The sequence below is a fragment of the Plectropomus leopardus genome, chromosome 13, assembly GCF_008729295.1.
Source record: "Plectropomus leopardus isolate mb chromosome 13, YSFRI_Pleo_2.0, whole genome shotgun sequence".
Classification (NCBI taxonomy): domain Eukaryota; kingdom Metazoa; phylum Chordata; class Actinopteri; order Perciformes; family Serranidae; genus Plectropomus; species Plectropomus leopardus.
In genome coordinates, this window is record NC_056475.1 from 7581118 (window position 1) to 7694593 (window position 113476).

At 38.4% G+C, this 113476-nt stretch overlaps 3 protein-coding genes and 1 long non-coding RNA gene across 5 annotated transcripts; 3 read left to right on the top strand and 1 right to left on the bottom strand.

The window, feature by feature from the left end:
* Positions 1–11392: 11392 nt before the first annotated feature.
* On the bottom strand, positions 11393–28606 carry LOC121952810 (cullin-5). 2 transcript variants are annotated; one of them, XM_042499651.1, is made up of 19 exons: positions 28567–28606; positions 25655–25764; positions 25464–25563; positions 24575–24751; positions 24342–24483; positions 23628–23773; positions 21197–21277; positions 20608–20701; positions 18895–19025; positions 17583–17690; positions 17412–17476; positions 17184–17316; positions 16361–16492; positions 16096–16219; positions 15141–15316; positions 14867–15028; positions 13919–14037; positions 12763–12886; positions 11393–12581 (listed from the first exon to the last, which is right to left on the bottom strand). In XM_042499651.1, the coding sequence occupies exons 1-19, from the start codon at positions 28588–28590 to the stop codon at positions 12387–12389; spliced, it is 2343 nt and encodes a 780-aa protein (XP_042355585.1). In that variant the 5' UTR covers positions 28591–28606; the 3' UTR covers positions 11393–12386. The 2 variants fall into 2 exon arrangements, with proteins under 2 accessions (XP_042355585.1, XP_042355584.1); XM_042499650.1 differs by having other exon boundaries at positions 20563–20701.
* Positions 28607–31353: 2747 nt separating this feature from the next.
* Positions 31354–41762, top strand: LOC121952605 (solute carrier family 35 member F2-like). Its single transcript, XM_042499378.1, has 9 exons — positions 31354–31467; positions 32120–32225; positions 35884–36056; positions 37911–38038; positions 38668–38827; positions 39221–39377; positions 39492–39544; positions 39652–39806; positions 40972–41762. Exons 2-9 carry the CDS (start codon positions 32137–32139, stop codon positions 41173–41175), a joined length of 1119 nt encoding a protein of 372 aa, XP_042355312.1. The 5' UTR covers positions 31354–31467; positions 32120–32136; the 3' UTR covers positions 41176–41762.
* A 1100-nt stretch (positions 41763–42862) lies between these two features.
* On the top strand, positions 42863–60129 carry elmod1 (ELMO/CED-12 domain containing 1). Its single transcript, XM_042498576.1, has 12 exons — positions 42863–42927; positions 43173–43302; positions 43720–43780; positions 48095–48240; positions 48938–48966; positions 49088–49185; positions 49477–49606; positions 50865–50998; positions 51248–51316; positions 54383–54433; positions 55839–55972; positions 56792–60129. Exons 3-12 carry the CDS (start codon positions 43764–43766, stop codon positions 56965–56967), a joined length of 984 nt encoding a protein of 327 aa, XP_042354510.1. The 5' UTR covers positions 42863–42927; positions 43173–43302; positions 43720–43763; the 3' UTR covers positions 56968–60129.
* A 5529-nt stretch (positions 60130–65658) lies between these two features.
* Positions 65659–91601, top strand: LOC121952130. The gene is made up of 4 exons (XR_006106429.1): positions 65659–65864; positions 66852–66921; positions 79373–79483; positions 91145–91601. It is a non-coding gene; the product is annotated as an uncharacterized LOC121952130 (long non-coding RNA).
* Positions 91602–113476: the final 21875 nt, after the last annotated feature.

The window sequence follows — 113476 nt, forward strand, 5'->3', positions numbered from 1 at the left end:
TAATGGGGGCAAATATTCACCAAGGTTAACTTACTGCATTAACCTGGGGACTGACAAGTCTTTATTTCTGTGACACTGTCTTAAGGCCCAAATACTCCAAACCATCATCAAAAAACTAGTGTCAACAAAGGCCTCAGGTCGCCTGTTTTCTCACCAAAAATTTGCGCCTTAACACACTGAGAAGACAACCAATGACCAACTGACGTACTTTTTGCACCTGTGTGAGAGAAAATAGCTCTCCGTTGTAGCAGGTGGAGGTAGTCTGTATTCGTCATTAAAAAGGGGCACCAGAAGACCCGCAGGACGGATTCAAGACGCTAATTTGCCAGTTTATTTAACACAAAAAGTTACATACAATTTCTACGAAAGAGCTCAAAGATTGAGTAAGAATGAGATTCAGTTCTTTATTTGCTTTCCTCACTTACGTTTATCTTTTTGTACACTGAGCAACATCAATTTAGCATGCTGAATTTGCAGGGGAAAAAAGCCATCAAGGGTTAACTAGCAATAACGTTGCGGGAAACACAGAAAAAACTATGGTGACAGACGCTCACTGACAGCCCAACATTTACCAATGGCCAACTGTTGGCTTGTCATGTCAGGGCCATACCTTGCATTTGACTATCTAAGTTAAGACTGGTCTAGCATTACAGACCAGTCTAAAATGTCTTTGTAAACTGGTTCCTGGTTCTGATTGGCTGAACATACCTGATGCTGCTAATCAGGCATGGGTAGAGAAGGAAATGGTGAAAAGGCAGTAGTGGGGGCTCCCAGCACCATGGACAATATTCATCTGAGAACCACATGGAGCAAACTGATCAGCACCACGGACAGCTCCTCTCTTACAGCACTGAATGGGACCAGTGTTTCGCCCACAGTAGACGACCTTCCTTTTTCCAATCAATTGGTCTGAAAAAGAGTGAAATTTACTTACATCCAGTGAGGCAATATCACCAAAGGATAATGGTGTGCCGGCCTTCACTTAAACAATTTTCTGCACACGCTCTCTGGCATCACAGGGAGCAGAGTCTGTTACTTTAACTGTTTTATTCTGGGTATGATGTGGCCATGTTGTTGCTACTGACTCTAGGCTACTGAGTTTCTGTGGAGTGACCATTTCAATACTGATATACAGTGTGCAGTCATCTTACACGTAGAGATGAGAAAAGATAATAGCAATGGTAATAGCTGCACATGTAGCACTAGACAGTGGATGGTGGCCGCAGGATTATCAAATTAACCCTGCAACATAATTTCAAATATATAATTATGGTTTTCTGGACATTTTCACATTTTTTTCTGATAATATCTAATAATTCCCACAGCTAATTTAAAGGTCATTTTACGAGACATTTCTTGCCAAGTTTTTCATTGCATTTTTCCTATCTATTCAAAACAAAACCAGAAAGTACAAAAAAATCCTCTGGTTTCAGAGGTGTAAATGCTTGTCAAAGCTGTCTGATTGCAAGACAATAAAACTGATGGTGATCCAGGTGTTAAAGGGTTAAAGAATAATACAAACATTAGAGGCAAAATAAATGAATATTAGAGGCTATAAAAGTGATGCCGTCAGTGATGGGGAACAAAAGAAATCATAGCTACTCCTTTGAGTCCCCAAAAAGATAATTACAGTGATTTTGATGTTTTTGACATTTAGATAAGATAACGATAACTGTTCATATAACTGTGCATCACCTCATTACTGTGCGCAGCAGGCAGCAGCAGATTCTGGCAGTGTTCTGGTCAGAGATCAGGGAGGAGTGTGTTCGGGTGTTGGTGCCGGTGGTGGTGGGGGAGTGACTGATTGAGTCTGCTACTGCTGACAGACTGATTACACTCACAGAAGTGAACAGTGAGCAGTAATGCACCAGTATACCAGGGAGAGAGAGGGAGACAAAGTGGGAGAAAAGAAAGAGAGACAGAAAAGGGAGGGAGGGGTGCGCCAGACCATCCCTCATCCACCCCCACCTCCCCCTCCCTCCCTCCTGCATCAGGGAGGAGGGCTATCCCAGCTTCCCATCCTCCCAGCATCGTGATCTCCTCTCTGCAGTATCTTCTCCTGCTGCCAGCTACTGTAGTCTTGGCCGTGACATACGACACTTGCACCAAAAGTCACTTTCCTCTGCTCACAAGTCCACTCGACTCACTTTAACTCCTGATATCACACAATCACCCGTACAGCTAAATGGCACATTGCCCAGTTACCTGCTATGAACCCTTGGATATGTTTATGTGAGGGAGAGCAGCTCTTATCAAAAAATCACAAAGTTATATGCTTCTTTTTTTGCTCTAGTAATACTATAAAACATGAGGCTGCTATGCACTCATTACTTGAGTCACATTCTCATAATGCATTGATTTTTCTTATGGTTCAATCATGTGGGATAATGTTTTTTTTCTCTCTATCTCTCTCTCTCTCTCTCTGACAACAATATACAAATGGGCACATTTGAGGTGGGACTTTTAGGTTTTGAGATTTTAAAAAAAAATCTTCAGCATCATATGGGAAGTGCTTGAAGGTTGAGGGTCACATCATAATCATGGAGCTATATTTGACAAGAATTAATTTTAAAAATCGATATGTGAAAATGTATGTTCGCTTGCTATTTATTGGACTATATATCATTCACAAAGTGCTAAGAAGGAAATCTGCTATTTAATCGGCCACTGTTCAAAGTCCCCAAACAATTAATAATGATTTTAGACCCTGTTTAAACCTCTTTAAGACTTACTGGGAGTCCCAAGACTCCACTTTTTTCTACCATTATACCTGGCAAGTAGCCTAAACTAGAGCTTACACATGGGCATAGACTATTAATGTGCATTCAGTCCCCTCTTAGTGCTCTGCAGAACAACACATTTCTGGAAATTATTAATTTATTGCTCCTCATGCAGAGGAAAACAGGACCCACAGCAACAGACAGAGGTAGTAAAGGCATCTAAAACATGACACATAAACAAGTTCAGCTGTCACCAGAACTTACAAAGCCTTCCATCGGTTTTGCTGACTGATATTACTATTTAATCAGAGTAATATTTTGTTTTATGTTACTAAATTATAAGCTTGAGGTTATCACTGCTCCTGGATGCTTCACTGATGTTATTATCAGATCTAGCTTTCATACAGATTTAACAGCAACAGTGGTTTTATATTTGCTGTGCATTATAATTTTAAAAACATCATAATTCGGGATGTAAAGCCTCAGCTTTGCCATACCCAATTAACGCCCATGTATTCTTACTGAATATGAAAACAAAGCTCAGCAGCAGCATACAAAAAGAAACTGCACAGCGGGGACATCAGCTCTGATATCAGATATATGCCGCTATTTTTGCGCAAAGTAAAAACGTATAGCCCATTTCACACCGGCACAACACGGTGGTTTGATAAATATTTCCTCTCAGCACCTTACTACACGTTATCGGCTCAGCAACCCCGGACACAGAGGCCATAAGGCCATATCAGACGGCTACGGTAAGTAAGTAATAGGATCTCGGATCTCCTGAGATTTCACAAACCGCTTCGTGCGGCTCGCCGACCGCCGCCTCACCATCTCCAGCAGCCCTCAAAGCACCTGCCTGCCCCGGGAAGCAGTCTGAACCAGTTTCGCTGCACGGTTACCTGAACTGAGGCCTCTCCCGTGGCAACGTGGTTCTCTCTCGGGTCTTCCTCCGGGGGTCCAGCCGGTCCGGCTCTTACTCTCCTGGGGCTGCTGGGATTCCTCACCACGCTCTCTCTCCCTGGTCCGCTGGCGGAGCTCCTCTCTCTCCTCTCCTCACCCAAACAGCGTCAAGCTGCCGCGGAGGAGACAGCCTGAACACAGGAAGTTACATTCTCTTCATGTCAAAATAAAACACTATATGGTGTGTTTAAAATGTACTAATAAAAATGTAGGACAATGGACCTCATACAGCAACATTATCTTAAATTTCTATTATATTTTCTTTCAACGCAAATATAGAAGAGGTCAACTCCAGATATAACAACGTTTTTAATTATCCAAATTTGCTCTTGCCAGGTGTGCCCAATGATGAAACCCACTTGACTGTAAAACCCCTAAACACTATATAAGCGCATGTTTTGTGCCATGTGCAAAGACTCTGAAATATGGCCAAGATTGGACACATGACACCAAAAAAGTTGTAAGACAAAGAACTTCTGCAGTAGTGAAATTGATGTAAGCCTTGTGTGAAAGTGAATTGTATTTAAGTATTAAAAGTAAAAGTATGCAGTCAAAGAGGTATGAACAAGTTGAATAAATCAAAATAATTCAAATAATTAAAAGGAAAAGCAGCAAGTCCTCATTGTAGAGTATGAGAGGCTGCAACCATGAAATGTTTTTTGCATGAAAAATGACCTACTCCATTAAAACAATCGTTGCCAATTATTTTATAATTAATCTACTAATTGTTTGTCTGAACTTGAATACTTACATTTGACTTATGCGCAAATCTTAATTTGTAAAGTAGTTATTAAACTATTGTAGTGCAGTAAAGAGTACAATATTTCCCTCTGAAGTGTAGTGGAGCAGAAGTGGGAAGTGGCATGAGATTGAAATACTCAAGTAATGTAGAAGTAATGTAGTTTTGGAGTTAAGTACAGTACTTAAATACGTAAATGTACTTAGTTATGTATTTAAGTACTGTAATAATATGCTGTACTGATCAGCAGACAGATGCACGGTAACTGAATTATACATACTTGAACACAACAACACAAGTATATTTCTTTAGCCCAGAAAGTTTAAAATCTTATCATTATAATTACTCTAAAACATAATCTAAATTTGATTAGATTATATTTGTGCTTTTCTTTAACTGTTCACCAAATGTAAACTTATATTTCCTTGCTCTAGGTAACAATTTGTGGACAGTGAATACAAAGGTTTTTTTTTTCTTATCTTGGTAAGTGTTCTTGACCACTCATGAAATTTACTTACCAAACAGAAGAGCAAAAATAAGAAAACACTGGTGAGTCTCAAAAATCAATGGGTACAAACAAAATAAGAACAAATAATGGATACAAATAAAAATAAGAGAACATTTGTTTGGATATTGTTTCTTGCACGAGGCCCAATATTTTTCTTATAAAAAGAGAAAATCAGAGATATTTATTTTAAAATCTTGCAAAATTTCGATCCTTCTAATATCACAGCGTCAAGAATTACTGACTTAGATGAAATAATTTAACTTTTGCAAAGGATCCTTAAACGTTAATAAATTTGTTCTACAGTTGTTTAAATTCTTTTTAATTTTTGGAAATACATATTTTAAGGAATACTGGTCATTATGTAAAGATCAATCTCACTGATGTTATTATTTATCTTGAAAGCAATATTAATTAATTGAATTTTATGATTAACCTCTGCTTGGTAAATTTAATATAGATTACACAAATGTTTAAAAGTTTTTTGATAGATTGTTTTTAGTCTAGTACAGTCTCTGAAACATATAAATAATAACCATTTATCATAAAAATCTGCTTTATGGAAATTTGTCAACTACATGATTTTAAAATATTGTCTCATTGGCTTTGTACCTTCTTTATTGTTCAATTTCCGTCTGTCTTTGTATTATTTAGGCTACTTTTAATCTCCAGTAAAGTTTAGCTAAATAAAAAAGTATTTTTAAAATATAGGCAGTTATATTTCTATCAGTTACCCACAACATTTTAATCTTTTAATCGACTGTTTTTTTTAATAACAATGGATTCAATGTATATGTGTCATGTCAAAACAGCCACAGACAGCTGTCACCAGACAGTCCCTCTGTTGCGCTAGCTAACATTAGCTTCGTTCTGCTAACACTAAATTTTCGTTTTTTATCCAACAATTTTACATTTTTGGGTAAATTTGGTCTGTTTTTTGCACAAAAAAAGCTCGAAGCCCCTATGTGTGTTATCCGCACCACCACCAAACAGCAAACAAAGTCACGCTAACGTTAGCTAACTTACAGGGGAACATCATTAATGGGGCATTTAGCAGCTAACGTTAGCTAGCTTAACGGTCGAATATTACTGTGTTGAATTAGCAAGCGGAGACGTAAAAAACGGAGCGAAAGAGGGGTTCATATTGTACTTACATTTGCCAGGTTGCCAGAAACAAAACTCCAAAAGATGTTTAATGTAACTCCATAATTGCTGGATGTGTAAATGAATACGAAATGTTGATGACAAGATTGTTTTAGCCCTAACGCGCAAAGCAAACGGACAGCCGTAGGTCAATGTCGGCTGTCTGTGAGCGTCTGTGAGCGTCTGTTAGCGTCTGTGAGCGTCTGTTGGCCTGACTGAGTGTCAGTGCTGTGAAAGTATCGATTTTAAAGTGGGGGAGACTGGGGACGGTTGCACCAACGCTCGAGCGAAGCGGGCATATCAAAACAGACCACGCGACCATATTTTCGAACCTGCAAGAGTCATATGAGGCATTCACGTGCTCCTTGTAAATATCAAATTTACCGTATTTACAAGTTTGCACGTGAACAGTCCTCCAAAGTTGTAATCACGACTGGGAAAAAAATTCAATGCTATTTCAATGCTATTTAATGCTAAATTTCAATGGTATTTCAATGCTATTTAATGCTAAATTTCAATGCTATTTCAATGCTATTTAATGCTAAATTTCAATGCTATTTCAATGCTATTTAATGCTAAATTTCAATGCTTTCCGCAGAAATGGCAGAAAGCATTGAAATAGTGTTAATAATTGACGGTAAAAATGTTTTCATATATTTTGATATTTTGTTCCTAGTAGCTATCATATACTTTTAGTAGTTTCGCATTTAATGCTGCGTTCCTTTCAAAGTTAGAAGTTGGGATTTCTCTGTTGAAATTTCCGACTTAGGAGCACTCCAGGTGCACAATACCAAGCGTAAAAAAACCCAAAACATGGCAGTGGTGTTTCAGTGGCTAGTTCATGGACACTTGCATCATCGGCGGAGTCGCCTCCTTTTATTTTAGTAATAATATTTAATCAAAATATTAGTATTTAGTATTATAATGATAATACTAAATACTAATATTTTGAAATAAATTTACATGCTTAACAGGTTTTACTATATGATGGTAGATGTACTATTTTAATTAAATATATGCAAATATACGGTTGCCTTTACATTGATTTCTTACCATTTACAATGTGCGCTTCGGTGGCCTTCAATGGATGCTGCCATTGTACTTTTTCAGGTCGGAGGCTAAAATATCCAAGTTTTCTGGAGGGCAGCATAAAATAATTGCTATCAATGTGACTAGAAATGCTATGGTAATTAGCAAGCAGGTGTAACTCATATATATTAAAACTTGGTTGGTGTTATATAAATTGTGTCTGAGTAACAGACAAATGCAAAAATTGTTGCAACCATCCCCAGTCTCCCCTACATGGCTCTTAATTTGATGTAAAGGTGTCAGTTTTTTCCCTTTTGGCTCACACACGTTAACGCCGCACTGTTTTATTTTGAAGGACTGAACAGGATGTATTATATTTTCTATGGGAGTGTGACAGTGGTTGTCTTTATACATCCATGAGTGGTCCTCAATAGGGATGCAGGCAGGGGGGTGCTGCAGACTGAGCATGCGCCCAGCTAACAGGCCTGCTGTAATCCCCTTTGTCACAAATAACAAGAGGATGCAATATGCTGTAATTAAGACAAAACTATCCGCCTAATTACAGCCTTACACTTTCAACGCTTTCTATGTGTAGGCTGACACCTGAGCAGATATAACTGGAAAATAAGCATTTATGTTTCTGTTTGAGAAATACAATATCAGCAAAAATAACATGGGAAGCTTTTGGATATTGGACAAGTAATACTATGTGGTCAAATATTGCATAAGGACATTAACAGAATTTAATGTTTTATTACCATTATATTCTTTAAAATGCACTATTGGGTATAGCCTGTGTGTTTTTTTTAAAGGCTTATAGCAAAAAAAAAAAAAAATTAAAATTCCAGCCAGCAAAAATAAATAAATGAATAAATAAAAACAGATTTATTTTATTTTATTTTATCTTTTAAACAAAAGTTCAAGCTGTCAAATTTGACAGCCTCAGTTGGTAGGTGTAATAACATTTATTTTGAGAATACAGCTCTGGGGACCACCAGGATATTTTTGACTTTGCAAGGAACCAGAACTTGCATATTCCAGGTTAACCAAAAGTTTTTAGAGATGTTCAGGGTAACCCTAATTAATAATTTTAATTATTAAAAAAATATATTTTAGATTTTAAACAAACAGTTGTGGTTACACCCACGCTAGAAACATTTTATAAAGTCATTGCAGACAGTTAGATAAATATTTATATATATGCCTTTTTGATGAGGACTGCAGCCTCCGATAATCACGAGGCAAATCTTCATATACTGACCTATATTGTAAAATCCAAACCAAATGTGGCATTATAATTGTTTCAGGTTAAGGGTTTCCTGTTAACAATCAATAGCTACAATACTGAACAATTCTACAACAAAAATGCAATCAGTCAAACTGCATCACATACTGGAGACAGATAACACTAAATGGTGTGTTGTTGCAGGTCAATTAATCGGCAAATAGGAATCCTTTTAATGATATTGATCAACAACAAGTCAATCCACAAAAAAGTCCTCTGAAAATCAATATCCTTCACTTTCTTCTTACCTCACGACACTACACATTAGTTATTGGGGAGCATCAGTCTTAAAAATATAGCTAATACAGTTGAGGAACATACAAGGCAATTTTTCTCTATGTGCAAATTTGAGGGACATTAAGGGAAATAAATCACATTTAGTTACATTTCTAATATAAGGTTGTCCTTTCATGCACACTTACTACTTATCACTTCTTCCAAAGTGTGGAGTGTGGAGCTGCGCTGCTCTGGTGCCATCTACTGGTCCATTACACGCTCCACTTTTAATTTGGGAATAAAAATGCTCCTCTACTTTCGGAGGAACGTGTCAATGTGAGTAAAAGGAGCTTTAAGTTTCGAGCAGTCATGGTGTTGATGTACTATAAGTTACTGTTACTTTAACCCTTAAGACCTGCGTTAATATTACACACACTTGTATTGCTCTGTGCACAAAATATCCTTTTTAAAATTAAGCTTTAAAAAATATTATAATATATTATTTTGTACTTTCATTTAGTTTTTTAAGCCATCATCAGTCCCAAACATTAATATCAAATATTCACTGATTTTCAGATTTTTATCCCTTTAAATGCCAGGTTTTTGTCATGATGCCACTATGTTTTTAGATGAAAAAAAGAATGATTTTTAATATACTGCGATTATTATTTTTCAGTGATTAGCAGCAACACTGATTTTTACGCATTATTATTTTTTGTGTAGTGTCAAATATTTTTTTAACCAACATCAGTCCTAATCATAAATATTCTATCTATTTAATTACAATTTTAATCCTATGAATGCCAGGTTGTCATGATGCAACTATGTTTTTTTTTGATGAAACAAACAACAACAAAAAAAAATAGTACTACACCCAGAAATAATACAATGCATGCAGTTTGTAAGATAAAAATACACAATCTTGCCAAATTTATGCCATATGCATGAACACAGCCAGAAATTTGTATCCTGCTTCTGACTCTTGAGCTGCTGCAGTGTGTGAAATTTCCTGGTGTGGGATTAATAACCTAATAACCAACTTTACAGCAAAAAATAAACATGCATGTGGTTTGTCCATTCTGGGCTACTGTAGAAACTTGGCAGGCTCTGTGGAAAAGGACCTGCTCCATATGTAGATAAAAATGAATGAAAATTATACACAAATAAAAACATTACTATTGTATTATTATATTGTATATTATTGTATTATTATGACATTATTTTATTCCATATCTGAAAATTTTATGGGTTTTTTTTAGCATACTTTGTAGCCTTTAAGAATACACTGACCTTTTTAGACGTTTAGTTAAAAAGGGTTACTTATTTTACATGAATGAATATTTCTAAGGGTAAAATAATTATGTTAAGAATGTCTTAAAATCCATCCAAAAGAAGATCATTGAGTAAACAGGCAAAAACAAGTTTGTGTCACACAGAAGTCAAGATGTTCAGATACTCACTAAGCAGAAACCTGCATTGAGGGAGTTTGATGGTCTCGGAGGGTTAACGGCTGATGTGGTTACTGTTCACCTCTGAACCTCCTGCTGGGAGAAAAAAGATTAATGTTCATTCAGTTAATGAGATGAGAAACACAATTATGCAACAGCGGAGAACAGCAGAGTTCACTGTTTAAATGTAAATCTGGTTAATTATTGGTGACAAATCATTGATGTGGAAAGCACTGATTTCTGAGATTGAAAGACAAAAATAAGTAACTTACACTGCAGGACAGCATGTCATCCTCTTAAAATATGCAGCTATTTAAAAAATCAATTAGAAGACAACGTAAAAAGTTGTATTTTTAGGCAAAGAACAGAGGTCGAAGGCTGAAAAAGAAGAAAATGTGGCATCGGCTCCAAAGAAATTTAGCTTCTCTGAGGCCAGCTAGCCATTCATCTCACGTGTGTAGAACTGCAAACTGGATATAACACTATAATTATGTCTGAGTTGAACTGAACTGAATTTAAATTCATTTTGAACATTTGAAGAAAAAGAAAGAAAAGAATTAAAATATAAACATACACATACATATCCGAAAAGGAGTGGGAAGAAGTGCAACTTATTAAATACCACCCTTACTCCATCAGTTATTTAAAAATAATTGACCCACTTCCATTTTTATACAGATTGAATTTACTTAAACTATATATAACTATATGTAAACATATTTTCATTGTTACAGTGTAGCTGAATTGTGCAACAAATTCAACAGTTTCTATTTTACTCTTTCTTTTGTGTGTGTGTGTTTTTGTCTTATTTATTTACTTGATTTCTTGTATGTTGGATAGCGAGGATGGGATAGGGGTATTTCATCTGATGTTTGGTAAGTTCAGCTAACACATTCACTGATGCATCTGTCCTGCATTTTGGAATAATAAATGACATCTGCATTTTTTGTTTTAAGATAAAAACCCTCAGAAATAAAGTTTTCAAAAAATGCACCATTAGCTCAGTGCTTTAGCTCAAATAATGGTCATTACTTCTTGTTCTTACATCTTTTGTCTGGGCCTCTCAGACATTCATGTTTTATTCAAATTTAAGATTGTTTATGCCTTTTAAGGCCTAATACTTATAAAATTGTGTTTGAGACTTACTGATGATCTGCAGACACCCTGCAGTCTCGCTAAGCAAAGTTAAGCAGCTGCAGCTTCATATTTAATGAGCTGACATAGGTGTAATCAATCTTCCCATCCAACTCTATGCAATAAAGTTAATTGCCTTAAATGTTTAAATATTACATTAAATGTTAAATAATTGGGGGAAAATAGAGATTAAGGGGAATTGTTCACCTGAGCTTGGACGAATGACAAGCCTGCGAGTTGTTTTATAATAAGGTGCTGTTTATTTAATCATTTTATTATTCACATCTCATGGTTCACTCTCCTATAGCTTTGAACTGTAGTATTTACCACGTGTAATACTGACCTCAGCCTCTTCTCCCAGACTTCCTGCAGAAAAGAAAGCGTTTGCAAACATGAGCTGAGCTCCCCGTTTGCCTCCAACACCACCTCTGTCCCTGGGTACATTTGGTTTTGGGAAAATTGATTCTGGATTATAGCAATATGCTATTTTTTTTTTTTTTTTTTCACCCAGGGACAGAGGCCTGACGGGGTTTGGAGCTGGCTCTACGGTTGCTGTCTGGTTTAGTCCTGCAAACTGTGAAGTGCTTATCTGGCTCTTTATACAAACTGAATGTCCGGATTAAGTGTTTGATCACTTTAACTGTGACTGCGGAGAGTCATGACAGCATCAGGGCGCCCCGCGACAAAAAACACCAACTCGGCTCGGTTAAAGCAGCGTCGCCTTTGAGTGAAGAGGGCAGCGTTTTTGTTCAAGGTTCAGATGGTCTGGGTTTGGATTAAAAATGGACTGCAGATATTTTGAGATCCAAAGTTCCTCGGCTTTTCCTGTCAGCATGCCTTTTAGACTTGCGCAAGCTCTGAGCAGGAGTGTTGCGGTAGCTATCCAGATGACACACCATGGCATCGAAAACAGACCATTAACAATTAACAGCCTCATCTGGACAGCGAGGAAACTCCCTCAATCTAAAAACAGTTATAACCACTTGGTGCAGACTCCCACTGCAGCTTTTTTTTTTCTTTGTACAACTTTAAGGCAGGAAGTTCCACTTTTTTTTAAATAGGTCTCAGTCTTAAATTCATGCCTCCCTGCACAAGAATGGATTTTATTTTTAAATAGAGGACGGGGAGCCTGGAAGTATCCTAGTGTCCATCAGGCCTGATCCACTGAAACCAAAGTCAACACGAGTCATCCCGATGTGCTGTGCTATGCCATGTAGATGAAGGTGTTTAAATCGGTCTCATCCCGCTTTATGTACTTGTGATCTATCAGCCACTCGATCTGCTCCTTGATCATCTTCTTCTGTGGTAAAAACATGTTCTTTAGGATCTCCACCAGCTCCGTCTGCAGCTGGGCGTTGTTGATGCGCTTCCTCATCTTCATGATCTGGATTATGGCCTCCTGGAGAAACGATAACAAAATGTACCGTAAAACAGATGGATTATGTTGAAGTTTATCCAAACACAACCACAGGTGTCTGCTGATGGGAAATGGAAATGAAACCACTTATTCACAGTTGGTGGTGTTACATAACAGCAGAGAGACCAGCAGTATCTCCACCTGCATGCTGAGAGCTGCATACCTGCGTTCTTAGTATCCTGAGCTGGACGATGCCCTCATTCTCCTCCTCTCTCATTCGCTCTGTGGTGAGCTGCAGCCGACCAATCAGGTTAATCTTCCCCCTTTTCTGAACCTTTGAGTTTTTTCTGTAGAGTTGAATTTTAAAAAGACAAACAAACAAAGGCCCTAAGTCAGAGATTTTTAAGCTGCTTTTGGGGGCCACTTCTGCACAAGGACATGGTGCCAGGGGCCAATTACTAAACAAACTTTGAATAAACATAACATTAGTTTTCAGAAAAAAATGAATTGCCAGTTTCAACCAATGTTTGCTGACCTCATAACAGCAACCTCACACAGGTCAGGTGTATGCAGGGGCGTCTCCAGGATTCAGGGACATTCAGCACTTAGCCTGGACCTCTCTCCTCCCCTGGCATTTGTTTTTAAACAAACTCTATCCTGATGCTTTTTATGCACTCTGGCACATTATGTACATCCAAAGTACAAAAAAGAATCGCAGTGTGACTCAATTAATTTTCATTGTAAAATTAATGCACCCTAAAGCAGGTCAGATTTGGCTCACGGGCTTTAAGTTGACTATCGCCGCCTGAGGTCAATGTACAACACGTGTCTACAGTTTTTAAATTGAGTAACAGCCAAAAGTCACACCAGTTTATTCTGACTTATTTTCCATTAGCGGCAAATAAAATCTGTAAACAAAGCAATGTTTAGCACATAGTTGAAAGATAACAGAGGAATCCTACAAGCACAAAACGGTTTTAACCAGGGGTTCATTGCACTTAAGTGCAACACTGCTGATAAATTAAAGTCTGTCGACCATGTGGAATGCTGCAGTCATCTTGCAGCAGCTTTTCTTTGACCACATCCACGTTTGTGTTTCACAGCATCAATGCGAATGCACTCTATTTAATGCTAATTGTGTCACAAGTGTGCAGGGCGAGGCATTAACAAGTTTGCTTGGACTCTTGTTAATTTGAATTGTTAGTTTGGCGACTGTGGCTAAACACAGATTTTGACTGCCATTCACAAGCAAGTTCCCTCCTTAATTATCCCAGCAAGTTTTTTCATGCTGCAGATTGAAGCTAGCATGTTGCAAATGTAGTGAGAAGAGATTGCAGAAACAATAAAGCACTAAACCCAGCAGTGTAACGTTTCCTTACATGAGAGAAAACTCCTGGTTGACGTAGAATAGTGTTCCTTCTGCAAAGTCTTTGGGTGAAGACACCACCGGGTCGTACGACAACACCTGCCGCTTGAGTTTGGGAAACGCCACAAGAGACTGAGACAGAGAGAAAAACATGGTGGTTCAGGGGAAGGAGGTACAACGAAATCATATTAATAAATCATCAAAAACAAGCTACCTCAAATGGCCTCAAAATGCAATGCTTATCTATCTACCTACCTACAAATCTATCTGGCTGCCTGAAATTCCTTAAATAAATTCATGTTTATTAAGTTATTTCATGTATAAAACCAGCTATCATTTTAAAACAATGTTACACTGATCGATGACACCAGAAATTTCATGTCATATCTAAAAGCATATGAGAAAAATTAATCTGCAAACACGGATAAAAGCCATCCCAAAAAATGAATAAACCAATACCAGTTTGATTAAAATTTCCCTATTTTGCAAAAATAATCCTTCATGACGGGCAGATTATAAAACAATGGGCCGCTGGGCATAGACATATAAAAGGGCCCTCCACATTTCCACCAAAGGACTCTTTATTTTGTTATTATTTGTTATCTTATGTCTCTTGATAGCCATTTAATGTCTTTTTTTGGTCAATTTTTGTTGCTTTTTGTTTGTTGCGCCTCTTTTTGTGATCTCAGTCATTTTGTGTCCCTTTGAGTGAATTTTGTGTTTTTCTTCTAGTAATTTTGTGTCTTTTTTGGTTACTTTGTAGTCGTTCCTGTGTCTTTTCTTTTTGTTATTTTGCCCCCTTTTTGTGGTATTTCTGTTTCTTTTTGGTTGTTTTACCTCCTGTTTGTAGTTTGCAGTCATTTTGTGTCTTAGGGTTGTTCTGCCCTTTTATGTAGTTTTTTGAGTTTATGTTTTTTAATGAAAATCTCTCCCTCTCTCTCTCTCTATCTTCCCCATTTACCCAGAGAGTGCGTCGCAGCTCGGCGTCCGGTAGCTCCGTGGCTAGCTTGAGGTTTTCAAAGCTGATCCTCTCTCTGGGCCTCTGGTTCCATGCGAACAGCACAGCCAGCTGGAAGGTGGTCACCTCCAGGTCATACTGGCCCACCTCGTTCTTAAAGGTTATCTGGAGAAAGGACATTTTAATCAGTCACATAAAATAAAGAGCTGCTGCTTAATCGTATGGCTTTCTCAGTCATGCGTAGTTTGTTTGTGTGTTTCACATCTGGTACACTCACAATGCCGTTGGACATGAGGTGATGCCAGTGAAGCTTCCTGCCGCTGTGGTTCTTCTTGTAGAAATCTTCTACCTCCGGTATCAAATCTTCCAGCTCTGTAGGCAGAGAGACGAAAACCTTTTCGCTGCTCCTCGACCAGGCTCCAGCATTCAGGATCTTTATGTTGACAGAGTCAGCTGGATGGAGAACATACAGACATGTAAGTTTCTGAATGACAAAAGCCGATAACGTTAGAACGTCTTAGACTTGGGCAAAAATACATCTTGAACCACACAGGTGGACATACAGAACGATGTTATTATTACAAAGTTTGAACACTTGCATTTAAGTTTTTGTCATGAATTTGCCTGCGTGGAACTATTTTGGACTACTGTTATTTTGGAAATATGCATGTTTGCTTTCTTAGGTGTGAGGAACCATAACACTCATTTCTGCAAGCTAAATATAAAGCTAGATCAAAGATTTCTTGCATAAAGACAGGAAAAGGGAGAAAACAGCTAGCCTGGTGATTTAATATATCATATCTTGTTTGTTTAAAGTGTAAAAAAAAAAAAAAAAAGCTACATTTTGATTTTAAGGTGGTCACATGGACTCCACTGCACTCAGTTGCTGGTTGTCAAAAAAACAGTACAACTGCAGCTTGTCCTCTTTAAATTACTGTTTATAAAATGATTAAGAAAATGAGATATAACATGTTACAACTGAGCATGAGAGATGGTGTTTGTACGCACACAGATAAAAAAAGTGGAATCTCACTCGTGGCAAGAAAGCAAAAGTCCCAAAATGTTAAAAACTAACTTCAAAGTTCTATCATCAATGAAAATGTGATTAATGATGAATCATTTGACTCATTTTTTAAGTAAAAATTAAAAATATTTCCTGATCACAGCTGCTCAAATGTGAGAAAGACTGTCGCCTGCATCATAGGTTACTAAGTGTGAGTGAGACCTCTTACCTGGTAAAGCGAGCTTGTTATGTTTATGCATTTCTTTGAATGACTGGTTGAGGTCCTCTGACACCTTGATGTCTTGAAACATGCGAGCCAGCTTGTTGACATAGTCAGCTGGCATTCCTACTTCCTGTTAGGATGCATCACAGTTTGTGCAAGTGATAAAAAAAAACAAACGACATCCTTGAATATTTCTCCCTTCATATTTTTTCAGCTAAACCTGATGTTCATGATGCAAAATAAAAGCAACTTTGTTCCACTGAGATCTTACCCTGAGCCACTCCACCATGTTCTCTTCGATCTCGCTGTCGGCTGAGATGTCCAGGATGAGTCGACGGGTCAGGTGGGCTTTGTGGTAACGCATGAACACGTCTTTGTTCTGGACATACTTCAGCACTAACAGCTGCACAGAATAAGCACACAGATTGTTACTGAAGAACACATTATATGTACACGAGGTACAGGGATTTAGACGATCACCAGGTGTTTACAGAGGTTACTGTTTATTTATTTGGTTACTTAACAGTTGTTTTTTCCTAGTTTTATTCTCTTTTTTCTGTAAATAATGAAACTATGAAAAAAGGTAGATACTTGATTTTGGGTAGTTGGGTTTATGCATATATGTTGTTATGTTTTTAAAATTCAGTGACTTAAGGAGAAGGGGTAGGATTAAATAAATCTGTACTTCTTCTCACTCCTTTTCAAATATGTAAACCAAATCATCATGTGTTTGACAATTTCTTTTGCTTTATATTTTTCACTGTCTGTAAATATCTGTCTGTCAGCATGTTTGTACTATCATTTCTCAATTTTCTTTTTTCATGTTTGAAATAAATCAAATCAAATCAAAATCAAATAAAAAATTAGCCCCTCTGCCCTTTGCATTGCTGCACCTACTTGAACCAAAATAGCAGTCTGTGCGCCCAACATCTGGCCGTTGTGATTGTGTGATTAAAATAGAGCCCAAACTACTAAGACTCTTACTACCTAGACTGAATCAAATGACCAAGAATTCAAAACATGTTTGAAACGACTTCCAATCCACTTGTCAACTTCAATGATCTTTCAATGAATGAACGACAATCCAGGCGTACCACTTCCTTGAGCTTGGCCTCTATCTCTTCAGACGTGAGCTTCTTGCTCAGTGGAGTTTTCCTCAAGAGCATGTCACAGTAGTTGGCCAGCAGCTCTGGACACTTGGACTCTGGTTGAGTTTTCAGACCTACCCTGTAAAAAACAGAAGAGAAAAACAGTAAAGTTACACACTGTTCCCTTCATCATTTAGCAGAAAAATCTAATTACATACAGGAAGCATCTCTTACCCTTTCTGCTTCATAGGAAGTTCTAATTTAAATATAGTTGCATCATTCACAACAGCTTTATACGCCTGCAAAGAAAAACAGGACCGTGATCAGTTCAGAGCATCTTCTGACAGGTGCATCCCACGATGGCACAGAGTCGTTAACGGAAGAGTTAGAAAAAGCGGAGCTCACTTTGTCTCGAGCTGTCAGGAAGCGAGGGTCGTCCTGAAAAGCCTCTTTCACCAGTCGGCTGAAGCGGTTAAACAAGGTAAGCAGCTGCTCGACATATTTCTCTGAGTCCTGCAACAAAGAACAAAAGGGAAAAACAGTCAAAATGATCAAAGTTCATTCTCAATCTTTAATAAAGAAGTTTGACAGATTAATCTAAGCTCAGGGTTCGCTTACTATTTTAATTAGCTGATCCATGAGGTGCGATTAAAGCTTCACAAAAAGCCAGTGGGGTGAACTTTAGTTATGATTACTTTGTAAATTCAGTGCTACATCTCACATATTATGCATCTTTAAGTGTGAAAATTTAACTTAAGTCGATTTGATACATCAGTACCAGAGCAAGGCTGCTAATGTTTTATTTCCACACGACCATGGATGTTAAAATCCAAACAATTACAATACAATTTTACTGCCCTAATACCCATTGCAAATCAGTTTGTCTGCTAAGGTAAAAAAGCACCACACGAATCAATTTTTAAGGGATAAGCCAGGAACAAAACAGACTGATTCTGGTTTAACAATTCAGGGAAAAAAGTCTGACAGGGCAACAAACATGAACAGAATATTCTTGACTAGTAGACACCATCTTGCAATGCGATCACTCCGGTCTCCGGTGATCCGCATCATAAAACGAATGTGAGCCAGGGATGTGAAGCTGGGAGGGGCAATAGTCAAATATACAAATAATGCAGATGTAGTCCCATACCAATAGACTAGCATTAAAAAAAAGATCAAGGGCTCAAGTGTAGAACTAAATGTCAATTACAAAAAGATTTTCAGTTTGCAGAAGTAAAGTAAAAAGTCAAGTAAAAAAAAGAAAACAAAAAACAACTGGACACCAATACACAGCATTGGAGCCAAAACAATGAGCGAACAGCAAAGGAGTGATGATATCATGATCCCAGATCTCAGTCATTACTTTAGTGAGTACAATGCTATCAGACATGATGGCCAAAACCCTGAAAATAACTTGAACTGGGATTTCCTCAGCCAAAATCCAGCCATCCGTGACTTAAAACCAATGTAGGCCAGGGACGTAAAGTGTCCTGGCTTGGACCACATTTTTCAAACTCAGCTTTGTTTTGATCTCATCTACAAAATTTTTGTGACTGCATCTTGCACAGTGGTGACAAAACTGTCCACAGACATGTCTGACTGTGTCTATAAACACCTAGAAAAATTCTCAAAAATGCTGTTGTGTGGAATTTCCCGCTGGACTCAATTTGCATTAATCAGGTGTTAATTTCCCGCCTCGAGTGTGTGTGGCACTTACAGAAGTGATCGTCTCTGCTGTTGCCACCATGTCGGCCAGGCCGGCACTCATGATGTGCTCCTCCAGGTCCTTCAGCATGGGCTCGATGCCGCTCGGCACTTTGTCCATGAGGGAGAACATCAGATGAAGCTCTGTGATGGACGGAAAAGCAAAGTTTTCACTTTTTAGGTAAAAATTACGATTCTGACTCCACAGGAGACTAATGGTCAATGTGACACGGCTGCAGAGGTTACAAACCTATAAAGACACTTAAGATGCTGAAAGAAACTTAATTCTGATGTCACTTAAAATTTAAGCTTAATTTTAGTGTTGTTTAGATATTCTCACATCAGGCTCGTGTCACAGCGAAATAAGGAGCCTTGAACTGCTGCACCAGTGCACACCGCCATCTTATCTAGCAGTAGAATTGTAAGCAGACATATTGAATACTGAGCTTTTATCTGGCAGCTGCATTATAAAACTAGAAGAGGATGAGCTACTTTAAAATCCATTACTGTGGACGCCCTTTGCCCATTTGTTCAATCAAACTGTAAGAGCACAGACCTGAACACAGACACACACAAATGTAAAAAACACAATGACGGGTGATTTATGCAGTCCAGAAACAGAGCAGTTATAAAAATGTTCTTCAATAGATAACAAAATGTAACCTTAAAATCAAAATGTCATTTCAGCAAGTGGATTTTAAGCATCTGTCACATGTAAATGTTAGACTGTATTTTAATCACTACAGCTACCTATGTATGAAAATTGGCTTCTTTTGCTAAATTAAAAAAAAAAAAAAAAGTCTTGGTATCTGTAACTAAATTAATCAGCACTAGAATCAAAATCATTTTTAGAGTTTACATATTAACCATAATCTTTATGACCCTTCTCAAAAACTCAAGGGTACAAATGTTCATAAATGTGCAGGGAGTTTCAATGAAAACAGATGAATACTGGAAGACATTGTGAAAAGAAGATTACAAAACAGACACATATATTCTGAAAATCTCCTGTCCTTGGTCACATTTGGAGTGAAATATTCACATTATGTTGTTTTTTTACATTATAGGTTATTTGGTTTACAGCTCTATAAATATTAGATTGCATAATAATAATACTACAATAATAACTACTAATAATAATACTAACTAATAATAATAATAATGAGCTTTGCAAACATGATCTGCTAATAGTTAATTATAATAGAAAGATGTGATACTCAAAGTAACTTAAAAGCTAGAAAAAAATTAATTCTGGTCTGGTTTCCCAAAATGTATTGTCGATTTTCGGACATTTTCGGGATTACTGTAACTTCAGCCTGTATTTGCTTCAGTTTTTGGCAAACTAGCGCCATTAAAGTATGCAGAATTAACTATTAGCAGATCATGTTTGCAAAGCTCTGATGGGTGTCAGCTTTTCTTGGATTTTTTTTCTGACAAAAACAAAAACATGATGATTTTCAGGCAAATTGCTGAGTTGCAAATGACGTCTTTTCCGATAATTTCAAGCTGATTTCTGAGATATTTGGGGAGGACAGTCAGTTTAAGCATGAATACTCTGACTATCCACAGCGTATCATCACACAATGATTTAAGACGAGTGGTAACAGCAACATATGGATGTTCCACAGGTGTTCAGATGCTGGACAGGAAGGTTTGGTCAGGGCTATTTCCTGGTGCAAACCTGAGCTGGCTGAGCCTTTGGTGGGAGCCGTCCGGCCGTACTCACTCTCTGTCTCATTTCGTTTGATCATGCCTGGACACTCGGCTAAGATGGTCTCCTTGAATGATGTAACCAGCGCATTGACGCAACACTCCATTAACTGGGAAGATAAACAGAACAGAACCACGAAGGTGAATCGAGTTGCTGCATTCGTTTGTTCATCAACAAATAGCTGCAGTATATAACTCCTTCTAAAACCATAAATTATATTTTACATTATGGTTCGTGTAGAGCTAAGACAAGATCAAAGGTAATTAATGCACATTTGAGACTGTTATCTGTCTTCAAATGTTCAGAAAGAAAGGAAATAAGCATATTTTCCTAAATGTTAAACTATTGTTTTAATACATAAAAAAGAAATGAAGGTTACCTTTATTTAAAAAAGGTGGAAAAAACACTTACATTAAACATAGATGCACAAAAAATAAAACCTATAAAAACAAACAAACAGGAATACAAACAAGTGTGGAGACTGAAGATATTTACGTAATGACACACCTAAACAATGGAGTTGCACTCTGGAAAACTGTAGAACTGAAACTGTAGAAATAAAATCGGCAAAGTAAGATACACCACACTCATGTGTGATACCCACTGCTTGTACAGAGTTGCAGTCACGCCTCGTCTCCAGATATCGCAGTGCACGTTTCTCCTCTTCCCTCAGCTTCGAATCAGCCTGGTGGAAACACACACCAGTACATGCACATTTAGTTATTACATTTATACACTTAACTGGATCTGAAATACAGAAAAAAACTCATGGTATACAATGTCAAAGAAACTGAAAAAGGTCACAGTATAGCATGTCGAAAAAAGTCATTGTATAGTATGTCGAATGTCATATGTCACAGTATAGATAAGAAACACATCAAAAAGGGTTATGCATGTACACAATTGCTATTTCAGTTGTGAAGCCTAAAATTATTTGTGCCGAAACCAAGAGGAGAGGTAAGTACGTCTCTGTAAATCTCTACCAGAATAATATACAAATTTGAACTCATCTTAATTAACTGTCATCAACCTTAAACACATTAGCAAACAACCACAGAATATGGTTTTATTAAAATTATTTGCAAATAGCAAATAGCATGCAAGACTTTAACTCAACCTTTAACTTATCTGTGTGCTTTATTTTGTTTTGCCCAAATAGTTTGGGGGATAAAAAAATAACCTTAAAGGATGTCAAAAGCATACACACTTTGACTCTAGCAGTGTTTGGATGCCAACAATCAGTCCAGAAAACCTCCTCAAAGAAGAGCATTTCCCAAATTCACATAAATAATGTTCAATACAAGAGTTACTTCAAAGGTTTTACTGTAGAAATCCTGCAGAAAAGGGTCTCTGGAGAGACTGAGCTAATATGGCCTGATCTACACTGACTTAAAGTGTTAAAGCTTGACCAAACTGTGACTGTTTTCTCAACAGAGACTGAACATTTCTGGCCCACGCTGTGCTTTAACACACACAATGCTTCAGTTTGGTCTGAGTAAGAGAGATAATGTGGAGAAGACAAGCATGAGATCAGCCGCCGCAGCCGATCACGCTGGCTGCCTGACTGTTTTCTCTTTGGATTCGTCCAACTGGCTTATTGCCAAGATCATCAAAACAGGGAATATGAGCAGCAATAGATGTCTCAAGTTTTTGCTTTGTGTTGTACAGATGTGACTGTTGGACAGCAGCTGTTATCTTTGATACAAAGAGAACTAAGGGTTGTTTTCTTTTAAGTGTGAGCAACGTGAAAGCGGGGAGCAACAAATAAACTCGAGTGGCTGGGAGGAGAGTGACCGATTACAAAAACGGTTTGAAAACGGAGCAGAAACTGCTGCAATTTCAATCCTTTCACATTATCAACTGCCAAGACGCAGGTAGCTATTATAAAAATCAATTTATGTACCGAATTCAGGACATTTTTCTCTATTTTTTTGTTAGTGATTGGCTAAAGAAATATTCCATAAACTTCCTGGAATTGTATCTCTTATAATGAAAGTTTGAAGTCCACGATGACGAGAAACATTCGCTCCATCGCAGCTACATCTCACACTGAGCCCACAGGAGCACACGCACACACACTTTTCACAGCAGCTTTAAAACTGTGAATACACCAAATGGCTGTGTAATAACTTTCCAAAAGTCATATGATTACATTTCTTTTTATCCCGTTTATGTGTGCAGGGAGCCAACAGAAAGTCTTACATGGAAATGCTCTCAACCAGTGCTCTGACAAATAGATCCACCACTCCAAAAAACCTGCCAACATGATGTGCATTTGGGACAAACAATATTCCAGAAGACACACCGATACGTTTAACCACGTTTTTGGAGGTAGTCGTCCATCCTGATAATCAGATCTATCACCACTGGTCATGATGAGCGGGTAGCTGTATTACCTGCTCAGCTGGGGGAGACCATGGAGCTCTATGGCCCCAAAAAGTCAGCAGTGTTAAAAAGCATGTGGAGATTATTTTGGCCTATGCCCAAAGTGAGCAACTTTAATAAGGACTGGGGTGCTATCTTGGAGCACAGTATCCAGTCAAGACCCCAAAAACTTGACTCAAAAGTGTTTCCCTATAAAATGAAATAGCCATGACTAAATGAGTAATAATCCCCGGAGGTGGAGTTAAAAAAGCAAAATTCTGCTAATCTGATTTATCAGGTCTGTGTATATGTAGTTTGATGAGATCTGATATTACGTTTTTAAACTTTTTTCAAAGATTGTTTTTGGCACTTGTCTTTATTAGATATAGGACAGCTTAAGCATGAAGGGGGGAGAGAGAGAGGGGATGACATGCAGCAAATGGCCGAGGCTGGAATCAAACCCACAGCCACTGCAGCGAGGACCTGGGACACCCACTGTACCAACTGAGCTACTGGGCGCCCCAGTGTTTGAAACTTTTAACCAGTCAGAATAACAGAAGAAAAAATACAGAAATCTCTGATGTTGAATAATCACAACTTTCCTTTTCCTCTTAAACTTTACTTTAAAAAAGTGTTTTCATCTGGGAAATACAACCATGAGTCATACTCACATATTTCATGTAGTTTTGGACCCCGTTTTGCTGGAGGTAGGCGGGCGCCTGTGTTCTGTAGAACCTCTCGGTAGAATCCATATACGCCTTCTCAAAGTTGTCCCTGTAGATCTGCAGCTTGTCGTCCGGGTTGGAGCACAGGTTCACTGCTCAGACAGAAAAGCACAGTCCCAATACAAAGAGATATATGGAGAGGTCAACATGTGTCTGTAGATATGCAGACAGATGTGCAATCTTAGGGTTAAATGTACAATATTTAAGAGACCAAAATAAAACATCATAACCACAGATCTGAGGAATGTGCTACAGGTGCTTGCAGGTACTCTGTGGAGGTTTTGACCACTAAAAGTGCTAATACATATTTTTAAGAGTAGGACCAAGTTTTTTTGTATCATGCATGCAAAAGGATGTTTGTGCAACTGAGCTTCTCTCCGGGAAAACACAATCCAGCCAGTGGCTTTATTCTACTCCACTGACCATCAGGAAGAAGATTACAAGCTATAAAACAAAGCGTTATTTAAAATATTATGCTTTTTAATGCTAAGCTTTCATGCAGTTGATTTATGACATTTTAATGCTTATTAAGGCCTTATGTTTATATTAACAGATTCAATGCCACTTAGGACTTTTAAGGATTAGCGGGAACCCTGCATAATGATTAAATTTACAGAGACAGGATGTGAATCTATTGTGTCTATCTCTTGTGTTACTCACCGTAGGATTCTCGCACTCCGATGACCAACTGGGAGTCAAACGCCTCTCCCAGCCTCTCAGCGTGGACGAGCTTCATGGCACTGTCCTGTAGCCTGTTTTTAATGTTGGAGAAGATGGACTCGTTCCATGTGTCCAACATCAGCTGAGAAGACAGACACACATAATAATCCGAATATGATGACAGTATACAACATGCTTATTTGAGTTTGCCCGTTCCTCCTGCTCCCCCTCACCTTGCGGACGATGCTGTCCTCCACGTTGGACTTTTTGTTGCTCCCTTGCTTGCCCATCAGAGTGATCTCCAGCTGACAGAAAGGCTTCGGCAAGATGTCACACTGTGTGAAGAACTTCCTCCACTCCACGATGTAGGCCTTCAGCAGCGCTGTGTCATCCTGGTGACTCAACACCCGCTTAGAAAGAGTAAGAAGCACAAGACACGGCTAATTAAAACCTGACACATTGGTCGCTTTTTTAACCCTCAGGGCTCCCTTTAATATTACACACGTTCTTATCGCTCTGCACACAAATGCGCTTTTCAAAATCAAGCTTTAAAAAAAAATTAATACGATTATCTGCTTTCAGTGAGTTCATTTTTTTAACTGTCAGTCCTAATTATAAATATCAAGTATTTGTTGATTTTCAGGATTTTAACGCTTTAAATGCCAGGTTTTTGCTTCTATGTTTTAAGAAGAAATTAATATTTTCAATATACTAGATGCAAAGTAGATTTTTTTTATTATTACAGCCTAGGATATATCAATGATTTGCAGCAACATTAATTGTGACGGTGCACCTTGTGGAAATAGCATGTATTTTCTCCATACCCTAACCCTAACCCTAACCCTAACCCAAAAAAAAAAAAAAAAATGAATTGCATGTTTTATGCTTTGATGGGATCAGGAAATTCCAAGATCAAACAAAAAGACGCAATCTTGCCTAAATGTATGCCATATGCATGAACACATACAAGATCATTAAAAAAAAAAAAAAAAAAAACAATGAAAAGTGCATAAAATGTGCCAAACAATCCTTTAAGGGTTAAACAAGAAGAAAAGTTTAGAGCAACAGCAACAGATACTTGTCTGCTCCGTAAGAACAGGGACATTAAGGTCACGGTCTTACTGCTTGTGCTTGTTTGATGAAATCTAGGATGTCCTCTTTGAGAGCCTGATGGATCTTAGCTGGACCTTTGTCATCCCACAGACACACAGCATGGACGTCTCTATGGAAACAAAAGGGGAAATAATCAGTTATCTTTTAAGAAAATGTACCTATGTTCACCTAAGCTTAAAGATGCATTCAGGTAAACTTACGAGAACAGGTCAAACCACTGCTGTTTAGTGACGGACTCCTGCCGTAACAGCTTCAGTACTATGGGACGCATCAGGTCCCATTTGTCCTCAAATTGAAGGGAGCCTTTGTTCTGGAAACAGACATGAAGTCAACCACATGAATTAAACTGTTCATGAGCTTGTTATTCAAACATCTGAAGCATTATCCACAATACAGCAAAAGAAAATATTAGGGTAAATCTCAATTTATATTTACCAATTAAAATTCATCCTGTGCAGAGTTACACTTTTTTCCAAACTCCTTTTGCACACCAATTCTACGCATGTTTGACTACATACTGTTAAAAATGACTAATGTAAATACATTAAAAATGGTCAATATGCATAGTAAAACTTGGTTTTTGAGTGTGCTCTTACAATGTAGACTGTTTTCCGACACACCAGCTCCAAAAAACGGAAATTAACTTTGTGTGGTGGTGAAAGAGCTACAGGAACACCTTGGAAAACATAGTAAATATTTTTTGTAAAAACATTTAACATGATCTGTCTTGATTAAACTGGCTGTTGGTTTCAAAAGTTGAACTGAATTGTTTATCAATTTCATTCTGTTCAATGATTTTTATGAAGCACTTTATCACAAATCACAATTTGCCTCAGAGGGCTTTACAGCATACGACATCCCTGTCCTTAGACACTCACATCAACTAAGGAAAAACTCCCCCCAAAACCCCCTATAACGGGAGGAAAATAAAAACGAAGAGCAACTGAGGAGGGATCCCTCCTCCAGGATGGACAGACATGCAAAAGATGTCATAAAGAACAGTAAAATTACAATATGTAAATCTTAACACAAATAGGTAAGTTGATTTCTTGAATAATACTGCAAAAATATTATACTATAGATCTGATTCAAACAGTGCTGGAAACCAGCCACCAGGCAAATGCTTGTAAAATACGCACAGTAAGTATCAGTACAAGTAAGTATAAGGTTTTTACCTATTTAATTTCAGTGTATGCCTTATCATAACATACATGCATTGTTATTTTATACACGTTTCTTTCCTGTTGCTGTTGGTGGTCTTTTTTGAAAGTGGACTGTTTTATATGGATGTGGCGTGGGTGGAAGAAGCCTATCCCAAATGTCCTACAGTGTGGGACAATCAGGGGACTCTTCAGTCTGGAATATTGATGGGGGTAGTAATTAATGCACTGGCCTGTCTGCCATACTGCACATATGGTTAATATTTTCCAAGCAAAAGCCTTGTGTTTTGATTGCAATGCCATTTTTGGAAATGCTGTTGTGTCGAAATCTGGAAGGGGTGGTGCAAAACTGACAAAGTATTTAAAAAAGTAGAAGTAGGGGGGGAACTGTTTTTTTTTTTTTTTTGTTTTTTGTAATTTTGGGCTTAGGTGAGAGACATACAACTAAATGGTAAATGGTAGTATTTTGTATTTATTTAATTTTTGTATTAAAACTATGGATAGGCAATATGGGCTACATCTCGATACATGATATATATATCTCGATATTTTTAAATTTCCTCAAAAACACTTCATGTATGCAAGAACTGGGAGACAAAATTGTACATTACATTTTTGTAATTCCCATTTTGTGATGTGATAATAATGTAAGAATAACTAACGGTACTTAATATTAACACATTTTCATGTTGATCAATACACATTAATAATGTACATATGACTAAATGGGTAAAGGCAAGTATTAAAACAAGTAGAACTATAAGTAAAAAATACATCACTTTACTGTGATGCAACCTTTAAAATCAGGAAAAATACCATTTATTCCAAACTATGATATAATGATATCCAATATCTAAGATGATATATTGTCTCATATCTTGCTGCGACAAAATATTTTTATATTGCCCAGCCCTACTCTGAACACAAAGTCCCTGCTTTAAATTCATATTTTCTTTAAAAATCTGTAAAATCACACAATTTAGCTAGCACTATAAAAACAGAAAAAACAGTTTAGTTTCCATAGGTCCTGTAACACATAATTGTTAAGGAGGATTTGCATTTTGTATTTTGGTGATACCTAAAGATCTCTGTGTTTGCTAACTGTATTGGCTCCAATACGACCTGCTTTTGATGTGAATAAAAAAAACGTTATTTATGGCGGAAGAAGGGTGATTAATTAGGGAAAACATTTATAGCTTTGGGGAGGGTCAGGATGGGAAAAAAAGGTCATGCTCCAGCATCCCCTTTCTTTGGTAAATAAAGTACGGTACCTAAGAGGGTCAGGTTTAGATAAGGATAACACAGATCGACGAGGAAACAGCCTTCAACACAACACCGGTACACCGCTGTAGTTAGTGTCTCCTCGCTGTGTCACCTCCCTGCTCCCCTGCTTGACGACACATCAAGTATGACTGAATTAACACACATTGCCACGGGTCCCCGTAACGCTAAGATTAGTTAGCAAGACAACAGCTGAGGATTATCGCTCACTCAATGCACAGAAACTGCTCCGACAGTTGCTCTCGGCAGCCTTTAGCATGTCTTTTCAGGGGATGGTCAGCTGCAGATTCATGTGCCACTGAAGTGACAGATGATATGAGATTTGTAGCTAGCGTGCGCAAAGATAATATTGTATTTAAGCTGACGTTGAGCTAACGATATGCCTCCTAACCGATATCGGTCCCTCTGTGTCTCCGTGTCTGTCCCTTTCCTTCATATTTAGTTAGCTGTGTTGTAGCTATTCTATTTAGCTAAATCAGTGATAAGTAGCTAATGTTAGCCAGATGTAACTTAACTGCTCGCAGCTAAAGTCAACACTGACAGCGCGGCCGTGTACAGGTGCTGTGGGCTGTTCGTTAATGTTAAAGCTAAACGCCGACACCACGCCACGCGGGTGACACGCACTTTAGCGAGCGTTAAATACAAAATAATTGAATTGAAGTGGGTCCTACCTTTAGCAAATTAGACGTCGCCATGTTCCCTCAACTTATCCTCTCGTAAAATCTCGCGTGAACTACACGGAGCGTGAGGATTAACCTTATCACATCACAGTCCTCTTTCTGCTCTCTTTCGTTATTAATAAATGTATACGTATATACATGAACAAATAACACAAGCATTTAACACTTAAATCCGTTGTGTTTTTGTATTATTTCGTTTATTGATGTCCCTCTGATTATTACGTTTTTATGAGTAATTTTATAATTGTCGTAACCCGTTTAACAGTGGTGGAAGAGGTATTGAGATCTTTTCCTAACCCCAAAATTGGATCAACACTTTTTTTGCAGTAAGTAGCTTGGCAAAAACTATATGTCAAATTGCAAAAATAGCAGATTTGAAAATTATCCTTATTATTATTGTCATTATTATTATTATTATTATTACATTATTATTATTATTATTATTATTATTTCATTATTAATAACGCATATTTTTCATATTTATAAATATTTATATTTTTAAAGTTACTCATTGCTTTTTACCTTTCTTTTTGATGCATGCTTCAGAATTATAAATATTATATTACTGGATATTAATATGAAAGGACCACTAATGTTGCAGCCTGTGAAAGCAAGATACATATTTGTTTGATTGTTGTGTAATGTTAGTTATATTTTTCTATTAATAATTGAAATCTGTAAAAAGTAACCATTAACTACAGCTGTTAAATAATTGTAGTGGAGTAAAAAGCACAAAATTTTCCTTCTGAGATGTAGTGGAGTAGAATTATGAAGTAGCATTAAATAGAAATACTCAAGCACTTTTGCAAACATAGTTAAATTAAAGCACTGTAGATGGTAAGTTATTATAAATTAGATAAACAATAAATTAATTCAACAGTTAAAGCCTTTGTATTTTTAAGTTGCTGTAATTTTTGGGGCTATTTATATCATTTACATACTCACATTTGTGGATTTTAATATTATGTAAACTACAGCTTAGTTTATTCTTAATTTTCCCACCACACTCTGGAACATACTCATAATTTTGTTAATACTTACTTATTTTTTGTTTTTATTCCCAAATTTCCAACAGACAGTAATGTAATGTAGCTTAAGCATTTACTCAAGTAGGCCTACCATTCTCAGTACAGTTTTGAGATACATATTCTTTACTTGAGCAATGTTGTTTATGTTACTTTATGCTTCTAATCCACATTTCAGAGAGAAATATTGTACTTTTTTAATCCACTTCAGCTTTAGTTACTTTTTACACAAAGATTTTACATATAAACATATGATGCTCTTATATTTTTCTGATTATATTTTTGTACTTTTACTTAAGTAAAGTTACTGGAATAGTAATTGACTATGGTATTTAAACTTTTACTCAAGGACCTGAACACTTATTCTATACTTATTAATGTAACTGTAACAACTCTTCACCTCAAAGTCCTTATTCATTCTTTAAATGAACTTTATCCCACTTTTGGCGCTCCCTAGAAACAGGTTATAGAGAAAGTGAGCACCAGGCAACTTGTAGGCCACGTGCAAATATTTGCACAGCTTCAAGGACAGTTATTGTTTCTTACAATCGGTTTGGTGTTTGTTATCATTCTCTCTCTGTCTGGCCATATTGGCTGCGAATGCTTTCTCACACTAGCAAGAAGGATTTTTACCGTCACATGAAGATAACAGACAATGTTTTGGTAAACAGTAGTGGTTTCATGGCAGACAAGAAAATTCTGAAGGGTGAAAAAAGATATGAAAAACCCTCTTGAGGATTCAATATATGTTTTAAGTAATATTTGCTTCGTGATGGAAGAAACTTAGATTGTTTAGTAGTACTAGGCATATACAGACCCAATTTTATGCAACTTTTAGTCACAACATTTAATAGACAAACCTTACACTTTCTCCAATAGACTACATTTGTTTGACAACTTTTGTTACTTTCCATATTACAGTTTTTCCATAACTTCCCTGTCCAGTAAAAAACACATGTAATCTTACAGAATATGATGCACTGCTTTAGACTAAATGATACAACAGTAGGCTATATAAAGGTCTTGAAATGAGCACAAACATCTATAGTAGTTACAGTGGTAATATTAATCAAAAATATTATTTAATTTAGAAGCCTAAATACAGAGAGAGACTCAGTTTCTGGCTTTGTTTTTTTCTCAAAATCAGAAATCCTTCATTGATTACTGGGGATAAATTGTGATTCCTTACAGTCGCTCTTATATGCATATAAATTTAAAATAAATTATGAAAAAAGAGTATGAAAAAAGAAGTATGCAAAAATTAAAGTATTTAAAAAAATTATATTCAAAAAATATAAAAATATGTGTATTATGCTTCAATATACCACACAACATATAGTTGTGGTGTAAGTAAGAATAAATTAGGATACTGAAACAACATTGCACAGTTGGATTACTGCACCAATTATTGTACAGTTGTACAGTTTTTTTTACTTTTGATAAAGTAAAATATCCGAATGCATGACTTTTTGCAGGGAACAAATGCATCATAACTTAAAAAGTGTAAACATGTTTTGTTTGAAAAATCCCATTTAGTAAAGTACCTACAGTTCTTTAATAAAAGTTCCCTACCCCCTTTATACATTATAAAGTTAATGGATGATTTTATTTTTATTTTTATTTTCTCTCATCAGCACCATACCAACGAGTGACTGGAGACTACGCGGTGCAGACGTCACGTAGCGTCGTCTCTTTTGTTGGCCAATCAGAGGACAGAAGGCGGGACTTGATAGTACATGCTAGATTGACGTACACAGGATGAGAAGAAACGTGGATGGCAATATGGTGCTATTTTGAGAAACATAAAAATTCATCACAGCTGGAGAGTTTCCCTACACTTGTCATGACCGAAGAAGAAAAAGAAAACGTATGTACACTAACATTTATGTTTACTTTTTTAGAATAGAACTTGTACAGCGTAACGGTTATATTTAAGTATTTGTAGTTTCGGGAAGTCCGATGAATGAAGCTGACATTGGCGCGTTGAGCACGACATACCAAACTGCATTTAAAAAAGTGACAGGTGAACATTGTTGTGGCTATTACAAGTCGTTTGTGCGTGTTTACATGTTATTAAGACCATATTACGAATCATTAGGGGTCACATTAAAAGTCGGCGTACATATAATACCATAATTATGGCTTATCGTAGTTTAACTTTCCCAAAATATGTTTTTACCTGCTCACTTCATAGCGCCAAATCCTCTAATGTAAACCATTTATATCAGATATCGGTAAAGTACGGTGAAGTTGCGTATGCCGAACTGAGAATAATATAATATGAAATAAGTTCCTTGATTTATGTGGTAGTATCATGTTTTGTCCTTTTTCTTGTGGACCGTAATTTTTTTTTTTTCGTGAGAATCACATTATGAGCTTAATTAGTCACATGGGAGACATCACATTCCTGTGGAGATTTGGTACCATGTTCAGCTTGGGTAGTTTGATGAGGACAATAAGCGTGCAAGACACTAATTCTTTAATTTAAAGGTTTTAATCTTATTTTTGTTTCTTTGTAGCTTTAGCTGTCAGAGATATGGAGGGGCATGACGAGGAAAGACTGTGTGGGAAATGGAGGGTTGATTGTCGTCTTTACAATTACAACTTGCGGGACGTCTTCACATGGTGAGTACTGATCCATTAAAAGACATGTCAGTGAGCTCGAGTCTACACTTTAACTGACAGATACTGAATTGTAAGTGACATTTTCGCAGAGTACATTATGACATGTCACAGTAGGAAAAGCACAGGTGTAATTAATAAAATGAATGATGGCTGAATTCCATTTATCTGGCCCAGGGTCCTGATATTATGCATGGTGGCTCACTGTCGCACTGTCATGGCTTTGTGGGACACATTAATTGGACAGACCCATTGTTGGTAACACCTGTGCTTTTCCTGCTATGACAACAAGTAAAAATATTCAAAAGGCCTACAGGACAGAATTTAAAAAAAACTGTTGCTTTTTTGGGTCTGTGTAAAGCTTAGGGAGATGATTTCTACACACCATTTATATTGATTTTGGGTGAGCTATTCTTTGAAGGAATACCTCTACAGGGACGTTACCCCTAACATGTAACAGGTTCTGGTTTGTGCACCTAGTTTTGAACCGTTCAGAGCATTTTGATAAATATAAATTGTTTCGAAACCCGAAAAGTTGGTTTCCGGTTGGAACCAAAAAACAGCAGCTTTTCCTTCACCTTGACGACATCAGTAGGCATGTCATATTCGGCAGGTAAGAATGCATGTAATAGTCTTCTACAACTTCTTATCATTAATAGTTAGTGCATGGTTGTTATTTTTAATAAAAATGGATGTCTGTAATAACTAGGGATGCACGATGATATCGGCAGGTCATTTGTATTGGCTGATATTGGCTTTAAAATGATCTGAATTGGCCAACATGCTGATAATATCGGCACATAATCTGTATTGACCAATATCAATGTTAAAATAATAAAATAAATTCTTATTTTGCACAATAAATGAAAATTACATTACATACACATACTTTTCCCAATAGAGTGGTGAAGGAAGGAGTCCTAAAACGCGGAAGTCCGTTAGCCTTTTAGCACGTCCGGTTCCCTCGTCTTATAGTCTATGGGTTTTTTGAATGGGTTTTTGGTAAAATGCCTTAAATACGGTCTGTGGTTAACACAGGCTAAAGATATTTCGAAGTTTTGTTCTGCAACATAAAATACATCCACTTAAACCCAGTTTTTGAGCTTTTAAGGTTTTACTTGTCTTAAAAAAGGCGGTTGCTAACAAGTGGCTAAATGGGACTACAGTGTTTGTTGGGGACGTCAGACGTCATCACAGCGGACACAGAAACTCATTTAACGCGCTTGTCCGCCTTTACAGCTTTACAGAGTCACACTTGAACTTGAAGATTTATCTGTTTATAATATTTTATCGTGTTTTAACGTGTTTTTACAGTGTTTGTAGTGGTGACGTTGAATATGGGTGACCACGATGTAGTTCGTGTATAGCCTAACAGTAGCTTTTTACCAGTGAGCCAGTGAGTCGGAGTCAGTGTTCGGGTACATTCGGCCGCACTCGGCAGCTTTCGGCTGTCGTTAATTACTACTATGCATGCACTATGGGCCAGTAGATCCGAGTATTTTACACTTTTCAAAACCCGGAAAAATGCTCACAGTGGAGCCATCCAATCACAGCAATGTGTAGTTTCTGGCAGATTTTTTAACTTGTCCAGGTCTCTTTCTAAATCAGCTCAAATGCAGTTACAACATCAACGTGTCACAAAACTTACATTTGTTTAGTTGAAGCTGGAAGAGAAATAATATTAAGAGTTGAATGTGCCGTATGTACGAGGAGTTAATCAGAGAGCACAATGATGAGTGTCGCTGCCTCGTAAATTAATGATACCGGTCGATATTTACTCAGGTAATCTAGCTTGTTATCGACAAGTGGGAAATATTGTACTTTCTACTACAATAAATTTATTTCACATTAATTTAGTCACTTTTCATGGAGATTTAACACGGCAGTTATCAAATTTCTGAAAGAGAGTGCGGTCAGATAACCTAAAGTTAACCAACAACACTGTAGCTAACGTGACGTTACCCGGCTTATATCTAACGATAGCCGGCAAGAAATTATTGTTCATGGTTAATTTCTTCACCTTTGTCATTGTAATGCCGCTCCACACTGTGAATAATAAAGTATTTCTCCACTTTAAGAAAAAAATCGAACTCTGCAAAGTCATATTTCTAAACATGAAAGATATGGCAGATCATAAGCTGCACATAAAGACACAGACATTATATACAATCTATAAGAAGGATGAACTGAAAAAAAAATGCGTAAAGAAGTGGAATTTATTACTCAGTGTTGAGTGGCATTACAATGACCAAGGTGAATAAATTAACAATGAACAATAATTTCTTGCTCGCTAACATTAGATAAAAGCCGGATAACGTCACGTTAGCTACAGTGTTGTTGGTTAACTTTGACTGCGCTCTTTCAGAAATTTGATAACTGCAGAGTTCTCAGGAATGAACGAGGCCGAGCCCCCACAGTTGTATCCAGATTTTACTATAATACATCCATGGCATTGACCCCAGGAAAGGCGTTTCCCCCTTGCAGCAGATATTACCCAGTGGCCATTCATGCTATTGCAGCAAAAAAAATCTGTTGTGGTCCATAAGCAAGTTATCAATCATTTATCAGGTGTGACTGTGACACGCTCACAGTCACACCTAAGGGCAATTTAGAGTTACCAATCAACCTGAGCTGCATGTCTTTGGACTGTGGGAGGAAGCTGGAGACCCCGGAGAGAGCACGCAGACACGGGGAGAACATGCAAACTCTGCACAGAAGGGCCCCCGCCCACGGACTAAACCCCGTTCCAACCGGGTTTCGAACCAGGGACCCTCTTGCTGTGAGGCAACAGTGCTAACCACGACGGCCAAGAAAGCATTTTCCCATAAACCAGTCAGTCAGTCAGTGTCAGTGTCAGCTTGTCCTCGTAAGGGTCACGGGGGTGCTGGAGTCATCGGGCGGACCCTGGACAGTTTGCCAGACAGTTTGCCAGCCGACACATATAGACAAACAACCATACACACTCACAGTCACACCTAAGGGCAATTTAGAGTCACCAATTAACCTGAGCTGCATGTCTTTGGATTCGAGACCCTGAGACCCACACAGAAGGGCCCCTGCCCGAACCGAACCCCGTTCCAACTGGGGTTCGAACTGGGATTCGAACCAGGGACCCTCTCGCTGTGAGGCAACAGTGCTAACCACGACGGCCCAGAAAGCATTTTCCCATAAACCAACATTCTAAAAAGAGACATCTGTAAAACTGTTGACAGGACACCTCAAACTGCAAACAAGATCAATTGTGAATCCTTACATTCTGAATTTTTTTAGCCATGGTGGTTTTATATTTGTAAAACTTTACCGGAGCCAAGAAAAGCAATTAAAAAATCCATGATGTCATCATAATGTCAAGTCTATTAGGTGAGTGAGAACTCGCAGGAGGAGCCAGCAGAAACGCGGGTAGTCAGTGGGCCACATACTGTAGAAGTATTTCTTTGTTGCGTTTTTGCACAGAGCTCATTATTACACGTAAAAACTGGAATGTAGATTAACTTGTATATTGAGAGCTTTGCCTTCAGGCTCAGCGCCGTCCTCCCTCACATCACCTTTATGAGTCTGACACAGAGTCAACAGAACGGGCTGTGTTGTTGCATTGTATTATCATGTATAGGTGTTGCCTTTGCGATGTATTTGACACATGATGCTCTCCCTCACCCTCCAGGCAGCTGCTGAAGACCATTATCATGGGGCAGGTCTTGTCTCTTTTGATCTGTGGGACGGCGGTGAGCTGTCAGTACCTGGCCGATGCCGGGGTGGAGACGCCCATGCTGCAGAGCTTCCTCAACTACGCCCTGCTGCTGCTCGTCTACACGACCATCCTCTGCACCCGCAAAGGTCAACATATCTGGACTTTTGAATTGTTTTCAAAGCTGGTGATTGATTAAGGTTTCTTTTGAGTTCATGGATGCTCCAGTAGTTCAACAGCCTGGTAAAACCACGCTAATCATGTGAGCACAGCATCCTGTTTTTCTCTCTCTGTATCAGTCTGGACTTTCTGCCAACGCAAACGATGCGGCAGCAAGTTCTAATTTCGGCATTAGCATGAAAACACAGCGATAAAACTGAAGTTAAATCAGCAATAGAGTCTGTAACAACAATAAGAGAACGCACTCGCTGAGATTCTCAGAAGAAAATACGTTTTTGCCGTTTTTCTGACTGAATTTGGCAAAAGCTTGATTTAATAACTGGTTCTGTTGGTGATGAAGAAGATGTTCGGGATCACGGCCACGCAGATCATAATTCTTTGGACAGACAACAAGAGCACTGCCAGCTGGTATTTAGCAGTCGAGGCAGCTGGTAATGAGAAATGCTGAAATATGCTGTTAACTTCAGTGTATTGGAAAACCTCATGGGGATTGTTGTACACAAGGTACACGACGCATACAAATGGTAAACATAATAAATGGTATCTTTTGAGCATTAATGTCTAACTGAAGACATATTTGTGTAGTAGAGAAGTAGTATTGCTAACATCAGGATTGGCTGAAGACGTTTGTCTGTCAAAATGAGTAACTCCTGCTCATTGGAAGTGTTTTGTGTGGCAGCGAGTCCAAACTGAGACCAAGAGAAACAATGTTGAGCTCACGTTATCAGGATGGTTTTACCAGACTGGTTTTAATTCACCACTTTGCAGTAAATGCAAATCAAATTTAACTGTACCCTTTAGCTCGTCTCCTCAGGTAGTTCTTGCTCCCCAAGGCTACATATCACTTTGTCCAAGCTTCTCCAGTTTACTGAAGCAGAACCGTCTCTAATCTAATACCTAAAACTAATCAGGTTACGGAGCTTGTTGGCAGCACTGTGTGGCATTAGAGGGAAACACTAAGGTTACACAGGGTAACACATTATGATACAAATGCCCAATTAGAAATCATTACTGAGATCCTGAGAGGTTTCTCAACTCAACCTTTAAGCTGTCTCCAGTTCTTTAGCGCTCAGTTGAAACTTTTAAATCTGCATTAATTGATTACCTGGTCACTTGGGAGCAAGAACAACAAGATATATTCATTTGGAGGTTTTTCTTAAAAACAACCTCTGTGGTAAATCTCTTGTTCCTTAGCTGTAAAATGCTCCATTATATCTATAAGCGAGTTGCTAACTTTGTCTGAGCAGGTAGTGTACAGTGGAGGTTTTGTCTTCGCCTGTTTTTGCAGTTAACAGCTGGTTTCTGTCTTGAAAATACACAGATGAAAAGAAAATGTAAGTTAAAACAGTTGCGTGAAAACAAAAATTCCATGGAGTTGAGAAAAAGAGCGTCCTCATGCACATACACACTGTTTGATTAAAATATCTCGATTAAAGTAGCTTTAAAATTTACGCCAATTTAAGATAAAATAACAAAAAATGATGACATTTTTTAACAAATTTTCAAAAAGCTGCTGTAAATTCTGCCATTTCGGCCAACAATAATCACAAAACAAATCTGTGAGATGGGGGTTAAACTTGCTGATGTCATTGTGTTTCCACAGTATGTAAACCCATGAAGGCTCCAGTCACACAGGTGCTTTATTGGAAATATTCTCCTCTTCATTGTGTCAATGTTGCACAAAGTTGTACTTGGTTTCTGTCATGGAAAAAAGCACGTTTAAGCATTTTCTTACAAAAAAAAATCAAAACACTAATATGTTTGCTTTTGGAAAAAAATGTTTTTCATTCTTACTCTGAAGTAAGTTTTCCTGGTTTCTACAGGTGACAGAAACATCCTGCAAATTTTAAAAACCAAGTGGTGGAAATATTTGGTTATGGGTCTGGCAGACGTGGAGGCAAACTACACAGTTGTGAAGGCATACCAGTTTACCACCCTGACGAGTATACAGGTAAAAGAAAATCATCCTGATTTGTCACTTAACTGTTGAAATGTTAAAATTGTGAAGTTGATGTATTCAAGTCAAGGTTAGATTCATTATAAACTAGTCTGTCGATTTTGTTTTTCTTAAATGCCCAAAAGAACATTAGAAATTGTACATTTCAAATTCTCACAGTTTACGGTGACGTCTTAAAACATCTTGCTTTGTTGGGCCAATTCTTTAAAAATCCAAAGATATTTAGAGTATTATCAAAGAGAACCAAGAAAAGCAGCAAATCCTCACAGGGGAAAGCCGTACAATGGGTGATGATTGACATTTTTGCTTAGAAAGTGACTTACACGATCAATTCAAGTGAGCAGGATGTTTACTGAAGACTTCCTGATGTCAGAAATAGTGTAAAAATATCAAACTCCTCACTTGTAAGGTGTTAGCAGTGATGTTATGATGGAAATTATGCAACTCCAACTTTAGATTTATTAAATAGTTAATATCTGCTTTTACTCTTTCTATTGCCAAATAATATTTTGTATACAAAGTATTTTAATCAGTAATGAGACCTCCAAAGATGACTGTGTCTTTCTGACTTTTATCCATATATGTCCATATAAAAAATGCCAGCTTGTCATTGTGTGTTTCAGCTGCTGGACTGCTTTGTAATCCCAGTGCTGATGGTACTTTCCTGGTTCTTCCTGAAGACTCGCTACAAGCTGGTCCACTTTGTAGCCGTGGCGGTGTGTTTGTTGGGGGTCGGGGCCATGGTGGGAGCCGACATCCTGGCTGGAAGAGACCAGGGATCCAGTATGGACACTTTTTGAAAATTATGTATATTTGTAAAGTACTGAGACTAAATTTAAAAACTTTTTAGCACGTTATTTATCAAAATAATAAATATATAAAAGGGGTGTTATTGTGTAAACTTTATAGCAACAAAATGGCCATTATGTCTATTTTATGTTTCCAATCGTCCTTCAATGCGTAAATGTGATTTATAATTTTTTAAAATGTATTATCTTCTCCATAAAAGTTTAAAAACTTTTTATCGAGCTTTTCCAGCATCCAGAATGAGCCACAGCTGTGATTGGCTGGTCTGAATGATGGCCCAGACATGGTGCCTCTTGCTCAAAAGTTGCCATATTAATGTTATGTACTTTCAAATGTCTTTCTGTAACTGTCTTTTTTTTCTTTATGCAGCCACCGATGTGGTGCTGGGAGATTGTTTGGTCCTGCTCAGTGCCGTCCTCTATGCTGTATCCAACGTGTGCCAAGAGTACACAGTTAAAAACTTGAGCCGGATTGAATTCTTGGGCATGATGGGTCTCTTTGGGACCCTCATCAGTGGCATACAGCTGTGGGTTAATGTTTAAATCTCTCATATATTCTGTTACAGAACAAAAGAGACCACTGCAGCCACATGCAAAGTGGTTCCCTCAGTATGCTAACTTTGAATTGCTTTGTTTTGCAGAGCTGCATTAGAAACTCGAGCAGTAGCATCAATAAAATGGGACTTTCACATATGTAAGTTTACTTTCTGTCCTACTAAAGTTGAGTATTTGAGTACACAGTGACTATTGAAACAGAATCATAGCCGTCTCTTAATTAAGTTTATTCATTGTGTTCTGCAGGCATGCTATTTGTAGTCTATGCTCTATGTATGTACGCACTGTACAGCTTCATGCCTGTGGTGGTAAAGGTGACCAGTGCTACTGCGGTCAACCTCTCTCTGCTCACTGCCGACCTCTTCAGCCTCTTCTGTGGCATCTTCCTCTTCCATTACACAGTGAGTACCATTAGAAAGCATCAACTGCTGTTACAGTGTTTATGTCAGATATTTATATATGTTTATTTGGGTTTCAAAGGGTTTGATTTTAGACATCAAACTAGTTTTAATACCCTGTTTATATGTGTGCAATTGCGTGACAGTGGCATTCACGTGGTATAGTAAACAAGCTAACGGCGCTACGACGGGTCGTAAATGTGCAACAATATTTTTTGCCAACACTAGATATCAAACCAAAGCCAGAGACTGTATCGTATTAAGTTGCTGTGTACTGTAGATTCAGCACTTCCCAGCAAAAGGTCTCTCCTCTCTTCTCCTCTGTTGCGATGCCTGCAGGTCCACAGCTCTCTAAACCAAAGAAGATTTTGGTTCTTGAAAGTCAAGAGCACTCACTTCACAGCAAAATCTGGGGACCAAATTGTCCCCAGAAAGCACGAATGCTCGACTTGAAGCAATCTCATTTGACTTAGTGTCTCCAACTGTTGGTTTGAATGTCGGACTTTCAAAGTGCAACCCTAATGACCATTAAAAAAGTGTGCATTTGGCACTTGGGACATATCATGATACCAAAAGTTTTGTAGTTGATACCAATACCAGCTCCAACAGCTCCCCTCCTCCACTGTAATTGGACTGCTCGGTTAAAAGTGTCAGTGACGAGTTTATTGTTTTACCCAAAGTTGAACATTTTTTCGACTCTTGGCGCCTCGTCAGCTGCTGTAGTTTGTAGCTTAATGTAAATATATGGTGCACAACACTTTTCAACAAGCCGAGGCGAAGCTGTCACTGCAATGGCAGTTGTGGCCATCTTCCTCGATTGTTTTCTTGTGCTAGTGGGCGTTCTTCCTTTGGCATTTAACAGTGGACCAGAACACTTGTAGGCGTACCCTGTCAGGTCCAGAGGAATTGCATTCTTATCAACAACAGTACATATGATACCTATGGTAAGGGAATAAAACAAAAACCATCGCTTTTTTTTCAGAATTTTGGCATCAACTTGGTGACAAAGCACTGGTTCTCATGACATCCCTAACTTAAGATGTGATTAAAATCTAAGACTCAATATATATATATATACTGTGATGTATGTACAGGTAGAAAAATAATAAATTGGCGAGTTAAAGTTGTGGCATGCAGTAAACATGTTTATCTTCTGTCTCATCCTCAGTTCTCAACCCTGTACATCATGTCGTTTGTCGTCATCACTGTTGGTTTTGTCATGTTCAACGCCGTTCCCACGTACTCAGCTTTACCAGAGTCCAATGAGGAAGACGCCTCTGACGGGTCAGCTGAGAGCGCCTCAGACCATTTACTCTCTACAGGCAGAGACAGTCAGAGAACTGAGACAATCACCGCTGTGGCTGCACTGTGACAGAAAGCTGACTGAAGACAGAAGGTAGCTGCAACACTTTTTTTCTCTTCCATTACAGGTCACTTTGAAGAGGACTCCGTTTTAACTCGTACATTGTCATAAAAGTACACACTCTTTGTTCTTAGCCAGTAAGTTTACCCATATTTAGTATTTGCAGTTTCAGTATCAAAGACGATGCAGTTTTATGACATCTCGTTGCAATGCTTTTAGTACTGACTATTTATGTCATTTTTAAAAACATTTCTTTATTAACAGTGCTTACACATACTGTATGTTGCTGCACGTGTACTGGATGTCAAAGTGTTAAACACAAACAATGCACTGCTATTTATTGTGCCAAAACTTCTGTGTTACATGCTTTCTCCTTTTTTTATAGTAATATATCTGATGTTTTGTCACTTTATTGTTATTGTTTTGAATTTGAACAGAAGTCAATCAAAAGATGTATTTTTATGTTTGTCGCCTACGATGCTGTTACAATTTATATTTGGTAATATACCAAATATACTGTAAATCGCATGGCTTTCTTTGCCTTGTGTTAAGCAACAGTTTTACTTTTTTACTATTAAATTCATTTTTATATTCTCTTGGGTCTTCATCGTGGTCTTCATCACCAGGTGCTGCCTGGGAGGCAGTAAGTCAAAAGACAGGCATGGAAAGTATGAAAATGGAAAATATACCAATAACATGTTGAGCAGTATTTTTTTGCAAGCTAGCTTTCTGTGTCCGACGTATCCGACACTCAGGGGCACATTCAGCATAAAGTTTACACAAGTGTCCTGCAGTTATTGCATTCACTGTTTTGGGTAACTGCACAGTTTATAAGTCTGTCTGTACTGTTATTGTTATGCATTGAATATAATGTGAAATATCCAAAACGTGTCACTAGGTCAGGGGTCATCAGTCTGTTAAATGATAGAAAAGGTGTTCTTTAAAGACTCATTCACTGCTTTAACTCTTTGAAACCTATAGCAACATCAATTTTTTTAAAACCTTTCAACTGTGAGCAAATTTGTGCGATTTCTTTAAAAAACGTGGGTAAAAGGGCATGAGCAACTTGGTAAGAAATATTCCACAATTTGCAAAAAATTAGAAGATCTAGAAAAGTACTTTTGAAACTACGGAAGAATGTCTGGAGAAAAGTGGGATAAAAGAATAAGCTAGTGAAATGTAATTATGAAGTATATTTACATAATGACATTTAGAATATATGTTACAGAATTATTATTATTATACATTATAAGCACTTTTTCAGGCATTTTTTTATTTCTTAACTTTCCTTTTTTTAAATCTTTTTTATTTTTCAGGTCATTTTTTGTTCTTTTTTACTAATTTCTTGCTGGTTTTTGGGTCATTCTTTGAGATACATATTTTATAACTTTAAATATCCAGATGTTTTAGTCTTTTGTCTTTTTTGCTCTATCCTTCGGCCTCTGTCAAAGTGTGTTTGTGCTGATATGCTGTCATTTTTTGGTTGCTCTTTTTGGGACCTAGAGAGTCTAGGGAGATGTGTACAACATACAGTTTTTTTTTTTGTTTTTTTTTTTGGTTGAACTATTATAAATGTTACCTTTAGCATTTCTTGTGCTGCCCACAAATGGCCAAAAATATTAATGCAAGTTAAAAAAAATTGTGGTGGAGAGAGACAGAAATATTTTGCAGAGGCCCAGGAACTCCTGGCGTCACCCCTGCATGCTGCTTATTGCAATCATTCTAACAGATCACAGGTCCCATTCCCAGCAACAGCTACTGGTACTTTAATTGGTGTTGAACATAGATAATGTGGTTGTTTTGTCATTTTAAGTCACTGTATATAACCGGAGCATTACCTGCATGCATTATTTAGTTCTATCTATAGGCTAATACATATTAGTTCCTAAGACAAAATCTAACCATAAACCAGCATGTGAAGTAAATGTGAAACAAGTGATGTATAAACTGTTAGGTGATCGGTGGCGTTGACCCTTTGTATTCCGCACTGCATTGCTGTGCTGTAGCTTTTAGACTCGAGCCTCCTCCAGTCAGTGGCTGTCATCATGGAGGAAAAGCAGACGACTGGAGCCGAGTGAAGAGGACACACCGCCGCATCACATCTTTGTTTCGCCTCTTTTTATCATTTGAATTTCGGTAAGAGGGGACTATTATCTATTATTGCATTGATTTTATTGCTTGCATCGCCTGTACAGCCGACGTTACGGGCACAGTCTGTCGCTACGGATTATGCATAGTGTGTTTGTGCTTTGGGTTGCTAATCAGACCGGAGACTATCGAGCATTAATAAACTGTTTTTTAATGGATTTTGATTATCTGAAAGGTAAAATTAAAAGGTTCCATTGTGTTTTTTTATTTCGTTGCACCGATATCAGTCTAACAGAAACGCTGTATGTGGGGGTACCGAGGAGACGGGTGCAGATTACATGCGCGTCAGTACTTCAGCACCGCGGACAGCTCCCGGAGCTTCAGGCCTGAGCTCTCCGCTTCGGTCGGCCTCATCCAAAGACACATTAAAACACCTCTCATTTCTCCATTTTTTCCCGTTTCCAGGTGAATAATCAACACAAACAGTTCCGAAGACACCAGCAGCCAAGATGAAGCATTTCCTGAGGTACAGACACTCCATTATTGTACATGATGCCGGGCTACGTTTACATTTCATTTGTTAAAACGTGAAGAAATTCATGCAAACTCCCCCTCCTCTTAGCCTGTCTCCATGTGTTTATCTTCCATCGACTGTAATGACTTGTTTATATCAAATACTGTAGACTGTGTATTCCCAGTTCTCCCATTTAAGCCCAATCGATTATGATATTGTGGCCAGTAAGTGGCTGCTGTGGTGCAAACTGGTTTGAGTGGGTGGTTTATAGAGGAGGCCTCTTAATTATGGAGCACATGTAAACCCAGCGGTGTCTCTATTAATAGATATGTTGCTTTCAGTGTATAGCTGTATTTATTTATATGCTGAATGAAAAGTCTTTATATTGAAGAAGTACACATTTTTTAAAATTATTTTTAAGTCCTGAATAAAACGGCAAGTAAAATATTTATCATAAAGGAAATATTTTTACTAAGGACCCTTGTTTTTGGTTATACATAATAATAATTACACTGGGGGTGGCACATTTGTGAGATTTCACTCAAGTAAATCCAAATTTCTACAAAGATGTCATATAAATAAATTACATCACTGATAATCTAAGTAGTTTTGCTATTCTGCAAATTATTTTAATATCACTTTTTAACAATAAGGCAATTGAAAGTGCTGTGCATCAGACATAAAAAAGGCACTAAGAATTCTAGCACTATTCTACATTCACTAAGAATGTAGAATTCAAGCGGGATGCAAAGGACACGAACCCCGAAAAATTTTTAACGTGGGCATTTCTCTTCCCCAAATAAAAAATGAAAGTACAAGAGGACTTCAACTTGACAAAATTAAAGACATGTACACCCTAAAGTGATGCAGAAAGGTCACAAATTGGTGCATAAAATTTAACCAAAATACAAAAAAATTAAGGGTTTAATGCGAAAGGTTTTCTGGCAGGGGACTCCCCAACCCCCCGTTTCGTGCGCGTCTTCCCCCAGTGTTGAAATGAAAATTACACCCATGCACTAAGCTATTTATATATAAAAAATCCTCAAAAAAGAAACATACAAATAGGTTTTCAGAGGGTGAAATAAGAATAAAAGATATATCGAAAAAAAAAGCTAAAATGGAATACGACAAAAACTGAGAGCATAAAAAAATGTATTGCTGTGACAGAGCAGTGCAACATATGAATAAATAGTCCCTAAGTCATTAAATAAAGGCTTTTTTATATTGAATTTTTATACTCTAATATAGAATTGTAAAATTTTATTTTTGTTGTAGAGTCTACACTGACAAATAACGGCAATATACATAAATAGGGGCTTTCTGCAATATGTTGTGTTCTACATTTTCTGCAGTAACATAAGCTTATTTAGAAAAGACATAATGCATGTAATGAGTCTAAATTGATGCGTTGTCCCTGAGCATCCAAAAATGAGGCTGTAGGCGTACCTAGAGCGCGATAAGTTTGACATGACAGTTTGACTTTGACAGTATTTAACGAGTTGGGAGTGAGAATGTATTGGCTTTCTCTCACCACTGCTTTGTAAGTGTTTCTCCCATTTAAGACAACATTTCCCATAAATCCCGTTGTTTCCTGCCCAAGATAATAAAACGTTTTACTCTGTTTGCTTTGGTCTCAAAGATATTTAGCTTCAATTACATTTAATGAACAGTGGAGCCCAGCAGAGGCTGCCAATTTGTTTTAGTGATGGCTTTCACAGTTTGTTTACAGTAATTATACTAATGTGCTTAAATGAATGTGGTAATAGTTTACTGATGTAAAAATGATTCATGTTCCACCTTTTAATGGTTTTGGCTAGTCAGAGTGTTGAGAATAACTTAAAGGGGTCCTCCAGTGATTTCATGTTGCATGTCTCTACAGTTAGAGAACTTTCAAGAGACATTAAATAATAATAATTTTAAAAAAGATGGAGATATCATGACTTTTGGAGGCTCAATCTCCTAGATTCCACAGTATACAACAGCATCTTTCTGTGACAGACTTTTTTTTGGAAAACCTCTTTGAAACGTCACATTTCCCATTTGTAACAGTCTTCTGTTATAAATTTGTAGTCTTCAGGCTCACCTCACATCTGTTGGTCCTGACACAATCCTGTTACGGCTGCCTTTTGCACAATAAATGCATATTCATGATGTTTGAATTATTATATAACCACCAAAATGCCTTGGCTTGTTTGAGTCATTTTGTACCAGTGAGCTCTGATAAACGTCAACACAATTGCAGCCTTAACTGACACAGAGCACTGTGGAAGTTATGCAAAATATGTCACATACGTCAACACTTGCTACTTGTAAATCCTGCAGGTGTGGGCATTTGGACCAATTTAATATCCAAGTGTTTTCACAGGCAGAGTAGCAGCTCCATAAGAGAGTTTTATTGTATGTGAATTAGTGCAGTGCCCCTTTAAAATGACACGTTTTCTTTGTATCAGTCCTCCCACTATCACCTGCTGTTGGTGCTCGCTCCTTGAAGGTTAAGAAAATGACAGAGTGTCTATATGAGCTGTTTAACATGCCAGTCTCATCCATGGGACTAGCAGGAGGAATTAATCTTTCAGGACTGTATTTACCTTCTTTTTATGTTGACATGGCAGATGATGTTATGCTGTGATCTGTCAGCATCAGGAGGATTTATTTCTGCCTGAAAAGGTTGTAAATACTATTCCACAAAAACAAACAAAAAGGAAAGTGAGGCTGCTCGTGTGGCTTGCAGGTTTTGCTGACGCTTTCTTCTAATATTAGGCCTGATAATAGATGGGAAAAAACCCATTAGGGTCCCTAAACCTGGGTTTCAGGATCACGAAACCAGATGATAGAAGGTTTTACATCAAAATAACATGCCATTGTCATAAGTCTCTTCCTTCTGTCCTTGTTTCCTAATGCTCATCATTTAATGAACCAGTTGGAGGCTGAAAATCATTTATTCCCCACTGTTTCTTAATGGGTCGCTGTGCATTTCCCAAGACACACATCTCCATTTTCATTCTCAGTGTCACCTGCAAAAAATAGCACTCTTTGATCTGCTGCAAGTCGAACCTGGTAGACAAGAAGTACAACACCATTCTCTGACTCTGTTAGCATCAAATTCTCCTCCCTGCTTCTCTTGTCTTCATTTTGTTTCATAGAGATTTTTCTCTGTAGTGATTTTTCAATTTGACACATTTTTACTCTAAAACATGATAGGATTGGGTTAGATTTCTTTCCCCTGGAAGTCCCCTAATATACTACAGATCTCTGAAGAAAACCCCTTACTTTATTTCATTTGCAGAAGATGACAATTAGAGCAAGTTTGAGGTGAAATTTATTAGGGCTGCAAATAATGATTATCTGGCAATTACTGTATGTCTGTAAAACATTTAAATAAATAGTGAAAAATGCTCATTCCTTTATCCTAAAGCACAAAGAGACATCATTAAATGCCTTGGTGTTTTTTTGTGTGTGTGTGTTTGTTTGTTTGTTTTTAAACCAACAGTCCAAAGCTCCCAAATGCTCAATTGACCATCATGTAAGACCAAGAAAAAAAAAAGCAAATTATTGTCTTTGAGAACCTGGAATCATTGAATGTATGAATAATTACTTAAGCTATTGCTTGATAATCAAGATAGCTGCTTATTTTCTTTTTATCGATTAAATGACTAATTGTTGCAGCTCTAAAATATATTGAAAACATCTTGGTATTAACCCAACATTAAACAAAAATATTGCACACAAGTACTCCAGTGATTTAATAATAATTATAATAATAATAATAATAGTAATAATAGTAATAATAATAATAGTTTTATAGAAAGTAGGACTAAAAACAAGTAAATTGTTCTGCTTCACACAAGACATAAAGCAGAAGATTGTTAAATGACAATGAAAACAATGAAATATAAAAAGATCACAATGAGGAGCAATTCAACGGATGATATCGAAAGAACAAATCCAGTTCAAGCATAGATTAAGAACAATTTAAGAAAATTAAATTTGTATGTTTGAAACTTGGGGGATTAATAAGAGATCGATTTTAAAAAGAATGGTAGAAAGTGAAGCATCAGAGGCTGAGATATTCTGACTTTCCCCCAAACAACCCCCAAAATCCCTCCTCAATTTAATACTTCACTCTAGGAAATTCTGAGGGCTTTGTTTTTAATACCTGCAATGGTCCTAGTACGCCATCACAGGATAGTTTTTTACTTACTCAGGGCTAAAAAACTGAGGACACAAGAGGGCATAAACTGACTCTAAATGGCCACAAAGTACAAACAGTACGCAACACCTGTCACCTGACTATCAGTCTAATCCCTCCTGTCGTCTCCTCTCCAGAGTGGTGACCCAATTCTTCGTGTTCCTCTACTGTAAATGTCTGTGGCGAGGCCTGAAGTTTGTCGCCAGAAAGTTTACGGGGCGCTGCGAGCTGCAGAGAATCTGCTACAACAACAAGCATGGAGCCCGCAGGACCCTCAAGATAGGTAGGCCCACTCACTATCTGATATTTGTTTATAAATTCATGTTGTTAATTTATGATTAAAAGACACTGTCATCAGCAACCTTACACTTACTCTACCCTTACCATTTTTGTAGTCAATTTTTGCTTCTTTTGTGTCTTTGTTGTCATAATGTTTTTGTTTTTGGTGAGTTTGTCCCTTTTTTAGTTCTGTGATTATTTTGTGTTTCTTTGTATTCATTGTGTTACTTTTTGGCTGTTTTGCCCCTTTTTGTAGTTGTTTTTGTGTCTCTTTGTGTTCATTTTGTACTTGTTTGTGGTTGATTTTCCCTTTTTTGTAGCTAATTTGTGTGTCCCTGTAGTCATTTTGCATCTTCTTTTGTTGTTAATTTGTGTGTCTGCATAGTTATTTTATGTATATTTTTGTGGTTTTGCCACTTTTTCTTGTTATATTGTGTCTATTTTTGGTTATTTTGCCCCTTTTTGTAGTTATTGTATGCGTCTTTGCATTCATTTAGTTTCCTTTTTATTGAAAATTAAGTTTGCATGATTCGATGCGAGATACCTTTTCATACCTTGGGCAAATTGCAGTTTTCACAATTTGAATTAAATATATAAATGTCTTGAACTACACTCAAACGTGTTTTTAAAACTACTAAATAACTCTGCTCCTAATGTCACTGCACACTGTTGTCTTATACTTTGCATCCATTTCCTTCCAGAATCATCTCTGAGGTACTCCAAGAATGAGGTACGGGTCTCTAAAATCTATATATATGCAGTATGAATATGGTGTGTTGCTCAGTTTTCTAGCTTCAATCTTCCTCCTCTTGTCCTTTTTCATTTCTGTCATTTTCTGTCATCCCCTCTAGCTGCTGCAGTCTGCCCTCAGCGTCCACCCTGACAAAGTGGAGAAAACTATTGAGGACATCATGGCCTTGAAGAAGATTAACCCTGACACCAACCCACAGTGAGACACATTATCACATTTCAGTTTTCACTAATGTTAGCTTGTTGTGGTAAATTTGTGTCAACACTTTGAATTCCAAGACGACCTGTGAAAGTGTGTCTGGGGACAGCGAATAAAGAATAACACACTTGTCCTACTCAGTAATGACTACTGAGCTGCCCTTGAGCAACGTGCTGAACCCCCACCTGCTCAAACTGAGCTGATAAGTTGCTCAGAACAAAATATTGTGAAATTAATAGACCTGAATTCTCTTATAAATGCAGCCCTTCCTCTTCCCTGTGTGTCCCTCAGGCTGGGCATCTCTCTGCAAGCCAGCCTGCTGCAGATCGTGGGCTACAGGAGCCTGGTGGCAGAAGTGGAGAAGCTGCGCAGGGAGCCTTATGACTGTGAAAACCCAGAGCACGAGGACCTGCTGATGAAGGTACATAGATCTCTGTGGCTGCTTAAAGTCGCAACAACAAAAAATAACCATCAGTTTTTTGTGCTGAACCTCCTGTAGTTAACTTGGTTCATGGTCCATCCTGCCTCTCGCTCCATGCGTGCTGGAATAAACTCCAGCTGCCTGCAAACCCTGACAGGATAATCTCATGTTTTCCAAACTCAAGTACCGCTTTAAGGACACTGTTTTTTTATTTCAACCATTAGATATTACTGAGCTAAATACTTTTCCAGTTTATCTATTCATTTAGCTAATTACCTCAATGGGATTTTTTCAAGTGTTAATCTATTTATTGTAAATATCTAAACAAATCACTGTTTACCAATTACTTTTATTTAATCAGCTCCATTATCTATAGAAAATGTAATGTTGATGTAATCCATTATTTTAAGCTAGCTATTTCCACTGTTTATCTGCTATTTCAAGCTTAATATATCAACTGTTTATCCATTATTTCTTAGCTAACGAGTCCTGCTATTTAGCTGTGACTTCAAGATAACAACTTGAGCTATTAATCAAATATTTTTAGTCAACTATTTACACTGCAGCTGTTACTTTAAGCTTACTGTTTCATCGGTTTATCCATTATTTTTAGCTGTTACTACTGCTCACTAATAGTAATAATGATAATAATAATAATAATAATAATAATAATAATAATAATAATAATAATAATAATAATAATAATAAAAACTTTATTTACATAGAACCTTTAAAAACATCTGCATCTTGCATTATCTGTCAATTTAAAATAATACAAAGAAATAGACCAAAAACAACAACAGAAACAATAAACACGATAAAACCACAATTAAAAGGAAATAAAACAGATAAAATTTAAATAAAAATGTAAACTAAATAAAAATAAATAAATGTTTAGCTCATGTTTAGCTGTTACTTTAAAATATGTATTTGAACTGTTAATCCATTTTAGTAAGCAATTTACACCATAAGATATTACTTGAGGCCAACTTTTTCAACCTTAAATCCATTATTAGTTTACAAATGTAACTTCTGAAAGAATTTTGGACTGACCTGTGGTGTGTGTGTGTGTGTGTGTGTGTGTGTGTATGTGTGTGTGTGTGTGTGTGTGTGAGAAGTATATTTTCAATTCTAGTTCTATTTTTAAAATGACGAAAATGATAACGGTAATAAAAGTTCCCACTTGGATAGTGAAGAATTATAGTCCCCTGTTATTGATGTTGACATGTATGTGTCTGTGTGTGTGCGTGTGTTGCAGCTGTGGAAGGAGCTGCGTCCTGACACACCTCTCACCGGACGCATCTCTAAACAGTGGTGTGAAATTGGTTTCCAAGGCAGCGACCCCAAAACTGATTTCAGAGGCATGGGCCTGCTGGGCTTGCACAATCTGCTGTAAGCTCTCAGTCACTTCACTTTCTGCAAAACACTTTAAAAAAGTCACTATTGCAAATTAATGGGATTTAAGATATATAAGTGTTTATATTTGGATGTTTATGTACACACATCTTTAGGGGTATAATCTACAGTGAGATAATAGCTTTCAACTGGATTTAATTATAGATTATTAAAACTTACATATGCACAGATGTAGGGCTAAATTTGACCTTCACATTAAACCCTTCTCATGTATTGTCTTTGCAGGTATTTCGCAGAACACGATAAAGCCACCGCCCTGCAGATGCTCCATGACTCCTTGCAACCAAAGCACAAGTATGGCATCCCCCCTTTTTTTCCACAATTTTTGACCAGAGCATGATAAATATAAAGGAATACACCAAATGTTTTGATAGAAAGTCTCTCTGGTTGAACATAGTGTTCCCAGGAGACCAGCAACTCCAGGGAAGTAGGTATCAAAAAATGAGGAAATGTGAGTTTTGAGAACCTTTGAATCCAGAGCAAACTGGTGTGATTCCTTTCAAAAACATAGAAAAAAGGGCAATAAGCAACTTGGCAAGACATTTTCCACAAATTGCAAGAAATGAGTAGATTTAGAAAAAAAAAATTTTTAGAGGCTAGGAAAAAATATGTGGAGGAAAAAAGAAAACAGCTAGGGAAAAACTACATTTAGAATTATCATAATTACATATAATTATTAGAATTGCTGTAGTTTTAATTATTTATTCTAGTCCTGTTTTCCTTTTTTAGTACTTTTGCTCATTTCTTGCTTATATTTTTGGTCATTTCGTCTGTGTGCTCAGTCCCTTCTTCCCATGTTTATGAAAGGGATCAAGCCAATTTGCTCAGGTTTTAAAGGGTTAAAACCTGCATGTATTTATTGCATGTGATTCAAAGAAACTCTGTACAGCTATAGCTGTCTTTACAGTAGAAGAGCTCAATCGCTCAAGGTTCAAGAATAAATTTATACATCCATAAAATTATGGCAATTTTAGATCCCGTCGTAGTCAGCAAACACTCATCACCAGAGTCCATAATGTCCAATGATAGAGCAAATTGGAATCTACTTTGTGGGAATAGTATTGCTCACGGGGGCTTTGAAATAGGTAAATGACATAAAAAGAAACTGCAGTATATATTACATGCAGCAATTGTCATATACCATTATATTGTCAATGTTCTCGCCACTAAAAGCTGCACCAGTTAATATCTCTTACAATAAAAGTGGAACAAATGGGTACATGTGATGTGACAGAGGTCGCTCATAGTGAAAAAACTGACAGATTATAAATACCAACTCACTTTACCAAGCTTTTTTTAGCCTCTTTTAGGTGAATTGTTTTGGTTTCTGGCCCACAAACTATGCTTTCATCAGCCTGGATTCCAGCAGCAGCTGTTTAAGATTGATACTAGCTGGTAAACAAAGTGAAGATATATTTTTAAGAGTTGGTGAAGACCAAAACGGAGCTAGAACAACAGTGAGTTTATGGACTTGAGTTAATCAGGTGGTCAAAAATACAACTCCAAATGAATTTTACTGTTACTCTGTTTGAGCTGGATGTGTTAACACTTTAAAATTCCTTTTAAATAACGTAAAAATTTGTTGGACGAAATTAACTTTTATGTGTTCATAATTATGGTAACAGTACGTAACATGAGGCCTTAACTTAAAAATGTGTTTATAAATAATTGAAGTTGATAACCCATACAAGTTAATTTATTTCAACTCAGTTTTCCACATTATATGAAAGAAATTCTAATTCTATACTTTTAATTACCATATTTATGAACATGCATTTTAAGTTAATTACTAATTAAAATACATTTCTTCCAACATGTTTTTTCACATTATATAAAAGGAATTTTAAAGGGTTAATGTGCAACTGTTTGCTCACATGTTCACAAAACCAACTCTAAGTTGTGATAATATCATAAATGCTGTGTTTTCAGCTTATTCCGCTGCCCCTTGTGGCCGAAACACCAATTAATGCAGCTTTAAAATCTTTCTACCAGACATGTGGTGTACTCCCTTCTCCTTTAAACTGCACTCAGTCATCCATTACTCTGCATTTACCACGTTCTGCTTGATAATATTCATTCCTACAGCTCGATGTCATTCACTGCGTCTTCTTTTTTCGACTGCTGCTGCTGCTTGTGTTGTTTCTCATCGCATCTCAGTGAGCTCATTTCACAAATGAAGATTCTTCTTTTTTCTCCTCCACCTTCACCTCCACTTTTCTGACCATGCCGTCCTCTCTGACTCTCACATGCACTGTTGTAGGAGCACACACAGAAAGCAAAGGTACTTTCATTCTTTTCACTGCATTCATAGCTTTGTCTTTTGGGTTGATGTTTCATGCATTTAAAGCCGCACTAGGCACAGTTTACATATATGTTATTTTTACTTGGTCATCTCATTACCAATACTGACCCTCACGGAGACAGATGTTGTGAAAATATATTTATTTAACACTCTTTGTGAATGGATAACATGTTGGTGTGCTGCCATTTGAATTAATAAGAGAAGAACATAATATTAATAATAGTTTTAGGAATTGCAAAAAAGAAAGTAGTGTATGTGTGTATAATTTTGAAATGTTAGTAAGACTAACAGTGAAGTAGTTTTTACATGTTGGGGGAGGGATTATGATAAGGACAGCAGTCCAGTGTGACATCAGGCCATGATATCAGGCCCGCCTTAAAAATCCCAGAAACAGAAATAGTAAAAAGTTTAACAGTCTAACTCCACATAGCTCTACTACAGTTTCCAGTACTTTCTAACATATATAATATGCAGGCTACAGAGAAAATCGCTGATTTTGCTTAAGCTGGATTTAAAAAAATAGTTAAACATGCACTTTATAATCAGTACTGTAAAATAACAGAAAATGACTGTAACAGAGAACAGAGGCACTTTCTACAATGAAAAATCCCCAACAAAAGCATTTAAGCAAAACCAGAAATGTTCCAGAAGGAATATGATCCAAAATCGGGGAGAAATGAACAACCAAGATTACATGTTTCCTGGAAATTAGCATGTTACCACATGCAGCAGGGTATGAAATTTTAACTCTTGCAGTAGTGTGCTTGGAGCAAATGACTCATGAATTGATGTAATCTTGTAGCCAAAGTAGAAATAACAATTAGAAACAGAGTTTTCAGAGTGGTCTGAATACTCTTAACAAACGTTTACCTCTTTATTTGAAAACCCTGTTTAATATGAACATCCAACATTGTAACACAAGAAGAAGCGTAAGGCTCCCTTTAAGAAGCAAGCTCATAAAATGTCATTTCACTGTGACTTTAACATTTCTCAGTCGGTGCACTGAATGTTGTTTTCTATGTAGACAATATGTGACTCAAGTGTTGTGTCCTTCACAGTGAGATTAACAAGCCTGAATGGGAACAGAAGAACCTAGACAAAGCTATTGGGTAAGTGTCTGCATGTGTACTGTAAAACGGCAATGCACGAGTGTATGGAGGAGGCAAAACTGGGCTGCTGCTGCTGGAGCTGTGTGAGCTTTGGCCTCAATACAGAGCAGCGGAGGGGCTCTGTGATGTGGCTATGGGAGTGTGTCTATGCAGGAAGTGTTTTACTGCTGTGTGTCCTCCTGCGCTCTGCCTCCAGTCTGCATCAGCTCTGATAAGCACCAAGGGCCGACTCTGAAAACGCACACACGCAGTCACACACAAAAACTCCTATAAATCCCAAACATTATTTTCAGGACACTCCAGCAGAGCAGCAAGCTGTAGAGTGCAAATCTTTTACTGTGACAGTGTTTGTGATGGTACACAGCGCTTTCCTCGCACGTCCAAATGGTCCACCACATAGCACACACTGGGACCAGTTTGAAGTGAAAGTTGGAAGGTAAGGGGTATTTGCTACCGTAAAACTTCAGTTATGTCGATATGGGACAGGCTTTTATGCTTTTCACATATAACTGTTGCTCAGAAAAGATGGAAATACAATCAAATTATTTGTTTAACCCTTTGAAACTTAAGCAGTTTTTTTTTTTTTTTTCAAAAACATGGGAAGACAGTAATAAGCAACAAATGAAGAAATGTCCCAGAAGTTGGCAAAAAATCTATGAAAAGCAAGCCAAAAAACCTACAAACACCTCCCCAAATAAAAAAGACAAAGTAAAACATAAACAACAAATAAGAAAACAAAGCAGAAATTACCTGAATTTAAAAAAAGTAATTAAAAATAAAATATTTTAAATATACAATTATGAATACAGTTCACTGTATTTTTTTCATCTTTTCCTCACGGTGTCATTAAAATTAACTGAATGATTGAATTTTGGAGAATCTTACCAAGCTAATGATGTGTGTTATATGTCCACACTGACAAAAGTTTAAACATATATACATATTTTTATGCGTGATCTAGGTGGCTAACTAACATTAACTCCAGCAGGTATCCAACAACCAGCTTAAATACATCCAAAGAACTTCTATAAAAATGAACTCCATGGCAACCAGACCGAGCCTGTAATTGAGACGGGCCTTTATTTGTCAAAATGTGTCGCCACACCCGGCTAGTAAAAAGGGACAAGGTATTTAATAGGGAATAGGCTTTTATTTGAAGTTTTATGGTATTTTCAGTTTTTATACTAAATTCCAAAACACTAAACTCTTTTATAAAAAAATATATGTTTTTGTTTTGGGCATCTCCACAATGCTCAACAACACTCTCTTCTTAAGTCATATTTAAGATGTCATGGGAAATGGTATTTTTTTTTAAGTCTGTTTACAAACACATCCACCACACACCCCTGTTAAACAGACAAAAACTTCCTAAAAACGATCGTCTTTTTTTATCTTCTTCCTCCAGCTACTCTTTTGCTATCGTGGGCATCAACATCACAGACCTGGCCTACTCTCTGCTGGTGAGCGGAGCTCTGAAGACCCACCTGTACAACGTGGCGCCAGAGATGCCGAGCCTGCTGCACTTTCAGCAGACCTTCTGTGAGTTTACTATTTTCCTGTTAAATCAGATTTCAGTTAATCCTGTAACACCTGTGCAAATTAGCTTGATTGTTTCCAAAAACATGTTAAAATGGCAAAGAGTAACTTGACCAAAAAACTGCAGAAAATCGGTTTAAAAAAGTGCAAGAAAATTACCTTTAAATTAGCACAAAAAAAAGTAAAGTAAAAAAAATAATAATAGAATAAGGAAATGGCCCCAAAACATTCTTAAGCAATAATAATAATTCTAATTTTAAATACATAGTTAAGATATTTATAATTATAGTGGAATGGACATTGACATTTTCCCCTAGCTTTTAAAAAAATAATTTTGTAAATCTGCCAGTTTCTTGCAATTTTAGGGAAATTTCCTTTGCCAAAAAAATTTCCAATTACATCCTTTAATTGCAATACTGCCTAGAGTTTACTGCATAAATAAAAGCTAAATAAATAAATAAGGGAGAAAGAGAGGGATGGGTCCTTAGACTGTATAAAAAAATCAATGTAACTACCATGACGTCACCCATTGGTTTATGATAGACTCCTATTTTGAGGTCATAAGTTTAACATTTTAGCCGTCACCATTTTGGTTTTTTGGAGTCAGAGATGACCATATTTGGACGCAAGGACAGAGCTGTGGAGGAGCGAGGGGTGGAGCTGATGCTAGTGAGGCTTCACAGACAGCCTGTCACTCATATTTAAGTCTTAATAAAATGTAAACGGATGAGTTATATTAGAAAAATCAATCCAGTTAAGTTTTCATTCACTCACTTTTAAGAACATAAAGGATCAACTTGTTTTTGCTCATCTTCACGGCAGGTTACCTGATGCAGGAGTTTCACCGTTTCTGGATCGAGGAGGATCCGAGCGACATCATGGAGTTTAACCGGGTCCGCTCCAAGTTCCACCGGAGGATCCTGCGACAGCTGAAGAATCCAGACATGGCTCTGTGCCCCCACTTCTCCGCCTCCGACCTCCACCTGGTCAACCTCTAAAACACACACCCCTGACCTGTGACCCTCCCCCACAGTCCCCAGCTGAACCCTTCATACCCCCACAGAGGTCTCCCCTGGATGTCCGGTAGGCCAACTAAAAAAAAAAAAAAAAAATCAGAAAACCCTTTACCCTCACATACATAGTTCCTCAAACTGCTGGACACATCTGGGGAGACTCTCTTCCCAATCTGCTCAGCCCACCTTGTCCCAGCTAACGTCATGTCGCGTCACTGCCAAAAGCTCACTCAACCACAACACACACACACACACACACACACACACACACACTGCCTCTACGCCCTCACTGCAGCGTTACACCACCAGCATCAGAGATGACCATAGCGATTGTAGCTGTGCATGAGGAGGCTGCACCACACGACTCATCGTTATCTGTTGCTTTAATGATTCACGACGATTGTATCAGCCGTTACACCTCAGATATGAACCCTGTGCTTCTTCTCATAACAAACCAAATTTACTTTCTCAGCCAAAAAAACAAAAAATCCCTGTTTTAGACTGCAACACAATCAGTTCAGAATATTTTGGCAATTAGCTGGTCGGGCTTCAGACACAAATGTGACAGAACAAATATTTTGTATTTAAAATGAAGAGCTATAGATACTCTATAATATAAATTTAAAAGAATCATAAAAGAAATGTTGCTGGCGCTGATTCAATCAAAAGCTCTTAAATAATATAGGGCCAGGTCATCTCTTAGCTTTGTCTGTATTAGGTCATAGATTGTACTGTACTTTTTATGTCAACATGACATGACACCTAAGACTTCTCCTTGCCAAAATATCGAATGTGGAGAACTTACAATCACAGCAGTAGTTTGTTTCTTGTGAGCTCAAATGTACATTTTGTAAACCTGCAAAATCATGTTCATAGATATTTAAAAACTGGCAGCACACTTCTCACTTTGGATATTAAAAACAGCTACTTCTCTTGCAATTAATAACTTTTTTATTTCCTCACACAGAGTAACATCCAAATATCAATAAAAATAAAGTCATGAACATTATTTTTACAGGTTTGCAAAAGGTTTTTGCCTTTGCTTTGACCCCATGCAGAGATTCAGTTATGAATGTCCCTCACATGCTCACGTTCACGATTGTTTGACTATTTTAATTCACTGAATGTGACACTGTGTCCACTGTTGTATCAGCCAAAGCAATAATTTACATTCATTTCACTGCACATTTCTTTTTAAATGTATTAATTTGCACCATGTGTGCCTAAGTTTTTGTTTTACGTTGTAACTCAGAGCTGGAATGCGAATCAACTTATAATTAGTGTTTGATAGAAGTAAAATATCACCACATTATTTTTAAGACATTAGTGAATTTGCTGTAAACAAATGTCCTCTGGCAGTCGCTGCGCTGCTTTTTACAAAGTCCAAATCTGGCGGGAAATCTGCTGAATTGCTTTATGGAAGTGAAGACGTGTTTGTCCTTCTCAGTGAAGCCAAAGACACAGAGGTCTGACAGGAAGCGTTCATGGAGAATGTCGTCTTACGTTCGTGAGCATGAATGTGTTCTCACCTCTTCTCCAGCATTTGCTTTCAGTAAAATATTAATTTAACATTTTACTAATGTTCTTAAAAATGCTACACATAAAGGCTTCAAGAAGCATCTGCAACAACCAGAGAAACATGATGTAAATATGAAGCTGCTCCATAGAAAATGAATTAGGAGGTGGTTCCTACTAATGCAGTGAAGAGCTGACTGTGAAAACGTAAAAGCGCTAAAGATGGAGGCGTTGATCGACCAGTCAACGCAGGAAAATAATGACTTTTTAATGCTGCGATCTTCTATGATGCCACTGTCAGCTCCTTACTGTGGGTTGCATGTATATTTTTAAAATTTGATGTCTTTATTTTACTCAGAAAGCCTCACAAAGTCTAAGAGAGTCCACGAGAACCAAGATTTGGAGTCCCCTCCATGTTTACTATCTAACTGTTTTGCTGCTTCCTGTTTGGGGCTGGAGAGTGCTGCTATAGGCCATGCGTCTACGCCATAGCCTATACATTTAACCCACACCACTGGGAGCATTTATACTTCTGCACTGGTGTGCTTTGCTCTGTGTTGAGTACCTTCATCAAAAACAGCAACTTAAACTGAGTTGATCATTTTGGATTTAGAGCAAATAAATGTTGAACAACATTACTTTTAAGGAAATTACTATTTACTTTTTATTAAACCTCTATTATGCGGGCACTTCTTCTCCAGTTCCCACTGCTCACAGCAAAGCATTTTTAGATGCAATATTTGAGGGAAAAAATGTGGTGCTGCCAAGTGGCCATGTCACAGTTTTGTAATCTGCATTGCAGCAATGTGAAGCTATATTTCTGGAGAGGTGCATGCCAGACTATGGCGAGGGTACGCACCTGCACCATGCCTACACCTTACATACAAACAGATTTGATGCAGAAATAAAATGCCTTTAGATTTATCTTGTGGCATTTTTGGAGCCACTGCAGCAGTTGACTCTCCTTTAAGAAAAAAACCCCCAAACAATCTAATCGATTATCTGTGGAGCGTCAGTTTGATTGTTGTCTCAGCTCTGAGTCATTACTTTTACTTTTCACTGAGAGATAAATCATCTGACACGCGTGTACTTCATCACAGCTGTGTTGCTTCACTTGAACATGTGACCACTGTATTTAACATCCATGAGCGTTCACATCACGTGACGATGCTGACGGCTCTGACAAATGTAGGAAATCATTTTAGCGCCATGCTTGCACTGTTGATTGTGTTGATAATAGTACTGAATATCTTTGTCCCATTGAAGTGAGCGTCGATGCTTCTTTTCTGTCAGTATTATGCAGCTGTTTACTTCAGTGAATGTCAGTGCTGGTTTCATCTCCTGCTTGTTTTGCTTTGCTATGGTCAGCTTTGCACTACTGTAAAAATAAAAAATGCAGTTTCCTTTATGATAATAAACCAGTAATTTTTGGTGTTAGGAGTATACGATACTGTAGATGAAGTTACGTACTTGCTGCTGTATATTCTGCTTTAAAACTGCCTATAAGACCACGATCTGCATGATGGTATTTTCATTGTTACTGATATGACATTCTGTATTCTTCAGTAAGGCCTAAAGTACTAATAGATATTGTAACTGCGTGCTTCATTTGTTTGTGCTGTACTTTTTGAGACACCAATAAAGACTAAATGTCGGTTAGAACTACTGTTGACTGTTTATTTTCCTTTTTTTTTTGGCTGTCTCTCTCTCTCTCACACACACACACACACACGTGCATGCAAAGACTTTTGTGATTAATTTAGCACTTATTTTGCTTTCTAAAGTACTGTAAAGTAAAAATGCTGACTTTATGGATGAACAGCAGAGGGCAGTAAGCTCACGCATCATATAAAACATTGTGACAGCTGATAGGAACTGAGAGAGGGTGCAAAAAACAAACAAAAAAACAAATTTGCCCCCAAGTTTATGTAGTACTATGATTTTATTTCTACTCATGGCTGGCTGTTTTGTTATTTTGGCCAGGGCTCTCTCATTAAATTCAAGTCTAGCATTTTTAGCAATAAAAGGCTAAAATGCTGAACAAATTTACTCCTTTAATTCTCCGTCCAGTTTTATGTCTCTCCTTACAGTCATAACATCTACTTATTTACTCAGGTTCTTCTCTTAATTGTCACTCTTCTGTGTCTGAACGTCCTGCTGGCAGCAGCAAAGAAGTTAATGCTGCAAATGGAGTGCATAATATCTTATTGCTTAAAAAAGTAATACTTATACACCCAGCAGAAAGACCAAAAAGCCCCCAAAATATTATTAAGGAAGCCTACTTCAACAGAGGTGCAGAGGTGAATTTGTTCTCTGAGCGAACACAGAAAAACAATATTAAGGAGCTGAAATCAACTCAACCACATTTATCCCTGAATCCACATACTTCTTGGCTTGTTTTGAGTAATAATTATCAGTTAAACAGGAAATTAATATAAAATAAACCTCCCTCACTGATGTTCAAGGCACAACCTGTTGCGCTCAGATATTTTTTATTTGAACAGATGATTACAGATCTAGTTTCAAATTTTTCCACAAGCTCAAATGTTTTTCAAATCTGAAGTGACAGCCTCGCCATGCGTCAACATCGTAACTACATCCTCAACTTGGTACGGCTCCAAGAAACGCCAAATCAGCAGTATGTTGTTCATTCTGAGACTTTTCTGCTGCAGAGTATAATGAACATTTTCAGCCTGTCAATAAAGCTTTTAGACTCTTGTATCTTAAAACCTCAAACACACTTGTCAGGAGGATGTTTAGTCAAAGTCAGGAGAGTCTCCAGTTTGTTTCCAAACATCAGAGAGAGTGTGTAATGATAATGCAAGTGGAGATACATGAACATCACATCAAAGCGGTGGATTAGTGCGGATCAGCTGCAGACAAACTCGGTGGTAATGAGAGCTCAAGTCAAAACTGCAGGGCAACTGTTAGAGCTTGACACATTAACGTCAGCGTTGGCAATCCTCACTTTAGTCAGCACTTCTTAAGCTTTCTGCCTGCGGAAACTACATTCAGACAACTAAAATGTGTTTGCAGGGCGAGCATCCGGTAACATTATGAAGCAATAACTTTATTTATAAAGTGTTTTTCAGAACATGGAGTTGCAAATTGCTGTTTTTAAAGGCTCTTGTAGGGTCCCTGTGGGTGTGTGCTTACATATCTTTCTTTGTTGCACCTGACTGGACAAATTACGGTTTTATTATTAGAATCACTTCTGAAAACACATATTTATAGACTTGCTTTTATGTGATGTTGTCTTTTTTTTCTTTAACCTTTTTAATTTATGTTTTATTTATTTTATTTCCTTTTATTTGGGGTTTTCATGCTTTTATTGCTTTTTTTTTTTGTTATTTTTGGTCTATTTCTTTATATTATTTCATATTTCACATCTTGCATCTTGCATTATTTGTGACCTGGTTTTAATTTTGTCCTTAGTCTACCCTAGTTTTGTCTCACTTGTGTTCAATAAAACTTTTCGGATTTCTGTTGTTTTATCACTGTCAGTGTATCCCATTTCTGCTTTGCTTTGTTTGTCATAGCACTTGTAAATTGTTTTTTAAGGTGATATACTGTATACATAAAGTTATTATTATTATTATTATGTAGGACTTTTACTTGCAACATGAGTATTTTTACACTGTGGTACTGCTACTGTTAATGATCTGAGTACTTTTTTGCCACCACTGCTTGCTAGCTTTTCTACATAGTAAGAGGTTAATGTTAATAAATGAAGAAGCACAAAACTTGACTTTCCTTAGAAAAATAGTCAGCATGAAGACATCCATCACTTGCCTTCAAGATTGCAGATACAAACAGAAACAAAGTGCCACAAAGTGACAGAAAATGCACTGTAGGCTGCATTTTAAAAAAAAAGTTTTTATTGTGAGTATGATAGTTTCCAGCCTCTGCAAGCTGAATTTTATAATCGATGGAAACCAATGGTTGCCTGGAAGACTTGAGATCAATTCACACTTTTTGAAGTTAATGAGCTACAACATGAAAAGCAAAAGTGTGTCCTCTAAGGTTCAAAACAGTTAGGACGATTCCTGCAATAATGTGAAATATTTCTGTGTGGTTAAAACATGAGCTTTGGAATAATTTAAACAGCTGTCAAAAAAGTGTGGCAGAAGTGGGATCCAGCGTGTAATGACATTTCAGTTCAGAGAGCACAGCCAGCTCTCTCCGTCCTCAGCTTCTCCACATCTCTCCTGTGACCTTTCACTCAGGAGGCAATCTATCAGATGAAGTGCATGCTGGGTAAACTCTATAAAAGAGATGACATACAGGTAAGGTGGGGATGTGTGCTTTTGAAATCTTCTAGCAGCTATCTCTGATACTAAGCCAATTTCCACAGCTGACAAAGGACAGATGGTGGCATAATTGCTGCTGAAAATGTCTCCAGTGTCTCACTAAAAAAAACACCCAGTTTTGGTGGCACAATTGATTCTAGAAATGCCATTATTTCTCACTAAAACATTTCCAGAAATGCTGATGATATCTGGCTAAAAAAGAAGAAGAAGAAAAATGTTTTGGTGGCACAATCACATTTGGAAATTTTGCAGATTTCTTGCTAAAAAACCTCCTATTTTTGGTGGCAAAATCACAGTTGTTAATCCCTCCAATGTCTTGCTAAAAAACCTATTTTGGTGGCACAATTGCAGCTGGAAATTTTGCAAAAACAAACAACAAAAAAACCCCACCATCCAAAAATGTTGTTGATGTCTTGCTAAAAACCATCCAGAAATGTTGTCCATGTCTCACTAAAAAAACCTGTTTTGGTGGCCCAATCACTGCTGGAAATAACTCAGATGACACAAATGTGGCCAATGTTTTGTTTAAAAACTCCCAGTTTAGGTTGTGGCAAAACCACTGCTGGAAATGCTTTAAATGTCCACTAAAACACATCCAGTTTTGATACCACAATCACTACCAGAAATGCTGCAATGTCTCACTAAAGAACAACTGGTATTGTTTGCCTGTCTTCAATAGTTGCCTGCCTGACTTTAATCAGAAGTACGTCATTTAGAAATACTGATATATGAGAAACCTACTGCGACACATCTGTGGTTTACAGAAATGTACAATAGCAGCATTTTCTTCTGTTGAAGGGCTTCCAGCAGTCAGTCAGTTAGAGATTAGCTGATGAACATAACAGAGTATTTAGCAGATGAAGAGTTGGGTGTTTTTCACAGGAGCTGACCAAAACAGAGCAAAAAGGAGAATGAAAATTGGACTTTCATTCATCATGTCAACAGAAATACAACTCCAAATGAATCAGTAATACTGCAATATGTCTGCCCTATGTGTAAATAAGTGAGCGTTTATTAACATGTTTGTTGGACTGGCTTAAAGTGGCAAAAAAACAAAAATAAGTCAGGTTTAATGTGCATGTGTGTAAGTGCAGGAGAGAGAATGATGACATGTCATCACTATCTTTGTGGTTTGACTCTTTTTATTCACCAAAGCCAACAAAAGCTTGAGGCAAAAATTGCATCTCACCCTCAGAAATCCATAAACAAAGTCCTGCTTTGACAGAAATTCAGTATTGAATTTCACCATGGGGAGATTTTTTCAGACTCACTGCAGTTTCTGTTCCCGGTATTTCAGCATTACCTTAAAACATCCATGTGAAGGCGCTAGTGGGTAATTTAATTTGACTGTCTCACCTTCAGAGGACTGCACCAGCCTGCTGTACCTGCGGCACAGACACATAATGCAAAGTGTCAGAAATATGAGTCTGCAGTCCAACAGTTTAACACACTGTTTGTCCTGACGCTGCTGTTTTCTATCAATATTTAACACTTTTGGTATGCATGCATAAAAATGGTCATCTGTTTGGTTTAAAACAGTCTCCTAAGAATGCAGAGAAGTGCCTGGTTTTCCATGAAGTGCTCTGTTTTCCCAAGAAAATCTATACCTCTGTTTTTCCAAGACAATCAATTTCATGCCAAGGAGCAGGGAAATGCTGCCGCAGATTTCATATTTGCAGCTCTAATTATGTTAAATTCATCAACGCTGCCTTATTGATTAAGCACAAAGGCGGCTGCAGCCATTCCAAGCTCTCCGGGGCTCTCATGCAGATATAATGTTATACAGCAGCACCAGGCAGAAAATTCATGAATCAAGCTGTGTGTATATCAAAGAGTCACCAGCACAGCGGGCTGATTTATACATCAATATAGCAGTCCAAATGGGTTGATCTGTGAGTTAGGGGCCGTGCCATGATTTTATAAATACAGCAGATACATGTGAGCTGTTCATTCTCTGAGGCATGTTCTCTAATTTGTTTCCAGCAAAATGAGGAAGTGGAGCTGAAGACTAATGAATCAATAAACCTGAATTTACCGAATTACAGACATTAAGATAAGAGGAAATAAATCCAGAGGGAAATTGCGGTGCAGTGATTGCAATGCAATGTGGGAAGAGTACAAATACCTTAAAACTCCAAATTAAAGCCTAGTTCCTTTTACTAGCCTGCAGTGACTTCACATTTTGACAAATAAAGGCCTGCTTTCAATTAAAGGCCATTTTTTTTAGGTTTTTATAGAAGTTTTTTGGATTCTTTGAAGATAATTTTATGTAGCAGCTTAGATAACACATACAATATAAATGTATGTTTAAACTTTTGTCAATAATGACATGCTGCACCCATGTTTAGTTTTGTGAGATTCTCTAAAATTCAATCATTCAGTTAATTTTATTGAAACCGTGAGCACCAGAAGAGACAGGAGTTTTGTGTAAGCGTTTGTTATATTCCAAATTTGAAATATTGACAGAAAAAAAGTAAATTCATGTTGGTTCCAAATATTGGTTATCAGTCTCATTAACTACTAATAATTATTATCAATTTGGCCCTTAGAAAAACAATATTGGTTGACCCCTAATATATACAGCAGATTAACAATGTGCAGTAACCCCTGAATCTCCATTCTTCTGCGTTTCTATGACCATTTGCATTTATTGCTTTTTTCCACCAGATTCCCTCAGACTTGTCCCCAGCTACCTGACTAACACACCTGCTCACCTGTTTCTCATTCCCAAGTTGACCTGTCGCTAAGCCCCGCCCTCGAACGGCACAAGCCAATCACATTTCGAGCAACAACACTAAACACATCCGGCTCATAGACCTCCGTCAAAACGCGTTAGAAATGTTCATTTTCTTACGGTTTTATTTCAATTTATGCAGTTATAATTTAAAAAACAGCCAAAGAATAAATCTGACAGTGATACAAGGTATCCTGAGAGGCCGGAGAATGGAGTGTATTTTAACGTCTTTTCTTAAATCTCACATAAACAGAGCAAAGTGTCTTTGGATTAAGCAGCTAAACATAAAGAAGATAAACAAGGATGTCTACGTTTGTTCAAAGGTAAGGTAACATAGTGTCAGCAAAACTTGCTGCAAATATACAAGTAGACTATATTATATATAACCTGATACATTTTGTCAGCAACATCGTGTATAACGTCACCTAGCAACAAACTTTGAGGGGTACGGTTAGCTTAATTTAGCTAATAGCCGCTAACGTTAAGGCTAACTTCAGCTTTGTAGCATTAGCTCGTGTCATTAGCTTCATATTTTTGTTCTCCGACAATCAGACATTATGTTTACTGCAGAAAAAGGTCGTAGCTAACCCTCTTAATACCTGGATTGACATCTGTTTTCTTGCCCTGCATTAGTTCCTTTTATTAGCTTTTAAAACTCTGAAACCGGAAAAAAAATATTTGATTTTTTTTCAGTAACATATTGAGAAACTTGGAAGAAAGACATGTTCCCTAAGTGCCCAAAAAAAGAATAATAATGTGAATAATGAAAACAAGAAAATAAATACTAAAAGACCACAAATAATCTGGAAATTTGTGTGTGATTATGAGTTATTATCAAATAAAAAATGTGCGTCCATAAAACTATATGCATAATTCTCTTCATTATACAATTAATATTATGTTATGTTAAGTTATGTTTTTCTTTTTTCTCTCTCTCTGTCGTTTTACGCTTTCTTGTAATCTTTTACTAAATTATTGCTACTTTTGGGCCATTTCTTAATAGGTTACTTCTTTTTCAATTTAACTCATTCTTTTTTTGCTCAGGTTTCAAAGGGTTAAAGTCCAGCCAACTGAAAACCATTAATGTAAACTTGCTGTAACGTTACTGAGAAGGTGAAGATGGTTTGTGTGTGAAATAAGGAGCTTCTGTCCCCAAAATTTCTGTAAAGCATTTTTGGATATATCTTTGACACTGACAGCTGCTATTGTTAGTTTAGGCAGCGCGCTGATATTTGGTCTGAGTGAGCTAAGTGTTAGCGATAGGTCAATTTCCCTCTGTCAGTATTCATACCAGCCTGCTTCTTTTCTAGTTGGTTGCCAGATCGTCAGTGCTGCTTTGCGCTACCTGAAACTTTAATCCTGGAACTTGATTTTGTACAGGTAAGTTTACCATCGTACCTCTTACCTGCCTCATTCCTGTTCACCTGTGAAATCTCTTGGCTTGCTTTCAATTACTGTGTGTTTACATGGACGTGAGTATCCTGTATCCCATTTATGTAATTGAGCATGTAAACACTAAATTCTGTTAATGCAAAACCTGCTGAAGCCCTTATCCTGTATATGAGAAACAGAAGTGGAACCAAGTCATTGTTTTGTAAATGTCTGCATACTTAAGTCCTAAGTCAAGACAAACAAGTCCTGAGTTAAGTCCCAAGTCCAAAACTTTGTGTTTTGAATCCTTCAAACAAGTCATAATGTGCTCTTCACCAAATTAAATGGCACTTTAACGTTGCAATATTATTTAAATTTACAAAAACCATCAAGGCTTTGTAAAATGTGTACTTTTTGCCCAAAACAAGTTTGTCAAAACAAGTGGGACCAAACTTAATCATAAAAAAATAGTGCTGATATAATATTTTATGTTATTTTGCACACATGATTTTATTGATCTATGGAGCTGTTGTATGATTTTACGTGAGTCTCATGGGTGTGAATGTTTTTTCTTGTTGTGTAATTCTTGAATATCCTGTTTACATGACCCATATGAAATGCAGAATACTGTCAGTCATAATAATAGTGAAATATTTGTGAGCGTGTAAACGTAGTCAGTGTTCATTGGTCCAGACCGGATAGATAATCAAGCTTTACCGTTCCAAAAAGTGTTTGTCTTCATTGTTTGTTGTCTTCTGGGGGAGATGTGTACAGCCCAAACACCAGAAAAGTTAGCTTCTGTATGGTTGTTGTCACTGTAATTTCTGTGAAAGCAAGTTGAGAAAGTTGACATCTTGCTGCTGTCGTCTACCTGGGTGGAACCGCTCGCTGCATCTTTTGGCCCTGCCTCTAGCAATGCTGATAAATAAATAAAAAGAGAAATAGTATCATCAGCAGCAGTAATTTACAGTCCATCATTTGGTCTATAAAGGTCACATTCAGACATCCCGATTCAACAATAAAGTGCACCCGTCTCTTGGATTCATGGAGATGCAGGACAATAATCCCTAATGATCCGTTAATAATAAAAGTCATGCTGTATGATTCAGTGTGGAGCTGGTTAGAAAATTCAGCACCATTTGTGCTTTCTATGTGTGTGTGTGTTGCAGCTGGTACACTGAGAACAACTTCTTAACATCGGTGCAAACATACATACAGCAGAAGCATCTGCAGTGTTTGTATTGATCTGCCCTTAAGGCTCTGTTGTCGTCCCGTTGTGCTCTCGCTCCTGCTGTTACAGTGAATATCAGGTGTGGTTGGTTTGGCAGGAAAAAGGATCCGTGTTCGTCGTGTTCCAGGTCTGCCATAAAAATTCTCTTTGATCCTCGTCGTGTTGCACTTCTTCTCCCCAACCCTCCCCGTTCACAAACACACTATTCTCCCCTCTCTTATTCTCGTCGTCAGCCCTCCCACTCTTCCTCACCTCCTTCACTTCCCCTCTTTTCTCATTCTGTCACCATCTTATACCTCTTTTTTAAACCCACCTCTCCTTCCTCTCCCTCTCTGTCTCTGATTAAACTTGCTGGTGCATTAATAAAGTGCAGCTCCCCCCTCCCCGCCCTCCTCCAGTGGGATTAGGCAGAGCACTAATTCCATCTCCAGTCCTGGAAGCTTTGAAGTCGACTGCCAGGGAAACCGCCAGCTTCTTCAATTTGCCATTTGCATAATCCCACCACTGCACTCATACATGCTCATCAGAGTGGAGGATGAGCTAATATGCTGGATAGAGCTGCATATTGGCATTATAATAATCCAGTCGTTTCGAGTAGCATCGCTTTCTTCATCAGTGTAGCCATCAGGGATCAATGGATCGCTGTCGTTAACGCCGTCAGGATGTCATCATTGTTACGACCCACTTCCTCATCACCCTTGGTTAATTTTGCCACCCTTATCATAATTAGTAATTAGCATGTGCAAATGCTAATTTTTGCTCATTGGCAGCGGGCTGATTGTGTTTGTGTTGCATTATCTGCCCGAGCAGTAACCGTGTGGGTAATTCCCACGTCTGTGGCGAGGCGCTGCAGCGATCCAAGAGGAGTGTCTGTGTATTCTCAAACAACACAGCAGAACTAATGTGTGAAAACAGAGCAGCTGTAAATGTATGAATAATCGTTTTAAGAAGATTCTCTTATTTCTGTGGAGAAATAAAAAACCAAGATGGGGAGAAATTAAAACATTCGAGGTTCCATAAAAAAGGATTGGCTCTGTGTTTTCCTAATCCATGAGTCAGCAGCCCATGGTCAGCAACCATGACAGTAGTTTAGGGACAGCAAGCATATCCTATTAGTTTTTCAAACTGCATATGATTAATAAAGCCTGCTCGCACAAGGCTAGTGTTAGCCGAGGACCTGATACGATTTGTAATCGTTGCATTGGTCAGCTGTGAAAAAAAAATACCATGTTTCATAAAACACAAATACAGGTAGCATCACAATAGTCCCGTGTGGATTAGCATGTCGTTCTTTCAATCCGAACCCCATGATGCCTTGCTTGAATTATGAGCGGGACTTCCGGGGCGTAGAAGAAACCGTTGTTTTGAAATGTTAACTAATCCTCTTAACTAGTGCGAATGGGAAATGAAACCAGTGGAACACACCACCTTTTACATTAATACGTTCTCATCCCAACTCGTCTAATATTAACGCTTTGTCTGTGGACTTTCACATCTACATATGATGCTCTAGGTATCATTTGCGTCTGTTTTTGGTTTTTCGGGATGCTGTGTTAATTTACCCTTTTCACATAATTGTGTCTTTTAAAAATACACTAGTTTTCACAGGGACTGTACAGCAGCGTAAGGTGGGAAAGCAGTAAAAGCATCTAATAATAAATTTACAATATTTGTATAATACCTCGTATTTATCTTTATTTTCTTGTGCAGCAAAAGCACATGGTTAGTTTTAGAAAAAAACATCATGTTTGACTCACACGAGAAGCGAACAGCGGTTGCATGATGAAAGTCTGTAGTTTGTTGGACTCGTTCACCTCCCCTCTTTTTGTTTTATTTTTCTCATGCCAACTGTGCCTTTGGTTAGAGGAACAATCCCTTTTTGCTCCGTCTGCATCTTCAACACCTGGTTTTTAAAGCCACCGTTTAGCAATGGACAGTGCAACAGATACCCGAGCTCCACAAAGACATTGTAGAACATGTTAATTTGGTGGTTAGCCACCATGATTAGCCACTGGGACTAACTAGCCTGTGGGACTATTAATCTTACTATTACTTCCCCTTTCTCACCTATAGTTGCACACTTATTAATTTCGACAGTAGTGCTCTCAAGCATAAGAGAAAGAACATTGATATTCTGCAAACCCCACATTACATTCAGTGGGTATTGACAACATCCAATTCCAATATTTTAAAAAAAGATTCTCTCTGCAATGTTTGTGCATTGCAACTGCTGTAAGGTTGAGGTTAGATTAAAAAACTTGGTTAGGGAAAGATTGTGGTTACAATTTTTAAAGGCAAGTGCTGGATTGTGTCAGGTTTCAAACTCTGGCCACATGCATGTAAGCATGCAGGTACGCAACACCATTCACCTGCACGATCCTAAATAAACGGCACACTACTTTCAGCATTTATACAGCACTTTTATCCAAGATGCTTTACAGTTTGCTGCTATCATGCTGTCATGCATTGAGCAGTCTGACCATTGCAAGCGGTTGGGGTTCAATGTTCAGTTCTTGCCCAGGAACACAAATCATGCTGTGAAACTGTCCAATTTAATCTAACTCCCTGGAGATACTGGGCTGGTAATTTAGGGATATGGTTAGCTGTATCTTACCTTTGGCTCTTGCATGCTTTTTCCCTCCTACTGTATTTACAGGTGACAAGTTTGGCTGAACTTGTTCTTCTGTGTTTGGAGGTTTTGGCAGTTACGTTGCAACACCAGATCTAACATGCACTTCCTCAAAAAAGTAAGTACATGCCTATGGTTTCAAAAACAACCGATAGCAAAGCAAAGCTCTTCTTTAGTTGCATGAGGCATATACTGTATTTTGAGAAAACAACACATCCATCTTTTGTTGTGGTGGTGCTATCATTGGGTGAAATCAGCTGCTGAACTATAAATCAGTTCCCACACTGGAGGCATCTGTATGCCAGGACACACAAGCATAAATCCACCTTAATGAGGCGCCAGTAGAAATTATTAATGAGAGCTCTGATAGTGTTTTGGGTGCGTATTCAGGAGGCTCATGATGCTACTCAGCACTGAGGGGGACATTATGTCTTATTTGTACCCACAAAGCAATGCCTTTAGGGACTTGGTGGCGTAGCCTTCATGCCCTCAAGGAGCCACAACCAGGTACAGGAAGCTTTAGTGCTGAGACAAAAAATACCGTATTTGCACCATCCAGCAAGTACTGCCTTCATCAAAGCATGAGAGACGCAACAGCTGAGTCAGCTGAGCCAACAGTGACCCTCATGCAGCAACATTCTGTTAAATTTCTCCTATATTTTTTATAATTTCATGGTAAGGGTTAGGGATAGCATTAACCACCCAAATCTGCTCTGACCCAAGTGTGCTCAAAGATAAATCCCATTTGATCATAAATCACCTATTAGCACAGGCAACGCCCCCTCAACACTATATAGAGGCAGGTTTTGTGCTGTGTGTAAAGTTATACCTGCTTAACCAACACTTTCTCAGTCCAAATGCTGCTCTGTCAGTGCTTTGGGCGTACGAGTGTGACGCCAAAAACCACCTTCCATGTCCACATGTAGCGTGCACGTACGTGTCAGATGATAACACTGTCGGACAGAAATGGTGGCGTGCACCAAAAACGCTGAAGAACAGCGTCAGGTAATAACGGTGCCAGTAACCATGTAATATAAGGAGCACAAGTGCACTTATAGGGTGGGGGATGGGGAGTTGGATGGGTCCCACAAACAACTGATTTTGTACCGGAGTTCGCGTCCCATGTTTTTTTCTTTTTTCTATACCTTACCACAGGCATCTTTTGCTTAAACCTATCCCTTTGCGACTATGTTGCCTAATCTTAACCAGTCATGACAATCTGTGCTGCTACGTGAACATAGAGACTGTGCCGCTTCATCCCAACCACATGTGCGTTTGTTGAAATTATGGTGACGGGCTGCGCCATCCTACCATGATGTCATCCCACCACGTGCATTTATTAACATCACTGTAACAGCATCCCGGACCGTAAACAGCTGACTCACCAAGGATACCTAAAACATCAGAGGTTGACGCCAACCAAGCGTCACCATGTGACGAGTTGGGAGTGAGCATGTGTTGGCTTAACATCATCAGCTTGTTAAGCAAGCAGACGTTTAGCTCGTTTTACCCTAAGCAAATCCTCGCAAAGCTGCTGGCATGCCTGTAGACTCTAGTTTAGACATTTTTCAATGTTACAGGTTCAACATGAAATTAGAACATTATTTGGGGGGATAATGAATTCATCAAACCATTTGCAAAATTAGCTAGAATACGGATCAAAGACTTTTGGTCAGAGGGACCATAGAGTGAAACTGAGAGACATCACAATAATGAGTTTTGGGGCTGAGGGATGATGATGTCTGAAGTTAACTAAAATATTTTCAAAATCCAAATCTTTCCAGACCTTCCCAAGGCAACCTCAGGAGACACTTTTCCAGATAGGGATATGCAATTGATGCATTAGACTTTAATCTGGACCTTAAAAAAGAGCTTTAAATAAAACAGGGAGCAGCTGGCTGGACCAGACACATTAGCATTCAGGAGACGGAGAACGAGCTTTAATCGAGCACAGAGCCAAGGATAAGCAGTTAATGGTGATAGTGTGTGTATGTGAGAGATTCAATAAGAAACTGGAATACTTTCAAACAGCTAATTAGCATACAGGTATTTACACAAGAAAATACTGTATCCGTAATGTTACTGAAAGAAGATGAACTATTGATCAGTGCTGTGAGCAATAACATGAAAGCAGCAATCTATTTTTAGTGTCCCCTGGAAACAGTTTCCGTTGCATTGTGAATTTCTTGCAGCGCTTTTTCAAAATGCTGCTCATACATTGTATAACTGGCGATGATATTTCTTCACTTGCTTGAGTTTTGTCTCTTTATATGTGTTTTCTTAATTTGCAGTGTGTTTAGCTCCAGTTAATTTGCCTTATTAATGCTGCTGCAATTTTTTCGCTGTTTTAAGTGATGCTGTGACGGGACTTTAAAACCATGAATTGATGTTTTTACTGATTTTTGTGTACAGATAATCAAGAAAGCAATAAATTGCGGTAGGAACTGTTCACTGCTGTTGAATTTGGAGTATTGGTGGAACAGATTATACTTTTGGGGCTAAATCTATCTATCTGTCTATCTATCTATCTATCTATCTATCTATCTATCTATCTTAAAACAAAGTGTGTGTGTGTGTGTGTGTGAGAGAGAGAGAGAAAGTATCTGTGAAATAGTTTTAACAAAAAGAAAGCAAAATAATTAATTAAAAAATGCCCTCCTGAAGGCCTACTTAAAAAAGTAGTTGATGCACAGGACTTGACCTTATGTTAATTATTAATAGAAAAATAATTCAGATTAAAGCCTTTGTGTGGTGCAGTCAAAATAAAACGCAGGTCTTTTTTTTGGTTATGTTAATAGAGAGTGCCTTTATTTACTCTAATTTGCTGCAATATTCTTTGCTGCTATCACTGAAGTGTTTTCATCCTCTGAGCTGTTACTGAAGATGATGGGCTAAAGGTGTCTAATTGCTTACAAAAAAGCCTGGAAATAAACTTTTCTTAGGTTTTGCACATAAGACAACAACATTTTTTGTCTATCACTAAATTGTGACAATATCTGACAGTTTATAGTGAACAAAAACACAAATTGCACTGTCAAGAGGTTTCCTCTCTGCACAGTATTTTTATCATGCTCATTTCTGTAGCTCAGTGTTTCGTGTTGTTTAGAAATGCTGTACCTGCACTGGAGCGCTCAAAGCAATAAGTCAGCTACACAGAGGAGCTGTCAGCTTCCTGACATCATGTCCAGGACTCCCGAAGCTCCCCCTCCCTTCTGACTGATGAAACTGCAAAAACAAACCTTTCCTTCTTAATCAGGCAACACACTTAAATTTACTGGTAACACAGGAAAAGGTTCAGTGTGTAAAGTTCAAAGGCAGTTGACTCGGAGGAAATTAGCCTTTGATTGTCTTGAGGCTGCAATTTAACTCTCAGTAATGCACAAGTGTGTTAGGAAGGACGGTCAGAGCATATCTGATTAATGTTTCTGTAGCTTAATATGATGGAGTTGCCTGTGCTTCCTTCCTTGAAAGAACGTATTTGATGTGAAGGAATTCATCACCTAAAAAAACATTTGTAAATAAGTTAGACTGTGTTACCTTGAATTGTTGAGGAATACTTTGACTATACTGGACAAAAATATAATTGCAACACATTATCACAGGTTTGAGTTAAAAGACATTTGAATGCAATCAGTAGAAGTAGATATTTCTCTCAAACTTTGGTCACAAATGTGTTAAAATCCGTGTTAACGGGCACTTCTCCTCTTCCAAGATAATCCATCCACCTTACAGGTGTTACATATCGAGATGCTGATTAAACATCATTATTATACAGGTAAGCCTTGGGATGGTTACAATAAAAGGCCACTCTAAAATGTGCAGTTTGATCAATCAACCAATGCCAAATTTGTGGCAAGTTTTGAGGGAGCGTGCCATATCTATTGAGTGCATAATAAAAGTCTCTAACTTATATGAAGGGATATCACTATCAATAATTGCAAGCAGAATATCTCTGCTCTCGCAAATGAGATTGGAGTGCACAGAACCATACAGAATATCTCTTCTTGTGAGAACAATATCGTAGAGGCCTGAAAGGAGATAACCATGTTTTGCTGCCGTCAGTGCTCTTGAGTTTCACCTGCTCGCTCAGGAGTGGTTTATCTTTTTGACAGTAAGTGGGAGGACCTAGTCGTTGTAGTATCGCTAAATAATTGGTTAGCTTACTGTTTTTTTGATAGGCTGTTGTCTTTGTATCTGGGCAAGGACAGAAGAAACTGCTTGACAGGACATGTACAATAGAGTCTGCCTTATACAGCATCATGACAGGGACACACCAAATGCTAATAATGAAAATGCTTTTCATTATTTCGGGTCAAACAGCTGATGGTCCGACAGCAGCGCAGTGAGACAGACAGAGCGGAGCTTCTCCTCACACCGCCAAAGTGTCTGAATGAACCAACAGCCAAATATTCAGTGATGTAAAGTGATTTCTTTGGACTTCTGCAGTCTACTTTATTTTAGTTTCAGGTTTAGTCAGACTTTGGATGTAATTATTTAGAAACTTCTGAGCGCATCGCTCCGTGTCTCATCCAGCCGCTCACGCTGAGCTCTTATTATTAGATGGGGCAGATGTAATGATTTGAGAGCTTGGGGCCACAGGTACATTGCCTTATTTTCAACCTTTCTTTTAATTTAATATAAAATATCCCTAAAATATGTCTTGAGTTTACTCAGTGATAGTAAAGAGGTCCCTGAAAGAAAAAGGTTGGACCACTACATGGTTCAGCCATATACTAGGTTTTACCAAGTCTTGTTTAATTATTCTGATACTGCTGTTATTGTGGACTGTTCAAATATTTTGATAAAAAATACCCACTTTTGTACTTGTTAAACCTCTTTAGACTTGAATCGAATTGAGAACTCAAGAGCAGATATTGTGCGCATATGTGTATGTGAGGTTCGGTGTGCTGGGATCTCTAGATGAGCAGGATTATTGATAGTGATATGCCTTCATAAACTTAGACCTGTAAAAAATGGGAGTATTACATTAGAATTTTTGTTAGTAAGTTTATTAGAAAAATCAATTTAAAACTCTAACTCAATCCATGCAGTTTAATCCAAGTCTTATTTATCCAGTTGTACACTCAGTGCTTCCCAAACACATGCATTTCCACTATGGTACCCCCCTCAGACATCACCGAGCCAACCGCATTGGATGACATTTTTCTGCAAAATGGAGAAGGGCATATTCCGGTGTGAACAGAAAAAGATTTCTCAGCTTAAGCATAGTTGAGAAAACTGCTGTCATGTGCTGCCCTTTTCTCCCAAATGCTGCTTGCTGTCAGGATATACCTGGCTCCTATATACTGTAGGGCTTTACAGCAGGAGGGAAGGAAAGTGCCAGCTCTAAAAGTTAGAGGTAAATTCATGTACATGTGCTGTTTTCATTTTCTCTTAACCTTTCCACACAGGTTTGTCTGGGTCAATGTTTTGTCATGCAGTCAGTGCCACACAGGTCAGCTTTTACTTGTCCTTCCAGCACAACCACTTTTCTACCGCAAAGCAACACCTAACAAAAAACACGTCCTTTTGAGATGAGTTTCCTTTATGAAAAAAGAATGTGCAGCTGCTGCTTTTTATCAGCAGGCTTTTCTCTGTTCTTGCACCCAAGACCTTGTCAGGACCTGAATGTTTCTGTGGAGAAGTAATAAATTGCATTCTGTATTGTGCAAATAGTTGAAAGAAGAAACACGCTGCTTTACAATGTTTCTGAAATGCAACCTGTACTCTACAGGGAAACATTCTTGCATCCTCACAGAAACAAAGCAGACCTTCATCTTTGTGATACGTGAGTGCGCATAATTTCCCCAGAATATAAATAAGCCCTAAGCACCGAACCTGAGTTTCCATAACTGCACGTCTTTAGGGTTTGGCATTACCATATATACTCTATTCTCTGCCCCCAGTCATTTAATTTTAATGCGGACAGTGATTAATATGTTTGCAGAAGAGACAGGGGTGAACGGCATCTCTCTTCCAGTTACGACAGTTTCCTGGCATTAGTTTCACACCTTTTATCTGATTAAGCGCCCAGCTCTCCCTCCTGGTACTGACTGTCTTGTTGACAAGCTCTGTTGGAGGGCACAACACAGAAACACCAGCAGGGCTGCTATTTCCGGACTGCAAATGCCAGCAGCCAATCTGCTGCTTATATTCTTATTCTTCTGCTCATATCCATCAAATTCACTAAAGAAATCCAAGCGAAGTTTTCACCATCAATTTACTTCACAGCATGGTGATAATCCTATAATAATTAACATACTCTGGTACACAGCTTATCCATGTGATCTCAACCCGTTCTCACTCCGAACTTGTCAAATACGTCCACCCTGATTGCTGAGTTCACTTACCATGTGGTTGTGTATACGTTTTGTTTTTTACCATGTGCCTCCTAAAGCTAGCTGTCTGTGACTTTATTGCCTAATCCTAACCATCGTGACGGTTGTGTTAGCTGCCATGTGCTGTTGTGTAAACATAAGGACATGCTGCATCATCCCACCATGTGCATTTGGTGACATCACGGTAACGGCATCCTGGAGTGTAAAAAGCTGATGCAGAAGGATACCTAAAACGCCATAATTAGGCGTGAAAGGTCACTGACAGAGCAGCACCATGTGACCAGTTGGAATGAGAACGTGTTGGTCATCCACAGTAGAAACACGGCAACATGGTAACGCGTGATTAATGTTGTAAAACAGCTGGTCAGATTTAGAAAAAGGATCATGCTTTGGGTCAAAATAACTTTCTTGGGTAGCTCTTGACATACGTCACCTGACTAGAATTAGTGCGTGACTATGGTGTCTATATTGCATAATGTTACGTTAAAACAACATCTGATGCAGACTTGTTCACTCTTTACAATGTTAGTTGCTTTCAGCATTGTGTTTTCCATGGATGGGTGTAAACTGGAGTTAGTTGAAAGCCCAGTGCCTCTTATGCAGACACGAAGCTGCCTTTGGCGTCAATATCACACGAAGCAGCAGTTTTTGACACCCTGGGAACGGGAACAGGCTCATTGCATAAATTCCTGCAAAACCACATATGTTATGGTGTGCTATTGGGACCAGAGGAAACAGTGTGACAAAGACTTGTTTGTTCATTTTTGCCCATTGCAGCGCACTGTGTTCAGACAGAAAGTGAAGCAAATCTTAGAGATGGCATTATTGCAAATAACTCAACAGAAAGATACTCTTAAGATGCCTTCTTGAAAATGTTTGTGCTTTTTACAAAGACGAAGATAAAAGGAGAGAGACTGGAGAATAATTACAGAAAAAATTGAGCTTCTGATGAGTTGTGAATTCAGTAAGAGGAATTTGTTGTAAAATAGCTGGCTTAAAGTTAATGTACAGTGGGTACATTGGCTTTACGTGGGTGAATATTAAGTTTTGGCCTTTTTTGAATGAATGTAGATGGTTGCTAGCTATGTAGGAATATGATGTGTTGCCACAGGCGCAAAGTTTTCAATGCCAACTATTTGAAACAGCCATCAATGAACACAATACCAGACTGATTTGAATCTGAAAACAAAACCTGGCGTGTGGGTGTTGTTTTAGGCAACATGTAAAGAGCGTAACATGGAAAACCACGGTAGTACTGATCAGTTCTACAATATTTAACTTTATTCAATCACATGCAGAAAACTTATGAATAACAAACCAATATCACCCGGATATTTCATTGAATCATTGTATCTGTGTAAGCCTAATTCTGGTTCCTTTCTGAAACTAATTCCCCATGGGGGATCATTACGAGGAGGATTCAGAGGGAAAGGAGAGCACATGTTAATGGACCAAAAGAGAGAAAAAATGATTGGGTGGGAGCAGAAAAGGAGCAGAGGGGCTGTTCATGGATGATATACGCCCCAGTAAGCAGTGAAGCCCTGACAGCTTTCACTACTCAGAGAAAACATTAACCAGGAGGGCGACGGGAAAAGATGTGCCAGAGCCTGCAGCCTGTCCACACATTACACTGCCGTCAGCAGAGGGCCGGACTGACACTCACAGGACCACACAATACGCTACAGGAACACGCAACAAACAACACACAGGAACACACAACAGAAAACACAAGTGCAATAAAACAAAGAGGTATGCAGGGCTCCAGGTGCCATGCATTCTCACACATCCCGTATGCATGTAATTCAGTGACACTTTCATTGTTGTTTTATGATTATAAGCTTGGAGCCATGTCCTGATACTATACTACATACTTCTTAAATACAATATATATGATACACTGCATATTGTCACACTGTTGTTGCATTTTACACACAAGTCAATATCAATATATAGATATTTTCACAAAGGGTTTTACAGTTAGATTGTACTTCTAGGGCATCATGTCCCTCTCAGCCCTGCTGTAACTTTTAACACACAGGTCCACATGGTCAGGTGTGCTGTTCCACACAGGTGAAGGGGGCGTGGCCTGGAGGAACAGAGGAGAGGAGAATTGTTTGGGGAGGGGATTTTAATTTGGTTTGGTGAGACGGAGTAGTGAGGAGGCAGCCAGACAGCCTACTGAAGAAAAAAAACAACACTTTTTAGCAGTCTTTTTAACAGTTTTTTATTTATTATTGTTTTGTTTTTTTTTTGTTATTGTAGGACCTCAAACCGCTGAAGACAGCAGAGAAACAAGTGTGTATGGAGGACCATAAAGACTGAGCAAGCCATGAAGCCATGGCCACATTATTTCTTCTCTCACATTGACAACCGGTGAGTTTTATTCCTTTTCTGGACTTTTTTGTCTTTGCAATGCATTGCTTTTTCCTGGCTTGTGTTATTGCATTTTTAAGGGTGGAAACTGAACATTTTTTGGTTTGGAGTTCTCCTTCAGTTGTTTTCTTCATAAATTGGGTTGAAATTTACACGTAGGTTTCCTGTAAGTGCTTTTTTTCAGCAGAATCACTAGAGGATTAAAGGCCCATTGTGTAGGATTTATGGGGATATATGCAGAAATGGAATATGATAAAATAAGTATATTCATATATATCTTTAGTGAATAATCGCCTATTTTCATTACCTTAGAATGACCCGTTTATCTCCACGTAGTGAGCTGTTTCTTGACTATGGAGATCATGCTGCGCTGTCATGTTTCTTCAGTTGTCCCAGAACAGACAAACCAAACATTGTCTCTAGATAAGGCCATTTGCATTTACACATCGGCTGCTGCAGTTAGCGCTTCCACAATGAGCAGCGTCAGAAAAACACTGATTTTTAATGTGACACTCTTTTAGTCAGCGTTTTTACCGGTTAAAAACACCTGGTCCATTTGTATAGGAGAAGAGGAGACCCCTGTGGGTGATTCAGCCTCTTGAACGCCCGGGTCTTAAGTTGTCAGAGTAAAAAGGTGAGCACACATTAACAGGTACCGGGCTAATGGCTCGTCTCTGACATGTCAAGTACTATCGGAAACACACTGATTTGTAATTTGACACGACTTGTTTCTGTGTTTTTACCAATTTTAATCATCTGGGTTTTTTTTGAGGGAAAAATACTTCTAAAATGTACTTATTTACTAAAACCTCCTGTGCAATAAACAATAAAAAATAGGAATTTAAACTGGGAAAAGTTTCAGCTGGTTGCAGTTTGCAATCTTTACCACTAGGTGAACCACATTATTTGCAGTCCCTCTTTTAACCAGATCTTGAGATACACTGCTTTTTGAATTTTACTTCACATCAAATCAGTTCTAGTTTATTCATACAGCACAATTAAAAACAACTGCTGCTGACCAAAGCGCTGTACAAAATAAAATAAATGGCACACAGATGACATTTAAATAGGAGTAACAACAACAAACAACAATAACAACAATATGGACGTAAAAATTAGAAAGCAATATTACATTCACACAAATAATAAACAAAATAAGACTGGTAGGTTCAGTTACGTATGTTAAAAGATTCTAAAATATTAAAACCAACATGAGCAACCAAAGGCCATTGCAAACATGTACGTCTTAAGATTAGTCTTAAAAGTGTCAATGTCAAGTGTCAGCTTGTAAGTAGGCTTAAGCTGATTGTCATAAATACAAGAAAATTAGGGTGAAACCAATGAATCATGCCCAAAAATGGGGTACAGTTTTGCTCAAGGACAACTGAGGAAAATAACTGCTGTGATATCACCAGCTCTACTTATGGTATTTGTGATTCTGTGCTGAAATTTTCAGACATGTGGCCCATAATCTGTCCTTCTTCAACTTAACTCCTCACCAAAAACCTCAAAAGCCCCTTTTGTACAGTTCACATCTGTGTCTCACTGTGTCACATTATAAGAAAATCAGTTTGTTCTAACGCATTTAGAAGTGTGACCGAGTGTACTACAAATCCCCCTTACTTCCTGTGTACACTGGGGACTAATGTACTTTGTTTCATGCTAGACCAAAGACTTCATCTGCCATCGTACCCGAGGCTGATTTGCTGCCAATCGCTGTCTAGTTAGCCCCCCGCTCTGAACTCTGTCATGAGATGTCACCGAGTTTGCCTTTGGATTCTCCTTTTTCATGCAGAATCAGAGGCTTTTCAAAGGCCCTCTGAAGAGATAAGCGTACCCTGCCAACCTGACTCTGGAATACAAATGCCCTTTTTAGCATAGGGAGGTGAAAAGGGAAAGATAACACAGAGGGAAATGTGTCAGAGAGGAGAGAGTGGGAACAGATGTAGACCTTATGGCAAGGCAAGGTAAGGCAGAAGGGGACAGATGTGGACAGACAAGAGGATAAGACAAATATTAGAGGAGAGAACGGTTGGTGTGATAAATGGGTTTGATGAAATGTGGTATTGATTTTGGCATTTTGTTGACTAGAACATTTCAGCCAGTGTTATCTGCAAAGTGGAAATGTAAAGTAGCTCCATGATCATAGCTAGTGAAAATCTGATTAGTCAAGTCAAAAATCTGTTGCGTTTCAAAGTGCAGTGCACTCGGTACACTTGGTTCCTGTTAAATTACACCAAATCCAACACGATCTCAGCCCTACTTGTCAGAATTTGACACTTGGACTGCAGCATCCCGGCCTTTTGTGCTGTTTCTTGATGCAGGGGTTGGGGGTTGGATGTTGGGATCAGCTGCTTGGTTAGGTTGTTAGTCATGTCAGTCGACTCTTGTAGACAACATCTGACTAAAAAGGAGTGACTAGAAACTCACGTGACAAAAAAAACTTAATGTTGTATATTAGGGTGCTTTTGTTTTAAATATGATTGACTCCTAGTTGGCTTGGGTGGTATGTAATATTTCATACCGTCAGACCTTCTTGAAATGTCACCGGGGTATACGGTTTATTACAATATCCGTGTGCTGAGCTCTGCTGGTGCAGGCTGTGCTCCACATATAATGAGTTTAATAGAAAGAGGAGCACCTGCACTAACCCTTAGGGACTGTTTGCCGCATTTTACACACTTCATAATTTTTTTATTTATTTTAATCATTCTGACTGTGTTTATGCATATGGCATACATTTTGGGAGATTGTGTACTTTTGTCTTAATCATTGACATTTCACAGGCTGTGATAATAAAAAATCAATTTAGCATGTAGTATATTGAAAATAATTCTGAAAATGTATGAATATTTGATGTATATGGAGTTGGTTAAAACAATAACTCAGTGAAAGTGGAAAATAGTATTAATGTATAAGAACTTTTTATTGCCTTTTTTATTTTAGTGATGTGATATGGCATTAATTTACCATTTTTTTTCCTTCACTACCCATACCTATTTTAATTACTAAAATTTCAGTCTTACATTTGCAACATTTATGATGCTTACACATTTATTAATCACTTTTATTATCCAGTGATATTAAATATGTTATTCTGAAATGGTCCATTCTTTACGACGTGCACTTTTACTTTTGGTACTTGTGTGTACAATTTTGAATGCAGGACATTTACTTGTAACAGAGTATTTTACTGCTATAGTATTGCTACTTTTATATTTGAGTACTTCTTGAGTACTTCTCAAAATGATAAATCTCAGCTTCATGGTGGCACCACAGCACATGTCAGAGTTATCAGGTAATCATGGATGTCTGAGGTGGTGCAACGACAGGCCGACATTGCCATTCACAGAGCCACACCACCAGCACGGCCAAAAAATGAAAGAGAAGAAGAAAGTGAGGGAGAGACAGCAGAGGGGGCAGAAATGACAAAAGAGGAGCAGAGAGTCGTCTGCCTGAGGGCAAGACGATCAGTCAGCTCTTCAGAAGTTTAACTCCATGCAGCACAGCCGTCCTGAGAGCAGCTTTCTTAGATTTCCTCTCTCATATGTTCACTCACCAATCCTATAACGCATATCAAATCAACGGGTGAATAATGAAGCCAATCTCACATAAATTAGAGAGACATGCTGAATTCCCCTCAGGTTCAATCACCATGAATATTAAAGCAAACTTGCAAGGTTACAGAGAGAAAAGGGTAGACGGGGAGAACAAGCGGAGGATAGATGAAGAAACGTGAAGAATGAAGGACAAAGAAGGAGGAGATGAAAAGGAGAGCTCCTGGCAAGAGGGGAGAGCAGTCGTTCTAAATTTACATCAGCGATGACCATGTAATCATTTTACTCACAAGTGAAAACAGGGATAGACAATGGGGTAATTAAATTGCCAGTGCTGCGTGGCGTGTCACTGATGAATCTGCAAGGTTGTTCTTTAAAGTCGCGCGTCCCGAAAAAAAATAACACAAAAAAAAAAAATAAACACAGAGTTGTTATAGTTTGAGCTGCTCACAGTTGCATGACTGTACAGTTTACTGATGGTCTGTGTACCATATACAACTAAGATCCCTTACTTAGGTAAAAGAAGCAATAGAAGTCCTGCATTCAGTATCTTGAGGTAAGTTATGTACCTAGAATCAGCACAAAAAGCATTGAACCTTGCAATGCTGCTGCAAAATGCTGCCTTTAGCTGCAGATGAACGAATCAGAACTACATATTTATGAGAAAATGTTTATTTCAGTGTTTTTTTTAGTGTAGTGAAGCCTGATTATATTTTTAAATTCTCAAGTTACATCTACTTTGCACTTTCAGGAGCTGGGTGTCACTTGAAACATGACCACCATTAACAGAATCAAACAATGGGTCAAATCCCCTGATGCTACCAAAAAAAGCCAGATCCAGATCCTTGCATTTTCCTGCCTGATGGCAGGCATTCCTGTTATTGACAGCGAGAGTTACACTTCACTTTCCAGAATCTACCCAGGGAGAAGTGAGCGAGTAGAAGTGGACTGGCACTAAATGACTGAAAGATCAAGGGGATTTTTAGAGCAGCAGAGGGAAGCGTAGAGCAGATTACTGATCGGAATAAGACATTCATGTTTTCAAATAGATATTGCTTCTTGCTTGAGTGAAGTTTCCAATTTTAGCCGTCGGTTCAGTTTAGAGGATGTTATCTGGAGTCTGTAAATAAGATTCGAAGGGATGAAAGTGGAGCTTTGTCGGAGTGTGTGCGCGGTTGTCTTTGACCTGAGCAGCAGTCCACATCTCTAACTCTGCAATCAGAAATACGCTTTGGATGGATTATAGGGTCATATCCATGGCAACAATTTGGTTTAAGCCACACCGTAAGTCATGTGTAACGCCAGTTCAGTATCAGTTGCATTACTTTTCTTGTCTTCAGTTTGTTGTTAACTGAACCCCTTGAAATCTGGATCGACATCAGTTTTCTTATGTCGCTCTCAGATGCCTGGCAATAAGCTATTTGACCCTTTTAAACCTGAGCATCTTTTTTTTCTCAAAACATGGGGGGAAAAAAGCAAGGACCAACTTGGCAAAAAATGTCTCACAAATTCCAAGAAATTGTAAAAGGTGACAAGAAAATTACATAAAAATTAGTATTAAAAAAGATGGGAGAATTATTTATTGGATTATTAGAAAATGATAAAAGGGGAAATGTCATCTTGACATCTTGACACTTGAATAATACATATTAAAAAAATAATATTTCATATATGATATGGTTAAAATATGTATTTTTGTGTTTTTAGGTAATTTTCTTGTATTTAAAAAAACGTTCATATTTGATTTCTTTTTATTTTTTTTTCTGCTAATTTTCAGGTCATTTTCTTGTAACCTTTTTTTTTTTTTTTTTTTTTTACAAATTTCTTGCTAATTTTTGTGCAATGTGCCTGTTGCTTTCCCCCCATATTTTAAAAGAAATTAAACCAATTTGCCCATGTTTGCTGAATTACCAATACTCCCATCAACTCCTGGCCGTCATTCTCCTCCACCAGGTCGTCTATATACCTTTTTTCATGGCAGACATAGAAAGTATTCATACAAAAGAACTCAAATATGTTTGTTTATTCATGGTTATTATTTCTTGTTATTTTTCTAAAAGAAAATATTTTGCATTTAATTTATACATTTGCAATGTTGTGCTCTCTTCAATATAGACTTTCCCCAGAAAAAGAGTGATTTATGTGTGTGAAGTCAAGAATTTATGAGCACATGGACCGTACTGACAAACTTGAGTGAACATCCATGAGTGCAGACACCAATTTGGTATAAGCAGAACTGCATGCATGCCCGTGTCAGGTTTTGGACTACAGTATATTCCTTAGATATACTGACATTTCACCTCGTTAAGACAGTTTGTTATATAAGTTCCAACAAAAGTGGTGGGTATTGAGATTTTAATTTTCGGGAAAACAATTCAACCCCGTAATACACATACTGTGACTTTTTTAATTGGTCCATGCAACATAATAAATGTTGGCATGGTATGTTTCTGCAAACCATGGTTACGTAACATTTGTGCACTATGCAGCAAATATTTTGAAACTTGGTTATGGTTTGGAAAAGATCTTGTTTTTTTGGTGCTGCTTTCAGAAGCCTTTTACAAGTAATTAAACCTTTGAACATGGAGCAAATTGGTTTGATTTCTTTTAAATTTCCAAGTTCCACAAATTTGAAAGATATTAGTAGATTTAGAAAAATATAAGAATAAATAAAACAGAAAGCATGGGAAAAACGTCCAGGAAGAGAGAAAAAAGCTACACATATATGTACAACTTCCATAATAACATACTTTGAAAAATGTACAAAACAAATTTTAAGCATTTTCTTTAGGTCATTTCCTTTTTTTGTTTGTTTTACTTCCTTTTTCTTTTATCTTTGCCAGTTTTCAGGTATTTTTTTTTGTACTTTCTTTCTTCCTTTCTTTCTCTCTTTCTTTTCTTTCTTTTTTTTTTTTTACTAATTTCATATTAAGTTTTAGGTCGTTTCTTCTTTATTTACTCTTTTCCTTTTTCCCATGTTTTTGAAAGATATAAAACCATTTTGTTCCGGCTGAAAGGGGTTCAAATACCTAGCTTTTGTGGCACAATCACCAGTGGAAACAAACCAACAGGTTACTTAAAAACAACCGGATTAGTCGTTTTTTTTTGTTGCAAACAGTGGTCTGTAGCTTAGCAGGAGCTTGTGTCACACCATCCACCATCCCTTCGTGATGACAAAAAAGCTCTATTACTCCGTAACTTTAGAAACATTGATATAATACATATGAAACATACAAATGTAACACAATTATGGTTTGCAGAAATGTAAAATGCCAACATTTTCTTCTGGTGACTGGGCTGGTGTGCCCTGCTAGAATTGCATGGCTCCATTTTCTGACTTAAATGAAAATCAAATCAATCATTTAAAAAGTGGGTTTGCACAATTTTATAGGCCATTGTTTTTGTAATTACAGGTTTTAATTTAATATAATGTGAAATCTCTAGCTGTGTGCGCCCTCGCTACAATAGAGTAATCCATCCACCCACCAGCTCATTCAAGGCTCTGACAGAGCGCAGTGGTTCCCGGCCCACCAGCCTGTGGAGAATCGATTGGCTTTGGCTCGGGAGAAAAAAGAAGATCATGCTGACGGATTTGAAACAGGCAACTCCACATGCACACACAGGCAAACAGTTATGCTAATATGGCATAGAATCAGAAATACAGACTCTGTGAGATAGATGCTTTCAGCACCGAAACAGCACCTCTGATTTTTAAAGCTTAGGACGCCTGGGCAGATTATTGACAAGTAAAACCATAAAATGATGTGCCACATGTTCACCTAACTTCCATCTTTCTTCCACCTCCCTTCAGGCAATCATTATTATTTCCACACAAGAAACAAGCTATGACTAATTTTCCTAATTGATTCTTAAATGGCACTGCTCTGTGTTGTTTCCGCAGACTGTGGCTGCAAAAGCAAAGCTCCCTCTGAGCCTTTAGCTTCTACAGCCAAGAGATCCCAATAAGAGGATCTAGGGATGGTGAAAAGCAAGTTTTAAATGTATTTTCTTAATCAGCTTCCTGCTGTGAGCGGTAGGGTCCTTCATTAACACAATATTTTCTGCCAATCTTTACTTCTCTAACATTCAGCGTTGGAACTGGGAGCATTAAAGCTGTGAGCAGATACAAGTTGCACCATTGTCCCTCTCTGTTCCCATCACAGTTAGTTTTTTAAAGCGCTAATTTTTTTGACAAGACCTGGTTTGTAAAGCTTACGGCCATGTCATGCTGCTATCCTGTGTTGCAGTGATCCAGCTGACAAATTGAGATTTAACTTTTGGACTTTTCGGGTAAAATTTGAATCATCGACTTTAAAGGGGGCAGCCCCGAGGCCACGTAATCACAAAACTGAAGTCGTAAGGATTTTCACAGACAGAGAGAGTTCATAAGTAATCTTTTCTTTTCATTTTCACTGGCTTCCATGCTGCTTTCGACTGTTTACCTGTTACCAACCAATCCGTGACGTCAAACACGACACACCAGGAAAAAAAACACAAAACGAAAAACACAACAAAAACACAAACCAACAACAGCAGAAAGAAAAACAAGCCAAAAAGGCATAGTCCTCTGCTGCTGAGCAATGTACACAGCTATTTTCAACTGGTTTTTCCACATAGAAGAAAAACCCTGCATACATGCACTAATTTTGATAGAATAGGGTATACTTTGAAACCTCACTCCTCATATATTTGGGGCTTTGGGCGATGTAAAGGTATAATGTCATGGAGGCAGTGAGTAAGCCGTGGGCTACATTTTTGCAAATTGGCACCACTGATGCTGAATTAGTTAATAGCTGTTATTGCTTGCAGTGAACCCGTGAATGCACATACAGCTATCACAGGATTACTTTTCATACTAAAGAAAACGTGATGATTGTGAGGGAAGTTCTTGAATTTTAAGGAGCATCTTTTTCTGTGATTTTTAAGCAGGTGTAAAACCATTTATTCTTCTGTTAGATGGAGAAAATGATATCCTCAGAAGACGCACATTGAATCTTAAAATATGTGTATTGTGTCTGTGTGCTTAGATTTGACTGAGTTATGGCTCAAAGAGAAGATTCATTCATGGTTTTAATGTGGTTTAATTGGCTCCACGAGCTGTGAGTCACAAGCGCTGCGGCTGCTGCAACCGCTGATTGTGTTGATAAGTGGACGAAATCAATGAGCAAAATACAATAATGAACTTTCTGTTGTTTTCAAAACACTTTTAATTATAGAGGTAATTTGTAATGTTATTATTTCAAGTTCTCTGAATCTTTAAGTGAGGACGGCAGTGATGTTTAGTAAAGTCGGTCAAGGCTCTTGGTTTGTGACGTGGCAGCGTGATGGAGGTGGATGGTGAATTTATACAGTGTTTAATTTATTGATCTGAGTCAGCTTGACGTTTGTGATTCCATATTAATGGGCCAACTCTCTCAGAAGGCATTTAATTTGGTGTTATCAGAATCACTAACAGGAACACAGCTGTGCTGTCTCATCAGCCATGCCGAGGGAAAAGAAGGAAAGCGAGCTGGGACCTTAACAAATCAGCTGCAAATGACAAGACTGATTTGATTTTTCATTTTGGCATGGGAGAGGAGCATATTTTCAGGCGGAAAATGGGAAAGGGTACATTAATTCATTAGCATGAAATATAACTTTAGGTGGAATCTGGAGTTGTTATCAACGCTCCGGGGAGAGGCATGCTGTGCGGCGCTTGCAGCTCAAATGATACATCCCATCCAAGGTTGTGCAAATTGAGTAAAAGCACACCCGGACTGACACACAGGATGGATGGCTGTCGTAGCTGGCAGTTTGCCGAAAAAGTCACACCCCGCAGTCCTCTAGTCTACCGCTTTTAAATATAGAAGACCATATGTCCAGAGCAAATGCAGAAAGAGACGACCAGTGCTAGTATCAGTAATGGGACAAACAGGTCTGAGATATGGCTCTGACAGTTTATTATCTGATGCCTGCTTTTATTGCGTTTTATTACATCTATTGTAATGTGCATTTGTTGTGTCAGTGATTATGATGGCTTTTATAATGTCTGTCGACCAGGACAGTGTGTGAGGTTTTACTTCATCTAAATGCTCACATAAACATGCTCGTTGTGCTCATCTTCTGTCCGACTTTAAGACGTACAAGAATGATTGTGAGAACCTCCAGCGCACAAACACTGGCATTTTAAATGAAGAAGAGACATCTTGCATCCAACAGTTTGACCTCTGAGACTCAGAAGGTATTTGCATATTGAATGTTATTGTGGGAGCAGGAGTAGATGTAATTTTAGATAGATTTTTAAGGTACTTGAACAATTTTGTAGAAAAAATACATCAGCTACTATGATTCCAAGTAGGGCTGGTAAGATATCAGTTTTTTTCTGCAAGATTGTCATGACCAAAAGATTTCATATTATTGCAATATTTAAAATTTTAAAAATGATAGAATAATGCTTTCAATCAAATAGTCTTTAATTTTGTCAGTATTTCTGATTATGATTCCAAATTTGATAATTACATTCAAAATAAAAGTGTAGATAGGTGGAGAGGGAGTCTGTAACCATAACTGTACAAAATCATACAAGAGCAATTAAACATAATGGATAGTGAAGTGGTGGCCAGATATTGCAGGGGTATTGAGACAAAGTTCTCTATCGTAGAAAAGTTTTGCTTCAGCAGAAGGGACCATGGAGTCGAAAAAATAGAAAAATATTGCAAAAAAGGAGCAAGAATTTGAGGAGCTACTGGATGCTGCATCTACATGCGCTGCTGTCGTCGTAGCAACGATGATATCAGCATATTCCGTCTAAAAATGAATTGTTGATTTTCAATCTTTCGATGCTTGCTGTGCTCACTCATCTTTGCCAAGAGGCAAATCCAGTCACAGCAGCTGTGCACAGGTCAGGTGTATGCAGGGTCGTTTCTGAACAGTCACGGCTTAGCCGGAGCTCTTTTGGGGGGTCCTGGGGCTCTTTGTTTTTTATTTTTTATAAAAAAGCTCTATTTTTATGTACTCTGGTACCTTATTAACAATCAAAGTTCATAAAAAGATTCTCAATATGAATCAATTTATTTTCATTGTGAATTATAAAATAGTCTGAGGGCCACCTGACAACCTATGGGGGGCCAGATTTGGCCCTAGGCTCTAAGTTGAGTATCGCTGCTCTGATGAGTGAAGTGAGAGTGAATCAAAACAGTTGGAGCATACAACCATAAAACTAAGATGCAAAATGCTAAAAAGCCCTGTACAGCTGTGGGTCTGTCGCTATCAATTCTTCATTTAAGCATATTTATCATGTTTTACTCCACTGTTGTATTTTGAATTTGTTGCCAGGACAACCATTTTGTTTACGTTATTTTCAAAGCTGGTGCCCTCAGTGGACTTTTTATTAATTAGTTCTCTGCGGGATATTCAATGATATCTACAATCATGGACCAAAATTGTGACGTGTCAAAAATGGGTAAGCTGAATTTGAACACAGTTTAATCTCTCAGTTGGGATGAATAAGAATTATACTGCTGGTCAGGATGTACTTTTCTTTATGTCGCACATTTTCTCACAAATAAAGGCCCAGTGTGTCAGATTTAGGGATATATATATTTGCAGAAATTGAATATATTACAATAAAATAAGCGTGTTGTATTTAGTGTATAATCACCTGAAAATAAGAATAGTTGTGTTTTCCTTGACTTAGAATGAACTGTTTAAAAAAAAAACATGAAACTGCTTTATTCAGTGTTTTTACTGGTTTAAAGCACCGCGTCAGTTAGTTTCGGAGAGGAGGACACCTTTATGGATTTGGGTCCATGTAAAAACATCCTGAACAATGAGAACTAAGGGGACTCATACTGGGAAAGTTTCAACTGCATTGTAAGAAGCCACTAAATCTTAAATCCTACACACTATAAAAAAAATAATGGCAAGTCTTGAGTAATTGTTCTTTAATTTTGGGGCCTTTTATGCATAGATGTATTGGATTTATCTTCTTTATTTTGTGAAAATGCATTTCCTTTTGTATTTCATTATTTGAGTTATTTGTTATTTTATTTCTTGTTTTAAGTGCACAGAAATAATATTAAATGAGCAATATCTTACTACTTTTGTGTGTGTTCTCATTTTTCAGTCGTTTCATCCAAAAAAAAATATGTGCTTTGTACTATGCCAGCGAACTGGACTACTCTTCCTGTGCATCATGGTCCGTGGTCGACTGGACAACGTGAAACCATTGCAGTTTACACAAAGGACAGGAGAGACAGAAGCCTCGTCTATGAAGGCTTCATTTGTCCATCTGCTCCTGAAACGGTGCCTATGTCGTTCTTGCAGCAACCACCAAGGCAGAAAGGCTTTGCAAAGAAGTATGCAAAACTGCTAGAGAAGATCAAAGTCAAAGAGGAAGAGGCTGAAGCTCAGAGAAAGATCATCCCAGAAGATGAAGATTCTGCGGCAAGCAGCAAACTGGAGCAAGGTGTTGTTGAAAAAGAGTCAAGTGCAGTGCCAGGCCGTGTCGATACAGCTGATGAGTTAAAGACAGAGGCCTCCAGTGACAGTAAAAACAAACCTGAGAAAATATATCTATCCGGGCGGAGGATGGAGTCTAACAACAATTATCCTCTTCCAGAAGAACTCATCGAGAGAAGAGAGAGTATATTCCTATTTGAAGGCGGGATAGAGGAGTTTTCATGTTGTTTCGAACCTTGGGACGACACAACGGACATAGAGTTCTTAAAGAGTTTGTATGCTGAGCCTCATCCTGCTGAACAGTCCGGTTCACTCAGACCTGACTTCACATACCACACGCTTGACTCGGGTTAATGTGAAGGCGGCGAATGTTTACATATTTTGTGAATAAATACTTTGAGCAGTTATTAAATTTTGCTTCTGGACAAGATCTCCACATGGAGCATCCCGAGAGCTCTTTTTACCTGCTGTCAAGAAAGTCATGAAAACACAGATACTCAAATATTTTCCTTGTAAACTTGAATGACAGAAAATTACCTTGTTTTCAAAAAACAGCTGACAAAACTGTAATCAACAGACACAATACTGACATGCTTTTTTTCTCCTTTTTTATGTAATATTTTTACTTTTTACTTATTTCCTGCTAATTTTTTGGACCATGTCACAAGTTGCTCATTGTCTCTACCCATGTGTCAAACCAAACCAATTTGCCCAGGTTTTAAGGGTTCATGTCAAATATCTGTAATTGTGCTTTTTTGCAATAATTTTATTACACTTCAGGTAATGAGAGCTGGGACTTTTAAATGCAGGGTGTTTCTTTGGCAGCATCAGTTAATATGTAAAGAAGGGCACTACACGGATTTAGCAAGGCAATAAAATTGCAAAAATATCGTGTCTTGGATCATGACGCAACAGCCAAACACAAAAATGTGGTGAGAAATTATTGAAAATGTAATAATATTATTTCTGATGAATAATAAATGCTTTTAAGAGATTTATTTGAGATTCATGCTTCGTCAGAAGTGCTTTCAGGCAGCATTTTTAGCAAGACAAAAGACTGCAAGGCTGAGGACTAAGTGGTTGGTTTGGTAAATGCACACTGGGTTAGCTTCCCCAGCTACAATAAAGTGCAGAGCACAGCTGCTTTCTTAAGCTTAAGCATCTGCTTCCAGTAGAAAAGCTTATCCAAAGCCAGGGGGGACGGTCCCATATGAGGCTGGAGAATTGTTTGTGTTGATGGCATGGCTTAAGATAGAAGGTCACTTCATCAGTGGCAAAAAAACATACTGTCTTTGAGATTTCTGCCTCAACTCCAGTGCAATTTATCATGTTTACTGCATTGGAAAATTCATATTCAAAACAATTCAACAGCAATATGTCCTTCCACAAATAGTGTTTCACTACATTGTTGTCAAAACACACTGTGGACAATTTCATTGAAATAGTTTTGAATGAAACATCACACAAACTTAATCTGGCATCATCGAAATCTTTGATGCTGCTGCTTTAGTACCACAACTCAAACACAGGGAAAGCTTGTTTTTCTTTCCTGCACACTGCACTTTCTTTGGGTGCCTCTTAATGGATATCGATTTCCTCCATACAGGTTTGATTGATTTTGGTTGTCCTTACTGAATCAGGAGGCAACAGATTAAAGTCCTGACCCTGTCGCACACCACCAACACGCACAACTGGTTCACTTGTGATGCCAAACCACGACTGTAATCAGCCTAAAGGTCAGATAGTGAGCCCCAAAGACTATTGCTGCCTGTGTGGGAGAAGATTTCACTGCTGTAGTTTTCTCTCTAATCTCTTAATAGTTTGTTACAACTCATCATTTTCTTGTACGTTCTCTGTGTACCCTGGAGACGTTTCAATTTTGTCGCTATCCCAGACAATACGTGATCATTGCTGCTGTGATTTTATATTGCTCTTTCCACAAACCTCTTGTCAGTGTTTTCGGTTCTTTATTAACCCTTTGAAACTTGATTTCATACAAAAACATGGGGAAAAAGTAACGAGCAACTTAACAAGACATCGGGCGTGTATTTGGTATGTAATTTTCTATGGAATTGATTGAATTGTTGATTGTCAGTTGTTTTACCGCTCTGAGTGGTTCAGATGGTTAACCACACCTGCCACCATAGAGCTGGTCAGCCTATTGGTGTGCATTATATATGGATATGAGTGTGGTTTCATCTTTTCAAACATTTTAACCTAATGAAGATCCAAGAAGGATCGAAACATTGTTTTTGATAAACTTGTGTGGCATGGAGTAAGTGTGGAGGCGTTACCTTTGTCCCTCATATATGCAGTTTTTTTATAGCCTTGCACCTGTGTGATGTGTGTATAACTATAACTACCCTCTTTCAGCCTCTAAAGTTAAGTGTGTCCATGGTTAATAGGCTGAAACAACCTTCTTTTACACCTACGAGGTGGTACAATGAGCATTTAATTCTTTTAAAAGTGTTTCTGATGAATATTTACTTTTATTTGAATTTTAAATCAGATGAACTGAGATTCTTTTGCCTCTCTGACTCTTATCTGCTGTTGTTTTCTGCCACTTTGTTTCTTCTTCAGGCTGAATCAGATAGTAGATAGGATTTGTCTTTTACCGCTCCAAGGTCAAGGATAATAACTTAGTAAGTGCATAACTGGATTACAGGCATTCGTGTTTGCTTGGTCATTCACTCCCCTACACACACACACACACACACACACACACACACACACACACAGGTAAAGTGAGAGATAAACAAACACAAACTTTGCCATTGCCAGCTTTTATCTTTTGCACAAAATCCTGATCTTTAATTTTCTGAGCAACCAGACTTTATTCCTACAAGCAATCGCTGAATCAAGCTGCCTGCAGTTTGTATGATTTATTCCTCTCTAATTGCCTAACTCCAATATTAATAAGTTTTCTCGGCCGTGCCATAATAATCCCTGCAAAAACATTATCAAGGAATTACATGTGGTGCAAACAAACCTTTTTTTTTTAATAAATGACTTTATAATCCATCAGAGGAATACAAATGTCATTTCACAAGACAGACAGAAGACAAGGCAAGAATTGGCCTCTGACTTTTTACTTATTTCCCCGCCTGTCAAGTCTCAGACACTAAATCCATCTCTCTGCATCCAGAGCGCTTATGCAAAGTCTTAGCAGTAGATTGGTATGAATGGCTGCACTCTGTTCAGATGCCCTGCAGAGTTTGGCTGATGAAGTGCTTAGACATTGCAGTCGCAGTGCAGAATTACCACTCGTGTGTTCATGTGGTGCATGTTAAAGGTGCCATGTGTCAACTGCGGAATTTAAATTTGGCAAAAAGAAGGTGTTAAGAGGATGATTAAAAGGAGAGAAAAGCAGAACAAGAGCAAGAGTCTGCTGCCTTAGGCTACTAGAACCTTTGTGAGGCTGTAGTTAGGCACCGTAGACTGTATATGAAGATGGACGTTGCGTCTCCACTTTCTCCCACCGTACAGAAATGAAGCTGTCGTTTGGAGTTTGAGTCTGCACAGTCAAGTCCCATCCCCTGTACATTTTAGTTTAATATTCTCGGGAGAGTTGATAAACTATGCATTTTTTTGATTAGTTAGAATATGAGGAATATTAAAACTTATGTTTCCATTTTTCTTAAATGCTTTGTTGTGGATTTTAAAAAATGCATAATGTTCAAAACACCTTTTTCCCCCCAAAATGTCAAGTTCTAAGATGTGCAGTTGTTTACTTTGAGTGGCTAAAAATGTATTTTATTTATTCAGATATTCACATAACCAAAGGGAAATCAATTGGAAATGATATAAATTACACATAATTTATGTTAAAACATCATTTTACCATAAAATTGAATCATCTAAAACATATGTCGAGACATCTCGAAATTTAGCCATTCCATTTAACCCGTAACCTTTTTCAGTGACTGTCTGTGAACTCAAAATGTTATCCTCAGTTTCAAGTTCCCATGCATTCACCCACTCAACCAAATTTTAGCGGTGCCATTAATCATGAGCACACACATTGGTACACACAGCTGACACAACTTGAACACACATTAGGATGATTCGAACTACCTAAAATGACAGGATGCGTCTTTGAGAAACATCTTTCGTTTGGTCCATGTCCCATCAATCTAACATGGAGGAGGCGGGCTTTATGACCACATAGGCAGTACGTTTGACAGCTGACTGACGGCCGACAGAAGCTGCAATGATGGATGACAGCACATTAAACTGATTGATGACCATTTGAAAGGGAATAGTAGGAATATTCATTGTTTAAGTGAATAAAATAATCATGGATTACTAACAACAAAAAATGAAAATAAAAAAACAAACAAAACAAACAGTGACAGAGAAGAGCGCATATGTAGGATTACTTTAATGAGTATAAAATGTTAAAATCCACAATATATGCAGTCATAACTCAGAAGTTAGACATTGCAAAGTGATAATAGCAGGGTTTGCAGGGTTGACCTCAGTTTCATGCGAGTTGCAAGATGTGTTGCACGTGCAGTTGCAGGACCTACTAAAAGAAAAAAATAAATAGTATGTCATTCGAAATGCATCCTTAACTTCTAAAACAGTTTAAACTGACTGGGCAGATGGCCAATCGTAATATGATGGCACTTGGGGTGACCCATGGGATATTAAGGGAGGCTCGTGCCACCCATTGACTGTATATAAAGATGGAAAACATGACAGTTCCCCCAAAGTGTAGCTTTTCAATCTTGATCGCCCCCTGGTGTCTGACTGCAGTATAGGTCATAAAGCCTTTGCCTCCATGTTAGTGATTGCAACATGGGCCAAACTAAAAACTCAAAGTACACGCCAAATAAATTTTTCCCAATGATGATTTTTGTCACTGAGGTTAGTTCTCATCACCCTGATGTTTGTTCAAGTGATCGTTTTTATGGTAAGTTTGGTTTTATTGAGTTAAACTATACAAAAGGGGATTTCCCACCATTATTGACAGCTGTGACAGCCAATCCGTGCGCTCGAGTTCAATGAGGCTGCTCAGGATTGGTTGGGAGGATGTTTTGGTGGGAACTCCTCCACCACAGAGATCGCTACTGCGTAGACTCTGGCTCCGAATGACATCACCAGTGCAAGATGGCAGTGGTCATATCCAGGATATTTTAGCTTCGCTTAAGCATAGCGGAGATCACTGGGGACGCATCGTCCATCTTTACATACAGTCTGTGGTGCCACCTGAGGCTACTACCTAGACGCTCCTGCCCCAAGGCCATATCACGACCATCTGTCAACATTATCCCTCCATCCGTGGTCCCCCACCTGGATCCCCATCCTTCCATCTCCTCCTTTTGTCTGTTTCCTCTTGATTATTCACCACCAGTGTTGACATGTTGGACAAACTGTGTGTGTGAGTGTTGTCATGTTATATCGCAAAAAGGCTTCAGAAAAACCCCAAACTGTTTATGCTGAAAAGGGCTACCCTCATCAAAACAGCAGCTGTCTGACTGACTGTGCTCAGCTTTTTCCACTAGCTGCACATGTTTGGTCAGGACAGGACCCCCTGCTGACATCCGAGCCCCCTCTGTGCGAGGCTTGTCATCCTCGACAGCTCCGCTCACAGAAATGTCGCTGGAGGATATTATCATGCCGTCTCTGTGCCCCCTCCATCCGTGTTTTTTTTATCAGTGTGATGACGAGTCATTCACTGTTGAAATGTGTTTAGTGATGTTATTTTTTATAGCCTCGCTTGGCAATTCCCGCCTCTGGTGAGCCACATACTCGCTCTCTGTGGAGAGCCTTGAGGCCGTGAAGCATTATGGATGTTGTGACGCATGCACACGCTTTCTCATAATCACCATTGTGCAACTGTTTTGCACCATTACAATGTGAGACTATCATCATGGATTTATCTCCCATATGACCACTTACTGAGTGTTATTGCGTGTCATGGGTATTCTGACGCACGTGTAACCTACTTTGCCGATCTGATTGGAAGTGTTACATGCATGATAAATCATCGTCTCTGCTCTTTTCCTCAACAGCAGGACGCTCTCAGCTTGAAAAGTTGTTTGTTTTTATCCGATTATGATAGACGTTCCACTGGGGTTGCTGTTTAATATCTATACATTAAAGGGAAAATTCTTCCCATAATTAAATATATGTACTCTCCTTTTACTTGTAGTGCTGTTTATCAGTCTAGGTCTAGAGATCTATGCCCTCTCATATATACAATGGAACTAGATTGCACTCGGCTGGAGGTGCTCAAACAGCCAAAAAAATACATTTTAAAAACTTCAAGATAATCTGCAGACCTTGTTATGAGCATTTACGCATTTTTTACATACTCCACATACTTTTTATGTATTGGAGTATGTAAAAGTCAGTAAAATTGTATTTTACTCCACTTTTACTCCAGTATCTATGTGTTTCTATGTCCAAAGCATACAGTGCAGTAAATATCAGATACTTTTACTTACTGTAAGTAATATTCTAATATGTGATTTTAATTTTAACTTGATCTCAACGCAATCCTACCAAAGTCTTTTCTGGTAAGACTTGTGTATTTTTACCAGCCCATTCTCATTCTGAAGTTGTCACATACCACTGCTTTGACAGTGCTTTCGGTGTACAATCTGGACCCCAAAAGGCACCTTTAACGTGCATATGTGATACACCCCTGGACGGCATCAGCTGAGAACGCTGCCGTTCATGCTTTCATGTGCTTTTGTTGCCTAAACATAACCACGTGCAGCACAATCCAACCATGTGCATTTGTTGACATGCTGGTAGCGCCATCACAGAACATGAGGAGCAGATGCAGAAGGTTACCTAAAATGTAATATATGAAGGTAAAAGTCCACAGCAAAGTGGCAACATGTGACATAAGGGCTGCTTCGTTGGCAACTGGATTTAGTTTCAGTTGGACTTTCGTTGGCAAGTCCAGCTGCCAACAAAACAACTCTTATGTAAAGCATGACCTGGATGACTGAGGACCTCCATCAGCACGCAGCACAATTTGGGATAAGAACATGTTGACTTTTACTCAAGTATGGCTTTCCAGCACTTCATCCACCACTGCACTTTAGATTTTCATTGCTACCTACAGCTTGTGTGAGATTGTTGTGCATATGATAAATAAAGAATTTGAACTTGAGATAAAACCTAAAGACATATAACCCACCTTACAGAACCTCTAAACTTTGCGATTAAAATATTATTCTGTTGTCTTGTTTATATAGGTTTTCCTTTTCATTGTATTGTATTTGATGGCTTTAACTGATGACTGAGGAGTGCAACTGAGGTCAGTATAATAACTGATATCAGGTACTGGGGTAACACACACACTGAGTTGCATGGAGCTTGAAATGTCAGTGTCCGTGTCATTGACTCTTGCGAGTGATTTAACATAGATAAAAAAGCAAGAAGGCAATTTGTGAGTGGTCTTAACTGTATGCGAATTTAATGGACTCCTGCCTCTGGTTGGTAGCACTCTATATTATAAATATAAAGGTGATGGCTAGAGCCTTTTCCTTCCTGTCAAATATATACCAATGCTCTTAATGTTGATTCTGATGTCAGCTAATACTTACTATGTAAAAGAAGCTGTGCAGCAGCCTGAAGTCTATGTTTGACCTTTATGCACCTTACTGACTGAACTTATACCTCCTTACTTTGTTGTATATGTGCATGAATGCTTAAGAGACCAAAAAAAGAAGAAAATCTTCTGAAAATGTTCTGGGATTATGTTCTTCTGTATGAATTATCATGTCCCAAAATTAGTGTACAAAAACATTCATGCTTTTGGTATTCCAGCAAACATTTGAAATTTCTGACAGCTATACATGGCTGTATTATGTCTGCGATTCTCATAGTGAGTGGATATTTAATACAGTGGAAAAGCCTCTTTCCTCTTGGGAGATGTCGCTCTCTCCGGTACCTTTTTTGTATTAAGCTGTAGAAATTGTTGTAGCAGCTTTGTCTGTGTTCTCAGTCAGACTGAATTTGCACTTATTAGTCTGAAAAAAAGGTCAGGTGTAAAGTGAATAATTGGATGAACTGGCATCGGTACATGAGTGAAGATAGAAGGTTGATAAAGCATTTGGTTGTCAAACTAGCTCCTGGAAAGGTGTGAGAGCAAGAAAGATGGTAAATAAAAGTCAGCAATTGAATATATCTGTCCATATTACCCATCTGTTCAATTTCTAATTTATTAAACCTAAACCGTCTCACTATAGAGCTGCATTTTTATTTGTATGGCAGGACTAATGAAGGGTTGGCAGTGCAAAGGAAATCAGCTGAAATGTGTCATTTTTCTGAAAAGGGAATTATTCTAATGCGTATTATGGGTGAGTCACCACTCCAAGGCCACATTTGCAACTCGCTCCTTGTTATCTCTCCACTGTTAATTAAGATAGGTGAACTGAAGAGCCTGGGAACTGGATTTCTCTCTGAATTAAACATACAAATGTGAATTGGGCTGTAGTAAAGCTTTCCCTTTGACATTTTATCGTTCTGTAAAAATGCTTTATATTGCAGGGGAACTGGGGCCACATCCACACTAATACCTTTTTGCTTTAAAACAGCGTTTTAAAACAAAACTGATCACCGTACACACAAGCATTTCAGAATTAATCTCTGTTTATACTGACATGCCTGACAATGTATATCACATGATATCTAACACTGGGCATGTGCATACGTACATGTAAATGGGGAGCAGATTGTCTACTCTGCAGCTGGTTGCCTAATTAATAATAATATGTTTGCTGGTGTGCTTGTGTGGGGGCAAGTATCTGTCTCTCTGCATCTCATCTCAGACACTATTGGACCAATCACCCTAATATTATGTGCATATTTATGAATGTCAGGGCCAAAGCAAGATGGCTTTTCATATTTTTCTCATGCTCAGAAAATAATGCAAAAAACCCCCCCCAAAAACTCGACAGGTTTAATGTGCATAGATCTCCAGTGGAAACTTAAGAGAATTATTACAGTATTTTCATACTGAAATATGCTGACATTTCAAATTTCTTCATTGCAGTATAAACATTTCAATACTGACTACAAGTGTCAGGCTGTCTAGGGGCAGGGGTGAGAAAGAATAAGAAGTGCACCAGCTGCATCGCTTTTTTTCGACTGGCAGGGTATCCTGGAGGCAATTTATCACCTTAACTCCATTGGAGGGGCAGCCTAGAAGGCACATCATCATGTTTCCTCCCCTCAAAGAACACCTTAGGGTGCATCCCCACTATACGCGACATAACGTGACCAGGAATCTGCTCCCATTCATTTTGTATCGGGAAGCGACCGATTTCCTGTATAAAGCATGCTGGGATACCTGCGACGTGAACCGAGCTGGCGGCACGACCAGAGGGCGTGACAAATTCAAAAATTCAAATGTATCTCACATCAAAACAACCACTCAAGCTGCAGCTCCAGTGACTTTCTGAACAGCTCTGCATAAATTCAGGAAATAACTTAAGTGAAACTTTCTGTGGTAGAGAAGGGGGTGGGGGATTGTGCATGGATACAAGCAGACACGAATTGAGGCGAATTGGTCGCCTATAGTGGGGATGCACTGTTAGAGAGCCCTTCTTCAAGTTTCTCCATTGGAAGGTCACCTTAGAGGGCACTTCATCACATTTCTTCCACTGTAAGGGACCCTAGAGACACCTTTCTAGTTTTCTTCATTAGAAGGCAGTTATTCTTCTTTTCACTGAAAGAGCACTTTAAAAGAGACTTTGTTTTGTTTTCTCCGTTGGAGTGGCACCCTTGAAGGTGCTTCTTCCTGTTTTCTCCACTGGAAGGGCACACTAGAGGGCATTTCGTCCCTTTTTCTCCATCAGAAGAGCACCCCAGAGGGCACCCTAGAGGACGCCCTAGAGCGTTTTTTGCCACTGGATGGGCACCACAAAGGGTACCTTATCTCATTTTACCCTCTGTAAGGGACCCTGGAGAGAAATTTCTAATTTTCTCCATTAGAAGGCACATTGCGATTTTTACACTGGAGGGGCGCCTGAGAACGCACTTTGTCATGTTTTCTCCATTGTAGGGGCACTATTAAAGGTTCTTCTTCCTGTTTTCTCCACTGGATGGGCACCTTAGAGGGAACTTCATCATTTTTTGTTCACTAAAAGGGAATCCTGGAGGGGATTTCATCCCATTTTCTTTATTGGAAGGGCACCCTAGAGGGCACTTTATTACATTTTCTCCGCTGCAAGGGACCCTGGAGAGAACTTTCTTATTTCCTCCATTACAGGGCACTTCTTTGCAATTTTTTCACTGGAAGAACACCCTAGAGGGCATTTCCTCCTGTTTTCTCCATTGGAAGGGCATTCTACAGGGAACTTTATCATGTTTTCTTCACTGGTAGTGCACTCTAGAGTGCACTTCTTTCTGTATTCTCCACTGAGTAAACCCTAGAGGGCACTTTATCATGTTTTCTCCACTGTATGGGGACCCAGGGCACTTTATCATATTTTATGGCTGCGTTTGTGATGGGCCCGGATTTCTGTGCAACACCACTGCTTCTAGAGATGCCAATCCTGCACTCCTCACCTTTGCAGGCAGTGAAGAGGCAAAATAAAGACTCTGAAGGATGTAATAAACCTTGGATAGCACCTGAAATGTCTGTGTGAGCAGCCTGCAGTCTGTCTTTACACCTGGAGGACTGCAAAAACAAAGGGAGACACTTTTGTGGTTAAGGGCCCTTATGACCACCCTTGTCCTTTGTTGGCATCAATGTTTGGAGGCTCATATCAGCAGTCTTGGTGATGTTCATAAGTCTGACATTTGGCAGCGCTTGATATGATCGCAAACAAGCTAATAAACATTGACAGATGGCAAGTGTGTTTGAGCAAGGGGCCACACAGCTGGAAAGACTGTCCAGTTTCTGCAAACATGTATGTTAGACGCAGTGCTACAAATCCATGCTCCTATTTGTTTTTTAATTGGAGCCATATGTTGCATTTTAATGAAAATATTTTAAATCAATAAATGATTACCACATGTGATCTGGATACATGAGTATAAACACTGAAAACAACGATAATCACCATGATTATGTTTGCCAATACTGCTGATCGTATCTGCAGCAAACATGAGGAAGGTGACATTCATGCAGCACAAACACAGCTGAAGCTTTCAGTGGTACACAGTGGACTGAGTGGGCTGTAGAGTGGCAGAAGCCATGAAAAATACAAAGAATTATTATCCATAGTACAATCCATCAATGCTGACATATCGTAAGGCCCAGAGTTAAGGCAGACATGTAACTTACTGGAAAAATCCAAGGCAACAGTGTTTAAAATCACCTGATGTGGCTGTGAAGGCATGAGGCTGACAGACTAGCTGATGAGTGACAGAAAAGATGACATCAGCTGCCACTCTGCTGTCTGTTGATGGCGTGCAGCAACAACTTGGACACGAATGAATGAGAGCTCTGTCCTTGCACCAACGACAGAACACTTTACCCAATCACAGAGTCCCACTGTGTCGCGTCTGGAAGCATGTTCCTGCTTAAAGGGGAGGAGAGCAAAGAGCGCCTGCAGTATTTAGACTATACAAAGAAGCCAAATACGGAGTCATACATAATGTATGCATGCTGCATGTACAAGCATGAATATGAAGTAGTTTGCTATAATATTTTCATTCAAATGCCTGTTTTGGAGATGCAGAAAGAGGTGCAGTAAATTTATGTATGCAGTCCATGAGTCAAAGCAAACACTTTTTTCAGAGGTTGAAAAGGTGCCTTAAATTATGATGCTAAATGCAGAAACCCCACGTTACAGTCTTCAGAGCACAGGTCAGGAAAAGGACATCTGTCAGTCTGCCAACCTGCATCAAATGTCAAGGCCGAGGCTTTCAGTGCCTTAGAAACAGTAACTGTTGTTAGAGTACAGGGCTATTCATGTCATACCTCAAACATATATTATAGTTTTAATTATACTGTACAAAATTATGTACTTAAATAAGCCTATATAACTGACAACAATCAAAAGCACCATTCAAGTTTTTTGTGGTGGCTTTACATTTTGTTGGTGAGAAATGAGACAGTCGGTGTATTATTGTCAGGGGAATGTGTGCAAATGTCTCTGCTGCAGTGTGTTTTTTAAACTTCCACTGGGGGGCACCAAAATTTCCTAATTTTACTGTGGCTTTAATTATACTGCCAAAACAAACAGACCTGCAGACAAGATGCAGGCAAATAATATGTGGGTGATTCTTAAACTTTCTTTATTTTTGTGTCTCTGTCAGAAATAGAGTAAACAAAACTTACCTAAACATATAATACCAATTTAATGGAATATATCACATGCTGCTGCTAATATGTATGAATATTATATGTATTTTTTTTTTTTTTTTTACAAAGGAACGATCTGTTCCTTTGGGCTTTACTGTCATTACCAACACACTTTACAAGATGTAAATTTTGGGAGATTTTTTTTAATAGAATTTGTATACTTTGGGACCACATCAAAAATAGCACATGGCTGGAGGACAGTCTTTGAAATGCCCTACAATCAGAGAAATGCCCTAAAATCCGCCCCCCCTCCCCAAAAAAAAATACTACAATCCTGGAACTGTCCCAAAATTGTAAAAACATCCTACAATCCTAGACGTGTGCTAAAATCCTGGAGATGTCTTAAAAACCTTCTGAAACCCTCGAAACATGCCGTGTCAGTTTAACTCAATCAGTACCTCTGTGATATAAGCCATTTTAATTTTAAAAGATGATTACTCTAATTCAGTCCAGGAGAGACCGTTTTTATACTGTATACTAAAAAAAAATATTGTATTTCTATATTATATTTTCCAGAGTTTTTAAAATTTCTAAATGGGCCAAATTGACCCACAACGTAGCAGGAGGGTTAACTTTTGCAAGGGAGCTGCACTGGACTAGCTAAAATGATATCAAATTAAATAGATAACAGTTTCCAGGACAGGCGAACAGCACAGGAGTCAATGATAGAGTGGATATTAAACTAACTGCTCTACCATTACGTGGTGTCTTCACTTTTGATGAGTCATTTACAAAAGTGGTGCTAAAATGACTTTGGGTCCACCTGTTCTGGTGTCAGCATCTGCCAGATAAGTTGTTCAGTCTGGGTCAGCTTGTGCTTCATTATCACTAATGTTTTCTTCTTTTTGGCCTTTAATGTGCTGCCATCTCTTTTTGACTTTCTTAAGAGTTGGCATTGTGATTTCTGATATGTTTCTGTTTTAAATTAACAACATTATATTCATTTGGAGACTTCTGTATTTCCTGCTTGGATCAGCAGCTTTCCAATGAGACCAGTTGAAGAAAGAAGAATAAATATATGCACCATTTTCAGTTTAAAACATTTTTTAAGTAGTTTGTCCATGCGATACACTTGTATTTGTGGGAGAAGAAAAGGTAAAAAGAAATGATTAGCTGTGTAGATATCCATACTCCATGCATACTTACATCCTGAGACAGCCTTTTCGTTTTTGCTTTCTCCGTGAACAAACAGAAGGAATGTACAGCCTGCTAACACCTGCTGAGTGCTCTTTTGCCTTCTGCCAGAGAGAAGAATAGCTCTGACGAGGCGACCGGCTCCAACGAATTCAAATCAAACCTCTTGAGCCCGGCTCGACAGGCTTGTCCAGGTGACAAAGGACCAAATGGCAGGCTTTATATGAAAAAAAAAAAAAAGCCAAAGCTGTCTGCGTTGTCATCTTTTGTCATTTATTTATTTCTTTTTCAAAGATTTATTCAGTCTAAGGTCAAAGATGTTTAGATTAAGGCCGGCTTGAAGTGAAATATGTGACAAGATGCAGACATACTTGTAGGTTCCTCTCTAAAGCTGCTAAGTGAAATAGTGAATTTCTAACATTTTTGTGTTGGTGCAGAGGAATTATTGTCAACATGCTTCCACCTTAAACTATTTAAAAAGTCTGTCAAACAATAAGGACTTATACAGTTTAAGGATGGTGTTGATGCTGTCTTTCTTTGTCCTCTGAGCACGTCACTCAACACCCTGCCTCTCTAGACCGACTTTTTTTTGCAGCTTGTGTCCAGTTTAAGACTCTAGTGTCATCGTCCATAGGGCAGTAAAAGAAACCTTCCTCCAAGCAAGAGTTAAATGCAGCTATAATCCGGGAACAGATTTGGTGCCAATCTCTTAGAACCAGGACATTTCAGTAATTCAGCGCTTTTTAAGTTTGAAAAAACTCACTGGACAGTAGGACATCTTCTCATCAACTTATATTTGTACGTGCTGAAGAATAACACCAGAGAGGTGCAAGGTAATAATTAAACGTGATTTTCTTTGATCCAGAATTGTCTCTCAAACACGTTCTCATCCCAAGTCGTCACATATTGTCGCTTTTTCAGTGGACTTCTGTGTCTACATATTACACTGTACGTATCTTTCTGCTTCAGCTGTTGACGTTCCAGGATGCTGCTACTGTGATGTTCCCACCCGCCGTATACAGTACAGACCTTCATACACCTTATATTATGTTGTTACTGGCAGTGTTCAACTGACGCTGCCCAAGGACGTCTCATGCAGACGCGATATGTTCTGTCCGACCTTGTGGTCAGTTGACGCCAATTATCTGCATGTTATGCTGCCGTGAAAGGTGACTTTTGGGATAAGGATTTTCAGTTAAAATCAATGCAAAAGTGGCGGTATTCAAGAACTATCGGAATGAGAACGAACTGGGACTGCATAGTAAAATTTTATCTCCGAAATGGCGACTTGGTGACATCATAAACAATATGACTGACAAAGATTGATTGCACTTAGGATGGAGATATACTTGCTGTATACGTCCAGCTGCATTATGAGCATTTTTGTATATTTTCTTGCCTACACATAACACGTGTTACTGGAAGACACCTCGAGAGGGCTCTCGAGAGAGCTCAGTCTCTAGACAACTACTGGATGTGTGGGATGTAAACAACAGATTGGCGACACTTGAGGAGATTACTATCATGTTAATGCTGAGATCAAAGCAGAAAAAGCGACGGTGGCAAGTGTCGGTGGCCTCTGAATCGAGCCCATCGGGACAATGGGGAGTACGTGTCTCTTGTGCTGCCCATTGGAAAGATTGATGGTGAAAAGCACCACCAGCACTTTCACATGGCTTCTACGGTTCTACACCGCACCTGCTGTTTATATACAGTTTATATACACACTGCATCTTGTGTCTGCGTCACGCTATTTTTTGAGGACGAGCACAGCCGAGGTGCCAAACTGACGCAGGGGACGCGTAGCAGCAATCATGCATACATGTACGTGTAGTTAACAGCAAGCACATCTCCAGCCTCAGTCAAATTAAACTTTAATGGATTCACTTCTTCCAGCTCGCCCAAGTGTTTTTGTGATATTTCAAATTTCCTTTTCTAAATTTTGGTATTCCACTCAGATTCTTTATGCTCAAATTAAAGATGCACATAAAAGGAGGTGGATGGAAACACACCTAGTGTTAAAAAAACAATCTTACACAACAGGAGGAGATACTTTGCAGCAGATTTAGTTACTTATGTAATGAAGTTTCATTTTCACTTTCTCAATCAATAATGTGATTTTCATTGAAAAAAAAGTAGTGTGATTTTATGTGCGATGCACCCAGAAGTTGTTTTCTTCCGCAACCACAGTTTAGAGTAATGAGGTCCTCTGTGATGTGCAAAACCCAGAAAATGCTTTCAGTAACAGAAAGTGAAGAGAAAAAATGTGGAAACTGCCACTGAGCTGCTGATCAAGGACAGAAACTGTCAAATAAGGGAGAAATTTAAAAATTAACACAATTTTAAAACATTTTTTGATCCAATATGCATACATGTTTTATCAAACAGAATAAATTTGAAAATCAGACTTTATTTTAAAAACAACAGGAACTGAAAATCAGCATCTGTCCAATCAGCCTTTGTCAGTGTGACATTGTTTGTCGCCTGGCTTCTTTGAAAACCGTCTCAACATGCAGCTCAGACCAATTTCCCAGCAGCCACTTCAGCTTTTCCTCTCATGTTCCTCTTCCTCACATCATACGGTGGTCAGGCTTTCTTGACAAGCGCATCCTGACACGCACTGCATCACGAGCAGCTCTGCAACTGCAACGCGCCATGAATAATGATTGTGGCGTCTATCGATGATGCTAACTTTGTGTGAGCACCAGAACCGCTGACAATTGTCTGATCTTCTTCTGCGGCTCTGACTCGTGTGTGTGTGTGTGTGTGTGTGTGTGTGTGTGTGTGTGTATTCCTATGGGAATGCAGCAGCTGACGATGAAAGCTGCCGGCTGTGAAAGCACAATGACTCTAAAAGGCCAAACACAGTTGTTCCATTATCCGCATAAACAGCCTTCAGAGTCATTACAAATGTGCAGATTCAAATTAAAAGCAGCATTTGCAGGAATATGTGCAGCAGATCCTGATCTTGACTTGGTTTTATCGTTAGCTTCTTGCAGCATCCCTCTCACCTCTGTCTCTCAAAGTTATTACAGCAGTGTGCTCCTCTCCCTCTGCTCTGCACAGATAACAAGCAGCTACACTCATCTGCTGACTCCTCTTCACCCAAAGCAACGCTTATCGTTCTTAAACACACTGCTCCTGTGAAACTAATTATTGCACTGGCTTTCTGCCGCTTTGTCGCTGGACCAGTAACGTAAAGAGTGCAAGGATTTTCAACCCATGCCAGTCTTCTCTTGTCCTTTTGACTTTCGCTCTGAGTCCCAAATCAGATGTTTCAGTGTTAAAATCACACTGTCAGAGTCAATCTGAATCACGTCTTTTGACTTCTTCTTCTTCTTATAGTGAAGTGTTTAGTGTTTAACTCCTCTTGACCAGAAACACCACTGACTTGAAGCCAAACTTTGTTTTACTTTGTAAACAACACATTCTCCCACACATTACAAGTGAGACATTTACACATTTAACTGTACTTGACCATATGCATGAAAAGTTGGTGTTTCTTTTTGAAGAATAACATTTATTCAGTAATTAGTGTGGATGCTTAAGCAGCCATACTATTGTTCTTCTTGTCTTTATTCTTATTATTTCAATTCCGTACGTTTTTCGTCCTATAACTAGTTATGCATGCTTCGTGCTAAAAAATGTTTCAAATTCTCTACCAGTTTTTCAAATTCTCTTTAACCCACTCCACTTTGAAAGCCTACTGCTTCCGCATACTTTGAGCTACAGACTCTATTTAAACTTTTAACGGGTCACAAGGCCTTCAACTCTTCTGGTATGATTCAGCTCTTTTGTATCTTTTACATTTTTCAAGTTTCGGTGATATAAGTTTTATGTTCTTTTCAGACGATTTCTTAACGGTCACAGTGATTTGCTCCATAATATTCCCAAAATAAGGAATGTGTTGCATTAAATTGTACACAACTGTAATGCAGTGTATTGTATTGTATAGCACTGAAAGAATGGACTACATTAATATAATATAGAACTTGCATATTTGTCATATGCATATTTAATATGTAATTTCAATTTTATTGACATAAACAAAAACATGTTGCTATGGCAACATGTTTTTATTTGATTTTAAAAAAAATCACTGCTCACTGTGACATCACTGCTCAATCCGTGACATCACTGCTCAATCCGTGACATCACAGCTCAAACTAAACATCACACTAGAATGGAATGGAATCAGAGCTTTATGACATCATAAAGCTCAGAATGGAGTCATCATGTCGGGAGTCTATATATAAGGGTGATTCAGCTCACATTTTTAGTTCGAGTACAGTTCACAGAAGAGATCGACAGCGAGATCAGTTTCAGAGAACACACTTGACAAGAAAACACAGACGTCACAGAAGTCAATACATTCACTTTGCAGAAGACGAGATGGAAAGTCCAATTAATTTTTACCTCAGTGTATTGGAGGAGCAGGCGAGGTGTGGACTCAGTGACAACGAGGCCACACTCACCCAGAGCTCAACTGAGGGGAGGGTCCTCCTGGACGTCCAGGAGGACATCCTCGCAAATTTTTTGGATCTGGTCCAAGACAAGAGGGAGAGTGTCGACTGGAGCCAAGAGAAACAAAAGCTCCTGAAGGAGATTTGTGGCCTAAGAGCCCAGCAGCGTTTGGCTCCAGCTCAAACCCACCAACAGGAGACACTCACCGCCATCAGCAACCTCCACAGCCAACTGGAGCTGATGAAGACGGAAAAAGAAACACTTGACAGGGAATTGGAAACCAAGAGGTCACAGCTCAAGACCAACGCAAGGTTGCTTGCAGCTGCTCATACCAACCCTGAGTTGGAGAACCATCTGAGATGTGGGACTGTTGAAGCTCAAAAATACCTTGAGCACCAGGCCCACATCATCAAGCTCCTCCAGCACAGATTGGCGCAGGCTGAGGAAGAAAAATGCGCCCTTCTGAGACAGTCGGAGGCAGCGAAGTTGGACACTGAACACATACTGCAGTTTTGTGCAACAGCCAACACCAATGTGGAGCTTGAGCTGGAGAGCCGCCTGGAGGCAGAGCGATCTCAAGCTCAGAAAAATCATGAGCAGCAGTCCTCCCTTCTCAAGCTCCTTCAAGATCGCTTGGAGCGGGTGGAGGGCGAAAAAGAGGCCTCTCAGGCGCAGTTGGACCAACTTGCAACTGCTCTGAAGGAGGCTCAGGAGGAGCTCAAGAGCAAACAGCACCAATGGCAGGAGGAGAAGTCCACCCTCACTGCCCAGCTCCACAGACAGCATGCAACACATTCGGCTGAGGTAAAGCTGCAAGAAATCAACAAAAACAACTATCTCGCCGCTCAAATGATAAAGTTTGATCTCAAGCTGCAGAAGGAACACCAAGGATGGGATAAGGAGAAGACCGCCCTGCAGCAGGAAAACGACAACCTCACTGCTGCTCTACAGAATGCAGAAGACCAGTTGCAAAAACACCGCAACATGTGGCAGGAGGAGCGGTCCACCCTCACTTCCCAGATTGACGAGCTGCAGGAGAGCCATCTAGCCCAGCTGAAGCTGCAAGAGGACAGAAGCAGGAACTTTGACTCTGTCCTCAAGAAAAAGTTCGAGGACCAGCTGCAGAATGACTACCAGCAATGGCTTAAAGAGAGGATCTCCTTGCAGCAGGAGGCTGATGAAGCTAGAGCTTCTTATGAAGCTCAGCTAAAAGACAAGCAGCAGGAAAACAACGCCCTCACTACCGCTCTGAAGAATGCACAAGAACAGCTGCAAAGTAACAGCAACTTGTGGCAGGAGGAGCGGTGTGCCCTGACATCCCAGCTGGACAGATTGAAGGAAACTCATCTCGTCCAGCTGCAGACAATGGACAATGACCGCAAGAAACTGGCTGATAGTCTAAAGGCAAAATCTGAAGATCAGCGGCAGAGCGACCATCACCTTTGGGAGCAGAAGAAGACCTTCCTGCTGCATGACATGGAGCGAGAAAGCGCCACCCACGAGGCTCAGCTAAGACGTAAAGAACAGGACAACAGCACCCTGAAGGCCGCTCTGACAAAAGCAGAGTTGGAGTTGCAGAGGCACAGCAACATGTGGCAGGAGGAGAAAGCATCGCTCCTCCAGGTCACCAAAAGCCTCAAAGTGACTCTGCTAGAAAAGAAGATGGCAGAGGCCTCCCTTACCTACCAGCTGGAGGAGCTACAGAGCCAGATTGACAAAAAGAAGAAGAGAAAGTGGTACAAGCTCTTCTGATTCTCGGCTCAGGACAACATCTGACAAAGTACCACAAAAAACATCATGCATTAATTCTTGTATAGCTGTGTGGATCAATCTCAGTTGTTATACTTAACCCCCAGAAAGTGATTTTTTGGGAGTTAAGAATTGAGATTACACTCACAATTGGTCCCCACAGCTGTATGATAACTAATGCATGTGCATTAGTTCTTCTTAACTTGTAAGGTCAAGACCCGATTTCACATTCAGAAAGTGCATTTCTGATGTAAAATTGGTCCTCACAAGTAAATAAGAACTAATGCACACCCAGCCGTCCGTGGAGAGGGGATCTCTCTTTGAATTGCCTCTCTCGAGGTTTCTTCCCATGTCCATCTGCCCATCCTGATGTTCATGGGGAGTTGTTCCTCGTCTTCATAGAGAGCTCGGGCTGGGCATCTGTTGCTGATCTGGGTCTTTTAGGCCCAGCAAAACATCTTCAGCAACAGAAAACCTTTTCATTTCCTTATAATTAAAACACCCCCACACCCCCCACACCCCCTACCCCCCTACCCCCAAAAAAAAATAAATCCCCCCAAATCAATTCATGTTTATATGCCTGTTCTTGAATAGTTGCCTTATGTGTAATACTGAATGTTTTTTAACAAATGAGACAAACACTGATAATGCTTTCTCATTTGAACCCTGTAGCCTGTATATAGAGATGTGCCAAGTATGTTTTCTGGTTTAAATGTTGCTACTTTGTCAAGAGTTATATGTTGGTAACTCTATGAAAGTACTTATCTGTCAAAAGTGGTGAACATTTCACAGAAATATATGTTTATTCAGAGTCTCTCAAACACAACTGCAATTTAAAGTTTTAATGCAAAGAAATGTGTCACAATAATTGAAAACACAATGAAAAGAAAAATATTTATTCGTATAAAATATGATCAAAATGATGACATGACCCCCTAGTGTCAGCTAATGGTGGCTCATGCACTTATTCAAATGGTTAACAAAAGGTTAAATGAGTGGAAAAGAGATATGCCTGGAAAGAAAATATAAAAAGGGGGAGGAAAAAAGAGTCAAAGAAAGAAGCAAACATTGTTTAAGATGATAAGCGGAACATTTTATTGTCAAAAAATTTATAATAAGAATTATGGAAATAACAAATTAGTAAGATACAAACTAAAATTAACATAAAATAAAAAATAGCATCAATATAAAAGCATCATAAAAATATGTGCATTATGCTTTAATTTCACACTAGTATGTGAGAAATTCAAAACTGTAAAAAATGAATACTATAATATTTGAAATATGCTGAGTATGTAAAGTTGGTGGTGGATGGTGTTGCCGTGAAAAACACAGCGGCCACCTGCAGGGCTCCTCCCAGATTAGAAAGCGCCTTAATTTTGAGCTGCAAAACCCCTTGATTAGGCATTGTTAACTACTGCACCACTACTTTAACTGTGGTGACCCTGCTAACGGTGCTAACAGAGCTAACAGTAAAACTATAGTTTGCAATGCTGAACAGGTTTTAATTAGCTGTTCGAAATTAGGCCTTTTAATCACTGGGGAAGACCGAAGGGTGGGTACAGTGTTTCCATAGTAACTTCTTCCACCACCATAGAGTTAATGCAGTTTTACATTTGTGCAAAATAACAATAAAAACACATCAGTTTTGTCTTATGCAGTGGTACACAAATGGGGGGTTGTAGTCCAAAAGTGTGTCGCAGGTCCATTCTGAATGGTCTGCAAGTGACTCGCGACCATGTCAAGGTTGTGAAAAACAGTTTATTTTGAAGTACAGTGAATTAGCAGCACAGAACTTTTACTTTGAAGTGCATAAGAAACAGTAACTATTTCATTGCCCTGATCTTGATATTATGTGGCCTTTTCCCCAAAAAAATATCAATATGATCAGTGTCAAAATGATACATGGCACCTTTATTGTTTTCATTTATTTTTTATTTTACTTATTTTATATAAAGGCTATATCCTTATGCACAGCAGAAAACCCTCTGATGGTTCCTGCAATAACTGAGCTTGAACACACACACTCACACACACAAAGAGACACAAAGACTAACAGCAGAAAATTAATTACTCTGTACTTTAAGACAGACAGAGAACAAACTTTTCAACTCCCCCATAGCCTTTCCAAGTGGTAATATTAATGCTGCAGTTGTTGCAAAACCAACATGATCACTTCATTTTCCACAACAACCTGAATTTCAACAGTAACTTCAGTTTTTTTTAAACCGCCCATCATTTCTGCTGGGGTACAACTGCAAGCACTAAAGCACCAAAGTTGTCCTCTTCCTGTTTTGGATGTGCAATGTTTGATGCATCCGATTTGTGTGTCAATCAAGCTTTCCTTTACCCAAAACATCGTACCGGGTGGCA

What these genes read in the sequence shown, in the direction of transcription:
- LOC121952605 (XM_042499378.1), top strand. Translation starts at nt 32,137, where the DNA reads ATGGAGGGGCATGACGAGGAAAGACTGTGTGGGAAATGGAGGGTTGAT. An exon ending in CCACCCTGACGAGTATACAG is followed by an intron (nt 38,039 to 38,667) that starts GTAAAAGAAAAT and finishes TGTGTGTTTCAG; the next exon opens with CTGCTGGACTGCTTTGTAAT. An exon ending in TGGAAGAGACCAGGGATCCA is followed by an intron (nt 38,828 to 39,220) that starts GTATGGACACTT and finishes TTCTTTATGCAG; the next exon opens with CCACCGATGTGGTGCTGGGA.
- LOC121952810 (XM_042499650.1), bottom strand. Translation starts at nt 28,590, where the DNA reads ATGGCGACGTCTAATTTGCTAAAG. An exon ending in ACTGCAACTCTGTACAAGCA is followed by an intron (nt 20,702 to 21,196) that starts GTGGGTATCACA and finishes TTATCTTCCCAG; the next exon opens with TTAATGGAGTGTTGCGTCAA. An exon ending in CTTCCTATGAAGCAGAAAGG is followed by an intron (nt 17,317 to 17,411) that starts GTAAGAGATGCT and finishes TGTTTTTTACAG; the next exon opens with GGTAGGTCTGAAAACTCAAC.
- elmod1 (XM_042498576.1), top strand. An exon ending in ACGAGGACCTGCTGATGAAG is followed by an intron (nt 49,607 to 50,864) that starts GTACATAGATCT and finishes CGTGTGTTGCAG; the next exon opens with CTGTGGAAGGAGCTGCGTCC. An exon ending in CTGGGCTTGCACAATCTGCT is followed by an intron (nt 50,999 to 51,247) that starts GTAAGCTCTCAG and finishes TTGTCTTTGCAG; the next exon opens with GTATTTCGCAGAACACGATA.